Source organism: Setaria viridis, chromosome 5 (genome assembly GCF_005286985.2).
Source record: "Setaria viridis chromosome 5, Setaria_viridis_v4.0, whole genome shotgun sequence".
NCBI classification, from domain to species: Eukaryota; Viridiplantae; Streptophyta; class Magnoliopsida; order Poales; family Poaceae; genus Setaria; species Setaria viridis.
The window spans coordinates 4,641,460-4,774,378 of NC_048267.2; the positions used below are offsets into that span (position 1 = coordinate 4,641,460).

Below are 132,919 nucleotides of genomic sequence, written 5' to 3' on the forward strand. Positions count from 1 at the left end.
GTAGTGAATGTCATCATTATTTTTTTTTACCTTGTCGAACTTTTCACCTGTACTGAACGAGTCATGTCTTGTTAGTTGACTAGTACTCATACGAAACACAATGTAGACTTAGAAGTTCCACGCACCCTATGAATACATGCATTCGTACATATCTTTATGGGTACATCCGAGTGACTCGATCAAGATAAATTGAAGACTCGAATTCTTGTGGATAAGTTCAGCTACAAGCAGTGTAACCAAACTAAGCTAAGCTGACACCATTTTGTAATATATTAGGAGTATATTACCGAACAGCTGATCAAGTGGCATTCTAATCGCAGATTAACAGATGAAGATCCAACCACTTTATTGGTTCTTTCATTCTTTGTAAGCGCGAGAAGCGAATAGTCGGCCTGTTCGCTTCAGCTTATTCAGCCGGCTTATCAGCCACCAAACAGTGTTTTCCTCTCACAACAAATCAGCCGTTTCAGTTTTTCAGCCGGCTTATAAGCTGAAGCGAACAGACCCAGTATTTGGAGGCATGCAGTCCACCAGCATGAGGAACACATGCTAGGGATAAGAATAAACATATAGGAGGAGAGGACTGAGAAGATAATTTAAGATTGCAAAACAACCCTTGTAATTTTGCTGAAGCGTCCTAGTACGTTGTACTAATCAATCAAGGCCTACTCTGACCAAGGTTACACATGAAGATAACTTCACTGATCGTCTACAACTTCTCTATCAAAATGAAAAATCAACCCTGCCGACTGCACCGAATAACCGAAACGGGTCCGCCGTTGTGAAAGAGCTGGATAACGACGAAGTCCCTGGTCATGATATCAACCACTCCATCACGCATCGACATGACGGCAGGGATGAGGAAACCAGAGAAACCCACAGCCTGTCTGAATCATAACCTGTCATCTGACCCGTTTAACACGTGCCGGGAACACAGCCACGAGCCCCTCTGAATTTCCTCCCGGCGCCGTGTCCTGTCCACCCGCCATGCCGCCCGTTCAATTCAACGCTCGGCCTGCTGCTGGCGAACGGGAGGGGGCCGCGCCAACTGGCTGGGGAGGACGTGGCTGTGACCGGAGAGCCGGCCGCCGCCCGCCGCCCGCGCGAGGCCGCCAGCTAGCGGCGGGGGCCGGCGAGAAGGACAGGCGTCGCGGACCCGTCAACGCAGACGGAACGGAACGCTTCAAAAACGTGGCGCGGCCGCGCTCGCGGCCGTGGACCTCATGCAATGGTTTGGACTTTTGGACATGGGCGCGGTTGCCACGGTCTCAGAGAGCAGAGACCGGGAGGAGGGCCGGTGGTCTGGTCGACATGGTGGCTACAAATTGCGCCGGGTATTTCGATCAAGTTGAGCACCGGATGTTAGATTTTTTCTTTAATTAGTTGATGAGTAGGTAGAAAGCTTTCTTCTTCTTTTCGGTCGTCACTGCTTACAGAGCTGTTTGGTCGCTAGCACCACCGACCTTATAATTTGGAAACCGTAGTCCTGTTTCGTTCGAGCTCCGTCGCCTTCAACTCATGTTAGTAACCAATTGATAATTGCAACTCTTTCGTGAAGGGGCGAATTTTTGGAAGGGCCAACTGAAGGAACATCTCGACATATTCTTTCACCATGTATAAATATGTAACCACACCATTTATTCAATTAATGGAAAGAATTATCAGATTCATTCTTTCCGTCTCTCTTTCTATTTTCAACAATTTTTTTTTTTCAAAGTTCTTGCGGAGATTATATAAACACCTGTGTCGTGCTGGAGATTATATAAACACTCCTGGAATGACGCAACACCTGCTCCGCTAAGCGCTGCAATTGCAAATAAGCCAAGCAGATCGATAAACTGCAGCTGAGCATTGCCCGGGAAGAAAGAACCCGGTAGTAGTACCGTCACCACCGCCAGTAGATCTGGTTAACCAATGATGGTTTATGGATAAGACCACCTCCCATGTGACGTCCCGCAGCCCTAGCTTAATACTAAACCGCCCGGCCAACCATCACGAGGGCTCATGATGACACACCGCTGCCTAATTAATCCGACATTAAACTAACAAGCCACTGACGCTACTCCACTCCGCTCGCGCCAGCAGCAGTAGATGATGAGATCCCTTGGCAGCTAGATGGCGACCTGTGTGCCTCGGGCCCCGTGCACAGGGCAGCACCGCGGCTCTGGCTTTGTTGGGGTCGCCGACGACGTGGGGCTCGCACTTTGAGGCCAGTCAACCCGTGATTAGCGTTGCGATTTCACCGTCGCTCGAGTCACCCCTACCCAGGCGCAGATGGCCAAAAAGAAAAAGGGAGGGAAGGCTTGCCCAGCTGTGGGAGTTTGTGGTGGTGGCCGTGGATTCGGGGACAGCGCCCTGGATCCGCGCGACCGCTGTTCCCCCCGCATGGCCGAGAGCGGCGAGAGCCGAGAGCGTTCGTCGATGCTCGATGAATCACCCGTCGTCCGTTAGCGCGTGGCGATCGACGCGACGGGACGCGCTGTCACCGTGTCACGTACTGGGCGAGTATCTATCCCTGCCACGCCGGCCGCCGGCCGCCAGCCGGGCGGGCAGCCGACACAGGCGTGCTGCTCCGTTGTACACCGGCACCGTCGGCGTGTACTGAGGGCAGTGGTAGCGTACGAGCAGTATGTAGGACAGTAGGAGTATGCGACCTCTGGTGGCACTCTCTCCACCGCACTCTGTGTCTGTGTGGTCTTGTCTCGGGGCGGGTCCAGTACGTACAAAAAGCCTGAGAGAGATGCCCGGCCAGCCGCCTGGGGCCGTTCTGGTTCTCGTGTCGTGCCCTCCAACCTTATCTGTCCGTGTGCGTGTCAGGCAACGGTCCTGACTCCTGACGATAATCAACGTTTTACACGTTGATTTAGGCAGCAGGAATGGAAGTTAACCCGCAGGCTTACCTCAGAAAAGAAAGAAGTTGACCTGCGAGGCGAGGCCGCACGGGAATGCTCGGTCGGGGTGAGGAGGCACTTACCAGCCGTTCTACGTATGAGCACACGCCGCCGGACCGCCGGTGCCTGGTGAGAGCTACCGGACTCATGGGCGCGCCGCTGCCCGTGCCGGGCGAGGGCGAGTACGCGCGGCTATCGCTTCAAGCCTCTTCAATCAATCAGTCAGTGGATGATGCAAACGGCCAAGCGGCAACGCTGTTCGGTCGACGTTTCGTCGTTCCTGCTGCAGTGGCAGTGGCAGTGGCCGGCCGGGCGAGGGCCCAACCGCCATGCCGCTCGTCGGCCACTCGGTTTGCCCCCCATTTCTTTTTTATCCTCTTTATATGGGCCGAGTTTGGCCCATCCGCACATGACCGGGATGATGATGACGATGGTCTGAACCCTGTAAAGGAGAATTAGGGTGGGCTGGGCTTTAGGACTAGCTTTCGCTCGTATGTGGGCCGAGCCCAAATGCTGCGGTTAACACGCGCGCACGAACACGACGTACCTGTGACTCTTTTACTCTCGACCTTTTTTTTTCCACTCTTCAGAGAAAATCAACACCCCTTATTTCGGGGGTGCTACGGGGCTCATTTGGCCGGCCACGTCACCCTTTTTTCGTGTCCGTCGGATCGCGGCCGATCGTGGGGCCACCGGCGCCCGCAGTTTTGTGAAAAATCCCTTAGATTTTCCGCTAATCGATTTCGTTCGGATCCATATGAGGTCCTCTATAGTGAAGGAGTTCGTTTTTCCATACGCAACACCCCTGTGTTCCAAAATATTTCTATATCAAAAAGAGAAAATTCGAAAATCATGCAGATTTTGTAGAAAGACTACTTAGCATTTCGCGAAGAACCCCCACCTCCTCCCCGTCCGCCCTCAACGCGTGTCCGCGGCCCAAGCTGCCACCTCTCGAGATCCTGGGCTACGTGCCCTCATCCTACTGCCAGGAATCTCAAGCTCTCCCGTTTCCTCTCCACTATGACAAAATCTCCACCGGATACATCGCCGCGTTCCACGGCCGCGGGCGCGATGCACCCTTTGCCGTCCGCTTGGTCAACAGATATTGTCGTCTTGGGAAGATATATTAATTAATTAAAGAAATGGTATTCTTTAGTTATCCAGCGTGTCATGATGCTTCCATCTTGCAACCTGTGTTGGGGAAGAGGTGTCTCTTCGTGTCATTTCTTGACCCGTCTCTATTCTGTACTTCTGTCATTCTGTGAACCTTTTTCATGTTATGTAACTTTGTTCAAGTTGCCTTTGTTGACACAAAATGTTTTTTTGCTTGTGTACCTTATTTCTGAAATGAACCCAACATCTAATGCAACCTGTACAACTGTGTTATAGTCACAAGCTAACAATAGGAATTAATGATGTTGTTTGCATGGTGCTGCCAACAATGCTAGCGATGTTGACTCATCTGTCTCCAGGAATACCTAACTCACAATGGATTATAATTCTTTTTAGCATCTGCTGCCATTAATTGGGCATGCACATGAACGGAGATATTGTACTATACCTACTGGTTATGGCAGAGAAAGTTTAAATTGGGATACAACAATCTCATTGGAAAATTTACAGCATTTTTTGGAATTCTAAGAATAGCTGCTGATCACCAATTTCTTTCTAGTACGCAAGTTCATGGCTTTGTGGCCTTCTAAATCATGTCTATCTGGTGCCTGTGGTTTAGGTCTGGGGAACAATCTGGAAGATTTACATTACCACTCTAACATAATCGATGTTATTTTTTCTGACTTGGCCATATTCTTTCTTTGATTTGTTAGATTTGATGCCAAAAGCATGCTGGAGAAGCTACGGAACAGAAGAGTAGTATTTGTTGGTGATTCGATTGGAAGGAACCAATGGGAGTCTCTACTTTGTATGCTCTCTACTGCTGTTCATAACAAGAGTTCAATCTATGAAGTTAATGGGAGTCCCATCACAAAGCACATGGGTTTCTTGATTTTCAACTTTAGAGACTACAACTGCACTGTGGAATACTACAGATCCCCTTTTATAGTTGCTCCAGCTGGAGCCCCTGAGATTGTTAAGTACACAATTCGAGTGGATGCCATGGATTGGATGTCTGACCGGGGTAAGTGGAAGGATGCTGATGTATTGATCTTCAACACTGGGCACTTGTGGAACAATGAGAAAACAATAAGGGGGTAAGGATAAACTTCTTGGATTATGAACTTAGTAGTATTCTGTATTTCTGTGCTTCACTTGGCAGCAATTCTTTTAAGAATTCAATGATATTTACTAAGATGGAATTGATATACCTTCAGCTACTTCTTATTTCAGTAATTTCTTAGAGAAATAGCTATCTCCATACCTCAAAGTTTTTTAATGCAAAATTGTTTTGATTAGTAGAAATGTTACCATCAGGTTCAAGAATTCACCTTTCAATTTCAGACTTGATGTATTTCACACTGGTACCAGTGATTTGACAGCACTTCAATTATGTTGAAAATCAGGGGTGCCTACTTCCAAGAAGGCGATGAGGTGAAAATGGATATGACTGATACAGATGCTTACCGAAGATCAATACATACATTGTCCGATTGGCTTCACTGAGAAGTTAACACAAGCAAGACCCATGTCATCTATCGTACATATGCTCCTGTGAATTTCAGGTCTGTATAATTGCTCAGTTAGCAGTGAGTCGGTGATCACCTGCCCCATCTGTTTCCTTTCTCAAGAACGAGTTGATAGTGTTTGAGATTCTTTTATGATATGTTCAAAGTAAATCACATTACTGTGAAAAGTGCTTGAAGCCTTTAGCAGCACTCATATTTTCCTATTCATTATTCTGAAAGCTATATCAAAATACATTATCAAGATTTTTTTTCCAGTGAATATGTTAGACTGTCTCTTTAACTAGGAGTCATCCATATGTTCTGCAGAGGTGGTGACTGGAAGACTGGACGGAGCTGTCACTTGGAAACTCTTCCAGATTTGACTCCACCCGAATCGCTGGAAGAATGGGATGATCTGCTTAAACCTGTGAATGATGTTCTAGGGAACAATCTGAGACCCAAGCTTTCTGGTTTAGATATGCTGAATGTAACGCAGATGACAGCTCAGCGGAAAGACGGCCACCTCTCGGTATACCTAAGCCCTTCAGGACTCGTCCCTCGCTACAAACAGGATTGCAGCCACTGGTGCCTGCCAGGTGTCCCGGATACCTGGAATGAGCTTCTATAGGCCCTCGTCATGAAAAGGCATACGAAGACGGATCAGAATCTTTCCTTTTCTGGCACTATAACCCCGAACACTGGCTGATAATGACGGTCTGCTAAATGCTCCCTGTCTGAAAGTCATCCTGAGCGATGACACTGTTGATTGATCACGTACCATTTAGCTAGGATGCCAGAATGGCGAGACACATTTTTGGATAGTGGGTGTCAGTTTGCAGGAAGCTGCAGCACCCTGCCGTGTCTGTACATGTCGAGGTTGGCGAATAGCTGAGCAGAGGTAGAAGACTGTGTTCAGCTTTTAAGGAAAACGGTATGTTTCATGCGGAGGCTGCTAGTGTTAGCGGTGGTGAACATAGCTTAGCTAGGGGCGCTACATTGGAATGATGTAAATATACAGCGGCGGCAGCGAAAATGGCAATGGTTTTTGTCTGAAGCTCATTGCAGATGTTAGCTGCATGTGATTCAAGAATTTGTAACTGCAATATTTCCTCTACCGCTCGATCTGCATGGCTCTTTATATTTCGTGCCTGGTGATGATCTGCATTTTATTTTTACACAATGAAGTTTGGATGTGCAAGTTGAAGCTCCTGTCCAGAGGTCTCTGTCTTAGGGCAGGCACCTCTTAAAAGAATGTGAAGCGCGTGATGCAGCAGCATCATGCATGATAGCATGACCCCGATGGTGATTTGGTGGGCCGGTACGGTGGAGCTTACCTACCAGTGGGCTCTTGGGGCCAAGAAACTGATCGAAGTCATCTTCATCTTCTCGCCTTCTTCACTGCGTACGGGTACAGTACAGATGCTTGTGTCGTCCCCATCGTCGAATTTTATTCTACAGGCTCACCCAACCCCGGATCCATGGTGGATGGACTGATCCACTTTGATTTGAATTGAATGCTCTGCACTGCAGCACGCCAGTAAATTCACCATCCAACCCGTGCAGCCTAGAAGTTTCCGCAGTCTCCCGGCCAGACACCCGCAGCGATGGCCGCCGTCGAAGAAGATGCGGCGCCTGCAGCTGCCGCCGCCGCTGGTGAGTCCCCTCCTCGCTCCGAGGAACTACCTCTCCGTCTATACCTCGCCCCCACGCGTGGCCACTGCTCCGTGGAGCTCCCTGTTGGCTTGCTGGCTCACCTCACTTGGGGGCTTGGGGCTCTTTGTTTTGGATATCTGTCTGCGCTTTCTGTTGGGATTTGGAAGATTAGAGCAAGTTGGGCGCTACTTTACAATGAGACGGTTTCGAATTCTGCTTTTCACAGCTGCTGCAGGACAGTTTACTGAATTGTAATGTGGCTAGATAGTGAAATTTGGACTCTGTATCGAGATGGCGAGCAGTTTCTGAATCCTCATCTCTGTTTTCCTCTTGGTTCTTCGTTCTCTGATTCTCAGGCTCCAGTGATAATGAGATTACAGTGGAAGAGGCCTCTTTTGTGCATACTGAACCTCCCCAGGATGGCAGTGCCCCACCCGTGGTCTCGTCTGATATGTAGGTCCTTCGTGATAAAGTTAGGAAACAAGTCATCAAAGAAGGCCATGGCAAGAGACCCTTAAAGTTTGCGACGTGCTTTGGTGAGTAATGGCATAAATGGTCCGTTCCAGTGCTTGGGATGTTAGTTTCTACTTTCTAGATAAGACTAATATGCTGCGTGAGCCATATATTCTATTCTATTATATTCATATCCCGTTTGTGTTTGTTTGCACCGTTTCCCCCTCACAACAATTTGGGGCAACATATATAACTTTACATGTTCATCAACTTCGTTCTCTTTCGCATGATTATGATCATGAGATGCTAATGGCCTTGCTTGCTTTCAATGCGAATAACATTTTTACTTCTGAAATGGGAATATGTAAACAAGTTCTCCATGTATAGGCTGCTCTCAACACAAACAGACTAGATACTTTGCCATGTAAACTAGTGGAGGGCTGGAGGCTTAGAGTTCTTGATATTTCATACTAATTGTGCCTTCCTGTTACTCTTTTGCATTCACCGAGTACTAATATCTTTTGCCGGTACCTATTCAGTTTGTTGCTCTAATGCTGATGTCAATTTTCAAAACATCAGGTTTCATCATTTTTCTATTTATCAAAAGTGACCCACATCTCCTTTTCTGTTCATCGACTCATCGAGTAACAACACCTATTTTTATTTCTAGTCTAATGATCATGTCAATTCTCAAAAGTTCAAATTTGATCCTTCTTTTGTTGAAAGTTGCTTAATTCTGTCATCGCATGTCAAAGGTTTTGCTATTGGAATGAAGCATGCACATGCATTTTGATCTAGCATTATGACAAGTGCTTCAAAGGAGAACAACAGTGAATTGACCTTTTCTTTTCTGAATCTCGTGTCGCAGTGCACTATAGAGCATGGGTTTAAGGATCATCTCATAAATTTGAGGATACGTGGCAGGAACAGCATCCAATTGAACTAGTACTTGGAAAAGGTGCCACAAAAGTCACTTCACTTATTCTATACTCAATTTTGCTCGGCCGCATGCAATTTCATCCATCAACTCCATAAATTTTAACAGCTTACTTTGCATGCTATTATGATTTTCTAGTACAATGATGATGGCTCTTATCGAGGATCTCATAGCTAGTTACCCACCCAGCAACTTGCCTTGCCTGCTATTAATTGGTTAATGTGTTGTGAGATGAAAGAGTGAAATATGCATTACTCATTTCTGATTTGTACCTCTTTATGTGGCATTGCTCAGCAAGCCTACAGGTACTGGGTAACTAACCTGAGAATTATATGAGCACCATCAGTAGCACAGTAGTGTTTATGAATGATAATTGCCTATGGAGTAACTTTCTAAAGCTTTTTACTCCAACAGAGAAAAAGGAAATGTCTGGTTTAGGCATTGGTGTCAGCAACATGAGAAGTGGGGAGCATGCGTTGGTGCATGTTGGTTGGGAGCTAGGCTATGGCAAAGAAGGAAGCTTTTCATTCCCAAATGTCCCTCCAATGGCAGACCTTGTTTATGATGTTGAACTTATTTGATTTGATGATATCAAAGAGGTATGCAAATAAAGTTCTCCCACCTCCGCCCCACATAATGCTTTAGTCATTATTATTTTGAAGAGTAGGCTGAAATTATTCGTATTGATTAGCATTACTTGCTTCTCAAGTTGGGAACTTTCAAATCATGATAAACTGTGAATCAGGGGAAAGCCCGAAGTGACATGACAGTTGAGGAGAGGATTGCAGCTGCAGACAGGAGGAAGATTGAAGGCAATGAGTATTTCAAAGAAAAGAAGTTTGAGGAGGCCAAGCAGCAATATGAAATGGTTAGTGGCATTCTTTACTTTTGGCATGCAGCATGCTTGTAGTTCTCGCAGAATTCTGATTTCAGTCCTCTACTTGTTCCCTTTTACAGGCAATTGCGTACATGGGAGATGATTTCATGTTTCAATTGTTTGGCAAGTACAGAGACATGGCCTTGGCTGTGAAAAATCCATGTCATCTCAACATGGCTGCATGCCTTATCAAACTAAATAGATTCAATGAAGCTATTGTTCAATGTAGCATCGTACGTTATTCTACTATGCTCATGAGTACACTCAGTTGTCAATACATGATTTACATCTATGAGTGCATTTTTCTAGTTTGCGTAGATGTTCACATAAACTATACATGATTTTATGTTCTGACGTTAAAAACATGTCTGTTTAAAAATGATGTAAAGACTTGTAGCAACTAAGCTCATGTGGCCTAAATGAATTCAGATATCAACATGCAAGGTTCTGCATTACAGTTATCAAACAGCTGATTTTGCACCTTTTTCATTTTTTTAAAAAGTGCCAATTTTATGATGATTGATCAATTGAACAATCCCATGTTCCTACTGCAAAATTACCCTGCTTTGTCTGGAAAATTACTGATTTGATGGCTGATCCTTTCTGTAATCTTATTCTTCAGGTCTTGTCAGAGGGCGAAAGTAATGTGAAAGCACTGTTCAGGCGAGGAAATGCTAAATCTGAACTTGGCCAGACAGAATCCGCCAGGGAGGATTTCGAGAAAGCGAAGAAATACTCCCCAGAAGACAAGGAGATCCTTCGGGAGCTCCGGTTGCTCGCGGAACAAGACAAGGCTCTGTACGAAAAGCAGAAGGAGCTGTACAAAGGTCTCTTTGGGCCAAGGCCTGAAGTGAAACCAAAGAAGGCAAACTACCTGGCTATTTTCTGGCAGTGGCTGGTGTCCTTGATTCGTTATCTGGTTCGGATGTTCAAACATAAGAATGAGTAGGGTAGTTTACCTGGAAATTGTTTAGAATTGGTGCTCGAGATTCCGTGGCCATGATGACCAACCTCGTACTATAAAACTGGAATTTCTGCTGAACTGTAATCAACCTTGTACTTGAGCAGTGAACTTTTCAAAAATGTATTTGAGCAGTTGGGATCAAATATAGTTGTTACGAACTCTTTACAGTGTTGTATAATGGCCAACCTTGGAGACAAAATACATACATTCTTTCAGCTGAAGTTTCAAAAAGCTTTTTATGACACTGAATAATACAGTTTTCACATTTTAAATTATGCTAGTAAAATAGCAATAATACTGTCCCACTTCAGCTCTAAATTTCATTCTCCTGTTGATGCTGTTACAATTGGAACTGCAGTTACTTGCAGAGGAGCACAAAATCTCAGTTCATTGCTATGGCATTACAACCATTCTAAGTAGAAGCAAAAGACATGCCTGATCCTGAAAACACGCTAAAGATGCTATCATCGATAGTGTTGATTTCAGATTTCAGATGACCAGGAGGCTTATCAAAATTGGTATTGTAAACAGATGTACTGGTAACTTCCAATGCTCTTTGTATGGACATGGAACGCCCATCAAGGAGTCAGAGACATGGATGTAAGGGACATCCCATAAGCACACATACCATATCTTCAAACTACATGAAGATGGAGGGTGATTGAATGCAGAAGTAAATACAAATAATATACGCGATACACGGAGAGTACTGCACTACTGCTGCATTTTTCGAGGTAATTCACCATAGACTCCCCACTAGCAACCGGCCCAGGCATAGCCACAGAAAACAAAAACCTACCAAACAAACAAGTAAACTCATGAAAAATAGATCAAGAAGCATCAGAAACATTAGACAATAGGTAAAACATGAAAAAGAGAACAAAGAAAGCATGATTTGAAAATGGCGTTATTAAGGAAGGAGTGTGCCAGGCTGCCAGCCTCCAAAGATTTACAATTATTGCAAGTTTCCAGCCTCTCAAGCAGCATCAAATATTCAACTTCATCCAAGTATGGCACATCCCAAACACGAAATTCAACTTAAGTCAACAAGGTAAAAAACCAGGTCAACAAGCAAGGCAAACCAGAAATCCAGAAAAATCTGAACAGTAGTGGCATTGTGAACTGATTATGCAATATGCATCCACAGGGAATGTAAAATCAATACCTTCAAAAACATCTAAAGAATAAGCAACGTAGAAGATAATCATGTCAAAGTTGGCAGATCCAACACTTCACACAAAACAAACAAATCCAACTGTTCCTAACCTCCATAGAATGATAGTATTGGATATACCTAATCCATGGAATTGCAAACAGTAGACACTTACGATTGATTTTACCTTCGGGAGTCAAGAGTGCAGGATTTCTTAACAAATTATGCAACAAAAAGTATCCAAACTTTGTGGCACCCATTAACTTGTAAATTGACCCCTGTTATAAAGATAACTGGAACTGAAAACAAGATAATTTTACTTGGTGATAACTTGATGCTGAAGATCAGGATAACAATTCTCTAAAAAAAGGAGACCACAGAACATGGAAAGTAAATTAGAGCATGAGACAGTGCATTAGACAGACATAATTACTCCAACAAATTTGCATGTCACATCAAGACGTCTCGATACAGTTAGAATTCAATTCATTTGAAATAATGCTCATTTATCAACACCCACAAAAAAATGGTACTTTTCAGGCAGGGACTTCGCATGTTGCCAATACTCTTCCCTAGAGAGAACTGATAGTAGCAAGGAAGTAGTGGATGCCTCAAGTGAGAAGTTCTTCTCATCAATTTTGGAGAGGTAAGCCCCGGCCTTCATTATCTCACCTCTATCCAACAGCCTCCTAATTATAGCATTTAGCATACCTGAGTGTGGAGTGCATCCACTCTTTCCCATTGCCAAAAACAGATTGTCAAACTCCTCTAGCAACCCTTCTTTAATGAGATTTTTTGTCACTAAGTGATAGGTCACAACATCTGGAACTAAACCATGGGCTGAGATAGCAGTGAACATACCCATGGCATCTTCCTTTCTGCCACTTTTGAGCAAAGCATCAATCATAATGTTGAAAGTAATAATGTTAAGTTGAGAATCCATAGAACATAGACTCTGAAACATTTTGAATGCGTCATCAACAAAATTATTGCAAAGCCCATTCAGCATTATGTTGCACGTGTAAATGTCCAACTGCATTCCACTTTTGATCATATTGAGGTAGAGTTCCTTTGCTTCAGAAAATCTCCCAGACTGAAATAAAGCATGCAGTATCGTGTTGTAAGTTTCAACTCCAGGCGTAACTGCATTGCTCAACATTTCTCGGAAAAATCTAAATGCATCGTCTATCCTGCCAGCTCTGCAGTAGCCGCAAAGCAAAGTATTATAGGCAACAACATTAGGTTTCAAACCAGCCGAGACCATAACATCAAGTAGCTTCATAGCTTCCTCCATCCTACCAGCTAAGCAGTAGCCATCTATTAATGTAGTATATGAGATAACATCAGGCCTCACATCAACACGTACCATCAAGTCAACAAGACTCTGAGCTTCCATGATCCGTCCTTCATTGCAAAGGTTACGCATTATTGTGGTGAAGAACGTGGCATCAGGATGGATCCCTTGCTTCAGCATTTCAGAGAATAATTCCTCAGCCATCTCCCATCTGTTGACGGTGCACAGTCCATACACTAGTGAGTTCAAAACAACGATATTAGGAGTCACCCCTTCCTTGGTCATCTGATTGAATTTAAGCATGGCCTCATCCACTTTTCCCAACTTGCAAAGTACATCTATTAATGCTCCATAGTTGACTACATCAGGACTCAACCCCTGCTGCCTCATCTGGTCAAATATATGCATTGGCTCATCTATCATACCACCTTTAGCATACGCACAGAAAACTATGTGAAGGTTTGATGGTTAGGTGAAATACTATCTGCTACCATCAGATCTAAGAGATCATGCATATCAGCAAGATCTCCTTTCGAAGCATACCCATTAAGCAGAATGCTATAGGTAGTTACATCAGGTTGTATGCCCTTTCCAATCATAGAATCAAAAATCTTTCTAGCTTCTGTGCTGTTTCTATTCTTGCAAAGATAGTCCAGCAGCAAATTACAAGTAACAACATTTGGTCGCTGACCCTGTGTGGACATTTCTTTAAGTATTCGAACCACCTCTTCCCATTGTCCTGAAGTGCAATATCCATTGATCAGACAATTATATGTGTTAATGTTTGGCTTAACACCTTTATGAATCATCTCCTGAAGGACACCCTTGGCCCTGCTAACTGCTCCAGCTTTGCATAGACCATCAACGACTGTGGTGTAGGTCACAACATCAGGCAAAATCCCCCGATCGAGCATTTCATGAAATAGGCCGTAAGCTTTGTCCAGCTGACCCTCTCTAAAGAAGCCATTGATGACAGTGTTGTACGCCACCACGTCTGGTGGGCAGCTACCACCTCCATCATCAGCCATCATGCGGAGCAGCTCCAGCGCCTCCTGAGCTCTCTTTTCATTGCAGAAACCCTTGAGAAGTGTGTTGTAGTTGACGACATTAGGCGTGCAACCAAACTCGGGCATTCGTCGGAGCAATACATCCATGGCCTCACCCATCCTCTTTGCGTCACAGAGACCATTGAGAAGCTGATTTATGACTATGGCATTCACCCTAAAGCCCTTCTTAAGTATGAGGCCAAAGCCAGCGAAAGCGAAATCCAGTTGGCCCATGCTACAGAAGCTGCCGATGATTTTGGTGTAGGTGTGCAGGTCGGGAGCTACCTTGGTGGGGGAGGCACGGGCCATCCGGTTGAAGAGGGAGACGACGAGCGCAGAGGTTGAGGAGCCCCTGCCCTTGGCGCGAGAGACGACGGTGAGGAGCTGGTTGAAGGCGCGAACCGAGGCGGGCCGGGCTAGCGGGAGCAATTCATCGAACAGCTTGACGGCGTCGTCGAGGCCGATGCTTCCCGAGCTGAAGCGGCCGGCGATGACGCGCTCCAGCTCCAGGCACCGGTCGGGGGCGGCGCTCGAGATGCGGGGCATGTTGCCGGGGCGCAGCTAGTGCGGGAGCGATTCGTCGAACACGAGTGCGTGGTTCCGAGTGCGATGACTGGAGGCCGAGGTTTCCGGAGCTGGAATGGTGGACGGCGGCGGCGCGTGGGTGCGATGGCGATGGCACGTATAGACGGGCGCCGCGCGTATACAGTCTGACAAAGGAGAAGAAAGCAGTCGGGGACTCCACTCCAAATCGGAATGGGATTCAACTGATTTTCTGCATACAATTGGACTCGTTTCAGCTTGCTGCGGCTGCACAGCCTCATTGAAAGCAAAGGAGATGCGTGGAAATAGTAGATTGATTATCTGAGAGATAATACAGTTACATATATAGGGGAGGAGGATCCTAGGCGAAAGGAAACCTAAGAGATCAGGACTCCTCCCCACATATCTCTATCCTAATCAATATAGCAGAGTCCGGCCAGCACTAATATAGCTAGGCACAGGACTATTCCAAGCGCAGCATCTAATCCTTATAGGAGTAGGACTCTTTCTAACACCCCCCGCAGTTGAAGCGTCCGTGGAGCGAACGTTGAGACTGGACCGAAATTCAGTGAAGATCGAAGATGGTAGTCCTTTGGTGAAGATGTCGGCGAACTAAGACGTCGTCGACACGTGAAGAACGCGGACATCACCAAGGGCAACATGCTCTCGAACAAAGTGAAGATCGATCTCCACATGCTTCGTACGCTGATGCTGGACAGGGTTGGAAGACATGTATACCGTGCTGATGTTGTCACAATAAACCAGAGTCGCCTTGCGCAACGGAACATGCATCTCTGACAGCAGCTGACGGAGCCATGTAGCTTCAGCAACGGCATTGGCAACCGCCCGATATTCAGCCTCAGCACTGGAACGAGAGACCGTATTCTGACGTTTGGACGACCAAGACACAAGATTATCCCCGAGAAACACGGCATAACTAGAAGTTGATTTGCGAGTGTCTGGACAACCTGCCCAATCTGCATAAGAGTAAACAACCAGCTCGGACTGAGAGGAGGGGCGTACAAGCAATCCCAAATGAAGAGTGCCGCGAACATAGCGTAGGATGTGCTTGAGTGCAGCCAGATGTGGTTCCCGCGGGTCGTGCATATGTAGACAAACCTGCTGAACAGCGTATGCAATGTCCGGACGAGTGAAGGTCAGATACTGAAGTGCTCCTGCCAGGCTCCGAAAATCCGTAATGTCCTTCAATGGAGCACCACCTGCAGCCAATTTTGGATTGACGTCGACCGGAGTGGCGCAAGGCTTGCAATCACTCATGCCAGCTTGCTCAAGAATATCAATCATGTACTGCCGTTGGGAGAGAAAGAGACCCGAGGGGGTCTGCTGAACATGCATGCCAAGGAAGTGATGTAATTGACCGAGATCCTTCATTGAGAATTCTTGCTGTAGAGCACCGATGGTGTGCTTCAGGAGAGATGCTGAAGAGGTGGTCAGAACTATATCATCAACATAGAGCAGCAAATAGATCAGATCTTCCCCGTGGCAGTATATGAACAGGGAGGTGTCCGACTTGGCCTCAACAAACCCAAGCTTCAGGAGATGAGAGGCGAATCTGCTGTACCAAGCCCTAGGCGCCTGCTTGAGGCTGTAGAGTGATCTGTTCAGGCGGCATACATGACCTGGACTGGCAGAGTCCTCAAACCCAGATGGCTGAACACAAAATACTGTTTCGATCAGGTTCCCGTGCAGGAAGGCATTGTTGACATCGAGTTGATGAATCGGCCAACCATGTGAAAGAGCCAATGAGAGAACACTACGGACTGTTGCAGGCTTCACTACTGGACTGAAGGTTTCTAAAAAATCAATGCCCAGCCGTTGAGTGAAGCCGCGGAGCACCCACCGTGCTTTATATCGCTCAAGGGAACCATCAGCCTTGAATTTGTGCTTGAATACCCACTTGCCGGTCACAACATTAGAACCCGGCGGTCGAGGAATGAGATCCCAAGTGTTATTGGCAAGGAGGGCAGAATATTCAAGCTCCATGGCTGCACGCCAGTTCGGATCAGCGAGAGCAGCACGATAACTTCGTGGTACTGGAGACAGAGCTGAGGCCTCAAAGAGAGCAGGGACCCTGATGCCACGCTTGCCCCTGGTAATCATGCCGTGTTGATTTATCACAGGGGTGATGGGCACGGCGCCAGCAGGAACAGCAGACGACGGGGGTGGTGCAGGGAGGGGCGGCGACGACGAGATCTGGTCGCGGTGCGAGTAAACCAGTCTGCAGAACCGCTCAGGGTCCAGCACGGGCTGTGAAGGCGCCGTAGAGACGTCCCTGGCTGGTGTCGATGAGTAGCCAGGAGGGGGCGACGGGGCGGCAGGGAGGGCCGGGGGCGCAGGTGGCCCCGGGGACGGGCGCCCCTCTCTGGCTGGTGTTGGGGAAGAGCCAGGAAGGGGCGACGGGGTTGCAGGGAGGCCTGGGGGTGCTCCTGCGGGCATCATGCAGCGAGACGACGAGGTAGCGGCGTCGGACGGCGAGGGCGACAGGCGCAGCGGGCCGCTCGACGAGGGAGGCGGCATGGTGGGGCTAGGCAGGGAGCTAGGCACTGCTTGGGAAGCGGCCTGGGAGGCACCGGGGAGTGGTCCTAAACCTGCAGAAAACGAAGGGGGCAATAGCTCGAAGGGAACTGGAACCGAATTAGTGAACTCATCCAGAAAATCAAAGGCCGCACGCGTGGGGGGAGAAGACGCCTCCGAAAACGGAAAGGAGGACTCGTCGAAGACCACGTGGCGCGATATGATGATGCGGTTGGAATGACGGTCAAGGCAAAGGTAGCCCTTGTGATGAGGGGAGTAGCCGAGGAAGACACATAGGGCAGAACGAGGGGAAAGTTTGTGTGGGGCGGTGGCGGTAAGGTTGGGATAGCACTTACAACCGAAAATATGAAGATGCTCGTACGAGGGTGTAGATCCCAGTAGGGTGTAGTGTGGCGTTGAGAAGGAGAGTGTTTTGGTTGGAAGGATGTTAAGGAGGTATGTGGCAGTACCTAATGCCGCGGCCCAATAGATGGGAGGGATGCTCGCCTGAATCAGCAAGGTGCGGATAACGTTGTTGATGGAGCGAAGGATGCGTTCAGCTTTACCGTTCTGAGCCGAGGTGTAGGGGCAGGATATGCGCAGGTGGATGCCATGCGACTGGAGGAATGTGCGGGTGCGGAGATTATTGAATTCGCGGCCATTGTCGCACTGAATGCCCTGGACGGTGACGCCTGTGTGCGGACGTTAGTGAGCGTAGAGTAAGTGTCAGACTTGAGCTGAAGGGGAAACGTCCACAAGTAATGAGAAAAATCATCCAAAATAGCCAAATAATACTTATGACCCGAGACACTAACGACATGTGAAGTCCAAAGATCACAATGAATTAATTGAAAAGGACGACTGGCACGAGAGGATGACACATGAAAAGGTAGGCGGACATGACGACCTAGCTGACAATCGTGACACAAAGTACTGTGATCACTTTTATTGCAAGAGATAGCCGACGAATGTGCTAATTTGGAGAGAGACTCATGGCCTGGATGCCCAAGTCGCTGGTGCCAAAGAGACGATGTGGACGCATGGAGAGCAGAAGCAGGCAGCCGCAATAGGTAGAGGGGACCGGAGCTATCACACCTGACGATCTCACTCTGAGTGTGCAGATCCTTCATAGAGCAACCAAAAGGGTCAAATTCCACAGAGCAATTGTTGTCAGTGGTGAACTGGCGAACGGAGATCAAATCCTTAATAAGGGATGGAGAAACCAAGACATTATTAAGGTGGAAGTTAGGAGATAAATGAGCAGTGCCAGTGGAGGTAACGGGGATGAGATGCCCATTGCCGACAACAATGTTAGATGGAAGATGATGTGAGGAAGGAGTGGGGGAGATTATACCAGCGTCCGAAGTCATGTGACTGGAAGCACCTGTGTTGAGGAACCACTCGTGCTGTTGAGGTTGCTGCAGCGACATGGTCTGGAAGTTGGCGGCCAAGGTTTGCTGGTCCCACCCAGCCGTCGGGGGAGGGGCGCTGACATAACTAGGGGCCGGTCCATAGGCAGCAGGAGGGACCCCCCACTAGCCCGCCCATTGATTAGGAAGGCTGGCGAAGAAAGCCTGGGGCTGCTGCTGGGCAGTCCCAGCCGGCGGGCGCGGGGCGGAGGGCGGGCGCTGTCTAGGCCACATGTAGATGGCGCCCGTCCAAGGGTTGACGTAGCTGTAGCCGGAGGGAGGCTGGCCTGGAGCGCCAGCGCCGGAGGAGTTGCCGGAGTTGTTGTTGTTGTTGCCAGACTTCTGGCCACCGCGTTTCCCCCATTTCCAACGGTGCTGTTGTTGTCCAGAGGTGGAGCCGCCCCCCGAGGCACCCATGCCGCCCCTGAAGCCGCCGGCGCCGCCCCCGGCCTGCTGCTGTTGAGGGCGCTGGGAAGGCTGCTGTGAAGTGGGCGGTTTGGGGGCCCCCAGAGCTGCTGGAGCCGTTCACCGCGGCAAGAGCGGTGGCAGGAGCAGCCTTGGCCATGGTGAGTTCCTCAAGAGCTAGATCATCACGGACTTGCCGGAAGCTGGGAAGTGGGTTCGTGCGGCGGATGTGGAGGCTGAGCGCGAGGAAGCGCTCGTTGAGGCCCCGGACGATGTTGAGGACGAGGGTCCGATCGGAGACGGGCTTGCCAAGATCGCGAAGGTCCTCAGCAAGCTTCTTGTAGCGGCAACAGTACTCAGCAATAGGAAGATTCCCTTGAGAGAAGGCTTGGAACTCCTGGTCGGCGTAGAGAGCGCGGGTGGTGCGGTTGCCGAGGAACTGTGACTCGATGGCGAGCCAGAGGACGCGGGCAAGGACGCCGCGTTGGGACACCGTGTCGGCGAGGTCGTCGCTGGTGGTGCCGAGAAGCCAGGTACGAATGACGGCGTTCATGCGCACCCAATCTGGTGAGGCGGGGGCGATGTCGTCGGAGAGGACGTGACGCTCCAGGGAGAACTTGGTGAGGGTGAGCATGAAGGACTCACGCCACCGAGCGTAGAAGGTGGAGTTGACGTCAAGGAGGAGCGGCACGAGAGCTCGGATGTTCTGCACGGCAACGGCCTGAGCGTGTAGATTCAGCAGGGTTGCGGCTTCATGTTGGAGAAGGGCGGCGTCGAGGAGGGGGACAGGGGTGCCGTCCGCGGCGTCACAGGGGGAGGCAGAGTTGTCCTCAGGTGCCGGGACCGCAGCGGCGGCACGCTCGCGGGCAGCGCGCTCCTGGGCATCGGGCAGACAAGCATCAGCCGCGTCGCGTTCGTGCTGTGCGAGGGCAGCCTCGCGGTCAACGTCGGCCGCACGGGCGAGGGCTGCCGCGTGCTGGGCCTGAATGATTTCGCGCGCTGGAGATCCGCGGCGGCGTCAGCGACGAGGTCGGGGTCCTGGACCATGCCAGGGTCGACAGGGGTAGCACCAAAATTGGCGCCGGCTATAAAGCAGCACCGGGGAGAGGCGCGCTGGAGCAGCGCCGAGGAGAAGCGCGCTGGAGCTGCGCCGGGAACGACGCGCTGGGGCGGAAGCGGAGTTGAGGAGAAGAACCCTAAACTCGTGATACCATGAAAGCAAAGGAGATGCGTGGAAATAGTAGATTGATTATCTGAGAGACAATACAATTACATATATAGGGGAGGAGGATCCTAGGCGAAAGGAAACCTAAGAGATCAGGACTCCTCCCCACATATCTCTATCCTAATCAATATAGCAGAGTCCGACCAGCACTAATATAGCTAGGCACATGACTATTTTAGACGCAGCACCTAATCCTTATAGGAGTAGGACTCTTTCTAATACTCATCAACTGCTTTGCAGCTGCCTGCTGCTGCTCGGGTGAGAGCAGCGCAGCTGCAGCTGCAGCAGTTCGAACACGCTGACAGCGTGCGGCAGGCAGCGTGCAGCGGCAGGCTGCTGTCGCTGTGCAGGTTACCTAATGCTTTTTGTGTATACAATACAGCATTTTCAAAGTACGAACGCTTATACTTGAACAGCAGTGGAAGTAACAGCATGTAAAAACATTAAAACAAAAACAACCATCCATCAAGCTACGACATTGTAACTTTCGCTGTTGCATCAAAGGTTAGTAAGAGGACGTTTGGTTCCCTTCGCTTATTTTTAGCACCTATCACATCGAAAGTTTACTAATTAGGAGTGTTAAACGTAGACTATTTACAAAACTCATTACATAAGTGGAGGCTAACCGGCGAGACGAATCTATTAATCCTAATTAATCCATCATTAGCAAATGTTTACTGTAGCAACATATTATCAAATCATAAACTAATTAGGCTTAATAGATTCGTCTCGCTGTTTAGCCTCCACTTATGTAATGGATTTTTTAAATAGTTTACATTTAATACTCCTAATTAGTATCTAAATATTCGATGTGACGGATGCTAAAAATAAGTCAGCGGAACAAAAGGGCCTAAAACCTTTTGGTGAGGCTGGAATACAATATCACACTGTCCTTCAGAGCCAGTAAATACTGGCTTACACAACAAGGCGCGGTGAAAACTCACGAAGGGGGAAAAAAGAAGGTAACAGGAATACCAAAAGGAGGGTGAAATATTATGACAAAGGAAATGAAATGGAGAAATAATGTACATGTTGCTATTCTAGATTTCTAGTGTCTATTGTCCAGCGAGCTTCATGACCTCCGATGGACCTTCCAGCTTCGCCACTTCTGACGGGCCTTCTAGTTTTCACAAACCATCTTCACAGTAGTTACTAATGTCAAAGTTGGTAACGGCATGAACACCACGAAGCTCAATTGCTGCTATGTCATAAGCTTCTGCCGCCTCTTCTTCGGTGTCTGCAAGCCATGGCCAATTTTACTTAAGGATAATTGCACATCAAATATCAATCAACAGTACCTTTCTAGTTGACAGAAACAAGCTCATAGTGCCTAGTGACTATCATTCAGAAAGCTTTGGAAGTTCAACAAGGTAGAAAATTATAACTCACCGAAAGTCCCAAGGTAAATGTCTTTGGTGTCTCTACTCTCACCAATCCTACCAATTCGTGCTTGCCATTTACCGTCTTTCGTCAGTTGGTAAAAAAAGTGATTAGAGAAAGTTGCAAAATTGCAACAGACCATTCAAATGTCCCTAGTTAAGCACAACATTTTTTTTTGCTCCATTCAAAGGATACCAAATGGTTATTAGTTCATTTAGCAAAGAAGGAACATCACCTGGTCACACCCCTGTATGATGAAATAGCTCTTGAGAAACAACTGCTTTGCCTATAACAATAAATCATGACAATAAAAAAGAAAGATCACATCATATAAGTACTACAATATAAATTTTTGAATGTACCACTGACCTCCTTATGTATGCTACAAATTCATCTTGAGACATGGTCTTTATAATCTCGATTTCTTTCTCATAGTCAGAAATCTGATAACAAATAAAAGCTATTAATGCAATTTACTTTCCCAGTTCTTGAACAAGATACACTAGTTGGTTCCATCTCATATACACAACAATGGTTGAAACATTCAGAAGATTTTGCAGTGAGCTAGAGCTCGGAGTTGAGGTTGGTAGCGTGCATACCGTGCTTGCCCTTGCGCTTGCGGCCCTCGACCTGGCTGGTTTTGTCTCAGAGGTGCGCCTCGTACTTGCCGCTCCACTTCAGCCTGCGGCCAGAGCAGCAGCGAACAACCTAATCAATCCAAACCACAACGAGAGGCACCCGGACGGGGCAGCCGCGGCCACCGCCCCCCTATTCCCCAGGGTTGCCGGCCCGCACCTTGTGACGCCGTGGAACCGCGACGCGGCGTACTTGTGCATGGCCTCCGCCACCAGCTTCCTTCCCCCGCCTGCGCCGGCGCTAGCTCCTCCACCCATCTTCCTCTCCTCACCGCCGCCGCCGCCGCCGACGGCAAGCTGCTTGTTGCCAGCGCGGCGATCTCGCCGCCCCCGCCGCCGGACCCGCCGCGGCGGGGGGTTCGCCGGAGGCGGCGGGCGGGCGGGTTGGGGGCGTCACCGTGCCGCCCCTCCTGCGGGGGAGAAGGGGCGGGGCCCGCTGGCGATTGGGGTTGGACGGTGGCCATATCTGCGTGTCGGGTCGCGCTGGGTTTCGCGATCTTCAAATGCTCGCGTCACAAACACTACCGAGGGGAGGTAGAGGCGGGTGGAACGGACCCGGCCAGCCAGCGGGGGCTTTCAGCTGACGGCCCAGCCACAGCGCGAGAAGGAAACCGGGCCAGCCCGCAAGCTCAGCCGACAGCCCACGGCAGATGGAAGAAGTTAAAAGCGTGCCTCGCATGATTTCTTGTGCACAACCTTAAGAATTCCACACTTTTTTCTTATCACCGGGCACCATTCTTATCTTAGACATGATTTTTATGAACTCTCTAGGCCTAATCTAGATAGGCGAAACAATCCCAACTCAATCCATATGGATATACAAGAAACTTGAATCGATATAGAACTATTACCGACTCAAATGGAGACATGTAATTTGCTCAAAACACAGACATATATACTAATAAAATATTCAATGCAAAGCAATATAAAAAGGACTAGCGTGTCAACCATTTTACCACGTACTAGTCAAATTGTCGCTCTCGTGCTAGCGTGGCAGGCTTGCAGTGCTGATGTATGATGGCGTTACGCCATGATCCAATCACGCTATGCAGATCGGAGCGACAAGGAAACAAGATGTGAAATATTTATTGGGTTAGGTTATTTTGAAAATATTTATTTCATTAGATTTTGTATTGTCTTTGTATAAAAAATCATGGTAAAAAACTCCCCTTTACCTAATTACAGCTTTGTGTGTTTGAGTGATCCATCACGGTTTCAGAACAGTAGATTTTTTTTTGAAACGCAGAACGGTAGAATGAAACGCAGAACAGTAGAATTTCAGTGTACATCAAAGCGAAGTTTTGCCCTGGTGGCGTGATCATGGGCCGCCCGCACAAACTGATACTTGCGTTGGCATAATAGTAATGGAAGCAGTGAAGATGGAATGACTCATTTCTCTCACATCTGTTCTAGACACATAAAAACCTAGTTCTTGCACAATTTGATCGAAAAATAGCTTCTTTGGTATCTGAATAGATGACATAATTCTGCGACATTTAAAGTAATTCCTCAGCTTTCATGTTGGAGTAGTAGGAATTTGATGCGTTGTATGGCGGAAGAAATGATTTGAACAATGAAAAATTCATACTTACGCTTTTGGTTGCCTACTCCTGTGTACTGCGATAACACCTTCGTGTTTACTTCGTTTGTTCTTAAGGTGGTTACCATTTGGAAAGGTCATAGTTTGAAGAGATAAAAGTGCGTTGCATCTTGGATAGCTATTTTATAAGATAGTCCTAGTTACGAACATCTGTAGGTAAAGGTGAACAGGTATGAAGTGTCGTGGTGGCTAATCTTCTTATCGTATATTCGTCGTGTCATGCAAGTACTGTGCATGAAAGTTGTGTTGATCTATGTGTCTATGTCTTGTATATGTGTGATAAACATGGTATATGTTAAATTAATTAATTGTAATTATTTATCCTCGGTTTGCTAAAAATATTTTTAAGTCCGAATTTTTTTGATGGAGATCGTCATGAAGATTAATTAATTGAAGAAACTATAATGTTATTTGATACGTAACCACCAAGCAATGTTTAAGGGAAATAGGTAGCTGTTAAATTTTAAATGAAGGCTAAGGTTTAATAAAAAATAAGTTTATTTTGCGACAATCATTAAATTCAGGCCGTGTTGAACTTGACTCAACTATGAGGTCGCAGTGAAAGTATGTACATATTCAGGTTTTATTCATTGGTGTGACTTCATAGTCGTAGTAGAAGACTACCTCAGCTTCTGTATCATCAACCAAAACATCAACAAAGAGCTCCCAATCATCCTTGGAAAAAATCGTTAAACCAAGGATCAGCTTCACATATGTTTCCAAGTGCAGAAACCAAATATCAGCCACCAGGTGAAATCAAATGCCTCTACTTCCACAATGAAATTCAACTGGATTAAGCAAAAACTACGAACATAGTAATTTCACATGAATAAGCATTAAAAAAAACATAATTGCAATATAGGGGTAATCGAGCAAGGCCCATGATGATGCAGATAAACCTGTTTGGTAATATAGATAAAGAGCATAGTTGGCCAGCCTAACTGGGCCTATTTTCCCCTAAGAAAGTATGGCCTAAAAGATGAAGAATACAGACACTTATCAAGCTTTGTTTTTTTTCTCGAACGACGCGGGAGAGCTGCGTGTCATTTCATTGTCAAGCTTTATGATCAGCATAATATTTGTACAATGGTAATGGCTATTCGAATTAATAAAATTTAAAACCTGAGCTATATTCCTAAAAAAAAGATGGGGCATTGTTTACTAGCAATAGCAAGGGTCCATTATTTTTTTCTTTTTTTAACCTTATGTAAATTATTAATAAAAGTTTTACAAAGTATGGATGTGATACTTCTTGTGTGAGATGCCCGTATCATCTACTGATCCAGGGAATGATATGAATGACATTTGGGATCCCTTTTAGAGGCAGCCCCACAAGGAGCATGAAGTTGAAATTATGTCCTTGGTCCCTCTACTAGTTATGTCCTTTCATAGATAAAATTTGAAATTTGAACTCAGGCTAGAGTTAAAAAGAGCAATTAGTTTTAGTTTTGCAAACTATACTTTAGTTCCTTCTCATATTAGGATCATGGTCCAAATTATGCTAACAGTACTGGATACATGCTAGTGGTTACGAAATCAATTTCAGTTGCGAAGCTAGGTAGGTTGTGCTGGTATAATGTACACAAAGCTTTGCCGCAAAATGTGCACAAAGCTTTGCCACAAAATGATGACGAGCAATATATTGGTTTCTAGTTAGCGCCCCCTCCAAAAAAAAAAATTCCATTTTACTACTACCAACTATAGACCAACTCTGCTTTTGAACCTTCAAGCACGAAAACTTATACTATTCAATTTTTTACGGAGGTTATGACTAGTCCTGAGCAAAATAGGTCCAGCCTGGCCCGAGCTTGATGGCCTGTCCCAAGCCCCCAGGCTAAGCCCGGCCCGACACTCATTTAGGATCGAGCGTGGCGCTAATTTTCGCAGCCCAAAAAAATAGGCGAGCTCGAACCCAACCTAAATAATAAAATGAATTAAATTTACACTAGAAAATGATGGCGGTCAGGTTCGAGCCCGTCCCGAATTAGGCCTGATTTTGTTGGTCCGATGGAGTTAATGGGCGGGTTTGGGCGGAGATTTTGGGTTATGACTTATGAGTAGTCTTACGTGCAACTATAACTTTTGTAGAGTTACTAATAAAATCATTTTAAAAAACTAATCTCCACATTTGGGAAATCATGCTGGTGGGTCCTGTTTTAGTGGGGTTCTCCCAAAACGGCTTCACCAGTAAAGTCAAAACCGGTGAAGCTAAAAATAGTGACTTCAACCGGCTTCTAGTTCATTTTAGCCTTGACTTACAAAACGGCTTCACTCTACCGTGCCTCGTTTTACGCAAAATAGGTAAAGCCGAAGCCAAGATAAGCCCTACCAAACGGCGCCTTAGAGAGCTACGAAGTATGAACAAGAACCATCTACATGCATATCTGAGTGTTAAGATCTAAAGCAGTTTCCTCCGGAGCGAAAACTATTTCATAACTTTAATTCATATAATAATATTGAAATCTTTTCAATAATATTGCCACATTAGCAGCATATCAGGGAAATTTAATTAGTGTAAGTTCAAGGTAAACTTAGAAGTGGACGGTCTTAATAGTTGAATATTTTCAAAACTGAACGGCTTCATAGGTAAATATTGAAAATTGAAATTAATCTCTAATTGAGAGTTTTTTTGAGTTTGCAAGCTATTCGTAGTACTCGTACAAGGATTAGGCCAATCTCAGTGGGAGTTTCATGAGCATGAAATTTTATGCCACATCAGCAAATTTGATGACTTGGGAAAGTCTTTATGAGAAGGGAGAAGGGAGAGTTTCATCATATGTGAGATGAGTTTCATCCTTGTAATACTCAACAAGCACAATTACCTAATTTCTAATCTTGATAACAGTACAATAAAAAACTGATCTTATGGATTACGGTGTGAAGCTGTGACCCCGTTGCTGTGGCTACCGAATTGATTACGGTGTGAAGCTAAGGTAGCCCGTTAGCCGGAAGAAGAAAAACGTGTAGGACACGGATAGGGTAGGTCAATTGAGGCGCACGCGTAGGGCGGCAGGGGCTGGCCGTGGCCTGCCTTGTCGCCCGCAGAGGAAGGCTAGCTACTGGGCTACGAGCATGGCCAAGCTCTGGGGTCTTTTGCCTAGGGGGTGGCAATCATCATCACGCTGCTGATCACTCTTCGGGCTTTGCATTGGCTACATGCACAACTCTATACTCGAGCCTTGTCAGTTTTTTTTTTTTTTGAGAGGAGGTGTGTGACCGGATGAGCTCGGCTCGGCGGGCAGCAGAGTGCTGAAGTGGACCGCATTTCAGCCTGCCTCCAAGTGGGCTGGTCGTTTTGTGTATGAGAGAGAGACATGCATGGAGCTGGGCTAAGCGGGCTGAGAACTGCTTGGGTCATCCACCTCTCGGAAAGAAAATTGTTTGGGCCATGCATACTGAACGCGCCGCTCTCTCTGGGCGTCCGTCAAAACTCAAAAGTTTGAAACTGGGGGCAGGCAGTTGGGGTACGTTTGGATGCTGACCCCAAGCTGCCAGGCCAAAATTTGGCTATAGCCAAAGTTGGGGCTTGGACAAAATTCGGTAGAGTTTGAGGTGTTTGGTTTATGGCCAAAGAACAATGCCAAAATTTGGTAGGGCAGCTTAAGTGTGCTTGGTTGAATGCCAAATTGGAAAATTCACACAATGCAGGCGCAGCCTTCTCGAGAGGCCACGGGAGGCGTGCACCTGTGCCTGTGCCGCAGCAAGTCGCCGATCCGTGATCTTTTTCGAAACAGACCGGGATGATCTCATTGCCGAGGCAAAGCGGCAATAGTACAGTACGTGCCCATTCTTTGTTGCAAGAAGCAAGAGATCTCAATCTCTCGTACTCTTCCCTTTTCCATCTCCCCAGCTACCTCCCTCTCACCTGCCCGGCCGCCTCCACGATACGACGACGCAAATGCTCACGAGTTATGATGAGCACAGTGCGCGTCAAGTAAAGCGAGACCGGCCGGTCGATCGATTGACGGTTGTTCGATTAGCCATTGCTGCCTCCCAGTCCCAGTTCGATCCTATACTACGTACTAATGTCTAATAACATGGAGGCTGAGCTGAGCTGAGGACCGCTTCATCCCTAGCCGCTAGCTGGGCCAAAGCGGCGTTAACTGGCAACAGTGAGGCGCAACAAAGCTTGCAGGTGTGTGCGCGGTGTGGACATGCATGGCCCGGCGGCCGGGATCTCAGATTTCCGGTGCCAGCTGCGCGCGAGGCCGTACGTCGTCCCGTCCTGTGCGCGCACGTACGGCGTACAGCCAGGGGCCACCGCCACCGGGCCGGCCTGCAACCGCCGTGTTAATCTCCCGAGCAGTAGTAAATGTTAATCGATGCGCTCCAAGTCCCCTCCCGTCCCCTCCGGCCGGTCATACCCGCTCCAACAGTGCCAGGCAACATGGCCTGGCCATCTCGCTCCGCATTTGCTGATCCGACCGCGCCCTCGATCCTTATTCGCTAGCTGATGATGATTTCCAACGCGGCGTGGTAAAACTTAAAAGTAAGTAGCCAGGCTCCTTCACTCGCTGCTCTGGCTACGAGCGAGCTGGCCGGCCGGGTACAGCAGAAACGCCAACCACCGGGGACGCGTTCCCGCTAGTACCACCGGAATACTCACTATGGTGAAGGTGAACGAAGTACGCCGCCACGCGAGAACATGGTGTATTTCCTGGTACTACTCCAGTTGTACTTGTACGACACCGAAGCAATTCGAGGCCATGTGAGAACGTTTGGTACAAAACATATATAAAACTCTCGATCTCTGGAGCATCATTCGCTGATGTAAGTTCATGCATATAGCCACGACAAAAGTGTAGTTACAATAGTAGACAGTAATATATAGTTCTCCGATATACAATGGTCACAAATCATAACTCTAGGGTGGACCCACCACTGGCTTCCATCCTCAATAAAAAATCTCGGTTGTTTTTGAATCTGGGACTAAAGTGACTTTAGTCCCGAGTTTAAATTTCGTAGTCCGTGGAGATACCAACCGGGATCATCCTTTAGTCCCGGTTGGTGTTACAAAACCGAACTAAAGCCTCCGAGACGTGCGCGTTTGTGGGAGCCTCCCAAAAATTTCTAATATTTTTTCGCAAAACCTTTTAGTCCTGAATGATTAGTCCCAGTTGAAAAAACTGAGATCTATGAGGTTTTCCAACCGAGATTACTGCTCATTTCTCTACCCGTGCAAGTCCAGCAAGGGCACATTCCCTCACTCAGGTCTTGGTGCGCAATGGAGGTCTGTATTTTCTCAGTGTATAGTTGCATACTTTGGGTGATTAAGCATGGCACTCACATTTTCTCTCTGGGTCCGTCCAGCATCAACAACAAAAGTTAAGCCATGGCAGTGATATGACATCTGAAGCACTGACATCGGAGAATTGACACTGTAGATGCTCTAATGGTCAGTACAAGCACCTAGTACGTACTCCATCTGAGAAACTGGCAGCTAGGTCAACTAGCTACTGGCAGTCATATGGAATTGAAGACACGCATGCCAGTCCCCAGAGCTAGCTTAGCTTGACCTGACCTGACCAAGCATGCTGGCCAGCACAACACAACTCGTCGCTGATGCTGAGCCGGCCCGGCCGGCCACACGGAAGGCCGGGGTGGTTGGCCGGTGTGGAAATTGAAGGCGACAGCGGCCAGCGTGAGTACTGTTCATCTACAACCACTGCTCGCCATATAAACCGCCATTGCTTTTCCTCTCGCTGCTGGTCAGTGGATGCAGTGCAGTGGTCACTCATCAGTCATCACGCGATCGAGAGCGCCCATGCATTGCCTAGCAAGCTACTGGCAGCTTGCAATTTCTCGTCGATGTCCATTGCCGATCCATACCATGCGCGAGGCGAGAGAAGGGAGTTAATTCGATGCACGGGCGGTAGATACAGATATGCATCTCGTCGTGACCCGTATGGCTTAAAGCGGTTGCACATGTACAATGCACCGTACGTGCCAGCAATTCAATCGTACAATGGACTCGCTGGTTGGAAGGTTTTGGTTGATCAGAATGATCAATTTCACGTTAGTCCGATCCGATCCAGTGCGTAATGCTTTATCCTTTCGTGTAATGAAGTAACGCAGGGTTCTAAATACTATGAGTATTTTGCCGGTAGCATTTAGAGGGTGTTTGGATACGAGGTACTAAACTTTACGAGTGTCACATCGGATGTTTGGACGCTAATTAGGAGGACTAAACATGAGCTAATTATAAAACTAACTGCAGAATCTCTATACTAATTCGCGAGACGAATCTATTAAGCCTAATTAATCCATCATTAGTAACCGGTTACTGTAGCACCACATTGTCAAATCATGGACTAATTAGACTTAATAGATTCGTCTTGCGAATTAGACTCCATCTGTGCAATTAGTTTTGTAATTAGACTATATTTAATACTTCTAATTAGTATCCAAACAACCGATGTGACATATCCTAAAGTTTAGGAGGTGTTTCCCAAACACCCCCTTGGTACCGAACAAGCGGTACTAGTCCGACGTCCGATGGAAGGGGTTATTGAACGGTACTAAAGGTCACTTCCCCATTAGTGATGGATGGATACCTGCAGTTGAGCAGCTCACTAGAAAGAGATTATACTTCAGAGAAAAGTTCATCGAGGGCAAGGAAAAGGCATCAATGGACACGAGATACTCTGGGTGCAGTGCCATTGGTCTTGCAGTGCATGCATTTGAACTTTTTGTGAAACTCTATACAACATTATTCATTTATTCCCTTTTAGACAGAGGTGATCGATGGACACGGACGCTCGAGCTTATTGTGGTAACCTTGATAAAAAGAAGAAAGGAACAGCTTTAAGGACTACCGGAGTTGGCATGGAATTAACCTTACAAAAATCAAAACCTAGTCTCTTTTGAATAATTGGGTCAAAACATCTTTTTTTTTCTGAACTATATACGGGGAGAGGAGCCCCCACCTGCATTACATTACACTAGTCCATCGACCCATGCTTCCGCACGGGCTAATACTTTTAAAATTTATTATATTTAAAAATTATTTAGAAATTAAACTCCTAACTAATAATCAAATTATTTACCTACTACTTGCTCATTTTTTCAATATTTCAACATAATACTCATATAGATGTGTACTTATCTTTGTCTAGTTGTGATAGATTTTTCATTAGTAATTACTCTATAAACTTATTCATCCACGTTCACACCTTTTGCACCTCCATACATTGTGTTTAGCATAAAAATCAATATTTTTCATCACTTCCTCACATACATGTATAAATGGTCTACATGGTGACACTCATCATGCGTATATATCTTAACTTAGTATTTCTATATTAACAGTGACATAAATAGGTAATTTGGAATCATATATTAGTTTACTTTTAGATATTTATGTATGATGTGCATGAAGATAATTAGATTAAGATTTAGGTGTTTACTTTACATTATTTTTAAAAACGACATACGTGGGTAACTTAGATACAAATTTAGAATGCATTTTAAGTTATACTTTAATTTATAATGATGTGCATGAGTAAACCGGATGAAGATTATGGGTTACTTTAGATTATTTTTATAATGGTAGAGTTCATAATTTAGATATTGGTTTAGGGTTTGTTTCAAAATATTTTTATAATGACAGTGGTGGGTAACTTTTTAGAAAATATAATAGATCAATGACTATGATTATTACAGTTTACATGATTCATATTTTTTATTTTTATGAGAATTTATAGGATTTATCTTTTTTTTCTAGTGTGTCTTTTAAGAACTAATGCAGGGTCTCCAATGGAAAAAAATGAAGACACATTGCTACAAAACTAATACCTTGAACTACCTCTCATTTATTAAATATTCAAACATAATTTTTATTATATAGATATACACTTATTATCTTTATGCGATTGTGATAGATTTTAGTTGTAATTACTGTATAACATTTTTATCCGCATTTATAATCTTTAACTTTTCACTTTGCATCACAATATGCGTTTAAATTTGTTTAATGGATGTTTCATAATTGCATATGTGGTTATCTTTTTAGAAAACATAATAGATCCAATACCTATGATGATTTGAGTCTACTGATTGATGGCCAGATGTTTAGCTTTTTTTTTAAGAATTTCTAGAATTTCTCTTTTTTTCTAGATTGACCACCTAAGATTCTAAGTGGCTTCACCTGAAGACGAGCATCCAATATTTGTCCATGCATCATCATCCCTGCAGTCCGTACATAAGCAAAACATAGGCACCTGATTTCAAAACATAAGTGGCGTTTTGAAAAAAAAACAATAAAACTGTGAAGTGCAAGGAAACACTGCCTTCTTTTTCTAAAAAAACAAAAGTGCACAGTGAGCAGTGTAATCAAGAGGGAGCAGGTTTTAACAAAATAAAACAAAAGGAATGCAATTACGCTGCTGGATCGGAAGAACACAGTGGCGTTTTTTTAATTGCCAGAAGTCAACAAGTATTACTATCTAGCCACAATAAATGGCGCCATAAGACGGAAATTCATATGTTTTTTCGAACATGCATTTACTGCATCAAGTAGACATAAGGGGTGTTTTGGATACCAGGTGCTAAACTTTAACAGTCACATCGGATCTTCGTATGCTAATTATGAGGACTAAACATGAGCTAATTACAAAACTAATTATACAGATAGAGTCTAATTCACGAGACGAATCTATTAAGCCTAATTAATCCATCATTAGCAAATGGTTACTGTAGCACCACATTGTCAAATCATGGACTAATGTCAAATCATGGACTAATTAGGCTTAATAGATTCGTCTCGCGAATTAGACTCCATCTATGCAATAGTTTTGTAATTAGCATATATTTAATACTCCTAATTAGTATCCAAATATTTGATGTGACAGGTGCTAAACTTTAGCAGGTGGTATCAAACACCCCATAATAAAACGATTTATTAGTTTTTCTCTTTTTTTTAGAAAATAAAGATAGAAGATGCTGCGTGGTAATAATAATGCCCTTTATTCCTCTCAGGGCATATTATCCGTGCCCATAACATTATGCCACCAACGACTACCATCCCGTCCACAAACCATGCATCGGTTTAATGTTCATGCGAGTGCAACGGCCGAGCCATCTGGCATGCATGGACGGTAATTTAAGCACAACACGTCAAGAAGCAGTAGTTTAATTACATTCTTTTAGTCAGAAAATGGATATGATATATAGCAGTAGACAGCAGTAGTTTAGCTGGAGCCACCATGAAATTGAGGAGACCCACTGCCCATACACAATGTACGTGCCCCTAATGTAAGTTAACTTAGTTCGGGTCTTCACCTGAAAGGCGTTGCATCATCTGATGATTCAGTAGTTCCATCTACTACGACTTGATCTTCCTTTTTAATTGAATACCATGTTCTTCGATTCTCTGGAAAAGGGAGAGCAATGTGCAATCTTTTAGGTAATAAACCCCTCTTGAACAGTAAAACGACGCAGCAAACAGAATGTATTTCCTTCCAAGGGCGAGCAGCAAGAAGCCGAGAACTAGTACTAACAGTGGCAAATCGTGTGTACCCCTGGCAGCCGAGTAAAAACACATGCTCCCTTCGTTCCAAATTGTAGATTGTTTTAACCTCTTTATGTTCATAAATATTACGATGAATTCACCTGATCGGCGCCGTACTTACACGCTTAATTGCCATGGCGAATAGCATTACCACGCCCTCACCTCACGTGCTGGGATGAACAACACACACAGTCTCGCGTCTTCTCACACCGTCGTCACTTCAATTCCGCTACCTGCTGCAATGGATCAGAACAACAGGTACACACTCCATCTCCAAGACTCCAAACTCCAAGCTAACGGAAACGCAACATTCTCTCACTGGTGAAGCTGCAGAGAGTGGTGGTAACGCAACACGACACACGTTCGCGCATTACTACCGGCCCGTCCCCCATCACCACCCCTCATGTTCCACCCAGCATTGCCGAGCTTCCCTGAATTTTGAAGCCACGCACAGGCACAGCTAGCCCTAGCCGCAACCGCGTCGAGATCTGAAAATTTTTCCACTTTCCTTCTTCGTCTTCATGCTTCATGGCCCCCCCTGCGTATGCAATACTACAAGGGTGGTGCAGTGCAGGTGCAGCAGTGAGAGTGACCTGTGAGTGCAAGAGGGGGTTTAATGGCGGTCACAGGGTGGCAGTAAGAGCAGCAGCAGGTACGTACCCCTGCCTCTCCTTTAAGCGTCTCCTTTAACGCCCCCCACCTACCGTCCCCGTCCCCGCGACCCGGCCGGCCGATGAGCTCGCTGCGCCGTCTTCAATGCCCCCGCCTCCCACGCTATAAAACACAGGCCTCGCTGCCTCCCACTCCTCACTCCATCACCTCACTCACTCCCACAGTAGCAGCAGCACAGCGACATCTCTAGTCCATCTTCTCGTAGAGGAGCGAGCGAGGAGAAGAGCAGAGGCGAGCAGCGAGATGGCGAGGTCTGCGAAGATGATGGCGGCGGCGGCCCTGCTGGTCCTGGCGGTGGCGGCGGCGACGACGGCCGAGGCGAGGAACATCAAGACGGCGGAGAAGAAGGACGACGCGGTGGTGCAGCCGCAGACCTTCCCGCCCTTCGACCGCCTCGGCGGCGGCCTCCCCGGGGCCGGAGGCAGCAGCATCCCGGGGTTCTCCATGCCCGGCAGCGGCGGGCTCACCCCGGGCTTCAGCCTCCCCGGCTCCGGCAGCATCGGCAGCATGCCCCTCTTCGGCGGCGGCGGCTCCCCCTTCAGCGGCTTCGGAGGCATGCCCGGCTCCCCCGCCGCCGGCGGCTCCGTCCCCGAGCACTCCAACAAACCCTGAAGAAGCTCGCCGGAGAGCGTGGCCAGCGTGGTGGTGGAGTGATGCCATAGTGCGTGGTGGTCGTCGTGGTGCGTGCATGCATGCGTGGTCGGTTTGGTTGGTTGGTTGGTTTCCAGTTCATCTGTGCAGTTAGCGTTGCACCGTACGTCGTCTAGTGATAGCTTTGTGTTCTACTGCTTCTAGTTACCTGCTTGCCTTGCATTGGAGAGAGTTGGGATATGTTGGTTGTGTTTGATTTGTTGTTTGGTTATTAGGTCATCGATGGTGTCGTGTTCTTGGTGTTGTAATGGTGGTGATGTTCTCTTGGGGCATGAATAATGCTACATGTGATGTGTTTGTGTTGTGGGATTTGTTGTAATGTAAGCTAATTAAGCTTTTGTTGTCATTATGCTACTGTATGTTATGAATGGTTCACGCTTAGCTTGTCACTCTTTTGTAATTTGGTGCTGGGACGGATTTAAAATTTGAACCTCATCACACTTGGAATAAGCTGGCACACGCGCTTTGAACTGCATGCTCATGAGATTGGGTTACTAATAATATTTAAAATGTGTGGAGTTTGGGGATTTCTGAAAACGTTGTTCCTCATTTGAGTGGACTTCGTTCTCTTGCGACTCTACACAAGTCGGGAGCAACTGGATACCCCAAGCTGGATAGTATGAGAGAAGAGACATCGGAAACATACTCTCTAGCAAGGGAAAAAAAGAGCCAGTAAATCCTGCTAGTAATAATGATCAAGCTTTTAATTCACGGACATGTACTGCTGCAGCAATTTACTGCTCTAGGTGGTGCACTTACTGCCTTGTGTCCTCCCATAGGTCCACACCGTTTCCCGTAGAGGTGAGATGAAATCGATTCAATTTGAAACAAAAGGTAGGAGTAAGAAGTTACCTCGTATTAAGAGAAACGATTTCAAATCGTACGGTGCTCGACTAATTAGGGTAAATCGAGCTAAAAGCCAACGACATTGGGCATAAACCTAGCTTAACTAGGCCTAAAGCACCATGAAAAGAAGACAAATGACCTACTACCTAGCTGAACTAGACCAATGTGGATAGCATCAATGTTGCGGTCCTTAATCAACCTATGTGAGTCTAACACACTCACCCCGGTTTGCATTACAGCCCAACCATGGGAGCTTACCCGAGCCACCACGAGTGGTGCTCATTACCTTTTTATCAATGTCGGAATCTTCTCTTGTAAATCATTTCCTATGAGGCCACGAGGCATGGTGATCTGGCCACTTATCAACTTCTACCATGGCAAGGCATGGTTAAGCATAAGATAGAAATGATTAATCTAGCAATCATAGTCACCGTAGAAGAGGTCAACTAACCAAATGTATTCATGACTCATATGTTCTACTCATCACCTAGCCTAAATAGAGTTAAGCTCATGCACACATATTGTCACACTTAGTTTTAAAACAAAACCGAATACTACCTATATGTATGTCAGGATCTAGTTTCGTACATATAGTGATATCATAAGTGAATAACAGTAACAGTATTATGAAAATAAATAAAGAGTTTATCAGAGATATACGCTTAATCCTGGAAACGGAGGCTCCAAACTTCACAGGCAATCGACTGGGAGTCACGTACCGCGTACGCGAGTAACTTCACACACCTTAGCAAGGGTGGGTACACTTATGATTGGTACTCAGCAAGATCATAAGAAATAACTAGAATAAATGATTTAATACCATCTTCAAGTAAATTAATTGTGTGAGGATCCAGGCCGCTCTTAACCGTGAGCACAACTGATATATCAGTTTACACTTTGTAGAGGTTGTACACGTTCACCACAAGTTGCGTAAAAATTTAGGAGAATTTTAAACCCAATCATGCTGTGCTGATTAGGCACTTATCACACTACCAAGGTGTGACCGCATAGGGACGCTACGAGACTTTTACAAAGATTCTCTAATAAGAAGCCCACAAAGGTTTTCGAATCAGTAGCAGAGCATAAACCTCTCTCTAGACTGCGAAGCTACCACAAAGCAGATCAGTCTGGGGGCCGTGCTATACCCCATTTGTCGCTGCCCCTCTTGCCTTTCCGATAAGACCACCCAACTAGAGTCTCTAATTAATTAGCCAAGACTAGAGCCATGTAGTTCTTGAATGCACTGTTTTCCTGGGTGGTTCTCCCAGTTCCGTCACACCCGGTTTTAAAACAAAACCAAGTGCTATCTATATGTATGCTAGGATCTAGTTTCATACATATAGTGACATCATAAGTGAATAACAGTAACAGTATCATGTAAAAATATATAAAGAGTCTATCAGAGATATACGCTTAATCCTGGAAACGGAGGCTCCAAACTTCACAAGCAGTCGACTAGGGCTTGCGTACGCCTAGAACTCAACATCATCTTCACAACAACTTCATAGTAGCTTCTTCTTCTGAGCAATGTTGGTTATAACAAGGGTGAGTATATGTCATACTCAGCAAGTATAGGGAAAATATGGATGCAAGGCTTAAACAAGGAAAGGCTGACTAGTTGACAACATTAAGAACTTTTAGTTGATCAAATTTTATTAGCACTTGATTACTAAAGTATAAGTATATACCGACCCACATTAATTGATACAGAAGCCATAAGCATATGGCAGAAATATAACCATAACATAAACCACAATTTAAGTCCATCTTTAAGTTCATTAATCATGTGAGGGTCCATGCCACTCTTGACCGTGAGCACAGCTGATCGATCAGTTTTAGACACTTTGCAGAGATTGTACATCTTTACCCACAAGTCGTGTAAAAGTTTAGAAGAACTTTAAACCCAACCATGCTGTGTGGGCTAGACACTTATCACACTACCGAGGTGTGGCTGCATAAGGATGCTATGAGGTCTTTACAAAGATTCCCTAATAAGTAATTAGCCAAGCCCTAATGGGTATAGTGTCTTAGCCAAGCCCACTTCCCAAGAGGACTAGGTTATACAATGACTCAGTCTCCCCTCTTGCCCTTTCGGTAAGATTACCCCAAACTAGAGTTTCTAATTAATTAGCCAAGCTATAGTCATATAGCCTTGTGGTTGCACTGTTTTCCTGGGTGATCGCTCCATGTTCCAATTAAGCATGGTGATCTTGTATTAATGAAAGGTACAACATAAATAAAATAAGTTTAATCATTGAGTTCATTAAAACCACCATAACCCAAGTATAACAACTAAGAATAGCTACCCAATAGAAAGATAAACCCAGGTTGACAAGAAATGAAAATAAAATTAGGCAAACCTTAATAGGACCCATCAATATTAAATGCAGAGCAATGCAAAAGTAATTAAATATAGTTATTAGGAAAAAAACATAAGGACACACTTGCCTTCCTTTAAGTAGTGTTGCTGCTCAGAAAATCTTCATCTTCATGCTCTTGAAAACCCTCGAACTGTGTTTGTCTACTCATGCCAACCATCCAAGTCAAACACATCCAGGGCAGACATACAAGCAAACAAATAAATTAAATTAAAAATAATAAACCAATCATCATAAACAGTACTAGAAAGGGTTATAAAACTAATCTACACGATAAAATGAACGCGTGAGCAATAGAATCACTCAAAAAGAAGTTAAAACGTGAAAGATATGGCTTAACTAAGCTCTAGGAACTTGCTGCGAGTTTTAAAAACTTACTACGAGAAACCGAGGGCATAAACGTCATAAAACCTAGATTGGACTAGATCGCGAGAAACTGTACTTCTTCGGGGGCTGAACTGCAAAATCACCTTTCTTCTACCTTCAAGCAAGCAACCATCCAGTTGAGCCCGATGGCCAGTGGGTGAGGCTGCGGCCGGCGGTGGCACATGGCGACGGTGGCAACGGCGGCTGGGCGGAGGCGGTGGCACGCAGGCTGCTGTTGGGGCATCAGCGGTACGGGCGATAGGTAATTTAGTATAGGAAAAACAATTGGTTATTTTCTGAATTAAATAAAGTGATTGTGTGTGTTGCATTCATGCTAGTGCATTCTAGTGTTTCTTGAGCGCAAAAGTTTTTAAAACGCGTTTACGCATCTTTTAGGTTTTTCTGAGAATTTATTCTCATGTCTCTAGAGCTTAATCCAGTTTTTGGATAGTTCTACAAGTCTTTCCACGAGCTCCAAGTATTTTATTTGGGTTACTCATGTCCCAAACCATCTCCAAGAATTTTTTAGAGTTTTCGGAGTATTTTTTGTTATTTAATTGCGATTTAAGGATTTTCTAGAATTGTTTTCGAATCCAAAATTAATTCTCGAAATTAGAAAAAGGAGGAAAATAAGACTGGACTTTAACCCAGCCTATAAATACTTTCCGATGGTCTTCTTGGAGTCCTTTTTCCAATACCACAAACCCCACCTCGTTTCGACAACCATAGCTTCCGGAGTTCGAATGCCAACATCTTCATGTGTTAAACTCTGACGAACTTTCTGATGAGAACTTTGGTGAGCAACACCAGCGAAACTGTTCTTGGTCAAAGGTGAGCACACCATTGCGTTTGTCTCATCATCCTCATTCCATTTTGCCATTCAAGCGTAAGTTTGGAGGTGAAAGGACCTCTAGCCTAGTGGTTAGAGCACCAGAGTAGCACTAAACACACCCGAGTTCAACTCCCCATGTGAGCAAATTAAATGGGGTTGGAATAAAAAAAATTATACAAAAATAGGTAGGGGCTTCCCTTGCTGACTTCGGTCAAAAAACCGCAAGTTTGGAGGCTGTACTTTATTTAATTCAACAAAACAATCAATTGTTCTTCCTATACTAAATTATGTGTTCAGAAAATAAATGTAAGAAAATTTTTAAAATTATGAGAAAATTACTGTTTAATTATTTTAAAAGAGCATACTAAAGGATAGGGCTCGAATCTATGGTTGCGCAAATGATGAAAGAAACGTTGAAAACAGGACTATGGTTGACAAGACAAAGCTATCGGGAGGTTTGAATTATAAAAGAAATAAAAAGACTATATGCTTGATCCATTTTAATTAAATAAAATCACATGCATAGGTTATTTCAGAGAAATACCCTATTTAGAATTAACAAAAAGTATATTTGAACATTGAAAATGTGATAAACATTCAAGTACAAGTTATGCCAATTTAACAATTAACTTTAGAAACATAGAGCACGTATAAGACATCTAATCGAATAACTTCATATTTCGTGTTCAACTAAATATATTAATATTGAAACACATTTATACTGTCATTAAGCATATTAACTTTATTTATGTAAACCGATGTATAACACTAGGTAGATTTTATTTAGAAAAGCTAGTTATAAATAGGAATTAAGCAATTAAATCTTAGTTTATAAAAAACCGGGTTAGAACCTAATCAACTTAAGACTAACCCGATAAGAATAAGTCAAGTTAACATTTTATATGAAAACCCGTGTTGTAAAACTAGTAAACTTTTTAATTAAAAAAATTGTTTTAATAGGTATTAGTCAAATTGACATTTAACATTGATTTTAAAAACAAGCAACAGGTAATACACACTATTGACGTATAAGTTAAGGTGAAACGAACAAGAACAGCAAAATAAACTCAACATAGAAGAAAAGCTTAAACTAAGGAAAAGCTATCCCTCACTCGAGCGATTTGAAACCACTCCTCACTCAATTTTAGTGGAACGTGGTTGGAGCTTCGGTGCCGGTGAGTAGCTCTAGCGAGATTAGGGGTTCGGGGGTTTAGGGGTTTAGGTTTCCGGGGTTGGGAGCTCACCGGCGTCCAGCAGCCTTAGAGGGAAGGTTGCACGGCAGAGGTGGTGGGTGCGGGGCTGTGAGGCGATGGCGGCACTAGCCAGGTAGTGGAGGAGGTCGGTTGGGTAGGGTGCCGGCGGGGGGGGGGGGGGGGATGGTGACGGCAGTGGCGGTGAGAGGGGTGGGAAGGCAGCTGCTGCGGGCAGGCTTGGGTCTCGCTGGAGGTAAATGATATGCAAAGGATATTTCAAAAAAAACCTATGTAGGAATTAATGCAAATTATACTTTATATGCGAAAATTGAGGTAAACCCTAATCAAGTTTTATTATAAATGTTCATGTATAAATTATATCAATTACACACTTAACTATAGAAAGGCTAAACTACGCGAAACATCTAAATGTATTCTTTATGATTCAAGTGGATCAAATTGTTAATGAGAACATATTCACGATGGTATTAATCTGGTTAATATTTATTTATGGAAGCAGTTGTAAAAGCCTAATCAACTTTTATATTTAGAAAATTTAATTCAATCTTTAACATTAATCAAATTAATATTAGTTTATGAAAAACCGTTATATAACATAATTATATTTTATTTAGAAAAGCATATGAAATAAGCATTAATCGAATTAACAGTTTTATATGGGCGAGGGGCACGAGGATCACTTGGCGTGCAAGCCGAGGATGGCCGATGGTGGCGGCGTGCTGCGCCAGGAGACCCGACGGGTTGGTTGGGTCCACCGCGGAGAGAGGGAAAATGGCCGGGTTGGATAGGGTGGTGGGTCGGGTCGGGTCGAGTCTGGTCCAGCCCAGTTAGGGTTTTAGGGTTATTCTTATTTTGTAATTTCGAGCGCGAAAAAAAATCCAGAATATACTGGATCTTGTTTTTAAGCAATTAAAATATCAAGAAAATCCCAAAAATTCTAGAAAAAAATCCTAGAGATAGTTTGGGACACAAGGATTCCAAATAAAATACTTGGAGCTTATTAAAAAGATTCTAGAGCCTCTAATAAATAGATTTGTCTCTAGAAAAATTAGAATAAATTTCTAAAAATGTAGAAAATTCTCAAAAAAACCGAAGCATTGTCTGAATGCATTTTAAAACCCTTGCACTCATGAAATATGAAGATGCATTGGCATGAATGCAACACACACTGAACGACCTTATTTAATTCAAGAAACAACCAATTGTTTTCCTATACTAAATTTTCTGTAAAAAAATAAATGTTGGAAACATTTTAAAATTATGAGAAAATCGTTGTTTAATTGATCTTTCTAATCACATCATGAAATCCAAAAATTTCATGGTGTGACCCATATCATAAGCATATTATCTTAAGCATTTGTAAAGTAGAGTGAAATAGATAGGGACATGCTTCATATACGAGGAGTGTCATAGTGATGTCAAACTCGCTTGCCGTTAAGGACTCCAAATGAACACCTATGTAGATACACATGACATATCAACACAGGGACTTATAGGGTAAGGATAGCTCGACAAGGTTGAGAGGAAGATCAAACTTTACTTTGGGTATATCTTCAAGACTCTTATGAGATAGGTTGGGGTGGATGGAGATGATGGATAAAATCAAGAACATGTTGCTTTCCCGAGGTATGAGTACTGATCATGGGTTGTTAGTCTAACTGACTAGGTGTTGGTCCAATCGGTTGAGCTTGGTTAGGATCACTAGAAAGATTAAAGAATTTGACTGAGGCTCCCAGTCTAACTCTGTTTGGATTACTTAGAGAAGTTAAAGGTTTTTTTGTTACTAACCACGGTTAGATTGATTGACTCAGAGAAAAAGGACTGAGGTTATTAAATTTGGAAGCAAACGACCATCAATTTGACTAAGATCTTGGGACACGTTTTCATCCTAAAGCTTCCTATGGATGCTGGGAACATTATAACCCACAAAGACTCAACACATCTTGGTTGGATGACTATGGCATTTCTTTGTTTCAAAGGTTCCGGATAGGCTAAGTTTGATAATTTTCTAGAGTTAGATGGAACCTAAAAGAAGAAGCTGGGCTCAAAATATGAATTGAAGCTCACCAAGTTTATGGAAATCTCGAGCAAGGGTACCGAAGTTGGTGTAAAGGGACATTGATGAAGGTTCTTTGTTCATGCTCCTTCCTCCATGGATCTTGATGAAGAGGAAAGGCTTGAAGAAGTGGCCACCATGCTTTCAATCCAAACAAGAAGAAGGTGAAATCTCTTGAAGGAGCTCCTTGTCCTTCCATGGAATGATTCATGATGGGACAGGTTGTGGTGGTTGGATTAGGCTTTGTTCTTTCCTTTCTCCTTCTCCTTGTTCTTGTTCTTTGTTTTGCTCTTGGAAAGGTTAAAGGGAGAAGGAAGAGGAAATGACTGGATAGGAAGGTGTGTTTGAGGTGTTAAGGTTAGGCTGGGCAATGGCCCAAAGTGTGAGGAAAGCGAGTACAAGCTTAACATGTAAGGGTGTGGTGACGTGACTACCGGCGGTGCAATTGTGACCACATTAATCCAACCATTAGATAGAGTGGAGGTTACCTAGCTTATGCTGATTTTTCTAGTCAGTGGCCAGTAGAGTCAAACAATTGTTAATATAGTCTAACCGACATGGAAAAAGGAACTTGGTTGAAGGATCAGCTAGGAATGCTCTTTGATGGAATTTTGAGGATTAACTCCTTGGTCCTCATAACCAAACACTTTTGGACTTTGGGGTGCTACGATCACAGACCTCAATATATTCATTACAATACAACCATCAACATATAGCTTAGTTTCAGAAATATATGAACGCATGCACACATGCCCACGAATTATTAATAACAAAACACCTATATACACACATGCCATATTACGATGCAGTCATATACAAGTACAAGCATAATACAAATAGCTTAGCTATTTACAAAAGTACATAGAACATGTATTATTTCACAAAACGATGTGGAACTATAGATATCCTATATGTGACCCATTTCTTCACTTCCCTAAGTATTTTCAAATACCATCCATGTCCATGGTATCCATAGACTCCAGGTTTGTAGACACCACTGACCCTATCTCAGCAATGTTGATTTGGTCATTGTTCATCCCAGTGTTCTTCTGTGACACCATCAATGAAGGTTCCTGCTGCTCCCATGTCCATTTGGTGGTTAAAGGACATCGGCAGTGCCACATCCACCGGGTTCCCAAATAAGGTGTTGTTCATCTGAAGACCAACCCTACCCATGCATGCCATAGGTGGCACTGATGAAGAGCTTGCGCTAGTGGTGGAGTTGTAGGATGCAATTGGGTCAATCATAAAGTCTAATAGCATGGGAAATTGCAGTGGTGTTGGCATGGGGATGCTGCTCTGATCAATCCCACCATCAACAATGTCCAGGTTGTTGGGTGGTAGTGTAGGTTCCCTCTTTATCCCAGTAGCCTTGTGGAACACACGACATACCACCCACTCATCCTGTATGAATTTAATATATGCAAACCAACAGTAAAATTAGATTAGGGTAAGCAAAACAAGTAGTACTGATGCATGTATGCTAGTGCTACTACCACCCTAGAAGCAGAAGATTTCATGGTGGTGGTGGAGGTTGATGAGCTGGATGTAGGGTAGAGATGCCTATTGATGCCTTCGAGCCTGAACTCGTGCATGACCCAGTCGGTCTTTGCACCATCAGGTGCCCTACCCGTGTAGAAAACGAGTGTCTTCTTCATGCCAACGAGTTGCGATAGCTCCTCACTTTCTGTGGCACCGTGGATCTCCTTATCCTTACCGGTGGCCTTCCAGTAGCCAGCCTTAGTGGCCCGGTTTGCCCTCGACCCCGATGGGTACTTGCGGTCCTTCTTGTAGAAGAAGTACAAGTCCTCTCCCTTCATCTTCGCCTTGTCTACACAATGGAATTAAAGTGCCAACTCATAAGCCAGAGTCCATGGACCCTATAAATAAGATGTATAGATGCAAAGAGTGTGTACCTAGTAGTTCCCATGGCTCAGTCTTATTGATGTCAACCTCTCCAATGGCGATGCAGGTAAAGTTCCTATGGTGCACCTTGGGCATGAGGTAGAAGGTAATTATCTCTTCATCCCTGGGGTTGAAGCGAAACCCTGGAGGTAGCTCCAAGATGTCATCGCTCATCCTCTGCGGTTGCTTCTGGTGGTCTCCCATGGTTCGCATGCTCCTTGAATGATCAGAATCACCAACAAGCTAAGCAAACAATCATAATAAGTAATAAGGAATATGGAGAATACTAAAAAATGAAAGTAGAGAACAATACATGTGCAAACACTTCTTAATCTGCTAGTAGTATTGATCTCTCGGGTGGAGCTCCAAGATAGATGTAGGATGACTTATTGTGATGAAATTAGCAGGAGATTGCAGTGGCCTGACTTATCGTGATGCAATCAACAGGAGACTGTAGTGGCTTAAATAGGTGAGAGGCGTGCACTAGGAAGCGACGTGTGATAGAAGGATCTCACCAACTTCCCCCTTTTGATTTTGTATGTTTCTACTAGATTTTGGAGGCATCTTCTTTCCAACTGCCCGCGCTTGTCCTCACGCATCATATGGCCACTTTCACGCCAGCATTGCGGCTACAGACAACAAGTACCCTATCCTCTCAAAGCTCTCTAACTGCATGCCTAATATGCTCCTCCGGTTTGCCTGTCGTGGTTTGTGATTCCAGTGGACATATGCGCCACCCATGCATGCCACACATGGCCAACAATTTGCTTCAATGTGGAGCTATACTATGTGGCTAGCAACAAACCACTCATCAAGATACGCATGCATTAGTGAGTGTTCCGACCGCTGCAAGGCTTTCATGATGCAAAAGTAGGCATGCTCGTGTGGTTTCATGTTGCTCACATGGTATGTGGGCATCCATCTCGGACAAGGCCAGTGGAGGGTCATCATAATGTGGTTCTCATTCATTGCATAATGTGTATTTTTCATTTGATGAGTTTATATGTAAAGAGAATGCATGCACTATATTATTCTTATGCAGTTTATTGTGTGTATGAGCTGGTTGTTGTAGTGTAAGTGGATACTTGATGTATTTATCTGTTGGGGTCATGTTTAGCCTATGTTTATCATCACATAAAAAAGTTGCATGTCTTTGTGTTAAACTAAACAAGTGTACATTTATGTAGAAATGCTTCAGCTCATATGTGCGCTAGCCCTGAAAACCATGGGCAGTTTGCCTATAAAGTGGCAGCTACCACTTGATTTGTGCATCAAGCATGGGATATTTTCCCTTTCTATTATTTACTTTTAGGAATTAATTTCATAAAAGTGTGTCCCAATCCATCAATCCACATTGTGCATGCATACATGTAACTATGTGCTTTCCAAGCCAAGTAAAATTGCACAATATGCTAACCTTACTAGGAAAAGTGGTTGTAGCGTGTACTTGTCCTTGGGTTTCATCTCATCCAAGATGCCTCCAAGTGTTCAATACATGAATGTTCATGCTAACCAATTGCTTAGCTTTTGGCTAATCCTCTATTGTGATCTTATCTAGCCCAACCTATATAGTATCCATCATTTGAGGCTATCATCTGCTAAGGGATATACTTGTCATCACACCTTTTTACAGTATGTGTCTCACGAGCTATAATTTTGATTCAGCATAAATACTAGAAAAGTGATGTTTTTTAGGCATTTTCAAGGATAAGGAGAACAAAGGAGCATGGGATGTAAAGCTAGGCTCGCCAACCATTGATGCTTATCCAAATGATCCACATCCTTTTGATGGACACTTCATTATGCACATGGATTAAGGTGGTCCAAAGAACTAATGCAATGTGGTATTACACTTGTACCAATCTAAATTATCAAACTCCACCGTGCCACATCATCTTAGATTGACACACTCCCCCCTCTCCACCGATATGTGCTCTTATCCCATTGTAATCATAAGCCAACACTACAAATCTACGGACACGACTCCCTTGCCACTAGCGCTGCCCCTCTCCACATATTTCTTTAATAGAGTCACTGCTGCATCATATCCTACCACATCCACACGTACATCTACAAACATATCTCTATGTCTAGCCATCATCATCTAGACCTATAACCCTACTTCTGGAGCCCTAACCTTGCGATAAACGTTGTTGTGGACTATAAGGATATAAAAACCAATCACCTACTATAAAGATGTGACAAGTTTTAAATAATTCTCTTTATGATCTTGTCTTTGCATTTAAGTGATCCTAGTTAGGGTTAGTGTGATTTTTATGGTTGAGTGACAGCATGTCCAATGAGACTAACATGGTTTGCTAGTATAAAAAGTTTTGTCTCATGAATGCAAGGCATTGAACTTGGTTGTTTAAAAACCTCATATGATGATAATATTTTAGAGCTATTCATAAGATTTCCAAGGAATCAAAGTTCATCAAAACTGAAGTCTAGAGCAAAACTTTGTGCCCAAAATATGAATTTATGGAGTGATAAAAATAACCACAGGGAACGTTCCGGTGATAGCACATGATATTTTAGTGATGACAATATTCTAGTGTTTAGATGAAAATTTCATGATTTTGTTTACAAAGGGATTCACGTGGGCTTTTCAACCCATAGGAAGTTCAATGATTGCACCAAACACTAGCACCATAGTAATTTCCATGGAGGTTAAAAAGGGCTACTTGGCATGCTTGGACTTACAAGATGAAGTTTTGGTGACTGCACCATACGCTAGCTACGCCATAGTAATTTCTAGCGAGGTGGAAGAAGGCTTCCCTTAGTATGTTTATAGTTATAGGATGTTCTATGTGTACACTGGAAGGTTCGATGAAAACATCTGATATGCGATATGGTTGTGGTTGAGGGAAAACAGCTAGTCCAATGACTAGCTTTGTTGCACTCATAGTGGGCATATATACCCCCTCGCATGGACATTTGAAGTGAGTTAGATAATTGGATGGATACTCACACACTTGAGAGCTCTTTTCACCAAATAGTTGACATAGAATATTAAGGCAAGTAGTAAAAAGCTTAGGGTTTCATTAGTGCTATTTAAGGCCGCTAAGTGCATCTTGTTAGGTGTTAGCCTACTCTTCCCTCCTTGCTTCTGGTGCTTGCGCGCACCAAGGGATTTTAAGTACAAGTTTTGTAAATATTACAATACCCTCCAATTGTGCTTATGGAGTGATTAGCGGTATTGTACAAAGGAGGAGATCGAGGCCCTTGGTGTTTTGGCTGAAGCTTTGCCAAGTGGAGACAATGGAGAGAATCTGGGAGAAGTTGATTCAAGGAACCACTTGAGCAAGGGAACCTATTGCTATCCCACAAGGATTCACACAACTAGAGCTTGACACCCGCGAGGGCTCCAATGTGGAATAGTAAAAAGTGCGAGCTTCCAGATACCTCTGTAAAAAGTCATCGTGCTGATACTTTCATTATCCGTGGCTTTACATTATGCATTACTTATTGCAGCTTACACTACGCAATTTACCTTTCATGAATTGTCTTTGTGTAGCTTGTATGATTGGAAATTAGGAACCTATGATGCGAAACTTGTGTGCAGTAGCAATAGCAACACATAGAAAAAATTAGTACACATATAGATAGACATTATGTAGATTGTTACATGTGCAAGGTTGAGCCTTGTTTTCAAAATCCCTAATTCACTCACTCCCTCTTAGAGTGTCATCGTCCCTAGGTATGAGTTTTGATCAGGAGGTTGTCGAATCGGTAGAGCTTGGACACAATCACTACAAAGATTCAGGAATTTGACTGAGGCTGCCAATCTAACTCCATTTGGATCTCGGAGAAGTTAAAGGTTTTGTGTTACAAACATGAGTGCGCGGTCTAACTGACTGACTCGGGGAAAAGGACTGAGGTAAATTTGGAAGCAAACGACCATAGATTCGACCAAGATCTTAGGGCAAGTTTTCATCCTAAAGCTTCCTACCGATGCTAAGAACATTATAAACCACAAGGATTCAACACGATAGCTTCAGGTCTTTTTTTAACCGTATTTGTTTTTTTAGATGCCATATACTTTGCAATCACAGTAGCTATATATGGTTCCTTTTTGTTAATATATTTTAAATATAATGTATACGGCGTCTTTCCATAATTTATTTATCTGAATATATAAAAATCCAATTTACTACCTCCAGTATAACCGAAGTCCAAATAACCCTTTAAAGAAACAAAAGGTTTATTTAACCCCTTGATTTTGCTACATCAGGTCAAAATGCACCTTTAACACATATTAGAAACTGGATTTGCTGATGTGGAGAGTTTATTGCTCAGTTTTTGCTGACTAGTAACGACACGTCAGCGGTCACGGTGGTTTTGCCGGTGCCCAGCTCCGCTGCTGCCCACTGCGCATTGCCCGTAATCTGAGCAGCCCTCGACCGCATAGCGGCATAGGCACCTGGCCCTGCCGCCGCCTGCCGTGCCCCCACGCGGCACTAGACCCTACACCGCTATCGCCTACTGCGTTGTGCACGGGCTTCTGCACCTACGCGCAGCACCTAGCCCTACCTGGAGGCAGAACGTGGACGAGGTGCCAATTAAGGCCTCGTCCGGAACGTAGGAAGAATGGAGGAAAAGTACAGGAAACTCATTCCATAAGAATCATCTTCTATCTCACCGTTTGGAACAAAGGAATTAGCACAAAACTTTTCAAAGGAATAGCAACTGCACTTGTACTTTTGGAGGAATGAGAAATGAGCTCTGAGCTCATGGGAAACTTTCCCACGGAAGCTCGCTAGCAGTCTCCCTCCATAATCATGCTTATCTAGCCTTGCTGTGCATTAGCAATGCATGGTATCATCGAAGTTGCAAGTATAATAGTAAAGCATCTGTCAATTAGTTGATTGTTAACATATTAATATCAGTTTACGTTCCTACATTCCTTTATTCCTGTGTTTTGGATTCCTGAGTTCCAAACATCTCTTCCTATTTCTTCATGTGTTTTTTATTCCTCTGTTGTCCTCTGTTTTGCAACCTTATTCCTATCATCTTCATGTATTTCCACTCATTCCTTTTTTTCCATTCCTACGTTCCAAAGGCCCTAAGAGTCCTAAGAGTTGGACTGAGGCTGATTCGGTGTTGAACGGCTTCTTAACTTTTTGACATAGGCTACAACCATATGAATTTACGGGCTGTTCCCACTTTTATTTCAGCATCTTGAATTGGACATGCTGCTCTTTATAGGGTACATCATATACCCCTACCTAACTTATGTTATGCACCTGAATGCAAAATAAATGGCAAGGCACCATGTAACGCAAGACATAATTTTAAAGGAAAACAATATTAAAAAAAATTGAAGACCAAATGTTACAACCTCGAGGAACATCTATTTCGGACTAAACAAAAACAGAGGTTGACATTCAGGGAAACTAACATCTGGCCCTAAATATAAGCAGTTTGAGCAGAGGCTGAGCACCTCATCTCAGGAGTGAAATATTCCGATTTTATATATCTATCTGAGGCTTCGCTTACACAACTTATTAAACAAAAGATGATCCCATTCAGTCAATCAAAACAATCAGCTAAAAACCCTAATCGAGTTAGGGCCCTGGTGTACTTGCCAGGTAATGTACATGGAACAACATTGATCAGGCTGGCCAGTAACCAGATGAAGCTTGTGATTCAGGAACTGATCACATATCCATACAGAATTTAACAATTTTGTAGAATAGATGAGCTCAAGAAGTGCACAAACTGCAAAGGGAGTCCTCCAAGTTTGTCCATTGTCTCTAATCCGCTGCCATGAATGGGTCTACCTCACCAAGATCAGCAATGAGGGGCTCCAAGTCTTCAGGCTCACCTTCTTGCGTGAAATATGTAGGGAACGGTAGCAAAGCCGTGTCAGGTTTCTTGAATATAGAATCCTTAACGAAAACAAAGCTACCTTGAGGGCCAGGAACCTGCAAAAAGGGTAATGAGAGATACATAAAAATACATATCAGAACTTCTATGGTTGAGCAAAATAAGCTGTGACGTCAGAAATTATAAGTCACCTGGCCCTTCAGATATAGCAAGTTCCTGGCTGGGTCTATTTGGTAAACCCATACATTTTTCACTGTTCGTTGCACACCACCCATGCGTCCAGGCATCTTCCTATTTTTGAAAACCTGAAAGTTTCCAATTGCTATGTCATTATATACGAATGACAGATATTACAATGTGGTTTCAACTGTACAGAATACTAAAGATGACCTCACTTCCATCCAAGGAAACTTATGAGAAGAAGATGTTTATTAGTGTTATATGCACAATCCATGGAAAGCACCAAACAAGTGCTTTGTAAAACAAATCATATATGGGGCTAAATGAATAAAGCAGCTGCTGCCTTGACATTCCACCATGCAAGCATATAACCAGTTACCACTTTTTAACCAATGAGAATTGTTCCTAAATTCCAATGTAAGTACCGTAAGCCAAGAAACCAAAAGCACTTTGGCAGCATATATTTTACTACACGAGAAAGCATTAGTTCATGGGCATTGTAGATGTAAACACACATCTCCATTCTCCAAAGAATGCCCAGATCTGAATAAACAACATACTTCAGTTTTCATTGAAAACTTTTAAATTAACTGTACTATGATCATATCATTTAACAGGCTCGTTTTTCATAGCACACCCCTAGTATTTTTCTCAAACACGCAGAGAGCTGCGTATCATTATATTAGAAGAAAAAAGGGGCAAGCGCCCTTACAAACACACACCCACACCCACGTTGACCAACAATATGGTCTTATCAGCTTACCTATCAAGGAACACAAAACCATCTGCAAGCAATACTTAAAATCCATTATTCATCTTGTTAAGAGAATGTGTGATTTGTAGCAAAACTTCACTGCTGCCTATCCTAATGGAAAGTACAGTGCCACTATTCTTAGAAGGGAGATGTATAACATTTTTTCAGTAAAAGAATGTGATATTGTTATGTAACATACCCTTCCAGGAGCATCTCTTTGACCAGTAGAACCGATACTGCGATGTGACAAAGATGCACCATGCGATGCAGGCATTCCTTTAAAACCATGTCTTTTCATTCCACCCTACAAGAATCACAGAAGGTCAAATTGTTGAACATTGATAATGTAGACATTATTGCTTTGTTCTAGAAGGATTGCCATTTGAAAAATAGGCAATAGAAGAGTCGTAATACTCCTGTAATCGCAATGTCTTAATGTGGAATTGACAAGTTTTGCAGAGTTCGGTAACATCAACACATTTCCTCAAGGAAATTAATCTAGGATCTTGAAAATAAGAGAGAACTTGCACTATCACAAGAGCTATTATAAGAATTGGCCATTTACCATATACTGGTCCTCCTAGTTTCTCAAACCTCAATGCCCCTTTTGCTTTGTGGATATTAGCAACTAACAAGATGACACAGAAAACAGAATCACTGATACTATCTACCCCTCTCACATACCCAGCCCAATTCTGCTCTTTTATGTGCTAAGATTTTACAGAAAAGTTACTCAAGAACCCAAAAGGCACTGAACCAAAATAACACTAAGGATAACCATATAGTTACTAAGATGCACACGATTTTTGGACATTATGGCCTTTCACTCTCAGAGAAAATCAGGATCAGAATATACTATATGAAAAGTTGGACATTTCCTTATCCTCTTTGGTCTCTCGTTTAACATTATTGCGATTAGTAATTGCCACTGGTCATATTTTAACGCTACAGCACTATGTTTGCATATTCCCCCAATTGTAAAAAACGCATACAACATTTGCTTTTATTATCATAAATAGGTCACACATTAGCTGCAAGAGAAAATATATGCTTGAAATGGAACAACTTAAATTCAAAGCATAAACTGGAAACTTGTCTCATGCTTATTTCAAAATTTCCTCTATTCTCCTTTCAACTAATCAAATTGTGAGTTGTACACAAGCTAAGACCCTGGTGGATACTTAGCTGACTTACATAAATGTGGTGATCTGTCTCAAGAAGTGAAGTCACAGGAAATAGTAGATATGGATAGGAAAGAATACGTACTGCAAAACCTTTGCCCTTCGTGATTCCAGTGACATCAACAAATTGTCCAGGCACAAAATGGCGAACTGTGATGGTTGTCCCAACAGGAAGTAGTGCATCCTCGGTAACTGGAAATTCCCTTAACTTTCTCTTCAAAGGCACTCCCTGTGCTCTAAAGTGGCCAACTTCTGGCTTTGTTAGGTGTTTTTCCTTCTTTTGACCTGCCCCAAGCTAACAAACACAAGGACAGGAATTTTGAAGTTAGCAATTTTTTTTTGCAGAAGGAATGTAAATGGAGCAAACAAAGAAATAAATATATACGAGTTACCACTGTGCAATTCATTAGAGTGATAAAATTAGAAAATTAAGACATGATAGTTCTCAGTAGCTTCTTATTCATGGTGCAAGTGCATGATATGAATTGTGGTTACCAAAACCTTATACTCTCCAGTTATATTGTTACAATTGACTTATGAACCCCTTTAGAAGTAAACTTGGTCAAAGACTAAGTTGATAGGATAACTTGCATACACCGATATTATGTTCCCAAAGAGAGTAGAATGGTCCAAGAACAAAAGAAATTTGGCACAAAAAAGAACTATCATTGTTCTACTCGTTTATCTTCCCTTATTTTTTCTTTACTTCTTTCTGTAGGCACTGCAGGAAGAGGCGTTGCCAGAACGCTGCTACATGGGTTCAGAAATAAACCAACTTACTGCTTAACAGAAGGAAATATTGAGATCTAATGAATCAACAACCAGATGTTACTGACCCCAACAATATTTTACAACATTTCACTGCAAAGTTAAGCCATTATCATCTTGGTTTAAACGATCTAATTGCTTTCGATTCTAGCGAGCTAGTGAAACCAACAGTCGTCCAATACTTCATTTTTTTTCGGTGCTGTAGTATTTTGCGAATCGCGATCCCTACCTAACATCGACCACGTTCGGCAGAGAGAGTCAGGGAAATTGCGCGGCACCTGTAGGGCGAAGAATCCCTCCTTCTCGGTAGTCTTGACCTGGGTGACGATGTTGTCGTCGACCCATAGGACGGTGATGGGCACCTTAGCGCCCCACTTGTCCCACATCGCCGACATCCCGCACTTGACGCCGATCACGCCGGTTCTCCGCGAGGTGGGGCCCATCGCCCCGGCCCGCGCCTCGATGATCCGGCCCCCGCCACCGCCCTCGCCCCCAGCGTCGTCGTCGTCGGAGTGGGAGACGAAGGGCTCCGCGGAGAAGAGGCGGGAAGGAGGCAGAAGGGGGAGGCGCGAGCCACCGCCGGCGGAGAGGGAGAGGCCGCGGAGGCGCGCGAGCAGGCCCCTCGAGGCGGCCGCCATGGTTGCGCCTGGAGACGGGCGGCGCGGGGCGGCGAGATGGGTGCTGCGGGGTTTACACGGCGGCGCGGCGAGATTGGGGGGTGCTGCCGTGCTGGGCAGTAGGGTTTAGTGAGCTGGGAGCCCGTGGGGGAAATGGCCCAATGGGGAGGAGAGACCATGCGCGCGGGCTCATTTTCAAGTGGGCCTGAATTCCATTGGGGTTTCCGCTTTTCCCCCTTTTATCTCCTACTCTTTTCCGATTTGCGAGAAGAACACACTTTGAACTTGAGTTGCACCAATTCAAAGTTTTGAAGGGCAAGTCACAATAATTAACAAAATATATGACTTTGCTTTAAGATAACAAGGCTGGGAGCATCTCCTACGAAGGATCACAAATTCTTCTTTTTAAGGCGAAGGATTACAAACTCATGCTCATGGTAGCGGAAAGCCGGAAAGGTATGGCACGAACTCATGCTAACCAAAAGGGATCGAAGATAGTTGATGCTACAATGGACAGGAGAATAGCATGGAATCATTTCAGATGACGAACAAACGGATGTCTCTAAAAAGGTATTATTACTTTTGTACACCGACGAGACGCAATCAGAAACATTCCCGTAAAAAAAGAAATATATTCTCACACAAGTTCACCTAACAAGCTGCACTACTCTAAACTCGAAAAAATAACTCTCTTGACGCCGAGAACAGCACAAGCTACGTAGCTTGATGCACAAAACTAATGACTCAGCTAGTAAATGCAGAGGGCATCTTAAATAGATTTTACAAGGAGGTTGATTGGCTTGATGATCGCAGGATCAACCGTTTATATGATCTGATCCTAGTGGCATCAGTGATCAGTGATTCAGACATTCAGTGTGACCTATCCTGGAATTATTTCATATGGCATTTGTGACAAGATAAAGTCTTCAGGCTTCGAAGAATCGGAGCTCCACCATGGCCTCCTGATGCTTGGGGGAATACCATGCTGTAGCCTTTGCGGAACCTAGGACCTTCAGAGCCCAATCGATTGCAAAGATTGAATCATCCACTCGAACAAAATGGTCCTGGCTTCTGGGGTCAATGGCAACAGAGGATTCAACACGAAAACTGAAAGGCCCAACTATCTGCAACAAGAACAAGGAAGGGCTTTATTAAATAAGAAATGATACTAAAATAGCTTTCAAATGCCATCTTGTTTATCTGCTCCGAATTTATTGAAGGCAGTAATCAGAGAGAAATGGCAAAAAAGGTAATAACAATAATGAATCTTATGTCTATTGACGGGGTGAATATTATTGGCTATGCTAAGTGTATCATAACATGTTAATCCCCTGACACAGTAGATGAAATTTGTTTCCTAACAACAGAGCAATTGGTGGTTGAAATCATAAGCATTAGGAATTGCACCAAATTGTAACTAATAAGACATAATTTAGCCATAGTTACATCATGACATAGAAGAGAAAGAGTTAAGGTGTTTCTATATCTAAGCATAGCCTACCCTTTGCAAGATAAGATTAAGATCTACAATGCATTATTTAGTATTATTAATATATAGCTTTCCTGAATTATTGTAGTTAGTCCCTAGTACCTCAGTTTTTTCAAAATCTTTGTGCACAACAAATTAAGTTGCAAGCAGTAATTGAAACAATAGGAAAGATGCCAATACCTCAATCGGCGGTAAGAATTGTATTCTTGTTAACAGGTATCAGAGTACACACTGAAACAAAAACAAAGAATTAATTTACCTGCTGTTGAAGAGAAACAGTCACATCTGGACAAACATCACAGAATGTCTCTATATCAGGTCGTCTGGAGAAGAAGAAATCTTGTGCAAGGCGAGAAGCACCACATAAGAACAACGAGCCCGAGGCAATATCAAATCGGGCACTTGCCTTTGTCAAGTCCAGAAAAAGCCTCTGAAAATTCCCATATTGAGCAGTAAAAGTAACAGAAGCAAAGAGGTCTGCAAAGGCAGCAAATTTATTCCTCTCGTTAAACATCCTAAAAGCATTACTCCTTTGTGTTTCATCTCGTATAGACACTCTTCTTGAACAATCCCCCAAATATCCACTTGCTACTGCACCTGAACAAAGAAAAAAAAAGAAAAATGTGAAATATCTGGTGCATTGCTGATGACCTATAAATATAATAGATTGCTACAAACTCAAAAGACAATAATTTCACATAGCTATGCAGAGATGCACTAATTGTCTTCTGTCTCATCACTCATCAGTGGAGAACCAGGCAGTAAAGCATATAGGGAAACATTGTCGTTCATGATACTGTACAGCAGTATCCATATGAATTTACAAGATATTGAACTTGCAAAATCTTGAGATACATCACAACAAATTTTAAAAAAGGCGCAAGGCACTAGTCAGGCAGCAAAGTGCTGCGACGCCTCCCTAGGCAGTCTTGGAGGCAATTAGTCGCTAGAAGCGAGGAGGTGCCTAGCACCTAGGTGCCACCTAGGCGAGGGCTAGGTGGCCAATTTTTCAAACAGTGAGCTCAGCAGCAGGAAACAGATGAACCAAATTATGATTAGGTTATATTCTGGATATCTGAAAATTGAAAAATCACAGCATGGTGTGTGAATGAAAAGGTTTCAAAAGCAGGTTGAGGGGAAATAACAGAACTTCTAGGCAAATGGATGCAAAGAATTTTCATTAAAAGAAGCTTGCACAATAAATTGCAGAAGCTCAGGGGCTGCTTTGACTGGCAAAAGGCTGTGGTCAACATCAAATGAAAGTGGATACTTACCAACAATACCAGTAAACGAAACATGTGAATCCGAGAGGAATACATCATATGGCTGAACGTTTTTTAGCTTATCTTCTTTTTTCCTCCAAGCATCAATGCTTTTCTTGATGGAAACAGCTGCTTTAGCACATAATCCAGGTAGCAAAGCAATAGGAACATCACTGGTCTCATCACCACCAAAACATTTTGGTTCCCCACTATTCTGCTGCAACAATAGATGATAACTCAATCCAGAACTGGAGCCAACTGAAGCAAGGTCAGCTGATAATGACAATGGCAAATCCCAATACACTCCCTTTTTATCAACAAATAATCCAGGCCAAGATGCTTGGAATGTAACATTTTGATGAGGAAGCTGCAATTGGCAAAGAGGCATCCATTTAATCCAAATGTTTAGAATACTAACAACAGAAATTAGTTAAGTAAAGTAAATATCCCCAAAAGGGGAAAAAAACAGAGAGAGAGAAAACAGGATAACATTTCCACAAACCATTATCGACAACTAGGTGTTCTAATCAACAGACTGGAACAGATTTTTTTTTTGGTTCAGAAATTGTAGTGGAAGCAACAAGAGTACCCACAAATAACTAACTGTATACCGAACAGCTTAAGAGCATCCAGATTTTTTGCCTTGTGGTGAAATATCGCTTTTCCTCGATCTCCCTTCTTGATATCATATAACTCCAGCAACAAAGTGGTGTCTGGTGTGATCAGGAGTTCCGTGCCTACACCTAATGACATAATATCATGTAAGTGTTTCTTCAAATCATTGGTGCATGAGCCCTCTTCATGTCGATTTGCTAATTTCTCTTTCACGACAGACACAAGCTTCTGGACATGAATTTTCTCCAAGATGGTAAAAGACCTGAACAGATCACATCAGGTTGTTATTAACATGATTTGGTCAGAAGCTTGTTGAACATTAAGTATAATCTCTACTACTGTAGATATGTACATTGAGAAGGCTATTTTGTCCATTAGGTTAACCTGGGAGAAGAAAAAACTAGCCTGTCTTCTCCCTCTCACTCAACAATAATATACTCATATTTCATACACCAAGAATAGAATGATAGCAGCATTTACAATCAACTATTGAACAAATCTACTCATATTTCATACACGGAGACATTATTACCTACATATATTGACCAGAGATGTGCGTACCCTTTGGAATCAACACTGATGTGCCCAAAACAGTCAATGCTAACAGAAGGATCCCAAAATTAAACAATCAACAGAAAAAAGAAATGGCAATCAGAATATATCAGCACAGTTAAAACAATATGTCACATTTTTCACTTTGATGCAAGGAAAGGATTATTTCAATCATACTACGGAGACCAAATCTACATTGTCTTTGGCGCCTCAACCTAAGATTGCAAGCAGAATATTACTATCTCCCAGCCGTAGTATCCTCGGAGCAGCGCAGATATGGGTTCGTTACCAGTTGTCCGTGAGGTGGAGGAGGTGGGCGTGGTGGACGAAGAGCCCGTCGCCGGCGGCTGAGAAGGTGGGGACGAGCGGGGACGCCATGAATCGGTGGAAGAAGTCGAGCTGCTTGGGGCGGGTGACGCGGGGGCCCCGGGACAGGCCGAGCGGCAAGGGGTCCCCCGGGACTGGGCGCGCCGTCCCCTCCATCGTCACCGGAGTCTCCGCGTCCAGCTCCCACCGCCCGTCCCCCTCCGACATCCATCGCATCCGCCGCAGCAACATCGCCGCCGCCGCCGCTGCCGCGCGTCGCTTTTTTGGAGTTGGTGGTCTCGCTTTCGCGTCCGCGTCGGAGTGTGCAGTTGGTGTGGACGAGGAGACGATAGGGGTGACGTGCAACGCCCACGATGCCCAGGTGCAGGTGGAATGACAAATTTTTGGGTTGTGAAGCAGTGTTAGAGCAATTGCAAAGTTAAAATTTAGAAAGTTTGTAGGAAAATCGAAATTCAATAGAGTTGTTATCCAGCTCTCCATCACATTCAACTTGCCAAACTTCTTCTTACATTTGCTAAATTTGGTAAGCCAATTTCCCTTGCTAAAGTGTGAGTCACACGTGCAATAATTACCAGAATGGATAGTAAAATGGAGAAGCTGTTGTAGTGCAAAATAGAGAGGCTGTTGGAGTAAATGGAAAGTGTATATTTTTAGAGAGAAACCTAACTATTGGGATTTGGAGAGTGGAAAATAGATAGTCTATTGGAATAAACAACTCAATATGGAGAGTAATCTTTTCACCAACTCAAATAGAGAGTCAAATAAAGAGCTAAAAGCTTGTTCGTTTCAGCTTATTAAGCCGGCTTATCAGCCACCAAACAGTGTTTTCTTCTCACAATAAATCAGCCGTTTCAGCTTTTCAGCCGACTTATAAGCTGAAGCGAACAGGTTCAAATAGACAGTCTGGCCCATTTGTAGAGGGATTTCAAAAACACACGCAAAAGAAAAGCTGATGTATACTTCAGAAATTGTCTATTGACATATACAAAATTGAAGTTCAAATTCATTACTAGGGAAAGTGACAAAAATACAGATATTTCACCGATGATACATTAAAAAAATAAAAGGGAAAAATACAAGAAACAATATTATTAAAATAAAGTTATCTTTTTTTTCGAGAAAGAGATGCAACTTGTATTAAAACAGAGGTAGCACAGTACATCTCGATTTTACAGTAAATCCTAGAGTAAAACAGAGATTACAGCAAGAACCCTACTATTTATCTTCCTCAAAACCGAGTGCCGACACCAGATCCAAGATTGCGAGACTGCACACACGGGATCTTCAAGCCACCAAACTCACCTGTCCAAATCGAAGGGCGGACTCCAAATATTGGCAAACTGCAAGAGATTCTCAGTAAAAGAGCATCAACTGTCAGCCACTTCGATTTGGCCCCATCACCGCGTTCATCCTCCATGGATGTGAAGCATCCAAACCCAAAAGAACCAGAGCGCAGCACAAGCTTCCCCAGAACAAGCACTAGCACCTCCGTCGAAGAGGGCAACCTAGAAACAGAGTCCCATCTGCAGGCAACCGGATGGACCCAAAACAACCTTACCGGACAAATCGAGAAAGAAACCTTACCCAATTCATCCCGGAGGAGCAAAATCCACCTCACCATGTTGCCATCACTGACCACCGACGAGAGGAACAACAGCTGCAGTGGAGCAAACACCTTTTTTTCCGCCCAGAAGCAAACGAAAATAAAGGCATGGCACCCCGACAAACCCTAGCTCCACCGTTGAACTCCGACGATGAGCAAGACCTAGGTCTAGACAGACTCCTATCTAACCTATATACATCCACACGCCGTAATACATATTTTGGACTTTTATAAAAGGGGATACACCATCGGTAGCCTAATTTGTGGTTCATTTAAAAACCTTGTGTACGTCATGTGAAGCTTGTACGTGTTGCACCAAATGAGAGTTGTCCACATGATATTTACCCCTTAAGAGCAACTCCAAGAGGATGCTAATCCTACCCTCAATACATTTTTTAGGGAAAAAAGGAGAAAAAACGAACTCCAACAGTCCACACAAACCTTCCCCAATTTTTTAGCAACGCTAAAAAACAGCCTACCACCGCGTATATTTTAACGTTGGCATTCCTCCCCCAATCATGATTCCCACACGCTCGCGCGTCCCTTCTGATGGGCCCAATACGATGACGTGGCCTGTTTTAAATATTGGGGGCTATTTATTAGCGATTTGCTGTGGATTGATATGTTTTTGGGAAAAAATTTTTTGGAAGAACCCCCAATACATAGTTTTGGGGAAGAATTTTTTGGAGTACTCTTGGAGTTGCTCTAACTGCTACTAACAAGGACCATTTAGGTAAGGCAATCTTGGTGTGACACAAGTTTTGAAGTAGGGAGCCTACACCCTCCATTCCAAAACATGGGCCATTTAAGTTGTCCCCCGAATCAAACTTCTCTACAAAATACACTAACATTGACAACATCGTATTAGTTTTATCAAATCCGTCATGAAATATGTCATGATAATTCATTTATTTGGTATTAAAGATGACCATGATGGGAAAATTTGACTTAAAATAAAACTAAACTAATCCATATTTTTGAAACGAAGAGAGCAGTACATGATTCCTTCCATAAAAGGTATGGAATTATTCATAGCGTGATACAAACAAATACAAACGTCGTTCTGACTAGTAGTGCATCGTGCAAGGTTCCACCGAGTCTCTTCAAGCGATCAAAGCCAGCACCCAGTTAAATTTTTTACTTTTATAAATAAATAAACAAAGTTACCTGTTGCAAAAGAAGCAAACCCAAAAAAGAAAACGAAAGAACTTTGTTTTGCACAGCGTCGAATGGTGTGATGTACTGGTCTTCATCTTGTCATACTTCACAATTTACATATACAATGCAAATTGAAGGTATACACAAACATAGGTCGTTGTGGCTCACCAAATACAACCTTTTTCTTTGGCCACGACAAAACTACTAGTACATGATTTACTCAGCGTATTATGAGCTACATGATTTTATTCAGCATACTATGAGCTAATGATTTTAATTGTACATGCATACAAGATTCTCTGGTCATCTGTTCAAAACTCCAAATCGACAATTGTTACAGCCTAGCCACCATAGTCATACTCAAAATCATTTTGTTTCTCTTCCCTGTCTTCTCCACATTGACTTGAACGCTCATTGAACTTTAATGTTTTCTCCCCGAGCATAAGAATGGCCATCATGGGCTAACGTCTGAAATATGTTTCAAGGATTGGCAAGTCAACAGTTAAAAAGTGAAATAGTGGTCACAAGTTAATTTGTCCACAGGAGACTAATAAAATGCACCCTGTTTGCAGGACTCTTAATTTTTACAATATCTAGTGTCCTATGAACAAAAGATGATTGTCCTGCAGCCAAGAAAATTTTTAGCAATGAGATGCGACCAATGAACAAAAAGTAATAGTGTTCCCTAGACCTATTTTCCAAATATACGGTTAGTCGATAAAATCAATGCTCACATGTCAGTTTCAGTAATTCAGTTTCATATTAAACAACTGTACATAACATTAGCAATATACTTTATATTGATGTAGTAGTACTATATCAATTTTCAAAATAAGAGAAATGTGCTTCGCCCTTACTCATATGTATGCTTGTATCACTCTCTTTCATTCTACCTCATACTTGGATGATGGATACTTTTAAGGTCATATCCACCATAATAAACACTATGAGCAAGGGTGATGACACCCCCAGGCTGGATGTGAAACTCGCTTAAACCAGTTCTTAGAGAGGTACCCACATTTGTAAGCACCCCAAATTCGAGCCCAGGTGGGTGACGGTGACCCCTTTGATGGGAGACACTACCAGCCAAGCTATCGCTCAGCTTTCGTACTCACCATAATAGAAAAATGTGACCAAAATAGTCCTACATAGCATGTCTAATATTCTTCACAAGCTCCAAGATAGCCGAAATAATATTTTTTATTGATGTAATTAGTATCGTGTCATTGAATACCAAAAATGGATTTTTCGAGCCTGGACCAATAAACATGACAATAGAAAAATGGCAAAGTCAACAGTGCAGCAGATTGTATGGAGCTGTGTGTTTACCTGTTCTTGAGATTGGAAGTACATGAATGGAGTATAGTGTAGAAAATTTGAAACCCTTGATGTGTATATATCAGCATATCTACAGTAAAAGTAAAATTAGTTCCATACAATATTTTTTCTCACCATTACAATAATCATAGCCACTCACTTTTCAATTTGCCTGGTCAGATGACTCTTATCCCACAAGCCAGCACGTGACAGCCAACCCCATCTTAAGAGGGAAAAGTACTCGCTTAGCTTACTTTTCTAATAATTAAAGAGATATGTAGCAGGAGATCTATGAACAAGAATGAAAAATTGATTCCATAGACATGGACATTTGAATTGTAGGCATTAGAAATCAGAAGCAGAAAATAGGTTCAGTGGTTTCAAAGCAATTAATTTTATTAAAAAGTTCTTCCTGCAAGAAATATATCAGATAATAGATCTGAACACCCAAATTTTAAGGACTCCCCAATATTCACTAGCAGAATAAGAATTTAGGTCGCAACCAATGTACCTTTTATTAAAAAGTTCTCCATCTGATTCCAGCATAGGTCCAATCTTTTCATCTAATCTTTGCATAACAATGAGCAACTTTTGCATGCTTTCTGTAAGCTCATGGTCATCCATACAAGTTGCAGCAAGCGTCTGAAAAATGTGTATATCAGTACAAGTATATCAAGTACCTGAACAAAATTTTGGTTTGGAGCTAGAAGAAAATTGTGTGAAGCTGTGCACACAAAAGCAGATATCTGTAATATCGTATTGTTAATGCTGGAAATTTCTGTTTATCTCCCTTGAGGCCTGAAAAATAAGCCAAAACTACAGGACTGTCTTCATTCTTGGCTAAGATGTAGAAAAATTCATACATACAAAGGTTAAAATTTTCAAACATATGAAAAGAAAGAATTGAACGTGCTGTAGCACATCAAAGTTGGGCTTCACTCTATTACCTGTGCAGGACGTGAATTAGAGCGTCTCTGCTGAGCCAGGCGAAGCTGGTTAAAAAGATCCCCCACAATTTCTTTTTGTTGTATAAGTGTGACAAGCTTTTCTTTCTGATCATAGCTTTGGACCAGTGCATCAAACTGCAAACAGGGAAGAAGAAATTGGTTAGTAAACAAGAAAGTACAGCTTAATCAGCAACATAGTACATACACCGTAACCTGTTGTCCTATCTGGGTTTGCTTCCAGATGACTTCAGAATCAAATGGTGCAAAAATGCTTTAAATTAACTTGGGCAATGGTCAGTGTAAGCACATCGGCAGCATATTGGAATAAAATTATATAAATGGTACAGAACCCTTCATGTAATTTTACCATCATATCACCAGTACACAGTGGTATTATTATGAGTATAGGCACCAACCAAACTAAAACCAACCTTAGGACCCATGTGATATTGTAAGACAAGGAAAGTCTAAGGAGTTTTGCTGCAATACTCAAAATAAAATGAGTTGTGTTCAATGATAGTTAGAGAATAAAATACCTTTTTTGTGCAAAAAAGTTTTCTGAAAAACAGAAATAAAATTTATGACAGGAAAAATATCACACACAGAATCAAAAAAATGTCAAGAAGGATAAATCCCACTAGCTAGAATTAAAATGGTAATGTCAACTACATTGCCATTTTGTTTGAATTAGTGAGAAAAGGTAAGCAGACAAACCTCATCTTCTAGTTCTCTGCAGATTAATGCTGTCCTCCATCGTAAATGAACTTTTGACTGGCTTACATCTGTGTAAATATGGTCTCCAACATATAATATCTCATCCCCATGAATCTCTAGTGACTTTTCAACCATCTGAGCACTGCCACCAGAGTATAGCCCACCTAAAATACCCAATTGATAAAAGGGAAAGCAAAATCAGCCACAAAACAAAACTTTTATCATTCAAGATGGCAGTGAAAAATAGACAATAACATACAGAGAAAAAAACTAAGGTACCAGGATATAGTTACACAAACATAGAAAGGCTGAAGAGAAAAAGAAGGTAGCTCTCTTGGGGTTTTTTTTTCCAATCCAAACTCCCCTCCATCTCGTTGTAAAAAAAAAAGAAAAGAAAATCATGTGTGCACTTGAGAAAGGTAAGTTCCAAACAGCAAAATTAGAGACAACATGGTGCCTGCACCTCACAGAACCTTTATATCTGGCACAACAAAAGCGAACAAGTGGCTCCCCTCTTGATTGGCAATGGAACTACAACTATAAATCATCTTAGATGTGGAAGCTTTTGCAAGGCATATATATCATACAAATGTAAAAATGTTCCTTTGTTATGCATCACGTTCAATTTTAACAATCAAATTTATGCTATGATACCAAATGAAAAAAAATTGCTCAAACCCATGTGCACATGCATGTGCCTCTTATGCAATCGCACGCACAACCAATGGAAGTTATGATGTATATAACCCACCTAGGCAACAGGATTCAAATCAGATGACATTGCATTCTATGCTGTACTACGTTGGATGATAGCTACGAAGTCATAAACTACTGAAGTAGTGTAGTAGGAATTGATATGCAAATACTTCTGTATTCCTCTACTACCACGAAAGAAAAGAGATCTTGCCCTTTTACCCGAAGTTTGTCTCATGGCCATGGATATATTCTGATTTCCATCCATTGAAGTTTTGAACAATAATAAACATAAAGATAGAGCATGATACATATTTGCAATTTGAAAGGAATATGTTCATTCACAGTGACAAAAAGAAGAATTACTAGATATTCTATTGGTTCAAAATAGTAACAGCGTGAAGAATTCTACCTGAATTTGCTTTAAAACAGGGGCGCATCAACCCATCGTCTGTTACAACCTCGTATAATGGATGTGAAAGTTGGAAAAACTCTGGCTTCCTTGCAGAGACTATAACCTACAGAAAGAAAGAATCAAATGATTTAATGAAGTTGCCAGCATGTTCAGTAAGCAACGACTGACATAAAGGAGAGATATTTCTATCTTAATGAAATGACACGCAGCTCTCCTGCATCGTTTGAGGAAAAAAAATAAAGGAGAGATACAACTTACCATCTCAAAAAGATCTCTCCATCCCACATCATTAGGAAGAAACCGATTGAATGCATGATTCATCATTTTGTTTGTATAGTGGTAATCCGAGTTAGTAATAAGAAGCAACTTTTTCCCAGCCTGATAAATTTGAAGGGGGGAAGTCAGCATAACAGTGTAATGGTTCTATTACTTCGAGTTGATCATGAGCCCATAAGGTGCCAGTGTGCTAACCTCTTTTTGATCAAGAAGAGCTAAAGGCAGTTCTGGATCAGGCTCTACAAACCGCTCAGGCTCAGCCATTATTTCTCTCTACATATCAGCCAGCTAAAGAAATTTTCAGAAACAATATAGTCATATATCATACATAATAAACCAAATAGTACCTTAAGTTGGCCTTCTACATGTGCTCGAAAAAGTGCTTTGGAAACAGCCTGGAAAAAGAAATGACTCTGAACTTCATAACATAGCAAAAGTGATCAAGAACAAAAGTTCCACAACAAGTCAGCAAAGACATTGCATGATGGCTGCTACATTATTTTTCTCTTGCTGCATAGATTGATGCACTTTTATTCATTCCTTTTTTTTAATACATATTACCAACAGCAGTTTTTTACCCTGATGTATTCCGTTCAAAAAGAAAAGAAAAGGAGGCAGCAGTGCACATTACATTGTACAGCCCTTTGTAATCCAATGGTCCAAGTTCAGCTGGCACCAGCCCCTGATCTAACTTGTCGACCATCTGAAGAAAAGGCCAACACAATACTCATATTCAGATGGTACAATTCAAACTTGAGAAATGCTTAGTGTGAGAGATCACATTTAAGATTTAGAAGGTCTACATAATCATTTCAAAAGCACTGCAACTATTCCCTGAATGAATCAAAACAGGGTCAATTGTGTTAATGCATATGGATTAGGAATAAATAATCAGACTTCTGAGCAAACAGCATGTTTGTTAGATGAACTTTTCAGTCGTGATTTAATCTGCTCAGGACAAGCCAAATGCCAGTGCACCACTAAGTAGTACAATTTGATGCTACTACAAACCTCACTACTACCAAACTGAATGATCACAAGATTCACAATCTGGTTGTTACATCCTCAATGGCCATCATCCCAACTTACTAAATTAATGTACAAATCTATGAGGTAAAATATAAACGAACTCCAAGTCCTTGGAAGGAAAAGGCATAGTATTCAAGGATAAAAGAGAAGAGAACACCAAACCACTACCAGAATTTCAGCTGGCTCACTTAGCATAGTATTTCATCTGAGCTTTTTTCTGCAACTCTCTTACCAAGTTTTTCATTAATATGGACAAACACTTAGCTTCATGAAAATTATATAACTCAATCGCTTATAAATATAAATAATAGAGAAATCATTAGCCCTCCAGATACACAAATGAGAAAGATGAACGTGGATTAAATAATCTTAGATATTAAGTGGCATACACATTGAAATGATTATCACATAAAAGGAAAAGGTAGGAACCTGCATGAACATGACAGCTTCAGAAACAGAGAAAAGGGTATTAAGGAACTCCCATCGACTTTCTTTCCGCAGGTCCACCAATTCTCTTCCATATATTTCACTATTCAAAGACATGAATTAGAATTCTCACCTCTGGAGTGCGGAAACTTTGACAAATGTGTTACTTCTACCTCACAGAAGAAGTGGAAAGCATCTGGGTACCATGCATGGCCCTTTTAATGTAACCAAAACGATCAGCTTTGACCAAGTTTCCTTTTTCTTTATCAATAACAAGACCTCTTATGACCTGTGATAGAGTAATTGTATCACTAGGCGTGATGTATGCTTATTACAGATGAATTACACAGCAGAGCACTACCAGATCAGGATCAAATTTAAGGTCATCAACTGGGAAACCCATGCTCTTAAGGTTGTCCATCCCATAATCATATGCACGCCCTTCCCAGGCCTGCATAAATATTTTGTCACTACATAGTAATTGTAGAAAAACAATACATGTATATTCAAATAAATCTACAGTGCAAATCACATTGAAAATTCACATAAACTTATCCCTGAAATAGACTTTATGAACAGAAGATCTAGAAATATCAACTTTAATCAACACTGAGAATTAAGATCATACATACATTATACCTTGGAGTAACCAGTCATATCAGTTCAACATATTTACAGAATTTTCTAAAAGTGCGAACCCCAAGTATCAGAACAGTTTATTGGTGAATCAAGAAAATGGACAATGAAGTACCATCACGTTGTAATGAATTAATGTATAATCCATATCATAGCCAATCACACTGATAGATCGAAGATTTAGTGTCCTGGTGCAGAAAATTCCACGAGGAGAGTGTCTTACTGAAAATGGGTCCTGCATTTTTAGGAAATTGACATTAGTCTCGTTGTTTGAAAGCTGAGTGTTTTTGCATCATGATGATACTCAACCAAGATATAATTGGAGAAGGAGCAACCAAAAAATGGGAGTTGCAGAGCAAAATGTTAGGCTGTTAGCAGACAGAACATAACTGCGAAGTTAATTCTGCTTTTTACAATGCAGAAAACTGTACGTGAAAGTTTGATTATAATTTGTCTTTCAACATGATATGCTTGTTTTCTATTCCTCATTTCCTTGGGGTTTTTTGGCATTTCCACGAATATCCACTAAAGCTATATATATCACTGAATATTGAAGCTTATGTTGCTACAAAGGCATGTAACTTGTAGGTTATTCACAAAAAAAGGGAATGCCTTATCAAGAACCATCACGAAAAAACTTTTAGCAAAACCACTTTACAACAGTTATGTTGGGATGCATTTCACAGTAAATGAGATTTGTCTCAGAATAGTAAAAAAAAGGCTAAAAGTTTTGTGAGTCCTTTAAAAAAACACAAAACAATTTCAAAGCTATGGTACAACTATTGATTTTGTAAACTTAGATCCTTGTCAACAGCCATCATGCAAAAACTTTTATCAAGCCATTTACAACAGTGACATTGGAATGCATTTTAAAGTAAATTAGATTTGTTTAAAAATAGTACTAAAAACCTAACAGTCTTGTTTGGGTCCTTTTCCAAGAAAAAAGGCACAAAAGAATTTCAAAGCTATGAAACAACTATTGATTTTGTAAGCTGAAAGACCAATGCAAGAGAAAAAATTCCTTTCACCAATAAGAGAACCCTCATTCTCTCTTCTGCCAGCAAACAAAAAAAAATACCATTGTCGCTTCACAACTTTTCTATAGCCATCTCTTTCCTTTTGCCATTACTTGATGGTCAAATATCGTCAAACTCAACTAGCATGTTAGTTTTCTGACAAATACTAAAGGACCCATGTTTGGATGTGCCAGAGTGTGAGATCACTGACTGCTAATGGATTCGTAGTGACTGCTGATGGATTTGTAATGACTGCTTCTGATACAAGCCACCTCTTTATTTCTTACCCAACAGAGCTAAATAGTGCCAATACGAGACGATGTTACTCAGCAGGCATGAAAGAGAGCATTGATTTACCGACTTCTTCTGGCACATGAGGACAATTGAGTCTTAGTGGACAAAAGTCTAAATCCATGGGTGATCAAACATCATTGGTTCATGGAATTCTTGCAGACATGGTAAAAGAAGAAGAAGAAAACAAGTTTCTAGCAGACTGGGTGAAAAGTTATTACTGCAACAGTATAAGAGGAAATACTGATTCCTTAAGTGGAAAATCTTAAAATTTATCTAACTTCAAGCATATAACTGTGGTAACTAAGATGGTGGTCATGCTGGAATCAGAGTGACGCTGAGTACGAATTTATAACGACACAACATCAGAACATGAATAGAAACAAAAGATGCATACCACCAAACATTAACGAGGACAATACCAAGAAAAGGATAGAATATTACTGCAATTCCCAAGTCATGAAGCAACGTTTCAGCTTCTCCTGCTTCTTTCCAAGCAATCTCCTCAATAGGGCCATGCAGTGTTGACTCGCCATTCCCACCTAAAATCGAAGCACGTGGGAGCAATTACAACGAAGTTATTATAATATAGGAGTAGTAATTTCGATGCTGTTGCAGTATTCCGTTAGCAATTACGAAAGCCGTTTTTACTTAATCACATAAGAATATATAGTTGTTGATGCTTTTGTCGCACATTGCAATACTCTTCAAAGATTGAGCAGTAATATCATCAACGAACCAACAGCAAGTACCGTATGAATTTAAAATTAATGAGATTGGAGCTCACCAAGCGCCTCGAGGCGCTCCCTCCGCACGTTCAAATCACCCCTGGTGCTCTGCCCGAGGTAGTCCACCTGCGAGAGCCCCGACGAGGTGACCGAGAAGTAGGACTCCTCCTCGTCCTCGAACACGTCCTCCTCGCCACGCTCTCCCTCCACCGCCGCCGGCCTGCTGGCGTCGAGCGCGCGGCACCGGAGCGAGAGGGGAGGGCGGCGGCGGGGGAGAGCTCTGAGCAGGCGCTGCGGCCGCGAGGATGGTCCGGAGCGCTGCGGCCGCGAGGATGGTCCGGAGCGCTGCGGAGGCGAAGGCAGCGGCGCGGCTCGGAGGCGGAGGAGGCGCACGAGCTCCGCGGCGTCCGCCATTGCTGGTGCGCGGCGGCGGCGGGTCTAGCCAGCCGTTTGGTGAGGAGGAGAGCTTGCGCGAGGACTGGATGGGGAAGTGGGGGAGTGGGGCCGGTTAAAATGACAACGAAGAAAGTAAACGGGGTCCCATGCGTCATGTCTTTTTGGAAATTTGTCTCGGATCTTATCCCTCCCGGCGGGTAGTGTCATGCAGAATTTTTTTACGATGGGGAGGAGAGGGAGCAAGAAGAAAGAAAGATACTATCATTTCGCGAAACAACCACCTTATAAACTAAATTTTAGAATTACGAGATAACTCAACAACCATCGTACGAGTTGTTGTTACCATACAGCTTATAATATTTCTTTTTTCATAGGTATAAATTAAGAAATTATATAGCTTTACCAGACAACTTATGAGACAACCCATTATACAGGTTATCTATTGAGTCGTCTTAAAATTATGTGTCAATGCACGAGACCGTCTACTTGTACTCGCCCTAAGGTGGTTAAACATAAATCTTATTATTTAAAAAACCCACAAATCTCATCGAAATCAAAAAAATTATATATTTGGAATTGCTACATTGTTAATTTGGATTAAGTGTATTTTGCTTCTACTATTTTTTTCACTCAATCTTCACCCTCTAACAGGAACTTTGATAGGATTCAGCCGCCCCTCTCTTTCATGTCCAGTAAGATTGGACTTATTTGAGTTAGGTATTTGCGGAACTTAGAGCATCTCTAGTAGATTTAGTAAATTTGAAGACCTAAAAACACCTGTAAGTATACGAGAGAGAAAAATTTAGATACTCTAAAGTTGCCTTCTCCATCAACATACCTAAAACCAGTTACCTATAATCCTTTCAAGGACTAATCTGCGAACAAAATCTTTTTTAGGGTCAATCTACAAATGTACTCATCTTCTTCACCTCTTCTTCTTCCCACCCCACGCTATCACTCTCCTTGCGTCGGCCCTCCACTGCTCCACTTGTTCCGGCTTGCCGCTACCCCTCTCGCGCTGGATCACCACTACCCTCCCGTGCTAGCCCACAGCTGCTCTAATCCCCTCCTTGTGCGCCCGCTCACCCGCCCTGTGCAGACCGTGCTGCTTGCCCCGCCCCACTATGCTGCTATCCTTGCATCCGGGCTAGCGAAGGGGCGGCGACGGAGCTTGGCTGCAGGAGGATGATGATTCAACGGGGGACGGCCTCAAATCGCGGCTGGGCAGCCTCTAATCGAGCGGAGGACAGTGCACGGCAGCGAGCCTCCTGCCTCAGGAGAGGCGCGAGGAGGATGGCCGCCAGAGCTCGAGGGCCAAATTAAGGGGCACAAAGGGTGAGGATGGGTGGTGGCAAGCTGGTCGGTAGGTTCGGTCGTTGGATGATGGCCAACGACGAGGAAGACAGAGGCAGCACAAAGACGGAGGAGATGGCTCGGGCATAGATGTCTCCGACGGGGAGCAGTTGATCCCTCCAACGTGAAATAGCAATCCAAGAGAGAATATAGCAATCCAAGAGTTGGATTGGTATATTTGGGTAAAGGAGAGAGAAATTTAGGTCATAGCCTAAAATAGCATCCATATAGGTAGTGTTTGGTTCTGGGGTCGAAGTGGGTTGGGTTGGAGCCGACCCACTTCGACCCATGTTTGGTTGGAGAGGGTGGCGGTTGGATCCAACCCAGTAGAGGAATATTCCTTATAGATTAGGGCTCATCAGATCCCTCAAAAAAGAAGGAATCACCCCGACCCACTTAAACGACGTCCGCGTTCCGTTTCTCCTCGCGCTCGCCCTCCCCGCGTCTGCCAGCTCGCCCAACGCCGCTGCCGCCCTCCACTGGCACCACTCTCCGCCCGCCCGACGCCGGCGCCGCCCTCCGCCGCAGCCCTCCATTGGCGCCGACAGGGAGGTGCGCAGGCTAGGGAGGAGGACCGCCGGCGCGGGGGCTTGATGGGGAAGGAGGACCGCCGGCGCGGGGGCTCGGTGGGGAAGGAGGATGGCTTGCGGGGAGGAAAGGAGGAAGAAGATGGAAGTGAGGGGAAAAAAAGAGAGAGAGGCTGACAGGTGGGGTACACAACTAACGGTGTTAAATAGATATCCATCCCAACCCCTCAACCCGCTCAACCAAACAAAAAACTAGTCCAACCCATCCCTCCAATCAAATAAGAGATGGATCGGCTGCAACCTAGAAAAGTGGGCTCCAACCCAACCCACGTGGTTCCAAAACCAAACACTACCATAGATCATATGCTAAAGCAGTTTTTTTTGCTGGTTTTTAGGTACTGTGGCAGTTTACAGGGATAGCAACTGGAAATGCTCTTAGAAGTTTAGGATGAGGATTTGAAGCTTTTGATGCTTAAAGGAAGGCCACACGATGGTCGAAGTGGTTGCAATATACCCGTCGACAAAAAGATATTTTTGACAATTTCATCAACCTTAGGATGTGCCGGTCTCGGTACCAGGCCACGAGTCTCGCTAGTCTTTTGATCGCATAGTTTGCAAGGATCACTGTTGGCCTGTTGCAACCAAACAATCAGCCAAACTCGGAATAAACTACATGGCATATATGCTCCACTTTCGAAGTCCAAGTCGCTACAAGGGTGCTGCCGAAGTGTCGAGCGCTAGAAATTATCAAAGGATTCGGACACGTGCAGCTCTAGCCGATTGCACTGCCAGAGCGTTGATACTTTTCGCGCACGAGGAACATATGCCATGCCGCGAGCATACGCATCTATTCGAGATAACACACGGATATGCTAGTCTTGTATCTGATCGTAACATGTAACTATGTGAGGTGCATGTAAGGCTTAGGTGTCGCAGGCTCGAGTCAACAACAGCTGTTTTTTTTTTCAGAGCCGGTCAATATATAGCTACTTGTGACAGCGTCCTTTTATTTTTTTTTCTTTTGAAAAAGGGGGTTAAAGTTGCCAAACGGCCAAACCGTAAAGGAGTGGCAGATCAGCGTTGAAGGGCATTCTCTTTTCGTCTGCTGTTTTGCAGCCGCCTAATTTGAATATATGTGCAATTGTAGTTTGTCTCTTAATAACCCAAGATTGATTGGTGAGCAGCAAAAATAAAGACACACGTACTCCCTCCGTCCCAAAATATTGTTCGTTTTAACTTTTCTAGATATAACTTTTGCTATTTATCTAACATAATATATATATATATAGATGCATAGCAAAACTTATGTAGGTAGAAAAGTCAAAAGAATAATAATTTAGAACAGAGGAAGTACTTCTTATGTGAGCTAGGCTCACCAAATCAGCACAAAGGATGCAATTGTGCAAGCACTGGGTTCCACCTCGCCACAAGGTGGTCAATTACTACTAAAAATGTGCCTAATTTGTTGGGAACTATAAATTAATGCAACTTAGCAAATGACCACAGACACGATATCATTTCTGACCTTTTCCATTTTTAGCAAAACATAAAGGTTATCATTTTCAACTAATTTCATAATCAGTTTTTTATCGCTTTTGTTTTTGCTCATGTCATGAATATATATAGGAAAATCGTAACATGACATGTTTCGTCTTGCTTCCATATTGTAAATATGGTTTCTGATCCTTTTGATCCCATCATCCACTTACAAGTGAATTGTGGACCATGGACAAAATAGGAGAGATATACCAGCCCATGATTAAAGAGACACACACTGGCCAGCCATGTTAGTTGTTAGATATACACTGGCCAACTCTGGCCAAGCGCGGCAACGGCCGTGCCAAGTTTCTAGTAAATACTGAACACAATGCAAGTCAAATCACATGTTTCCAGACTATATACATGAGTTTGACTGTTGGAGTGCCGGCTCAGGGTTTAGGCTACCATTTAACTTATTTAAACGGGGTTAGATTCATCAAGAGTTCAAGACATCAACATATGCAAACTTATGCATTATCTCTTTTATTGATTGTATATTTTCCATGCACCTATAATTGAGAAAATTCTAAACCAACCAAACAGTTTTCCAAAAGAAAAATCTACAAAGGAATTCCAAAACCTCTTGTGTTCCGGGGAAAATAAAAGAGAGCAAAGGTGACATTAAGTAGTCACACAGATAAAGAACATTATAGAATTTGAGTCTTCAAAGACAATGGAATGTTCCTTGTTCCTAAAGCTTTTATTCGATATCTCTCATGAGTCATGACAGTGCATGATCAACAAAATATGAATCACGATTGACAACCTCTGACTAGCGTTACACTGTACCTTTCTTGAGATTAAACGAGGGGTGAAAATCTTATTTTTACCCCTCTGTCCTCAATTGTATGAACAGCTATTGCATATATGCTACAATTTGAAGAGGTACTTTGCAAAGCAGACAGCAATTAGACCCAGGACAGAATGAAAATAGCAGTTTCATCCTATTGCAGCAAAAGCAAACCTGGAAACTAGTGTGCAGAGAGGAATCTCACGAGCTCCTCCTGAAAAAAAGTAGAACCATCAGATGTTTGCCGTATTTAGCATAACAGCTGGCAACATGCTCATAAATGACAACCAACAATAGATCGTAGCAAGATCAAAGTGGCACTAAACTGTGACAACAGCTAGAAAACACGTCTACAGACAGAACGGCAGATTGTCCATAAATTGATAGCTCCAAGAATTCTCAATAATCTGGGATACTTTCAACAACACTTGCGGATGATATAGTAGATACTGTATCCTGGAAATTCACTAACTTGTCGGCCTACAAGGCTACAATCCATATTTCATGGCATTGGCAACTAACTATCTCGAATATGAAAACTTAACGCGGCATGGTTGGCCCCAATGCCCCATCAGAGCTGCTACAAGCCTTGCAATGCATTGTCCCAGAGGAAAATCCAGAGCATGCTTATACACGGGCAAGTTGGTCCTGCACTCCTGCATTAGCAGAGCAGTAGTCCCTAAGATAGTGTTGGTCCTGTTTTGCTGTTAAGTTTCTAGTTTCTTGGGAGCTAGGGCAGGGCCTGGAGTCCTGGACCTGTGCTCCTGACGAAGTATTCGGAGTCTGTACGTGGGTGTCAGCTATTTACCACCTATCAGCTGGCAACAGAGGCATTGGACAGTCGGCCCCTTCCACTCAGACCACCACCGTGACAGCATGTTACAAACCGCAGAGAATGCGTTCCTGGGGCGGGCCTATTGTGATTCAAGGGTATTCAAATGAATATCCATTATTTTGATAAATTTTTTTGCATATGTATTATATAATATGTATATGTATTCAAAAATTAAAAAAACAACAACAACATAGCCTTTCAGTCCTAAGCAAGTTGGGTATAGAGTTGAAACCTAACAAAAGCTACAAATCAGGATTTGAGCATATGAATAGCTGTTTTCCAAGCACTCCTATCCAGAGCTAAATTTTTGGGTATATTCCATCCCTTCAATTCTCCTTTTATTGCATCTTTCCATGTCAATTTTGGTCTTCCTCTACCTCTCTTCACATTACTATCACGCCTTAGGGTTCCACTACGCACCGGTGCCTCCAGAGGCCTTTGTTGGATATGTTCAAACCATCTTAGCTGGTGTTGGATAAGCTTTTCTTCAATTGGTGCTACGCCTAACCTATCACGTATATTCTCATTCCGGACTTGATCCCTTCTCGTATGAACACAAATCCAACACAACATACGCATTTCCGCAATACTTATCTGCTGGACATGTCGTCTTTTTGTAGGCCAACATTCTGCACCATACAACACTGCAGGTCTAATCGCCGTCCTATAAAACTTGCCTTTTAGCTTGAATGGTACCCTCTTGTTATATAAAATAACTGATGCTTGGCGCCACTTCATCCACCCCGCTTTGATTCTACGACTAACATCCTCATCAATATCTCCATCTCGTTGTAGCATTAATCCCAAATATCAAAATGTATCTTTCCTGGACACTACTTGTCTTTCCAAACTGACATCTCCCTCCTCACGTGTAGTAGTGCTAAAGTCACATCTCATATATTCAGTTTTAGTTCTGCTGAGTCTAAAACCTTTTGACTCTAGGGTCTCCCGCCACAACTCAAGTTTCCTATTTACTCCTGCTCGAGTTTCATCAACTAGCACTACATCATCCGCGAAGAGCATACACCAAGGGATATCCCCTTGAATGTCCCTTGTTACCTCTTCTATCACCAAGGCAAATAGATAAGGGCTCAAAGCAGACTCTTGATGTAGTCCTATTCTAATCAGAAAGTCATCTGTGCCGCCATCACTTGTTCGGACTCCAGTTACAACATTGTTGTACATGTCCTTAATAAGTCCAATGTACTTCGTTGGGACTGTATGTTTGTCCAAAGCCCACCACATAACATTCCTTGGTATTTTGTCATGCTCCTTCTCCAAGTCAATGAAAACCATGTGTAGGTCCAGAACTTGTCTTATTAAGAAAATAGCTTCCATGGTTGACCTTCCAGGCATGAAACCAAATTGGTTCATAGAGACCATGTTATCCTTCTCAAACGATGCTCGATAACTCTCTCCCATAGCTTCATAGTATGGCTCATCAACTTAATTCCTCGGTAATTAGTACAACTTTTAATATCTCCCTTATTCTTGTATATTGGTACCAGTATACTTCTCCTCTCTTTCGGTATCTTGTTCGACCAAAAAATATGGTTGAACAACTTGGTTAGCCATACTATGACTATATCCCCGAGGCATCTCCACACCTTAATTGGGATACCATCCGGACCCATCACCTTCCAATCTCTCCTCCTCAAAAACTAAAAAATAGCACCACAAAATAGGCTTTCCAATCTCTCCACTTATTCGGCGGCAAAGAAGAGATAACCTGAGCCAGAGATTTTTACTTCATCTATAAATGAGTCTATAACCTAAGCTTTTTCTACCGCTGTCAAAATCCTAGGCCCGCTCCTGCACTCCAACTCAAAAAATCGCAACCTTATGTAAAATTTCAAATGTCAAACCTGAAATTTGGATCGTGCAACCCAAATTAATTAAAACCCTTGAGCCATGAATGTTGCCGTGTTAGCGTCCCTAGGCACCTAAATAATCGCAGACAAAGGCTTCACCGCTTCAGGCGTTCAGTGCAAGGTTTGCTGCTCAGCCCAGAGGGGCTTGTTCAGACATTTCGTCGAACAGCTTATGGGCGGGACAGCTACGAAGCCTCCTTAGCAGCAAAATTCGCATGCATTTTACTTTTGGAAAACTACGAACTGCAATCGCATAGAGGCAATCATCTCCACAGCCTATGAATGGGCTTGCTATCTTTCCCTTTGCATAGAGAAGGAATGGGTAGGCGGAATCTGAACTAAACCTCTACCTGTGTCGATCCAGTCATCCAGTGATTGACTATGCTGGAACGCGCGGTTAACTCCACCTTCGCGCCGCGCCCGTGGACGACTGCCGGCCACAGTTGAGCTCTCGCCGCGTGGGTGGTGCCGCCTCCACCGACCTGGCCCCCCACAACGCCGAGCAGCCTGAGGCCTGTGCCAATAGGCCGGCCGGCCGTCCCCGTCACTCGCCTTTGCCTGCGGGCTGCGGCTGCTCCGGTTCCTTCAGATAGAATCATAGAAGAACGGCTGTCTATGGCTCGACACTTTTCACTGAAATTTTGAAGAAATTAGTACTGTTGACCCCACTAACAAAAAAACGAGTTTCAGCTGGATTGCATCCAAACGGAGGCTAGAACTGAAGAGCAGCATAGGCGTCTTGCCACTTGGACTTGGCTGCTGCGAAAACCTGAAGATCTCTAAGTGATAGCTGCTCATTACTTCCTCCTGCCAGGATCTGAACTGGTTGGCCGTGACTCCCAAAATCAACGTACGATGGTCGAAACTCGAAAGCCACCAAAATGTAAAGCTGTATAGATAATGAATATCCGACTTCTGGTAACAAAAATAACCATAGAAGGTCGACAGGCACTTGCCATTCCACATTAACACCAGGAGCAGCAACCACGTCTCCAGTCACCAATACAAGCACACTGCGACATTAGCTACCAAGGGAATACATCACTAGGGGATTTGAAAACAAAAGGCCTAGATACTAGATAGAAGACTGTTGTAGGTTGTAACATTCGCATTGTCGCACAAAAAACAGTTCCCAGTTGCCACCCCAAACGTAATAAAATCAGACACCCGTGAACCATCATAGTAACCCCCTGCAACTGGGGAAAACACGCACACCCTAATTCAAAGATACGCGTGCGGGCGAATCACATCCTGTCCTCTCTTCTGCGCGGGGCACAGGTTATGATCTCGTCGACCCTGAGGATCATCTCCGCCGCCTCTGTCGCGGACAGAAGGATGGCCTGCTTCACCTTGAACGACTCTTGAATTCCCAGTTTCTGCATGTCCCCAACCTGAGTTTACATATAACACGGTTAGTTTCAGAGACAGTATATAAATTTAAATGAGCGAATAATACTTTTCTGTCTCAGTGAACTTACGGTGCCCGTGATGACATCAATTCCAGCAGTGCAGTTCTCCTTGTGGTGCTCAGCTCGGAGCTGAGAGATCATCTCGGCACTATCCAAACCAGCATTGTCAGCTATGGTTGTTGGGATGGCTTGCAGGGCACGAGAGAAAGCATCGATAGCATGAGATTTCTTCCCAGGGGTCTTCCTTGCAAGCTCATCGACTTCTTTGGCCATCACCATTTCAGGCCATCCACCCCCAAACAAGACGCGGGTGTCGTTTACTGTCTGTGACAGCACGCATAGGGCATCATGCAAGGACCTCTCAGCCTCATCAAGCACATGCTCACTGCAGACAATAAGGGCATACATATTCAACGTGCAAGCAATCAGAAATGCATAAATACAAGAAAGTATTCTTACTTGATCAGAAGTTACAGAAATAGAAATACCTTGCTCCCCTCAGGACGATGGTGCAGGCCTGCCCCATCTCAACCCCAGAGAAATGAATTAGCCTATCCTCACCAATCATAATCTCTTCAATAACCTTGCAGTGCCCAAGCTTAACAGACTCCGGATTATCAAAAGTTGATGCAATCTCACCACCAGTGACGAGAGCTAGCCGTTCAATGCCCTCAAAGTCAGCATGCTCAATTGCGAGTATGCCAGCATCAGCAAAGAGTTCTTCAGGGAAGTTATAGATTAATTGCCTGTTGACAAAACAGTTGATCCCATGACCAATGATCTTCTGCACCTTCTCTCTCATTTTCTGCTTTTCAGCAGCTTCAATATCTGCAACCTTAGACATCGAATCCACCCGGACACGTGCCCCATAGATCTTAACTTTGTCTGTGTCCATTGCAGTGTTTGCAACCAAAATTTTGGCATTCTCAATTCGCTTCGGCTGCCCAATGCCAATTTTCTTGTCAAGAATGAACCTAGAAACAGAAATCAGCTAGTGAGATAGAAGCAGCTACGTTCCTTTTTTGTGTCTGGTAAACTATTCAGTACTTGCAGAGCAGTGTGCAATGTTAATCATTGAACTACTTAGAAGATACAACTAAGTAATAGAAGAAGACAGTAACAGCCATTGAATTGTAGTGATAAGCATGAAGAGAAGAACAAAATAACAACATTGTTTCATAATAAACATACCCTTCATCCAAAAAGGAGTCCTTAAGAGATCCTCCAGGTTTCTTCAGAATTTGAATGGCTTCCAAGTTGGTGCTACCCTGTCACAATTTACACACATATCGATGAATATCCTAAGAATTTTATTGTGACAACATGACTGGATAGCATCATCCTAGGAATAATAGAATTTCAACATTATTTTGGATACCTTAAGCCTTAGGACAGCATCAACTGCAAGTTCAGCAAAATACTCCTTGTCCTGGGAAAGGATTTTTGAACTAAGGGTAGTCATAGCAATATTCATGAGATCAGCTCTGAACTTATCTGTAGCACAAAAAGAGGTTATAGTAAGATCAATGTGGCCAATGGCATATACGAGAGGCAACATTACATGAATGAGGAAAAGACACTAAACTACATTTCAATGATGATATATCTATGTATTGCAGCCTAAAGTTGTGTGTAGTTCAGGGAGTGAAAAGTTACATGCAAAAAGGGTAAAATGATTTTTCATGTTAAGAAAAAAAATACTTGATGTGCACCCAAAAAAATGTTACACTGAACATGAAGATAGTCTTGATACAGCAATGCAATTTCAAATGCAGTATAAAACCACAAGTGAGAAAACAGTTCACCTGTATTTTCTTTGTTGTCAATTGTCCTTTGCAGCAAAGCATTTCTAGCACACTCAGCAGCCATTCTGAAACCTGATGTATAGGGAAGAAGCAATAATTAGAGATGTGTAACCTCAATAATACCTGCATTGCAGATAATCTTCCAGAATATAGACATCATATAAACCAGGAAAACGAAATGCAGTTAGAATGAAGGCACAGAAATGTAAACAATGAAGTCCATCACGATAGAATGAAGGCACAGAAATGTAAACAATGAAGCCCATCGCTTACTTGGGAAATCATAATTTCAAAAGTAATGTAAACTGAGTGAACTGCACCTCATATTTCAAATCTGATATTTACCCATAGAATCCATTTTCACTCCTTATATTATATGTCTATAAATGATTTGATATTCACTATGGCTCAACTGATGGCAGGATGTGAAAGCTGTACTAGTAACAAAGCTTGTTGATTTAGTAATGGAATGTCAAACGAACCACGTTTACTCAAAACATTTGCTCCAAGACATGTTATCCCTCTAGCAATGATAATTACCTGCGATAATAGTCATGGGATGAATTTTCATGTTAACCAACTTCTCAGACTCCCTCAACAGCTCTCCAGCCAAAACAACGACAGAAGTAGTTCCATCACCAACTTCATCGTCTTGAACTTTTGATATGTCTGACACTCATTAAGGAATAGCTCTTTTTTGCATCAGAAAGTAGTACAACAGACAGATCAAATGGAATAAGGAGTAGATATGAAGAATAATAGCTTGATAGCTTGCTAGATCAGGAGAAATTATAGAACTTCAACAGTGATTTACTATCACGATTGCAAGACTATCATTGAGGAGCATATCAATTGAAAGGATACCAACAAGGACCTTTGCAGCAGGATTGTCAATGTGAAGCGACTTCAATATGGTAGCCCCATCATTAGTAACAGTAACACTCCTGCCTCTGCCAGTTGATTGCAGGATCTTATCCTGGATATAAAAAGGATAACTTGTCAACATTAGGGTAAACGAGACTATACCTCTAAAAAGTGAATGACTGCCATCATTCATCTTTGTTCAAAGTTTCTCTGTTAACACATTTGCACCAGAAATGTAATTCGCAGGTATAAGATTTGGAACTTGGAAGCATACCATTCCCTTTGGTCCCAGTGTGGTCTTCACCAAATCCGCAATCGCCATGGCTCCAATAAAAGAAGCCTACAAGGATATGACGTTACAGAGTGGGCACACAAGAGAACTATTAAGCATAAGGGCATAGAACTCAAATTGACATTTTTTGTACTATGAACCATGACCAAACACCTGAAGTTCTTGGCAGGTTTTAGTCACAGAGAGTGCAAGTCAGATTAGTTCATTCCACTGCTGTCTAATATGCCAGCACACCATATGCAATTAATATTAGTGATTTAACTGGTTTAGCTGCACATGAGACACTCACATCTACAGAACTGATAACTTGTCCTATATTCACGTCGCGAAATCTCGAAACTAACTGAACAAGCTGAAAAATTACTGAAGCACTTGTGCAACCGCACAACTTAACAGATCCAAAAAGAAACACCAGGCATTCGATTTGGTGCTTCCCGCAAACTACCACTACTCAGAAGGGGAGAGCACCACAAAACGAAACAAACATAACCCGGCATAGTAACTGAGCGGATCAGAGAGCGGAGTGAACACTCACCATCCGGGCGCGCTCGCCCTTCTCCTCGACGGCGTCATCCTTCAGCACCCTCTCCATCTGCACAGACACGAGCACAAGCTGAAGTGAGTGGGGCCGGGGAGCGGAGGAACAGCAGGGGTCGCTGGGCAGCAGTGTCGGCGACGGCTCGATCCAGACCCGTCGACTCGGGCTTCGGCGAGCGCCGTCCCGGCGGCCGTGCTCGAGCGGACGGACGAGGCGCGGAGGGGAGGGCTGCGGAGGGCTTGGCGACGGCCCAGACGCGCGGAGGGGAGGGGATGCGGAGGGCCTGGCGACGGGGCTCCTGGCGGCGCGACTGGAGTCGAGGCGGTCGAATCCGAACCCTAGAAGCGATATTTATCCGGTGGCAAAGGGCGGGTAGTTTCATATCAACTTGAAAGCACATCGAGCGAACACATGGCTCCAGCACCAGTGGCGGCGCTAGCAGGGTCGCATCACAGGGGAAGAAGGCAGGCACCGAGACCAGTGGCCTAGAAGGGTCGGATCACAGGGGAAGAAGGCGAGTACCTACCAGATGGAGCGTGAGTGGGCGCAGATCCGGAGCGGCGGCGGCTGAAGCCGGCGGCGACGCTGGGAGTCGGGGGAGAGGGCAAGGGTTTCTCTTTCCCTCGCTCCGTCGCAGCTTCGAGCCTTCGAGATGTGAGGGAGGCGACAGGCGAGCGACTGGGGGCCTCCTATATGCTCACGTTCGGGTTCTTCAGCCCGCGCGGCCCATACAAGCCCACCAACAGAGAGGGCCAGGCTGCTTTGTTTCCCAGATTTATGGATTCCGATATATGAATTTGAGCCCATGTGATTGCGATCTTCTAGGGCCCATGTGATTGTGTTCGCAGTGCCGATTTTGGGCCGGCGCGTGATGGATGGTCGGAGAAACCAGAAACGAAAACAAGCTGGCGGAAAGTTTATTTCTCCATTTATTTTCATTATTTCGTCACGAAATATTATCTTCATCATTCTCTAAAAAAATATTAATTCAGCCATTGCGCATTTTTTTTCTGATCTTAAAGAAGCATCTGAAATTTGATTTTCCTGTGTTTACGTGATAATATATTTTTTAGAAACAAGCTAGGAGCGGTGGCATTCAATTGAAAAAAAGAAGAAGAAAGCTTACAATAAGTCACCGCCACAAGCTGCTAAGAGTCGGCTGGTGTGAACCAAATTAAAAGATATGGATCACATAGTGGATGCAAACATACAGTGGGTAAAGAGAAGGCTCTCAAACTACACGGATATTCCACGTATCCCAAATTCCCAACTCGAACATCTCTAAAGGGCTCTGTATAAGATTGTTGATGCTGAGTTTGCGGACACCTGATCGGCTGCTCGTTTCACGGAACCCAATATAACAAATTGCTATAGCATTCCAACCCTCAAGAGCAGCTCAAAATAACCTCATGCCCTCTTTTTAGCCTTCCTAGTCCTCGGATTAATTAGAGAACTCAACCATATTTTGCTCTAATCAACTCTCACCTTGCGTGCGGTGCCTCTGTGCCTCTTTGAGTCTGTGACTACGGCTCCATCTGACGCATCCGTGTAGCGCTGCTGTTTCACGAAGTGTATCAAGGAACCATTTGCTATTCCTGGGTGAAAATGAATTGAGAATGACGGTGGAGCTTGTAGTTTGGGCTCCTCTAGCTCCAGCTCCTCTGTGCTACGGTCCGACGGAAGCACCAAAAATGTTGTCGTCATTCTTAGACATCCACCACTATCCTCCCTAGCTATGCTGAGGGGGTGTTTGGATCCCCGGGCTAAATTTTAGTCCGTATCATATCGAATGTTTGGACACTAATTAGGAGTATTAAATATAGGCTCATTACAAAAACCAATTTCACAACCTCTAGGCTAAATCGCGAGATGAATCTATTAAACCTAATTAGTCCATGATTTGACAATATGGTGCTACAGTAAACATTCACTAATGATGGATTAATTAGGCTTAATAGATTCGTCTCGCGATTTAGCCTAGGGTTCTGCAATTAGTTTTGTAATTAGCTCATATTTAGTCCTCCTAATTAGCATCCGAATATTCGATGTGACACGGACTAAACTTTAGCTCCAGGATCCAAACACCCCTAAAGCTTTGAGCGATTCCCCTCTCTCGCAAGGAAGAAAAGACCATGTGACATGAACGCACCACAATCAGAGTTATACTTTGATGTATAGTTTTTGAATTCAAAGTTGGTGCATGGGGATTACATTTCTTTTTATGCTAAGATATATCCTTGTTTATCGATATCTTTTTCCTAAGCCTGTTGAGGTCGAGGGAACCAAAGATTGGAAATTAAAAGGAGCCAAATATGTCCAAGAATCAATCGCATTCATCAGTCAGTCGCACCACTATCCTTTACCTTCAAGATGGATGCGATTCTGTCGTCCAATTATTAGACACTTACATGTGGGACCGCCGCTTCCCGGGCCCACCATTCGTGCACGCAATTTATCCACCGCAACCACATCATTCGACGGCACACCCTCGGACGCCGCCTCTGCACGACTGCACCTGTCTCCGGGCTCTATAAGTGCATGACGAGTGGCCCCCACAAACGTAGCGAACCCACCTACCAGTGAAATAGGAGTGAGCCAAAACCTCAGCCCGGCGGCAGCCGGACCCAGTCCTATCCGGCAACCGATTCCAACCAAACCCCTCCCCATCCAATCCCGACCCCGAACCCAACCCAGGCATGGCCGACGACCACCACCCCCTCGCCGCCGCGGCCTCCTCCTCCGCCGGCGACGACGACGAGGGTACGGACACCGACGCGTCCAACTCCGACCTCGCCAACCACCGGGACCCTCCGCCCCTCACCGACGCGACCTCGGCCCCGCCTCCCCCTCCCGCCGCCGCCTCCTCCGCCCCCGAGCCCACCGGCGCGGTTCCGCCGCCGCCGCCGCCGCCGCCTCAGCCGCAGAGCGCGGGCGCCGCAGAGGACTCGCGGCGGCTGTTCCAGCGGCTGTGGACGGACGAGGAGGAGCTCCTCATCCTGCGCGGCTTCCTGGACTTCACGGCGCGCCGGGGCACCACGTTCGCGTCGCACCAGTACGACACGGGCCCCTTCTACGAGGAGATCCGCCGCCGCCTCTCCTTCGACTTCACCAAGAGCCAGCTCATCGAGAAGCTGCGCCGCCTCAAGAAGAAGTACCGCGTCTGCGCGGCGCGTGTGGCGGCGCAGGGCGCCGCGTTCGCGTTCCGGAGCGCGCACGAGGGCGCCATCTACGACGTCGCGCGCCACATCTGGCGCCCCGCGTTCAAGCGCGGGGAAGGCGCCGCCGCGGGCGACGCCTCCGACGAGGACGACATCAACCCCGCCGCGGCAGCCGCGGCGGCGGCATTGCCTAATGCGACGGAGGATGGCGGTGGCGGGAGCGCGTCCGCGCCCACGCCGAGGGGCAGGGGAGGCCGGCGCGTGCGGAGGAGGACGGCGCAGGAGCTGGAGGCGCCCGCATTGCCTGCCACGTCCGCGCTGGTGTTAAACGACGTGGTTCAGGAGCCGCTTGTTGTCCCTGTCGAGAATTTAACGCCGGCATTTGCACCGCCGCATCCAGTGCAAGCACCAATTGTCTCACCAATGGCGGCGACACCTTCGCCCATGACAGCTACTGCCGGTGGCGCTACTGAAGAGGTTGTCCGGACCATCCTCTCGCCATTGCTGAGGGAGTTCATCAGCTCTGTCGCTGTTGCTGGCCAGGCTGGACTCGGATTGGGGTTGGGCATGGGATTTGGCGGCATTGGTGGCTTCGACATTCTTGGTCTTGGTTTTGGGGCTGCCGGCCCGAACCCTGCAATGCCCGGTGATGAGAAATGGAGGCAGCAGCAGATTCTGGAGCTTGAGGTTTATCTGAAGAGGATTGAGCTTGTCCGGGAGCAGGTGACCGCTGCTCTACAAGAGCTCAGGTCATCAGAAGGTTGATTGGCTATCTTCTGTTCTCCATAGTTGTTCTTGCCAGAGCCTCGTAGGTTACCTTATTTTCTCAGGAACAGAGAGTGTTTATCGAAGATACAGAGTTGCACGTTATATAAACATATTCTAATTGTACTTAGTTTTAAGTTAGGTGCTTGTAGTCGTCATAAGATTAGAGGCACGAAACATTGATTTGTAGATGGAACGATGATGAATTATTTACCTGCTACCCACATCATTGTCAGACATGTTTACTCCCACACTTGATAGAATGTAGTGAATAGTTTCCATGATAAGTTGCTAATCTCGTTATCTTTGAATTGGGAAGTTTGTGTTCCTTTTTATCATTTTCATATTGTGTAGTCCTGATAAGTTGGTACTGTCACAATGGTACACTATTGAGCGAGCAGTTAGCATAATTGTGATGTTCACCTCATTGATGTTGCTATCTGCTTTGGTGGTTGGTGTTTTTATTTTGCTTGAAGTGCACCTGCAACAGTGTGATGTTTTGGGATATTGTTGTTGGTGTTTGTTGTTGATTCGCTTCTATTCTTCCTTGGTGACCTTTGGTATTCACCGTTCTAGTGTTCTCATTAACTCGTCTAAAAAGTACATCTTACCTCGTTTCTTTTTCTAAAACTCACATTTGATTGGTAACGTTTTGGTTGATTTTGGTCCTGGTTTATTTGAACGACCTGATAATGTTTCTGCTTCCGGTTTACAATATTGGTGAGCGTTGGGTAAGATGGTGAAACTCAATTGTTTTCTTGTAAAACATTCGGGAACTCTTTCACTCGAGTCAGTCGCAAGACTGGTGCGATTCACTGTCCTACACCACAATTATGAGCTCATTGGGTTGGCGGTTAGCCAGACTCCACACTCCAGAGTCTTTACTTCTTCAAAGAGGAAATTGTCTAACACATTATTTTACATGTACACAACAAAGGCACAAGCAACAATGCATAATAGTTGACCTAATCACCCACAGAGTCTCAGGTGACATGTGCCTAGTAAAAAGGAAACCAAAAGCAGTGAAAACGCACAAGAAGGTACATGGTGAAATTCATTGACGTGGATGGTGCCTTCTGATTTCTGACCTCCTCCTCCCGGCGACCTCTCTCTTCCTAGCAGCCAAAGGGCCCGGGCCAGCTGCCGCAGCCGCGCCCGCGCCCGCGCCCGCACCCGCACCCGCAGTAGGGGTAGCCGGGCGTGTAGCAGAAGCCCGTGCTCGGGCTGCAGCGGCTGCAGGAGCAGGAGCACCCCTCGAGCCACGCCTTGCAGCGGCTCTCGCACCCCTCCTTGCACGCCTTCTCGCACTTGTCCTTGCACTCCTTGCAGCAGGACAGCTTGTCGCACCTCTCCTTGCAGAGCTTCTCGCACACCTCCTTGCAGGTGTCCTTCTTCGGCTCCGGCGGCTTGGGCTTGTCGTCGGCCACGCTGACGATGGTCGCGGCGAAGCACTTCTTCTTGAGCCTCTGCGCGATGCGCACCGGGTCGGCGGTGCCGACCACCGTCAGCGTGCACTTGTCGGCGTCGATGTCCATCGACTTGATACCCTGGAGCGTCGCGACCACCGACAGGATGTCGCTCATGCAGGCGTTGCCGACGAGGTCGGCCTTGATCACTATCTTCTGCAAGGATTAATGGACACCACAGCACAACACCCGTCAGAACAAATGGTTCGTGATCAGAGATTCAGAATCAATATGGGGGGAAACAAGAATGGTCAGAAACCTTCGACATTGTGAGATGATGCAGACTTTGCGTGTCAGGAGAAGGGTACTCTGTTGCAGGAAACTGAATGTTGTGCAGGATCCCTGCCCAATTCTCAGCTCTTCATATAAAGGTGCCGTGGCCAGTGGCCACCCTCGAAGTCAACTCGGCAACGGCAAGGCAGCGACTGCCGGTGTCGCATTGGCTGGGACCTCGGTCCTAGGAACAGACAGATGTCACTGACTTAGCTCACCGGGATTGGCCTGTTTTGGCTGGTGGTGAACATGTTAGTTAGGGACTAGGGTGGGGGGATTTTGATTAAGGGATGAGGATTATATATTGCATCACCAAACCAGGTTGTTGGTCTGTCTTGATCGTGGAAATACCGGCCCGCAAATTTGTTTTAAGAGTAAAATGGCCCATCAACTTGCAAGCGAGTGTTAAATAGGTCCACGAACTTCGAAAGTGCATTTTTTTCCATACCCCTCCACATGGTCAGCTGACCATGACATGCCATGCTGACTGTGTATTTCTTCTCTCGTCCCTTCCTCCCTCGGTCTTACACATTTTATCAAGCAGGTTGTGATCACTGGTGGCGTGCTCACACCGCGCCCAGTGCCGGCGGCCAAGGTGGGCGACCTGGCTGGCGAGAGGCCTCGGGTTGAGTCGCATCGCGAGGCCCACCTCAAACCACACGGCTGCCCTTCCATCGGCGCGCCACCCTACCCCTGCCGTAGTGCATCGTTGCTGCCGCCGGCTTTCATGCGCCGGTAAAACTACGAGCTCACCTGCAACGGCAGCGGCGAAAATAATGATGGGCTCCCGCCGAGGAATCGGGCGCCCATGGCGGCGGGGCTCTTGGAGTGCGGTGGCCATCAGGGGGCTTGGTGGTGCCCGTCCGCACCGCAGGGCGACGTACAGAGTAGAACAGTCTGTTGCGGCGTGATGTCCACCAGCGGCAAATTGTATTCCGTCGCGGCTCTACCACAGGGAACGGAGATCGACGACACGCTTGTCCGACTCAAGGTACGTACTCAATCTTTGATTCTAGCAATCAATTTGGCAATTTGGTTGATTCGTTTGTTCTGCCGACTGCAGACACGCGCGGGACTCCAGGATGCATGGCTCCGGCGTGCATGCACGGTGCTGGCCGCCGTGGAGCACGCCCTCGAGCGCGCCTGCTGCCGCACCGCTGAGCTGGAGAAGAGGGTCCGTCAGCTGATGACCAGGCATGGCTGGATGTCGCGGGAGCCATGGGGTCGTCGTTGCAGGGCTCCTTCCACCCTTACATTGGCCCCGCCAACACCCACCAGCTCGGCTGCCGCTATGGGGTTCGCAACCAGCTGCCATGGCCGCCGGCACTGTGCGCAGTGTGAGCACGCCGCCAGTGATCACAACCTGCTTGCATAAAATGTGTAAGACCTAGGGAGGAAGGGATGAGAGAAGAAATACCCACTCAGCATGCCACGTCATCGCTAGCTGCCCACGTGGAGAGTTATGGATCTACGGTGAACGATTTAAAACCTAAAAATGCACTTTCAGTATTTGTGGACCTAAGTGACACCCCTTCCGAGTAGTTAATCCTTCCGAGTAGTTAATGAACCTCCGACTCTTGTTTTAATTTAGCCTGAATTCGGCCTTACACTCGATCGAGCAGACGTTTTCAGTAATCAGGAGTTGGGCATGCACACATGATTGTTTCTGCTCACTTATTAAAGTACGTGATCAGGATGCATGATGACAACACCGTCCCCAGCAGAATACTTGGGAACAGTTTGGAGGTGGAGCAATATCTTTGTTTTGCTCACTTTTTTGTCTCGGTTTGATGTGAACGTCGGCTAGATGGACTTGTTTACACGGACGGTTGGGTTCACAAGCAATATAATCGTATCAAGTAATAAAGCTTTGATTCATGTACGGAGTATGGGAGTTTAATTTTCTCCATGGAGGAGACCAGTTGACGTAGTACAAGGAGAGGTGGATGCGTCTTTCTTTGTAACCGCCAAAAAACTATGGTTTCGAGAATTGCACTCTGATTGGATTTTTTTTAACCACAAAAAAAACTAGTATGATTTATTTGTGATGCACCGTGGTTTCAAAAACTAGATATGGATTATACAAACAATCAAAAAGTATTTGGAATCTAGAAAAGCTATAGAAAAACAGTATATCGAGACAGGCCCTTAGTGTTTGCATGTGAAATGTGGCAAAAGTGATCACACATGGTAATCTTGTCGGTCAGCTGTAGCGAAGTTAATTAAGATCTCCAATGTGACTCTATGCTGAGGACAACCACCGCAGAAATACTTGGTTGATTCCTGCCCCACGCACATTTCTGATAAAGGGACTCTCCTTGAGATGTGCCTTCATCGTAAAAATAGGTCTCAAACATTACAACGCAGTCAATCCGACGAAGACCAATGATGAAAATCTTTAGCAAACAAAATTTGCAGAAGACGTATATAACCATACGAAGAACTGCATTTTTTTTCCCTAAGGATGTTAACAGCTACATCTATTTTTCTTAAGGACGTGAACATCTGCTTTAAGTGGTTAGTTTCCTTGCAGAGATCCTCTTATTCCTTTTGTGGCTCTGGATCCTTGGTTCGCTGGAACTATCGCTCATCGTATCGACGCTGCCACCTGCCAGGAACACCTTGAGTCCTTGACTCTTCAGCAAGAGCGCGACGAGTAATGGGTCCATGCTCCCGGGTCCCAACCACGACGTCAGCGTGCAGCTCGCGCGCGGTGTCAGCATGATATAACATGCCAAATGGGTAGGATTAAGAATTGGTGTTTGACGTCACGATATTACGAATTACGAAGAGGATATGATTAGCCTCTCTCTTCTTTTTCCAGGAGCTTTACTATAGCGTGGAATGATTGAGGGCGTATTTGGTGCACCTCTCAGCAGCTTTGGCTCCTCCTGACACCCACATGACATGTTAATGTAGAAGTGTAGAAGCACTGTTCATCGGAATCGGTATCCTCTTTTCCCTCCCTCCCCCTCACAGCCACCAGAGGAGCTGGTGGAGCCACAAATTGTAGCTCCTCCGACTCCGGCTCCTTGGGGCTCCTAACACGCTACACTACAGTGCCCGGTGTCAGGTGGAGCCGGAGCCCCAAGGAGCCCAACCAAACTGGCCCTAAATCTTGAAATGACACGATCTTATTGGTTACTAAATGGTTGACATATAGATCCGTAACTACGTTCACGGTTAGCTAACTTCTATGTAAAGGACATCCACTGACGTGTGGAACTCATCACCCACGGGCCCACACGTCAGTGGCACAAGTCCCTCTATAGTTACTACAGGAAAAACTACTTCAGACCCGCCAACATAGAGCGAGGTAGGGTGTTGGTAGTAGCAATATCCCATTATTCCTATTCATGAACGGTTGATAGCAACAAGAACTAATCCAGCTCATCAAAGTCTGTTTATGGAAATCTTCATTATAGCTTCCTAGAAACTATAGAAGATGCTCAACGTGCTGGTGTTTGAAAGAGCCAGACCAAGCATCAGGGTCTGGCCGAGAAATTTAGACAGCAAGTCCTTCTACAAGTGTTACGCTTTAGAGATGATCGTAAGCTACTATTATTTAATGGCTAGACTCTATTTTTGTAATACCCCCACACTCTCCTCTCCCCACCCCCTCTTCTCTATACGTATGTTCTGTACTGTGTATCCATTCCCTCAATTTATAAAATCGAAGTGTTAGTTTGCCTTAAAAAAATATCCCATTATTCCCTCCTAAACTTGCGCTCATTTTGAAGGATTGAGTATAAAAAAAACTAAATTTTTTTAGCCTAAAATCAATTCATGACCCATCCAATAACCCCATCAACCTATAAAAATTGGACTCAAGTTGCGCCAAACATCTGTGTTTTACGTGTAACAAATATTTCATTTTATTATCTCAAGTCAGGCTTGAGCCGGGCCTATTTTCTCTCTCTCCAAAACTGCTCCACAAGCCTGTCCAACCCCGTCCAACGGGGCATTCCTATCTATCTTGTGAAAGATGCATAAGAGCTTCATTTATAAGTCCATCAAGACCCATCGGTTCCTATCTACTGCACTTCTTCTTCCCATCGCCTCCGTCATGGCTTCTTCTTCTCCGTGCGCTGCGCCCGATGTCTTCCACCACTTGTCCCTTTGTCGCTACCCCGGCAGGTGGCTGCTGTGCCACCCGCCCACCAACCACCACGCTGCCTGCCCACCATTTTCTGCTACCGCAACTTCTTCTTCCTTGCATCCGACAGCTTCTCCTAACCTGCCGCCTCCCCCACCGCCCCGGCTACTGTCGCCGTCCTTTTTGAATTTGGCATTCCTCTTGCCCCCTCCACCGGAACCGCCTACTAGGTGTCCTTCCCTGCCCAGCCGGCGGCGCTCCCGCGCCACCTCATCCTCCGTCACCGGTCGTACCGCCGCCTCCTGACCTTCTCCTCTAAGGCTGGCAGCCATTGGGCCCCCGCCCCCTAGAAACCTAAAACCCTAAATCTCTGCCGCCTCGACCACCACCCACGACCGGCGACGACCTTGCCGCCGAGCCGCTCCCGCCCACTTCCCACCCCTCTGTTCCCAAGGCGGGCCGCACGGGGTCGACAGGAGCGAAGCGCGGCGGCGGGTGGAGGAGGAAGACGAAACGGATTGGATAGCCATGAGTGTGTGCATGAATCTTAACGTATTTATGATAACTAGTCTTCCCATCTTCCGGAAGAGGGATAGGATTTCCACATCCAACTAGCCTTATTTATTTCAAGCTTTTTGGAAGGGCATACTTGGGTTGGGCTAGGATGGACGGGGCCAAAAATGCTCATGTCTACCTGACTACCTCCTTTTGTCCTCGCTATTCTTCCAAGAAGATCTCTCTGCATAGGGATGGTCCTGTACTCAGCTCTACATATTGGAATTAATTGGACATCTTATCATATCCTCATGACTATGAAGAAGAGGTAGGCTTAGCCAAGAGCTAACCAGATTTGCTAAATAATGATAAAGGTTGTCATTTACCTACTATAGACTTCAATGTGATGCGTGTTTAGTCCCACATCTTGATAGAACGTGGTGTATAGTTGCCATGATAAGTTGGTGACCTCTTTACCTTTGAGTTGGGAGTTTATGCTGGGAATAACGAATGAAACTAATACACAATTAATCCCTCATATTGTGACCAAATTCAAGGAAAATTTTAACCAACATCTAGCAAAAGAACAATCAATACATTATAGCACAGTTGGCATAAAATATACATATAAAACCTCTTCTAACCAATAGTAAAAACATGGGAAAGCAACACAATCATAGTCTCTTCTATTATATTGCGATAACCAATACATGTGAATCTAACTAAAGATATGCGATAGTAGCAGCAACATGATAGTATAGGGCAATTCCAACATGGACGATAACAATAGAAGTAACACTAATGTGATATATTACAAAAGCTAGCACTATTGATCTATAGTACTGAGAACTTATGCCTCGTTCAAAGTTCATCTCACATCAACAAAACAAAAAGATCTAAATGGAAAACTCCTTCAAAATTGGTAGAATGGTAGATCAATAAATCCCCGATGAGCTAACCAAATTTTAGCTAAATTGGACTATGTTTAACTCCTGAAATTGAGCTCCTACCAAAATCGCACAATATTGAACTGCTCCTGATACAGAGTTGTCAAATTCCGCCCCAAATCTAATGCTCCATGAATCAAATCCTCAAATCAACTGTAAAGCTGTAAGTTTGTATAAGCTCACCAAGCTTGACACCAACAGAATACCGGTTGCATCTTGGATCACAAGCTTGATGGAGGTTGCACAAGACTCTAATTTAGACTAAGCTTTTCCTCCATTGTCTCTTGTCTCCCATATGATGTTTTAACATTTGCACTCTACTGTACCTCTCATACACATGAGAAGGTACATGAGAGGTTATAGGTTCTTTTTTCTCAATCCATCTCCATGGTTCATCACTAATAGAGAAGCTTGAGCAAATTGGAGGGATGCACACCTGCCTTGTGGGTATGGATTTGAGACATATACATGATGAAAAATAGCTCCTAATCACTGGTTTCTTATTTTAGTGTGGATGCATTTGCACCCCCTAAATACCATATAACTTTGCCAATCATCACTTCGACGATTAACGGCTCATACCCACTAAACTGTACTAGACTCGTGGACTTACTATTTCTTGAGAGACATCTGTCTCAGTAGGTTTTGATCCTTTTCTTCTTCTTTTTTATTTCACTTGAATAATCTTTGTGGGTTGTTGAGTGAACTGAAGCAAGAGAGTGACATATGAAATCATTAACTATGTAGGGAAGAAATTTGCCTATAACCCTGCTTTAATTAAGGTTGCCTCACAGACTTACTATTTGCTCTCAATGGTTGGTATTTTATTTTGATTCAAGACTAGTGTTACCTGAAAGCAGTGTTGCTGTAAACGGCCGTGTAGCTCGTGCAAACAGCGTGTAAACGGTACTCGGTAGCCTACTGTGCAGTTTAGGATCTAAACAGTCCATTACATGGTTAGTCCATGTACACAGTCAAACACGGGTTAAACGACTTACAAAAAATGGAAAAAATGTTTTTGCTTGGCGTGTATGCCGTATAATGGGCCGTTTTCGTGATGGCGTGTCTAGGCGGGAGGATGAAAACTTTTTGGGTCGGATTCGCGCCCACGGATTGGTGCCTGTATATGTAACACGCTAGGGTTTGGGCTCCCATTTTGCTTGACCACAATCCGCTGCCACCCTTCCTAATCTACACGGAACGAGCGCCGCCGCCCCTGCTCTTTATCTCTCATCTCCGACCAAGGTGCCACCACCCCTGGTATGGAGGTCCCTCTCTCTCTCATCGCAACACCTTCTCCCTCTCTCGTCTCCAGCCTTGGCCGTGCATCGTGCCCCCTTCTCCACAACGTGCGCCGACGCGGTGTCTTGGTCTTGCCGGCTTGCCGCACCCATCCAACACAGTGGCCTATCGTCGCCCTCCATCTTCACTCAAGCTCCCATCTTGTCCTCACTACAGCTGCATCTAATCCATCCGGCACTGGGTAATGCACTCGTTTCCTCCACTCTTGCTTTTTCTTGAGAAAATTCTTGTCTCGTATGCGCAATTTTCTTCTGCAAATTTACAATGTGCTTGCATAGTTGTATTCTGTTCTGCAAATCTTGCATAGGAATAGGATTGTGATTGAAGTTGCTACCTAAACTTCTGTATGAGTATTGAGTACCTATAGCTATAGGAGTAGTTGCACTTTTAATATTGTCAGATCCTGCTTTAGTTCCTTGTAGATTTAGAAAATAAATTGGTTGCGACCTACAATTGAATCACTTGGTCATTTAGAGTCAGATGTTTGTTTATTTTCAGTAGCAATGTTGAGACAGTCTTGTGAATTGCCCTCTACTGGCAGCACCTTTTCCAAATTTTTCGTTCATCAATTGTACTTGCAAGCTGCTTAGTAATTTATCTCTGAAATTTGCAGGATGTCTTCGGCCGCATCAGCTCCTTCCAGCAATAGTGCCATGACTAACCTCAAGAGGAATTATGATGATGTTGGGTGGGATTATGGAGTGCTGGTGGATCTAACCAACTTGAATGTGATTAAGTGCAAGTTGTGTGGACTTGTTGTGAAGGCAGGAATATATAGGTTGAAGCAACACATTGCACATATTCATGGTGAGGTTAAACCTTGCCGGGAGTCGACAAATCAGGACCAACAGAAGTGTACGAAAGTAATAGATGACTCAAAGAAAGCTAAGAAGGCTAGGGTAGAGAAGCAACAACAGGTTAGAGATGCTATGGACATTGATGGTGCACCGGTTGATGAAGAAGAAAGCACCAATGGTGCAAGTCAAGGTCTTGATGAAGTTGGAAATTCAGTAGCACGGAAAGTGGGGCCTTTGGATAGGTTCACATTGCCTCTTGATCCTGCCTCATTGAGCGCAAAGGTGGTACAGCAACAAAAGATCTCTGAAGCAATATGGAAAGAGAGGATGCATAACCTAAAGTGATACATTACAAAGTGAGTATATGTACATGGTAATGAGCCAACCTTGAATTCTATATTTTTAACCTTTAATTGCTTGCTGCCTTAAATATTTCTAACCATGAGCTGTTTCAATTTTAGGAATACCTTTCCACTCTATTAACAATGAAGAATTTGACCAGCTGGTAGAAGCAGCTGACCGTTTTGGCCTGGTGGAAGGAAACCAACTCAACATGAGTTGCGGGAGAAATTTTATATGAGGAAGTGGAGGATACAAAAAAACTACTGAAGGTGCACGAAGAATGGGCTAAGAATGGTTGCTCGCTTATGACAGATGCATGGACTGATCAGAAGAGGAGGAGCATAATGAATCTTTGCTTGCATTGTAGCATTAGTTCAACCTTTCTTGAGTCACATGTCTCAGATGAGAGGCATACTGGACATATGATATTTGAGTATGTGATGTAGCTATTGAGAAAGTAGGTGCTAAGAATATTGTGCAAGTTGTTACTGACAACGCTTCAAACAACATGGCTGCGAAGGACTTGCTATTTGTGAAGAGGCCCAACATATTTTGGAGCTTATGTGCAACACACACCCTCAATTTGATGCTCGAAGGAATTGGAAAGATGAAGAAGTTCAAGGGCATAATTGATCAAGCAAAGGCAGTGACCATCTTTATCTATGCACATCATAGAACCTTATCTTTGATGAGGAAATATACAAAGAAGAGAGATATTGTGAGGCCTGGTGCAACAAGATTTGCTTCCTCTTTCCTCACATTACAAAGCTTGTATGAGAAGAAGGATCAGCTAAGGATAATGTCTCAGTGTCAGTGTGATGAATGAGAGAAATTATGTGGTTTGACCCACATGAAGAAAAACAGTAAAGCTGTTTTGTCCACAGCTACAATGGTGAAACCTACTTTTTGGGGTGGGGTTGGTATTTACTTGAGGTTGTTTGAGTCATTAATTAAAGCACTTCACATGGTTGACGATGATATCAAGCCATTAGTGGCCTTTCTTTATGGTGATATTCTGAAGGCAAAGGAGGAAATAATGGCAGCCATTGGGAATATTGATAAGGCTGTGAATCTGAATCTCTACCTTGGCATCATGGAGATCATTGATGAGAAGATGAAGGGTAGGCTGGACACTCCTTTGCACTTAGCTGTATATTTCTTGAATCCTTATTTTAGCTACAATGATCCATCGATCTTCACAAATGAGCATGTCATGGATGGGCTGATCTCTGTTGTTGAAACATTCTACCATGGTGACTATGACAAGCAAATTCAAGTGCTCAATGCGGAGATGGACAAGTTCAAAGATAAGGAAGGCCACTTTGCAAAAGCTGTGGCAAAGGTTGGTTGCAAGGATTATAATTTCAATCCAGGTAGTAAAATTCTAATTCAGCAATACTATTTACTTCAGATTGAAACACTAGGGATTCTCATTCTCCAAACCTGTAGTTTTTCATTTACTAATTTGATATCTCTTTGCACTTGCGGCCAAATGGTGGGGCAATTATGGAACACAGATTCCAACTTTGCAAAAGATGGCTATAAGAATCCTTTCTTTGACTTGTAGTTCTTCTAGCTGTGAAAGGAATTGGAGTTATTTTTAAGGGGTAAGCATCCCAACTATTTGTAATTCTCTAAACATGTTTTATATTTAAACAACTTGTGATTCGTGAACTGAAGTTAAATTGGAAATTGCAGATTCACAAAAAAAGAAACAAGTTAACAGCTGAGCACCTCAACCAACTTGTATCTGTTCAATACAATGTCAAAATGAATGGAAAGAAACAAAAGGCCAAGAAGAACAACAAAATGGACCACCTTTAGCAACTGATGCAACTCATGCTCAAGGTTGGATGGTTGAAGGTGGTGATGATGAAATAGATGTTGAACTTGTTGCGGGGCTAACCCGGAAACTGACTGAAGAGGCATGTGGGACTGAGGAGGTTGCAAAGCTTCGTAAGAGCTCAAGGTTGGCTCAAATGAGAAATGTTGATGAAGATATCATTGAGGAACCTAAAGAAGAACCGCTCCATGATGATGATGAAGAGATTGAGTTTGAATCCGACCAAGAGGATGTTGTGCCAATTGATGGAGTTGGTGAGCAGAAGGGGGAGGAGGATTGTAACGCCCGTAAAAATACACCCAATTAAACCACTCGTTAAAAATGCATTCCAAAATTTTTCCGATCGCTGAACTCCGTCAAATCATTTCCTTTCCGCCGGACCCGCCGTCCCGGCACCCGACGTCGTCAACCCTCTTTTTCCGTTCCCCGCAAATTTCGCCGCGTGCCGGATGGCAGACCGCCGTGCGTGCCCGCGACCATTTCCGCAATCGCCGCCATCAATTTCTTTTTCCTTCTTTTCCTTCTTTCCTTTTCTTTCATTTTCCTTCACTTTCTTTTCTCCTTTTTTTTCCTCACACCAACAGCTCCTTGCTTTCTTTTCCTTACGTACTGCATGCATGCATGCATGCATGCACCGTTTCCTTTTTTTTTATTTTCTTTTCCTCCGCGAACTTGGTGCTGGCCGCATGCACCATTTTTTTTTTCTATTCTCTTTCCCCTAGAACTTGGTGCTGGCTGCATGCGCCTGGTTCTTTTCCTTTCTTCCCCCCTGCTGCATGCTCCAGTACATGTCGCATGCTCCAGTGCATGTCCCCTAGTGCCTGGCTTTTCTTGGCGCGCGTGCACTTCCTTGGGCCCGTGCCTGGACCCAACGCTAGCCCCTGCACCTCTACTGTTCGCATAGCTGCTGCACGCCACCTCCTGTAAGCCCCGGTCCCACCTGCACAACGCACGCACCCCAGCACACTGCTACCTAGCGCCCAGCTCCTTCCTCGCACGCGCCCATGCTCATCCACGCATGCACGCGTTGCGCCCGGCCACTCCCGCGCCGGAGCGTGCTCGCTCCTCCGCACCAGTCCGCCCGGCCGCGCCCGCGCGCCTGCGCTCGCCCGCTCGCCCGCGCCCGCCTGCGCACCGCACGCCCGGCCTTTGGCGCCTAGCGCCTGGCCGCACGCGCCGCGTCGCCGGCCGCCGGTCGCCGCCGTCCCACCGCACGTCACGCCGGCCATCACCTCGGTGGACTCCCTGTGCTCCTCGTCGACCGAGCCACCACGCCATCCACGAGGACGTCCACTCCGGCACGCCACTGGCCGGAAGTCCGGCCGCCATCATCACCTCCGACCTTCGCTCGCCGTGCGCCGCCTATAAAAGGGGGGAGCCGAGCCTTGCACCTCCACACCTTCACCACGAGCACCTTGCCTTCCTCCACCACCACCACCAGAACGCCGCCGGCCATCCCTTCCTCCACCTCCTGTTGTCTCCAGGAAGAAGAAAGGGGTAAATCCCTCTCCTCGCGATCCAACCCACCAGTTTCCCTTATTCGCGAACAAGTCCTCCCACCATTCCAAAAATAATTACAGATAGGCCCCTGCTCTCGCGGTTCAATCCTAAACCTCATTTTAAAGCCCCTAATACTCCTTTAACCCGTCATTTCATGCGCCAAATTCCCTCCAATCAATCCCAAATTCGACCACGGCCTCCTCTCATATATTTCCGCCGAGGCATATCAAAATTTCATGAAAATACTCTTCCTACCTATTTTCTGTTCCTACTTCTTGTTCGGAGCTCAACGGGTAAAATCTTTTTCCTTTTTATTTATTGTGTGCTCGTTTGTGTGTGCCGTAGATCGCGGAGTACCCGAGGAGGTGCGCGAGGAGGAGTTCGACCGCGAGCCCGAGCCCGAGGACCAGTACCGCGAGCAGGAGCTCCTGGAAGGCTTTGAGAACGGCAAGTCCAATCTCACCCTTTGATGCATATTTAATACCTAGTTTTTCAGACACAACCTATTGGCCTGTTTTATAAAATGCATATTGTTTTATCGCAAGACATGGTTGGATAGCCACCCCTTGATTGTTATGATTATTCCTTGTTGTCCCATATTTATCTCTAAATATGAGTTGCTCTGTTTAGATGATAAATATTGCTAGAATGCTTCGGAACTAATTATCCAAATTCAAACATGACTACATCTGTTTATTCGGAAAGTAAATGTGTGAGTATGTTCAACTGAGGAGTGGGTTTTTGGTGTAAAGAGAGGTGGTGGATGAGATGGATGGGCGTTTCTTGTGTGGAATGCCGGGTTGTTGGGCTCGTACCTTAGCGGTTGAGCAGAGTGGGAGATATCCATCTTGTCATGGCTAAGGACCGAGTTGATGTGTCATCCTGCCTGATTCCATCATCGTACAACCACTCGACCGTTGTATGGGCAACGGCTTAGCATAAACCCCACTAGCTAAACTGCTAGGCTTCAGGTGTGCTGGTGAGCAACGGGAGCCCTTGGAAAAGGACTAAGCTCTTGGTGACTTAGGTCCCGGTTTCGGCCCCGTGGGTGGGTTGCTAACCCCTTGGGTGCTTCCGTGTTGACTAGTCAGTGTTGGCTAAGGTGGGTAATGGCTTTGCTAGGATCCGTACCGTCACTAAGGTGATCGCGATACGGTACCCTACTTGTGGGAAAAGTGTACAACCTCTGCAGAGTTAAAACCTATCCGGGTAGCCGTGTCCACGGCATTGGACGAGTTACGGCTCGGTCACACAACTAGCTTTTGGGGGATGACTGGTATTTACGGCGTGTGTGGGTGTGTGGAATTTTGGAAGTGTCCGGCAGTTGTGCCGTGCGCTACGACGGACGGGGAGTCCGGTAGCGATAAAACTTGGATCCTTTGTGTAGGATCAACCCCACTTGATATATCGTTTATTAAAATGTTTTCATGAAACTTCTTTAAAATGAAACCCTGCATATGTCTAAAATTCAGCTTTATTGCAAATAAACCATAGCTATATCCTTGATGATTCATATGCATATTCTTGTTGTATCTCCCTCCGTGGATGGGGTTGGACTTGCTGAGTACTTTTGTACTCACCCTTGTGTTGTTGCTTCAGAGGAGGATCCGGACTTCGTCGCCGAGGACTTCGAGTAGGAGGTTGCGTCTGCACCCAACGCTGCCTGCGGTGTTGGCCCTTTTGCAGGATGCTTCCGCTGACGCTTAGTTTCGATTGCAGCCCGGAGTCCGACTGGACTGCAACTTGGATTTGTATTGTTATCGCTTTAGTCTTGCTTTGGGTGTGGCTTGCCCGCCCGCTCCTTCGGGAGTTGTACGGTTTCTGAACTATCTGTTGAATAAATGTGTTATCAGCCTCCTGGGACTGATAAATTGGATCACATTTAGTCTCTACTTATGTGGGGACGCTTCAGGTGGTATCAGAGCCGTCGTTGGCCGTAGGACGTAACCATTAGGACCGGAAAAGTCTTTTTGACCAAATTAAATGATTTACAAAATTTCTTGCTACCTCTACTCATTTGCAAAACTGATTTACACCCCGATTCTTTCCAGATGGCCGAAGAAGAGTGGACCAACAGCCACTGCCTGGAGGAGTCCGGTTTTCCCAGGTTGCTGTTCGCCTGCATGGACCGCCTCGGGATTTACGAGCGCCCGGAGTACTCCAGCCGGGAGTATGAAGACCGTGGGACTCTCCAGTGCGAGATGACCATCTTTGTGGGCAGGAGCAGCCGCTTCCCCGACATTCAGCCTTGGAATGTGTCTGCCACTGGTTTCCGGCGGAAAGACACTTACCAGGCGGCAGCTCGGAAAGCCCTGCGCTACCTGTGCCAAATTTATGAGAGGCACATCGGACGCACACCGATGAGGTTCTACCCGCCTGTCAAGAAGAACCGCCCGGTTTGGCTGGCCCGGGTAAGGACTTTGGAAGGACGTGGACAGCGCGAGGATGACCCCACCGTGCTCCATATGGCTGCCTATCTCCTCACTTTGGATGAACTCTGCGATGAGCAGGCCGCCCATCTGAAGCAGCAGATCCGCAGAGCCGAGGATGCTGAGGTTATGGTGAGAAGGCTCCAGGTGAGGTTGGCAGCAGCTGAAGCCCGAGCCGCGGCCACCCAAAGCAATGAGGCCCTCGCCATCGAGGCCCTCAAAGAGGCCGAGGACCGGCACGCGCGGGCATTGAAGGAAGTCCACCACTCGAACCGCACAAGAAGGAAAATGCGGGTCGTGGAGGACGACGAGGCCCTAGTATTGGATGGAGTCCCTGTTGCCCAGGGATCCGGAAAGCGGAAGAGCCCCGATGCCCCACCAGCACCACCGCCTTCGGAAAGGGACTCTGAGGTGGCCAATGGAGAAGCCTCGGAACCCCCTCCCGCAGGTGGGACCCTAAGAGACGAGGTGCTGGCCCTCCTTATTCCGCCAGAAGACCACTCCGCGCAGTGTGCAGATTCGTCCCGCGAGTAGAGTGCCCCACCCAGAGTTGTACTCCAGAAGCTGTCCTGAGTCTAGATTTGTACCCCCCAGTTGTGTTGTTGTACCGGTCGTGTAGCACGTGTTTTGGCCCTACCCCAAGTGTTGTAACCGCCCCGGCAAAATAATAAAATCATTTGTGCTTGTTGTTTGTTAGTCTGTGTGCTTGTCGACAGGAGGTGGATTCTGTCTCTTCAAAAATTCGAATTAATTAACTAAACATCACCTTATTATCCAAATCCAAGTCTCATGAAAGTCCACTCAATCTGCAGATGCCTCCCAAGCGTGCCACCAGGACCTCCCCGAGTCAAGCACGTGCCACTCCTAGTGCAGAAAGGCAGCAGGAAAGGCAGGGACCCCCACCAGTAGTGCACCATGAGGAGCAAGAGGTGAATCAGCCCGAGGGCAGGGGAGAGAGTCAAGTGGGAGCCCAGGAGCCACCGCCCCCACCGGTCATTGATTTGGTACAAGTGATGAACAACCAGACCCTTCTGCTGGAAGCCTTGGCCAATGCCATCACTCGCCAAAGGCCCCGCGGACAGGGTATGAATGAGAAACTGACAGACTTCCTCCGGACCAAGCCACCCACTTTTGGCGGGTCCATCAACCCCCTGGACGCAGATGACTAGCTGCGGGTTATTCAGAGGAAGCTAGAGCCATTCGGCTGTGAGAGCAGGGACAAGGTTCTCCTGGCTGCACATAAGCTCACTAGGACTGCTTTAGCTTGGTGGGAGAACTACTGCACAGCCGCCCAGGATGCCTTCACTATCACCTGGGATGAGTTTGTGACAGAGTTCCGCCGCTATCACATTCCTGCGGCTACCATGAAGCGCAAGGCCGATGAATTCCGTGAACTGCGCCAAGGCAACAAGTCAGTGGAAGAGTACACCTATCAGTTCATGGAGTTGGCCCGTTATGCTCCAGAGGAAGTAGACAAGGATGATAAGAAGCAAGACATGTTCAAGAAGGGTTTGAGTGCAGAACTGAGGACTCTGCTTACTCCTCAGATCTACCCTGACTTCAACACCCTGATGAACATGGCCATCCTGACTGAGAGGGCCAAGGCAGATGAAAGGAGGGACAACAAGCGCCGGTTCCTGGATAGCAAGGCCCACCAGCAGGACAGGTTCCAGAAGCCAAGGAGCTTTGGTCATCCCATGCCCAGGTCCCAAGCTCCCATGCAGTACCGGACCCAGTCTCAAGCTTCCGGTTCCCATCAGACTAATTCCCCATTCAGAAGCCAGAACCCTGTCAAGGCCCCATAGAACAGCGCCAGTCAAGTCACCAACAACGGCAGGGCATGCTTCAACTGCCGTGAGCCAGGGCATTTCATTGCCAACTGCCCCTACGCCAACAAGCCAGCTGCATCGGCCTTCTCCAACGCAGTAACTGGGCCAAGGGCAGCAGTGTCAGGGGCCAACCGTGTTCCCGTCCGCAGCAACAACCCCGGCAACAACAACAACAGCCAGCAGATGAGGCAGCCCCAGCAGTCGTTTGGACGAGCCCGCGTCAACCACATCAGCGCGCAAGAGGCTCAGGAAGCTCAGGGCGTTGTACTCGGTGAGTTTCTAGTCAGCTCAGTTTTGGCAACAATACTCTTCGATTCTGGAGCATCACATTCATTTATATCATCAAGCTTTGTGGATAAGCACCACCTACCTACAGTACTACTAAAGGTACCCCTAATAACCCGGACGCCTGGAGCCGACATCCAGTGTCGACTAGGTTGTTCCCGGGTAAGGATCAATTTAAGTGGGGTAGAATTCCTAGCAGATTTAGTAGTACTTGAGTCTAAGGGGATAGATGTGATCCTTGGAATGGATTGGCTAAGCCTACATGATGGACACATAGGATGTGCTGATAAGGTAGTGCGCATAATTAACCAGGATGGCGTGCAAGTGACCTGTCATACCCGGGGAAGTGGGCCCGACCCAATGGTTTTTAGCATGGAAGCCAAGGCCATAGAAGGAGTCCCGGTAGTGAGTGAATACCCGGATGTTTTTCCTGAAGAACTACCTGGAATGCCCCCGGACAGGGATATAGAGTTTGTGATCGACCTTATCCCTGGAACCTCCCCTATAGCCAAAAGGCCCTATAGAATGGCAGCATCTGAGTTAGCAGAGCTGAAGAAACAGTTAGGTGAGCTGCAACAGAGTGGCTTTATCAGACCCAGCTCATCCCCGTGGGGAGCCCCAGTGCTCTTTGTCAAGAAGAAAGACGGAAGCATGAGGATGTGCGTGGATTATCGCGCACTAAATGAGGTCACCATCAAGAATAAATACCCCCTTCCCAGAATAGATGACCTATTTGACCAGTTAAAAGGAGCCAAGTATTTCTCCAAAATAGATTTGAGATCAGGGTACCACCAGCTCAAGATCAAGGAAAGTGATATCCCGAAGACAGCTTTTGTTACTCGATATGGCCAGTTTGAATTCACAGTGATGTCCTTTGGACTGACCAATGCCCCTGCTTATTTCATGAATCTCATGAACAAGGTGTTTATGGAGGAGTTAGACAAGTTTGTCGTGGTCTTTATTGACGACATACTTATTTACTCCAAGAGTGTCCAAGAGCATGAGCAACATCTGCGAGTAGTGCTGGAGAAATTGAGAGCCCACCGACTTTATGCTAAATTCAGTAAATGTGAATTTTGGCTAGAGAAAGTGGCATTTCTTGGTCACATTTTGACCGCAGAAGGAGTAGCAGTCGACCCCGAGAAGGTTGAAGCCGTCTCCAACTGGCAGCAACCCACCAATGTTAGTGAAATCAGGAGTTTTCTTGGTTTAGCTGGGTATTATCGGAGGTTTATTGAAGGATTCTCTAAGATAGCCCGACCCATGACAGAGCTGCTTAGGAAGGACAAGAAATTCAATTGGACTGAGTCATGTGAGAGGAGTTTTCAGGAACTAAAAGGAAGATTAACAACCGCCCCAGTGTTAACCCTACCGGATATCCAGCGGGACTTCGTCATTTATTGTGATGCTTCCCGGCAAGGGTTAGGGTGTGTCCTGATGCAGGATGGGAAGGTAGTAGCATATGCCTCTCGTCAACTTAAGCCCCATGAGCAAAATTACCCCACCCATGATTTGGAATTTGCAGCCGTAGTGCATGCCCTCAAGATCTGGAGGCACTACTTAATCGGGAACAAGTGTGAGATTTACACTGACCACAAGAGCCTAAAATATATCTTCACCCAACCAGATCTGAATCTAAGGCAAAGAAGATGGTTAGAGTTGGTCAAGGATTATAATCTGGAAATTCACTACCACCCCGGTAAGGCCAATGTGGTAGCGGATGCATTAAGCAGGAAATCCTATGGGCAGATCGGACCTAAGGACCCCCACTTACAAGAGGAAATGACCCGATTAAATGTGCACATCGTCCCTTAGAATACCAGCCGCAAGCTAAGTGTTCAGCCCACCCTGGAAGAAAGAATCCGAGAGGCCCAAGGCTCGGACCCGGACCTAGTGAGGATTCGCAGGCAAACCGGAGAAAATAAAGCCCCAGACTTCAGAGTGGATGAAAAGGGAACCCTGTGGTACAAGGATAGGATTTGTGTGCCCAAGGAAGGTGAATTCCGGCAAACCATCATGGATGAGGCCCATAACTCAGCATATTCCATCCACCCGGGATCCACCAAGATGTACATGGACTTAAAGCAGAAGTACTGGTGGAACGGGATGAAAGCGGACATAGCCCAGTTCGTCGCTCATTGCGATATTTGCCAAAGGGTTAAGGCTGAACATCAGAAGCCGGCTGGTTTACTGCAACCACTACCCATTCCAGTTTGGAAATGGGATGAGATTGGCATGGATTTTGTAGTAGGATTGCCCAAGACTCAAAGAGGGAATGACTCCATATGGGTGATAGTGGACCGACTCACTAAGGTTGCCCACTAGTTGCCCGTACGGACCACCTATGGTGGAGAAAAGCTAGCTCGGCTCTATGTGGACAACATAGTGAAATTGCATGGTGTACCTAGCAGAATTGTTTCGGATAGAGGGACCCAATTTACCTCTAGATTCTGGAAAAGTCTGCATAAGGCTATGGGTACCAAACTGGACTTTAGTTCAGCTTATCACCCCCAGACCGATGGCCAAACAGAGAGAGTAAATTAGATCATGGAAGACATGTTGAGGGCATGTGTCCTTACTTATGGCAAGGACTGGGAACAGAGTCTACCATATGCAGAGTTCTCATATAACAACAGTTACCAAGCCAGCTTAGGCATGTCGCCGTTTGAGGCCCTCTATGGGAGAAAGTGCAGGACCCCGTTGATGTGGTCGGAAGTAGGAGAGCGCACCCTAGTAGGACTTGCCTTTATTAAGGAAGCAGAAGAGCGAGTAGCTGAAATACGAGAGAAGTTGAAAGCAGCACAGTCTAGACAGAAAAGCTACTCGGATAAAAGAAGACGAGAGTTGAGTTTCAGTGAGGGGGACTTCGTGTACCTTAAGGTCTCTCCGATTCGAGGTACCCGAAGGTTCCAAGTGCAAGGAAAGTTGGCCCCTCGGTATATTGGACCATACAAGGTGCTAAAAAGAGTTGGAGCGGTAGCATACCGTATTCAGTTGCCCGAAGAAATGTCGGACATCCACCCGGTATTTCATGTGTCCCAGCTAAGGAAATGCCTGAGAGTGCCAGAAGAGCAAGTCCCGGTGGAAACCATAGATTTGCAGAAGGACCTGCGATATCAAGAGGTACCCGTCAAGATTCTGGACACCGTCACCAGAAGGACGAGGAATTCAGTAGTGCGGATTTGCAGAGTTCAATGGAGTAGGCATGGTGAAGAAGAAGCCACTTGGGAACGCGAGGATGCGTTAAGGAAGGAGTTTCCCCATCTGTTCAGGATTCAGCCGAATCTCGAGGACGAGATTCAATTTAAGTGGGGTAGGTTTGTAACGCCCGTAAAAATACACCCAATTAAATCACTCGTTAAAAATGCATTCCAAAATTTTTCCGATCGCTGAGCTCCGTCAAATCATTTCCTTTCCGCCGGACCCGCCGTCCCGGCACCCGACGTCGTCAACCCTCTTTTTCCGTTCCCCGCAAATTTCGCCGCGTGCCGGATGGCAGACCGCCGTGCGTGCCCGCGACCATTTCCGCAATCGCCGCCATCAATTTCTTTTTCCTTCTTTTCCTTCTTTCCTTTTCTTTCATTTTCCTTCACTTTCTTTTCTCCTTTTTTTTTCCTCACACCAACAGCTCCTTGCTTTCTTTTCCTTACGTACTGCATGCATGCATGCATGCATGCACCGTTTCCTTTTTTTTATTTTCTTTTCCTCCGCGAACTTGGTGCTGGCCGCATGCACCATTTTTTTTTTCTATTCTCTTTCCCCTGGAACTTGGTGCTGGCTGCATGCGCCTGGTTCTTTTCCTTTCTTCCCCCCTGCTGCATGCTCCAGTACATGTCGCATGCTCCAGTGCATGTCCCCTAGTGCCTGGCTTTTCTTGGCGCGCGTGCACTTCCTTGGGCCCGTGCCTGGACCCAACGCTAGCCCCTGCACCTCTACTGTTCGCATAGCTGCTGCACGCCACCTCCTGCAAGCTCCGGTCCCACCTGCACAACGCACGCACCCCAGCACACTGCTACCTAGCGCCCAGCTCCTTCCTCGCACGCGCCCATGCTCATCCACGCATGCACGCGTTGCGCCCGGCCACTCCCGCGCCGGAGCGCGCTCGCTCCTCCGCACCAGTCCGCCCGGCCGCGGCCGCGCGCCTGCGCTCGCCCGCTCGCCCGCGCCCGCCTGCGCACCGCACGCCCGGCCTTTGGCGCCTAGCGCCTGGCCGCACGCGCCGCGTCGCCGGCCGCCGGTCGCCGCCGTCCCACCGCACGTCACGCCGGCCATCACCTCGGTGGACTCCCTGTGCTCCTCGTCGACCGAGCCACCACGCCATCCACGAGGACGTCCACTCCGGCACGCCACTGGCCGGAAGTCCGGCCGCCATCATCACCTCCGACCTTCGCTCGCCGTGCGCCGCCTATAAAAGGGGGGAGCCGAGCCTTGCACCTCCACACCTTCACCACGAGCACCTTGCCTTCCTCCACCACCACCACCAGAACGCCGCCGGCCATCCCTTCCTCCACCTCCTGTTGTCTCCAGGAAGAAGAAAGGGGTAAATCCCTCTCCTCGCGATCCAACCCACCAGTTTCCCTTATTCGCGAACAAGTCCTCCCACCATTCCAAAAATAATTACAGATAGGCCCCTGCTCTCGCGGTTCAATCCTAAACCTCATTTTAAAGCCCCTAATACTCCTTTAACCCGTCATTTCATGCGCCAAATTCCCTCCAATCAATCCCAAATTCGACCACGGCCTCCTCTCATATATTTCCGCCGAGGCATATCAAAATTTCATGAAAATACTCTTCCTACCTATTTTCTGTTCCTACTTCTTGTTCGGAGCTCAACGGGTAAAATCTTTTTCCTTTTTATTTATTGTGTGCTCGTTTGTGTGTGCCGTAGATCGCGGAGTACCCGAGGAGGAGCGCGAGGAGGAGTTCGACCGCGAGCCCGAGCCCGAGGACCAGTACCGCGAGCAGGAGCTCCCGGAAGGCTTTGAGAACGGCAAGTCCAATCTCACCCTTTGATGCATATTTAATACCCAGTTTTTCAGACACAACCTATTGGCCTGTTTTATAAAATGCATATTGTTTTATCGCAAGACATGGTTGGATAGCCACCCCTTGATTGTTATGATTATTCCTTGTTGTCCCATATTTATCTCTAAATATGAGTTGCTCTGTTTAGATGATAAATATTGCTAGAATGCTTAGGAACTAATTATCCAAATTCAAACATGACTACATCTGTTTATTCGGAAAGTAAATGTGTGAGTATGTTCAACTGAGGAGTGGGTTTTTGGTGTAAAGAGAGGTGGTGGATGAGATGGATGGGCGTTTCTTGTGTGGAATGCCGGGTTGTTGGGCTCGTACCTTAGCGGTTGAGCAGAGTGGGAGATATCCATCTTGTCATGGCTAAGGACCGAGTTGATGTGTCATCCTGCCTGATTCCATCATCGTACAACCACTCGACCGTTGTATGGGCAACGGCTTAGCATAAACCCTACTAGCTAAACTGCTAGGCTTCAGGTGTGCTGGTGAGCAACGGGAGCCCTTGGAAAAGGACTAAGCTCTTGGTGACTTAGGTCCCGGTTTCGGCCCCGTGGGTGGGTTGCTAACCCCTTGGGTGCTTCCGTGTTGACTAGTCAGTGTTGGCTAAGGTGGGTAATGGCTTTGCTAGGATCCGTACCGTCACTAAGGTGATCGCGATACGGTACCCTACTTGTGGGAAAAGTGTACAACCTCTGCAGAGTTAAAACCTATCCGGGTAGCCGTGTCCACGGCATTGGACGAGTTACGGCTCGGTCACACAACTAGCTTTTGGGGGATGACTGGTATTTACGGCGTGTGTGGGTGTGTGGAATTTTGGAAGTGTCCGGCAGTTGTGCCGTGCGCTACGACGGACGGGGAGTCCGGTAGCGATAAAACTTGGATCCTTTGTGTAGGATCAACCCCACTTGATATATCGTTTATTAAAATGTTTTCATGAAACTTCTTTAAAATGAAACCCTGCATATGTCTAAAATTCAGCTTTATTGCAAATAAACCATAGCTATATCCTTGATGATTCATATGCATATTCTTGTTGTATCTCCCTCCGTGGATGGGGTTGGACTTGCTGAGTACTTTTGTACTCACCCTTGTGTTGTTGCTTCAGAGGAGGATCCGGACTTCGTCGCCGAGGACTTCGAGTAGGAGGTTGCGTCTGCACCCAACGCTGCCTGCGGTGTTGGCCCTTTTGCAGGATGCTTCCGCTGACGCTTAGTTCCGATTGCAGCCCGGAGTCCGACTGGACTGCAACTTGGATTTGTATTGTTATCGCTTTAGTCTTGCTTTGGGTGTGGCTTGCCCGCCCGCTCCTTCGGGAGTTGTACGGTTTCTGAACTATCTGTTGAATAAATATGTTATCAGCCTCCTGGGACTGATAAATTGGATCACATTTAGTCTCTACTTATGTGGGGACGCTTCAAGGATGATTGGTGACTTCCTTTTACAAAGAGGATGTTGAGCCAATTGCTGGAGTTGGCTACTGGTTGCATATCAATGCTTTTATCTATCTTTTGAACTATTTCACTATTTGTTATTGTCATGTGACTTGTGAACTATGTCCAATATATTCTACCATTCTGTGTCTATGTTATAGACTTATAGTTAGCCGAGCACTAGACACTAGTGAATTAGTGAGTGATCTGAACTCATGTATTCAATATTCAGTGAGGTGTTGATGTCGTTTGAGAACTGGAAACTATCAACTGCGTGTCTTATGTCTATGTCTACGTGTGAATGTGTGATGTACATGTACTGTAGGCTGTAGCATGTCTTTTTTTCCTATCCGTATAAAACCATGTAACCCGTAGACATAGACATAGATGGTGTTTACACGGCCTACGCACTAAACGAGGGTCGACCGAATGACTACCATTTAGCGTTTAGGTGAACATTTTATGGAAGTGATGCTTTGGCGGTGTTGCGGTTGATGATAGGTGGATCTAGGGCCCAAGCTGGTCCTAGCCCCTAGGCATGATAAATAAGTCTCAGGGCCAGTCCTATAGGGTAGTCACCGGGGGCAGCCGCCTCGGGCCCCAAATCATGTATACAAGTAATATATTTGTCAAGTTCCAAGGTCTACTCAGTTGCTATAACCAAGCCCAAACACTACAACGTGACTTCGCGTCAAGAAATGTTACAAGAAATCATTTAATTAAAATGTATCTAGAAAGTGCTATCCTTAGTATTTTCTATTTTGTTTGCGTGTAATTAATTTTAGTAGTTTGTGTGCTATTTGTGCTTGATTGATTGATAGACCACTGTTTTCACCAATGAACATTGTCAATTTTGCATGCAGATAAGTGTTCAACGGCAACTTTTTTTTGACATATATGTTCAATTGGGGCCTCCAATTTTAGTTTCGCCCGGCCCTGAAAAACACAGGGGCAGCCCTGATAAGTCCAATGCAAAGGCATGGAGCAGCACCTTTCAGCCCAGCAAGCAGGGACCTCAATCTCGCGTCAAGCTAGCATCTTCCAATCTCGCAAAGATCCTTTCAGCGCTGCTCATTCTACTTGCTTGTGCGATCTTGCTCCAGCCCCCTGCGGCCCTGCCCAGGGTTCCCAATTTCATTTCCAGCTTTTTTTCCAGTCCGCATCGAAATAAGCGAAATTCGTAAAATTTCGGACGAAATTCGAGTTAAAAAGTTGGATCTTTTAGTGAACAATGCGATATTTCGGATGAACAGTGATTTCGGTCAAAGACCGAAATTTCGGCCAAATTTTTATCCCTGCCCCTGCCCCTATACCATATAGCTCAGCCCCTCTCATGCTTGATTTTTGGGTCCACCACTGATGACAGTTGATGCTTCCATTATCATCGTTGATGGTGACTTTCGGCATTGTTTGCGTTGACCCGTTTAAACCTGCTATTAATTTTTGACGTCCTGGTACATGATTTCTATGTGATACGCATTGTAAAGTGATCAGCTTTACCTATATATGCTGCAGGATGACTATACGAGTTGTTTATTGGAGATTTATACTTCTTTTTGGAGTTAGGGTTTATCGGAGATCATCTAATGCCTTGCTATATCTCCTTTTGGACGTATACTTTTTGTTGCCATGGTGGCACCCATTTGTAAGTTTTGTGGTCCGATACATTCTCAATTAAGGATGACTAAAGCCGGAAATAAGCTTTCAATTATCTAAAACGATATGAAAAATACTGGCAAACTTTATCTACCATTCGAGCCGTCCTCTTCGACCGATAGAATTCATTTGCCTACACAAGTTGTGGAGCCAAATATGAGCCAGATCTTGTAATGATCCATTATCTTTACAGAGGAAGGTAGACAACCAAGCCAAAAATACAAACATGCGTATAGTACACTAGTGCAGCGGGAAAAAAAGCAATGAACAAAAATAAAAATACAGAGCGAGATCCATAAACGTGCCATAGCAAGCAAGACACAACTCCTGGAGACCAGAGCAGAGCTACTGGATGGTGCATGCTCCATCAGGTGACCTCTCTTCATAGCAGGCGTAGTAGGGGTAGCTGCTGGGGTACCCGTGGTAGTAGGGGTAGCTGGGGGCCACTGCGCGGTGATCGTAGTAGAAGCCGGCGGCGGGGCTCGGCTTGCAGCGGCCGCAGGAGCAGCAGCCCTTCCCGAGCCACGCCTCGCAGGCCTTCTCGCACTTGTCCTTGCACTCCTTCTCGCACTTGTCCTTGCACTCCTTGCAGCAGGTGATCTTCTCGCACTTCTCCTTGCAGAGCTTCTCGCACGCCTCCTTGCAGGGCTCCTTCTTCTTGGGCTTGTCATCCTCCACGCTGACGATGGACGCCGCGAAGCACTTCTTCTTGAGCCTCATCACGACGCACACCGGGTCCACGGTCCCCACCACCGTCAGCGTGCACTTCTCGGCGTCGATGTCCAGTGACTTGATACCTTGGAGCTTGGAAACAGCTGCCAGGATCTCACTCTTGCATTTTGAGCCAACGAGGTCAGCTTTGATCACTATCTTCTGCAATGAGCAATCGACAACACAAGCGTTCAGCACAAATGGTTCATGGTCAGAGAAATTCAGAGTTAACCTGCAGAAGGAAAGGCATGATCACGAACCTTAGACATTATGAGCTGATGACACCCCTGGCCGGTTGGACAGCAGAGACTGCGCGCGTGTCGGGAGGAGGAGGCTCTGCTGCTGGAACTGAATGTTCTGCAGAATCTCTGTTCGATTCGAAGTGTACATGTAGGCGGCAACTTGGAAGTCAACTCGGCAAAACAGCACCGACTACCATTTCGCCATTGGCTGGGACCTGGTCGTAGGAATATGCACACACTTGTGCTCCACACGCATATACAAACTCGCCCTGTTGGGATTATCATAATCCTGTTTCTGAATGCAGGAGGTTGCAACTGTCAGCTGTACTGCTTAGTCAATTCCCATGCTCTGAGATGTCACTGACTTATAGCACATAAGGATTGGCCGGATTTTGCTGGTACACATGTTAGTTAGGATGGGAATTTTTAGGGAGTAATTAGGGGATAATATTATATACTTGTATGTGGGTTCCCTCATCAAACTGGGTCCGCCTACTCGTTGTTTGTTGGTTTCGTTCGTGGAAATGTCAGCCCAAAGTTTTGTTTTTAGTTTGAATTCACCCAACACTCCAACAAACATTTTCAGTAATCAGAAAGTTGTGGGACACACATATCACCCGGTTTGCTAAAATATGTGATCCTGATCACAACACCTTTCCTGGAAGCATACTTTGGAAAACTAGAAAATAATTTCTATATTTGTTCACTTTGTCACAGTTTGTTATGAATCTTTACTCGAAATACTTGTTTTTGAAAATAAAAAATACCAATAAATTCTTCCCTTGAAGAGGTAACCATACAACATTGTTTTTGGAATTTTTTCAGACAACCAAACTAAGCTGTTTTCTCTAGTACTAATTCCTCTTTCATGTTAACTCAATGGAATCTCAAATCCAAAGAGGTCGACATCAATCTAAAAGATTGCATCCAGTGCAACATAAGAAACAAGATCTACCCTAGCACACCCCTTCCCTATCATATAGGCAAACCTATTATGCGATTTACCTAAGCAAACCCCTGCCTGGCATCAATGATTGGACTGGAAGATGGTGAAATTCACTGGCAACCGTATTAATTGAAAGCTGGTATTCATACGGATACTACTTCCTCCGTCCCAAATTACTATTCGTTTTGGCTTTTCTAGATACATAGTTTTTGCTATGCATCTAGATATATAATATGTCTAGATACATAACAAAAGTTACGAACGAATAGTAATTTAGGACAGAGGGAGTAATAGATTACTAAGTTTCTTGTGGAATGTGGCAAAAGTGATGTGTAGCATTCTTGTCGATCAACTCTAAAGAACTTGAAAAGGAGCCTTTCTATGCTGATGACAACTGCAGGATTTGCTGAATAAATTTAACATTCAAGCAAAACTCATGATCCCTGCATGACGATGCATGTAAGCATACTCATGACGCGGGATTAGAACGCGGGAGTGAAGCTGGCAGTTGAAAATTGGTGACAGTTTAAAATATAGCAGTAATCCAGCATTTCCTGCCTATGAGATCAGGTCTAGTCACTGTATTCTGCATACCTCCAAAAGAAGCCAATAAGTTTAGCAGTAATTGGTCATGGACATTGTTCAGTTACTTAACCAAGAATTATCCCTTCAGTTTTCTTTGGAAGAGGCATAAACAATCTTACTGCCTCAGACATTCTGTCTTGAGAAAGTGTGAAACATCGGGTGAATGCAGGAGACCTTGTTACGAACCGAGAAACAGCTACGAAACCGAGAAGTCAACTTGAGCACCAAATGTAAACATTGGGTGGGAACTAGTCATATGATTGACTAAGAATGCTTGTGTTTGATGTGACGAGATGATTTAGGCCGATGTCATATGATTAACCCACTCTTTATTATTTTCAGGAGATGTTACAGTAACGTAGGATGGAAATTGAAAGGATACTGTCTTAATTACTGCTTTGCCATAGTTGACTGCACTATTAACTTCTCTGCAAGTAGGAAATGTCAATGCGATGCGATGACAGACCGGTTAAACCAAGCCTTTTGTTTTCTAATCATAAGCACCCAGCCTGGTGAGGAGTTCTTTGTTCAGTAGTTTTGCACAAAGCAAAAGCGAATTAACACAACTTTTTTAATGGTTTCTTAAACGATTCTTTAGAGTATCCTTACTGTTTTCTTGAAAGGAAACATTCCATGCAGACTTCCTACTCGTGGAATCATGAAACTCCCTAAAAATACATACTTGAAGTGTTGGATTACAAGTGAATTGTCCACCTTTCCCCATCAGTTTAAGTTTTCAGGTTGAACTGGTTGATACATGCAACCCAATATGAAGTTTGAAAAAATCTAAAGAATCCATACATGTATAGGTTACTAACGATTTACTCATGTGGTGGGATGACGAGGCAAAAGTGACGTAGCAACCTCTCGGTCAACTGTGTTCCAGTAAAGATCTAGAAGAAAACGAACTAATCCATGCTGAGTGAGGACAGCAACTGAAGAAAAGATTCGATTAATTCCTGCTCTCCATGCATGCACACATTATCAGAAAAGGACTCCTGGTGTCCGTTTACCTTACGTGATACAAAAGATCATCATGCGTAATAGCAAATGAAGTCGATGTTCAATCAAGGTGAAATCATATTATAAAGATGATGACTGGAATGCCAAACTTTGATGGATCAGATACGAATATATCAGATCGAAATCAACAAGAAGTTCATGGATAACATGCATTGGCTAGTTACTTCTCTTAACCGAGAATTTCCTTCTGCAGAGAACAAACAAAAAATTGTAGATATATAAAATAAAATCAAATAAAGAATATGACTGACTTTACTAGACGTACGTACTGGGTGTTGTCACTCTGGGTGACTGGAGAAGAAAGCGACCATGTCGAAAACTCCCGAAGGAAACAAAAGGCTCGTGCACGCAGCTGTCATTCCAGAGGTCAGCTCAACCGCCGAGGCGCCATCTCTCGATCGGAGGCGACCAATTTTTAAAATAGCGAGCTACATCGACGCTACAATGGTTTTTGACAATTGCCGCTACAATATCATTGTACTAAATAGCGGACTATAATAACATTATAAGAGGATGTAGCGGAGCTATAGCGGTTGAGAAGAGCTTTTCGCTAAATGTTATAGCCCGCTATTTGGAACATTGGTGGCGACGCAACATTGAACGGCTGGGAGGACGTGGTCGTACCGTCTTGCTGAGTTGGTTGCATTTCGCTGACGGTATGCAGGGATCGGTCTCTTTTCTTCCAGTCGGCATCGAGTTGTTGGTATGCAAATTGCAAGACGAATGCATGGCCATGGAACATGGACACTGAATTGGTAAACCAAGCACGTCTTTTAATGTTAGCTTGTTTTCTAATCGAGCGCATCAAGCCTGGTTCTAGGAGACTTCTTAGTTTGTTTATTTTCGACAAACGATTGCCGACTTCACAGAGAGTTTGGTCGATGCCATATCCATTGTCTTCAGAAAAAAGGATGTCACAGGCCAGTCCCTTATAGAAAAAAATATTATGAAAAAATGCTCAATGTTTATAATCAGTAGGGGTTCACCCCCTCCTGTTTCCAAAAAAAAAGCCCAATGTTGTTCATGGTGGGGGTGCAGTGAGTTGACTGAGAAAATGTCAGCAGCTAAGAGTCGATACCTGGTGAGCCGCAGGTTCCCTTCAAAGCTTCGAAGACTTAGCACAGCCAATTATTTGCGTCAGAAACCGTCAGCAGCTGCGATGAATGATTACTTGCGTTCATTATCATTTTTCAGTACATTTCAATGACGGCATACGAGCTCTAGCTGGGAGGCGCCGGTAAGAGAGCTCGATCGCCCAATGGTATCTCTCTACTCGTCAGAAATGAGAACAAACTATGCTTACTGTATTTCATTAAACCATTGCAAACTAAATTTTATGGTTTAAGGAATGCGCCTTCGTACTAGGGATACTTTTCGAGACAGACAAAGTGGCATTGTTTTGAAGAAGGACTGCCTACATCCTGACCCCACGTCTTTCTGGGACGGGCCAGGCCGGGCTACAATGGCAACTGGTGTGCCTTTTCATCTTAGTAGGAGTAGCTCAAACGTTCACATGTTTTTTCATACTACAACGAATCACGCGATCGACACAAGAAGAAATATAATGGAACTGGTGTTTGATCAAATATAATCACACATACGTAGAATCAGAACTCCAAAGTTTTCTTGGTAGAACAGACACAAACAACTGAAGAAAGGTGGCAGGCCACTCCTCTCATGGCCGCACAAGGCTACCAGTACCAGCCATAACCATACGGCGCATGCCTGAATGTTCCGTAGTAGCAGCAGTTCGGGAGCACGCATGCCGAGCAGTTGCATCCAGGCACGCACCCCTTCTTGCAGTCGCAGGCCTCGACGCAGTGGCAGGGATCGTCGTCCTCCTCCTCCTCCGGCTTGGTCTCGGGCTCCTTCGGCTTGTCGTCCTCGACGCCGATGATCACCGCCGCCAGGCACGCCTTCTTGAGCTCTAGCACGATGGCCACCGGGTCCACAGTCCCGACCACCGTAAGCGTGCAGTTCTCGGCGTCGATGTCCATGGACTTGATCCCTAATGAAGGAGGACACGGAGAATGGCGCGGGCAGTTAATGACTGACAAGTGGGGCCTTTGTGCAGTTCAAACCAATTTCAGGGTACCTTCTAGCTTGGCGACGGTCGACAAGATGGCCATCTTGCAGCTGCTGCCGATGAGATCAGCTCTGATCACTATCTTCTGAAGATACATGCCGAAGTGCGGATGGAAAAAAAAATGCAAGGATCAGCTTCTTGATAAGTACTTTGGGCTGAAACTGGTTAGAATATACAAAATCAAGCAAAATAAAATGCATGACTAACCTTAGACATACTCGTCACCCTTGGGATCGATTGCAAGTCTGGAAACCCTGGGTGACCGGAGATGAAAGCGACGCTGCTGAAAGCTCTGAGAAATGCTTGTCTAACTCTAGGCCGTTTTATACTGATAGCAGAGAACCAAAGAGGCCAGCTCTCAAGATTAGTAAGGAATTGGTCCATCATTAAAACAAATAGTTTGAAAGGACCAATTCCTTGTGGGCATAATTACAATACGATTGACCTACCATTTATTTAAATTTTCCAGTAGTGCTGGAACGTGGAATGATGGTTGAAAGGGCGTTGTCGCACTGTTTTGCCATTTTCAGTGGCATACTTGCAGTACTGCTAAGCTAGGATTGGCCAGTTCTGCAAGTAGGCATGTTTGTATGAGATGATGCAGAGGCAATGCATCGACAGAACTGCTGCTAAACCAAGTGCATTTTTTCTAATCAAGTATATCCAGCCTATCCCTAAGGTAGTAAGGTGGTTGCTCTTTTGTTTTTCTTTTTTCAGTTTTCGACATGATATAATTTGCAAAACCATCGAGATTCTCAACGAGACGCATCCGCTGTTTTCAGGAAAAGGGAGCCTGTGTAGTGGTATGCACGTACTTGGTCTTGCAAAGTAGCGTGTGGCATTTTAGGGCAAAAAAAAGAAGAAGAAGTACTTGCTAGTGGAGAAAAAGAAATCAGTTCACTTGGAAAAAAATAAAATGTCTGCAACTAACACAGCAAGGCACCACTAGAAGGTAGGTCAGGTCCAGTTCTGCGAATATGCGGGCTCCTTGATGCGGAGAGCTAAACGAAGCCACCCATGATTGCATTGGAAACCGTCAGCAGGCAGCAGTTGTGAACTTGTGATCGATTGATGGTCATTCGCATGCTAACACATATCCTGTCCAATTTTGGCCCACTGATGTTTTGGACGATGGGGACGCACATCTCCCTATTGGGCCGGGCCCGGCCATTGGGTATGTCCATGGGCCATGGGTAACAAAATTGCTCGTGCATGATGAATTGTGATGGCCCGTGGGCGTCGACCGGATCCAAGCCAGCTTCGTGATGGTCCTGCTGCATTCAGGAAACATGGATCAATCGAAGGTAGGTTGAGAAAGAGAGATTTCCTTGGAAGTAGGTGTGGGGTTGTCTTGCTGTCCAATCTCAATCTCATCGATGGTTCCTTTCCAATTGGATCGTTGCCGTTTCGTTTTCCATGTTAGGTCGTGACCTAGCTGCCCTGTGATCCCACTCACATTTTCTGAATCAGGTGCCAGCATTTTCCGTAGAGACACAGTACGGCATTGGCAAAAAAAAAAGTAGAAACAAGTACGAAATAGCAAACAAAACCACGATTTTCTGCCCCCCTTTTGTTGCAGTAATTTTTTTTGATAGAGGCTGCGTCATTCTTGCATTTAGAGTCTCTATCTTGCCTTTCCTTAGTAGTTAAGGTGGCCCTCGCAAATTGCGCGGGCAGCTAGTATTTTTTCAATCTTAATTTTTTTACTTTAAAATAGATGTAAATAGTTCTGTTTGGTGGTGTAATTGTTGTCTTAATAACCCATACCAATGTATCATCTACATTTTTTCCTCAAAAGTCATATTCTACGGCAAAAGTATAGAAACACATTTTATATAATTATCAAAGATTAATACATTTTTAATATAAATATAATTTTTTTTAAAAATTGACTGGCATGATAAATTATCCTTTGATTTTTAGAAGAAGATCTAGGTGAGTGAATCAGTGTATACCAACAAAAGTAATAATATTCCTTTTTCCTCCAATCTCGGATTGCTATATCCCCATGCATGCTCCCATATTGTCTTATAATTGCGGCAGCCTTTTCCCAACACGAACTGTGCATGGGGTCAACAAATTCATTTTTGTAACTGGCTAAGCATAGCCTTCTTATCTATGTGTCATTGTCAAGATTTGCGGATCAAGACTCTAGACTAGTAAATTTCTTTTATGCGCGTAAGGCTTCGGATGGTGGCGTGGGAGACACAGGGTTAGACTGGTTCGGGCAAAAGGAGGCCCTGCGTCCAGTATCGAGGCTGCTCGTGTTACCCACGCGGGGTTCTGTAGTAGGGGTTACAGATGGGCGAGAGAGGGAACTGATCCCAGGTCTCTTGAGTGTGCTTGTGCTCTAAGGGATTGTGAGCGTGTACTGTTTGCTTGAGAAAAGGAGTCCTCGTCCCATGACCCCCGGTCCTCCTTTTATAGCGCAAGAGGGAGCTCGGGGTTACAGCTGAGCCAGGCGTAAGGAGAAGAAGTAGGAAGGATAAGCTAAGTAAAAAAAATAGTAAAGGGGAGGGTCCCAAGGCCACCGCTCTTGCCCCGGCCTCCGGTCCCTGTCAGCGCGTCCGGCGGGGGAGGGCGATTCCTTCCTGATCTTGTCGATGATCTCCCTGGTCGCCGTTGCCGTCGAGCGTGATGATGAGCCTCAGCTTCGGCATCCGTGCCCGCTGGGGAGGAGGTCCGATTCTGTTGCCCCGCCGATTACCGTAAGACCCGGACGTCGCATCCCTGAAACTGCCGTTGGGAGCACGGGGCGCGAGAGCAAGCGATGCGCCCTCCTGTGTCGTTCAGCGCAGCTCATGAGTACCCTGTGGCGAATCAGAAGGAGCTGCGGCCACTGCAGCTCGCGCCGCACGGCCGCGCACCGGTATTCAGCACCGGTTACGTTGGGGACGCCGCTCCCTTTCGGCTTGACAGGGCCGCGGCGCATTTATGGCGAGGTCGATAGGGAGGCCCACGAGATCGTCATCCTGATCCTCCAGTCCGCGCCCGAGGCGAATATTCGCCTTGTGGACCCGAGCGAGTTCGACCCCCACGCCTAGGGTCGGGTGAGGCGGAGTTTCTGCGGTGAGGGTCGGGCGCTCCTGACCCCGGTCCCCTGGGTCGGGCGAGGCGAAGTTTAGTCTTCTAGGGGTCGGGAGCGTCCGACCCCGGGACTCCGGGTCGGGCGAGGTGGAGTTTAGTCTTCTAGGGGTCGGGAGCGTCCGAACCCTGGACTCCGGGTCGGGCGAGGCAGAACGTGGCCTCTCCCTTTCATATTGGGCTGATGGCAATTTTGCTACCTTAGATGGGCCTAGGCCTTTAAGTTCTGTTGATTTCGTGGGCTAGGGGAGATTGTTGATATCTCCCCCAACAGTAGCCCCCGAGCCTGTGGTGGAGCGGGAACGCTCCTCCAGAGGCTGTAGTGGTTGCCAGTGCGGGGTTCTCTTCGTTTGATCCGGGGCAAGGGGAGCTGTTCGGATGGTGTTGACTGAAGGGTCCGATTGGACGACTCATCCTGTGCGCTGCTCGGCGCTGGGGACGCCTGGTCATTCCCTTTTGTCCGAGAACCTTAAGTTAGGACCATCCGCATGGCCTTAGGTTGCGAGGCCAGCCCCCGAGCCCCCGCGCGTGGCAGGGGACCGGTCGGAGGTTGGGTCGACTTTTGTTCGTTCACCCTCAAGCGTCCGTTCGCTAGGACGGAGGGGGCGAGCCGTGCCACGCTATCCTCATCGGACGAACCGTGGTGCTCTTGGAGCTACTAACGGGTTGATTCGAGTGAGATCCCAGTCCCCGTTCGGGGGGGGGGGTCCGGCTAGGGCCAGGCTGGTGGCGTACCCCAGGCTCCAGCCGGCCAGTTCATATAGTTCCCGAGTCCGTCGGTCGGATCCGGGGGCTCGTTGCCTTTCCTCGTGGAAAAATCATGAACTTTGGTGCCGGTCTGGACTCGAATGTGAGCTTGAGATGCCCGGGGCCGTCGCGCGCCCAGGTCACGGTCGCTAGCGGACCCGTCCCTTCTCACCCCTCGCTCGTGGGCATCCTGAGGCGGCTGTCGAACCCGTAGTGGGCCAGCCTTCGAACCTCTAGATCGTAATGGGCTGTAGGGGTGTTTTCAGCCCCGTATCCCTCCTTACCTTTTGATGGGCCTTGGGCTGAATCGTAGCGGATGTCGCGTCTTAGGCTGAACGAGGGGGACGTCGTGTGCGTGTCTTCCGGGAGGCGAAGTTGTGGAGGGTGCTGACCCGCAAATCGAGGGAGGAGGGGATGTTTCTGCGGCAGATCGTGCGTGCGGTTTTTGAAAAGAGAAGCGGGCGTGACAGGAGCGTACCTGGCCCCGCGTTTATTACGATAAGAGCGTCAACTCCGCTTCCCTCGCGCCTTCCCTATAAAACGAGAGCTTCGCTTGGCCGGTTCCGCCCGCCATCTGCTTTCAAGCCCTTTCGTCTCCTTGCACACCCTCAGCTCCTCTGCACCCGCTTCGTCTTCCTCCGCTCAGCGCCGCACCTTTTCTCCCCATCCCCTGTCGAGTTCCTCCTCCTCCAGCGATGGGATCCTGGGCGATTTCCCACTTCAACTCCTCGCACACCAAAGGCCTGGTGAGGAAGGGCCTGCTTTGCGAGAGGACGGAGGCGGGCGAGTGGGAGCTTCCGGGGTCGGAGCAGGCGCCGGTGCCGCCCACCGGCTACGTCGTCTCCTTCGCCCACTTCCACGAGAGGGGGTTCGCGACTCCGCCGAGCCTCTTCTTCCGCGGGCTCCTACATTATTATGGGCTTGAGCTGCAGCACCTCAACCCCAACAGGATCCAGCACATCGCGGTGTTCGTCACGCTGTGCGAGGGGTTCCTGGGGATCGAGCCCAACTTCTCGCTGTGGAAATATTTCTTCACGGTCAGCCTGTACCAGAAGGCGGAAAAGAAAGGGAGCCAACAGCGGTCGCCCCCGGTGCCGATAGGGTGCGTCGGAATCCACCTCCGCCATACTCGCTCCAAGGAGTACATGGCGATGAAGACCGCGGCGTCTCACAAGGGGTGGCACAATCAATGGTTCTATGTGAAGAACTACTCGAACTCCCCCCTGCCGGAGTTCACCGGCTGCACTATCGAGGTGGCGCCGGAGGTATGGGCGTACGACCCGGTCGATAAGGAGAAGAAGCGGATCCATGGCCTGCTACAGGCCATCGAGCACTTGAAGGGAAGGGGGTTGATCGGAGCCGGAGTCAACGGGGCGTACCACGCCCGGCGGGTGGCGCCGCTGATGCTCCGGGTCCGCTCGGTCGCCGACATGGCCCCGGGCGCGCCGACTGAGGGCACCGTCCTTGCGACGAGTGCGCTCGCCGCCTCCGAGATCCGGCAGCGGATTCGGGAGGCGCTGGAGGACAGGGACGCCGACTACCCGGTGCCCAGGCACCCTCCGATACGCCCGAACGAGAACTTCATTGACCTGGTAATGATTTTATGCGCCGACCATCTTTTTCCGTGTTTCTTGGTTCGCTGCTCTGACGCGGGGCCGTTTCGTGTTTACAGGGCAGCCTGACCCGGGTCGTGGACTCGCGCCCGCCGGTGCCGGAGGACGCCGAGAGGCGGCTGCAGAACCGTCTCCTTGCTGAGAAGCAAAAGCGCCGCAAGGACAAGGAGACGGCGAAGAAGAAGAAGAGGGCCGCCAAGGAGTTCCAGCAGCGGCGACGAGGACAGGTCGTGTCGGACGACGATGATGATGACGATGACGACGATGAGGAGGAAGAGGAGGAGGACGATGAGGAGGAGGAGGAGCTTGCCCTATCCCCCCGATCGGGCGCGCTCATTATTCGGGAGACGCGCTCCCAAACAGCCGTGAGGGATGAAGCGGGCGGACCGTCCGCCCAGGAGCAGAGGAGCGGCGGGAAGCGGCCGTTGCCGGACACCCCGGGGTCGGCGTCCGGCTCGGAGGCGAAGCGCGCACACCGTCCTTACGCTGGAGGAACGTGAGTTGGATTTCTCTGCGAACCTCGCTCCTTCCCATTCATTGCGTTTATCTCCGCTGACATTTGTTGATTGTTTCGCAGCGCCGCCCCTCGAGGCCTCGTTCTGCAGCTGGCGCCCAAGAAGGCGCTGCGGGTGTTGTCCGCTCCTGCGGAGCGGACCGCGACCCCGCCCACGGTGAGCGGCGAGGTTCCTGGTGAGGTCCCGGGTCCCACCGCGGAAGTGGCCCCCATGGTGGCGACCGGTGGAGCGGCACTGCCGCCGGGCGCGAGAGAGGGCGCGGACCCTGCTCTTCCTTCCGCTTCCTCGGCCGACCCCGCGGTGCAGAGCGTCGTTCCCCGGGGCTCTCAGGCCGGGGAGGTGATTGACCTCGACGCCGACGAGGCGGAGGGAACGACGGTGGTGGAGATGGGGACTGATGTCCCAGCGGCCGCGACGGGGACGGCGGCAGCGACGGAGGGAAGAGATCCTGCCCCCGCGGCCATGGCGGGAACGGTGGCAGCGGCGGAGGCTGGGACGCCCGCCCCGGCGGCTGCGATGGAGGAGGCGGTGGCAACGGAGACGGGGACTTCCGCCCAGGGAGCCATGACGGAGGTGGCGCCTGCGGCGGAGGTGGAGGTGCCTGCTCCGGAGGCCTCGACAGGGGCGGAGGCGCCTCCCTCGGCGGTCGCGACGGAGGGTGAGGCGGCCACGGGGACACTCGCTCCGCCGCCTGCGTCGGAGGCGGTGGCGCCGACGGGCGGACCCGCGGCGACCTCGACAGGGGCAGGTGCGCAGGCGCCAGGACCGTCGGTGAACCCGGCGGCTTCCGGGATGGTGGAGCCCATTTTGACGACGGCGTCAGGGTTAGCTCCCGCCTCTGCCTCGGCCACTTCCGTTCCTAAGGCGTGGAGAGGGTCCGTCCTGTGTTGGTCGTCTCGTGACGACCCGTCGAGACAACTCTTCACCTTGGATGATGCCGCGGAATGGCGCAAGTGGCAGGCTGTGCAGGGCGGCCTTGCTAACGCCCGCGCGGCTCTGTCCTCGGCGTTGGGGGAGCTGGACAGCGTTGTCCTCCCTGGTAGCTAGGTACGATACCTTTTCCGTTGGTGGTTGTCTCTTTTCATTGCTTTACCCCTGATGGCGTATTGCTTTGCAGGCTCTCCAAGAATGCAGTCGGGGGAAATCCGATTTTCTCCGGCTGGAGCGGGGGCTCTGGGAGCGCTTCAACTTGGAGAGGCAGCGGACCAGGGAGCTGACCATGCAGGTTGCCGCAGCCCAGCAGGTCATCGACGATCTGCAGAGGCGCGAGCAAGCGGCGCAGGAGGATGCGCGGCGGGCGGAGGCCAAGTTCCAAGCCGTCGTCGATAAGGCTCGCCTCGACCACGAGGAGCTCCAGGCCGCTGCTGCCGAGAGGGCCCGCCTTGATGCCGAGGAGCTTGTGCGGCTGAGGGGAGATCTTGATGCCCTTCAGAAGACCGTCGAGCGCATCCGGCGCGAGCGGCAAAAGGCCTGGCAGGAGCGGGACTTCGAGGCGGCCCGGAAGGGCGAGGCCGAGAAGATGGCGGCCGAGCTTGGCGCGGAGGTCGGTCGGCTCCAGGCGCAAGTGCAGGGGCTCCAGACCGCTGTGTCCCAGGGGGCCGACTGGAAGCGTGAGCTGAGGGCCCAGTCCGAGGGTAAGTCTTTCTTTCGTTTCTTTGTCTCTGTGTTGCTGCGGTGGTTTCTAACTTGGTGGGCCCTTGACGCGGCTGAGGGAGGCGCTTGACGCGGAGCGTGCTGAGCACGGCAGCCTGCGGGATGCGATCCGCGTCGTCTGCGATGGCCTCAGCGTGGTCCAGGGGGAGGGAACGAGCTCGCTGATGGCTTGTGTCCTCGGGACGTACCGCCGAGCCCGCGAGATCGCCGTGGAAGCGCTCCACACCGGCGTGCGGCGAGCCTTCGGGGTCTTCGGCTCCCAATACTCCGGCATCAACTTCGCCGGGATGAGTGGGGGATACGCCGCCGGCTACTCCGAGGTTGAGCTGGACGAGATCGACACGTTGGTGTTCAACCCGGTGGAGGCCTTGGCGAAGCTCCTGGAAGATGAAGCCGTCCCTCCCGAAGATCCCCCGATGAGTTAACTGTATTGGGCTGGCGCCCAAGTTGTAAATGCGTTAGTTCCAGACTTATTTTGTGATGGCCTTGGAGGGCTTTTCCGTAACTTGTCGTAAAAAAGTTTCCGATCCTCTTTCTTGTTTTCTGGACTTGGAAAGTTTAGAGCGCGTTGTCGGGTGTGTCGGTAAGCGTTGATGGGCGAAGGCACCGTAGCCGCTGGGGCGTAGGTTTTTCGCAGTCCGATCAGTCTTACCTGAACACCGTTCGTGCGCTCTCTCCTTTTCATGTCCGAGGGTTCAGAAGGAGGGTCGGCTCGGAAAGAGAAAATGTTTTTTGAGATGGTGCCAAGTGGCTTGAGCCGGAGCCCCTGGTAGCCCCCGAGGGATATGCGACCCTGGAGTGAAACCGGGGTCGGATATCCCTGAGTTCGACGAGGAAACTTGGACGGAACCAGCTCGAAATTCTTTTTTCCGTAAAAATCTTTGAATTTACAGAAAAGTTTAAGTACGGAACTTGGAAATGAAAACTAGGGGTAGAAACGCCTTAGCTGTTCTATGTTCCAAGCATTGTTGAAGATCTGTCCGTCGGGGGTCGCTAGCTTGTAGGTGCCTGGCCGTAGTGCGCGCGCGACAATGAAGGGACCTTCCCACGGAGGAGTCAGCTTGTGCCGACCCCTGTTGTCCTGGACGAGGCGGAGCACCAGGTCGCCGACGTTGAAGGCTCGGCCTTACACCCTGCGGCTGTGGTAGCGTCGCAAAGCTTGTTGGTACTTGGCCGAGTGCAGCAGGGCCACATCGCGTGCCTCATCGAGCTGATCTTGTGCGTCTTCGAGCGATGCCTGGTTCCCTTGTTCGTCGTACGCCTTGACCCTCGGCGATCCGTACTCCAGGTCGGTGGGCAAGATGGCCTCGGACCCATAGACCATGAAGAACGGGGTGAAGCCAGTCGCCTGACTGGGGGTTGTCCTCAGGCTCCAAAGGACTGTGGGAAGCTCCGCGACCCACCGTCCGCCAAACTTTTTGAGGCGGTCGAAGATGTGTGGCTTGAGCCCCTGGAGTATCATGCCGTTGGCTCGTTCGACCTGCCTGTTCGTGCGGGGATGTGCCACGGCCGACCAGTCCACTCGGATGTGGTGGTTGTCGCAGAACTGGAGAAATTTCTTCCCGATGAACTGCGTGCCGTTGTCCATGATGATAGAGTTGGGGATTCCGAAGCGATGGATGATGTCGGTGAAGAATTACTGCCTGCTCGGACTTGATCTGCACGACTGGTCGTGCTTCGATCCACTTGGAGAACTTGTCGACGGCGACAAGCAGGTGGGTGAAGCCCCCGGGCGCTTTCTTGAAGGGCCCGACGAGATCCAGCCCCCAGACCGCGAAGGGCCACGTGAAGGGGATGTTCTGGAGCGCCTGTGCGGGCAGATGGGTTTGGCGTGCGAAGAACTGGCACCCCTCGCAAGTGTGGACCACGTGGGTGGCGTAGGCAACCGCCGTCGGCCAGTAGAAACCTTGCCGGAAGGCGTTGCCAACGAGGGTTCTTGGTGCAGCGTGATGGCCGCGGGCTCTGGCGTGGATGTCTTGAATCAGTGCTTTTCCCTGTTCGATCGGGATGCAGCGCTGGAGGATGCCGGTGTGGCTTCTCTTGTAGAGCTCTTGATCGATAATCGTGAAGGATTTGGCGCGACGTGCAATCCTACAGGCCTCCATTTTGTCCGCCGGGAGCGTGTTGCGGATGAGGTAGTCGAGGTATGGGGCTCTCCAGTCGGTTGGGGGGTCGGGCCCCACCGCGGGGTCTGCGGCGATTTCCATGACCATGGGGCTGGAGGGATCGGCTCTCGGGGCCGAGTCAGGCGAAGCGGTGCCGACCCTGTCAGGGCTGGCGCCTGAGCCTGGGACAGGTAGCGCGCTGCCGACCTCCCCTAGGTCGGGGCCCGAGCCCGGAGCTGGTGGCGCTTCGCTGACCCTCGCCGGTTCTTGATAACGGATTGAAGGCTTGAACTGGTCGCTGACGAAGACGCCGTCGGGGACGGGCGTTCGGCCGGATGCTGCCTTTGCCAGCTCGTCGGCGGCTTCGTTGAAGCGCCTTGCGACATGGTTGAGCTCCAGCCCGTCGAACTTGTCTTCAAGCTTGCGATCCTCGTTGCAGTAGGCTGCCATCTTGGGGTCGTGGCAGCTCCACTCCTTCATGACTTGTTCGACGACTAGTTAGGAGTCGCCCCAGATGTCTAGCCGACGGATGCCTAGCTCGATGGCGATGCGAAGCCCGTTGAGGAGGGCCTCGTACTCGGCGACGTTATTGGACGCTGGGAAATGGAGGCGGATCATGTACCTGATGCGCACGCCTAGAGGAGAAACGAAAACGAGGCCCGCTCCAGCACGGGCTCTCATCAACGATCCGTCGAAGTACATCATCCAGTACTCCTGCTTCTCTAGCGCCGATGGCATCTGGATCTCCGTCCACTTTGCTACAAAATCGGCGAGTACCTGGGATTTGATGGCGGTGCGGGGGACGTAGGTGATGCCCTGGTCCATGAGCTCGAGCGCCCACTTCGCGATCCGTCCCGTGGCGTCCTGGTTCCGGATCACTTCGCCTAGTGGGAACGACGAAACAACCGTTACCGGGTGGAAGGTGAAGTAGTGGCGCAGCTTCCTCTTCGTGATGAGGACGGCATAGATGAGATTCTGGATCTGCGGGTAGCGTTCCTTGGACTCGGACAAGACCTCGCTGACGAAATACACCGGGCGCTGCACCTTGAGAGCGTGTCCTTCTTCTTCTCGTTCCACCACTAGGGTCGCGCTAACCACCTGGGTGGTCGCCGCGATGTAGAGCAGGAGGGGCTCGCCGTCGGTCGACGGGACTAGGATCGGAGCCTTCGTCAGGAGGTCCTTGAGTCGGTCAAGTGCCTCTGGAGCCTCGTCGGTCCATTCGAAGCGGTCAGTCTTCTTTAGGAGTCGATAGAGGGGGAGCCCCCGTTCGCCAAGGCGTGAGATGAAACGGCTCAGAGCCGCTAAGCATCCCATGACGCACTGGACTCCTTTTATGTTTCGGATTGGCCCCATGTCGCTAATGGCCGCTATCTTCTCCGGATTGGCTTCGATGCCACGCACGGAGACGATGAAGCCTAGCAGCATGCCCCTCGGAACCCCGAAAATGCATTTTTCGGGATTGAGCTTAATACGCTTGTCCCTCAGCCTTTTGAAGGCTAGTTCGAGGTTAGGGACGAGCTGGTCGCCCTTCTTGGATTTGACTACAATGTCTTCAACGTAAGCCTCAACGGTCCGCCCGATGAGGTCCCCGAAACATTTTAGCATGCATCGCTGGAACGTAGCCGCCACGTTTTTGAGGCCGAATGGCATCTTAACGTAGCAGTAGGGGCCGAAGGGGGTGATGAAAGAGGTAGCGAGCTGGTCGGACTCTTTCATCGTGATCTGATGGTAGCCGGAATACGCGTCAAGGAAGCTAAGGGTTTTGCACCCGGCGGTTGAGTCGACTATTTGATCTATGCGTGGCAAAGGAAACGGATCCTTCGGGCACGCCTTGTTGAGACCGGTATAATCAACACACATCCTCCATTTCCCATTCTTTTTTCGTACAAGAACAAGATTAGCTAGCCACTCAGGGTGGTACACTTCCTTGATGAATCCGGCCGCCAAAAGCTTCTGGAGCTCCTCGCCGATGGCCTTGCGCCTCTCCTCGTCGAAGCGGCGCAGACCTTGCTTTACTGGCTTGGAGCCGGCCTTGACGTTCAAGGAGTGCTCGGCGACTTCTCTCGGAATGCCTGGCATGTCTGAGGGCTTCCACGCGAAGACGTCGTTGTTCGCGCGGACGAAGTCGACGAGCGCGCTTTCCTATTTGGGGGATAGGGTAGCGCCGATCCGCATGGTCCGGCCGTCGGAGCTGCTGGGGTCGAGGAGGACTTCCTTGACGCCTTCGATGGCCTCGAAAGAGGTGGCCGACTGCTTGGAGTCGGGCTGGTCCTCGACACTCTTCGCGAGCTGGACCGCCAAGTCTCCTATGAAGGTGATGGCTGCAGTGTACTCGCAGCATTCCACGTCGCACTCGTACGCCTTTTGGAAGGACGTGCCCACGGTGATGACCCCGTTGGGTCCCGGCAGCTTGAGCTTGAGGTAGGTGTAGTTGGGGATGGCCATGAACTTGGCGTACCACGGCCGCCCCAAGATGGCGTGGTAGGTTCCGTGGAATCCTACCACCTCGAAGGTGAGGACCTCCTTCCTGTAGTTGGAAGGGGTCCCGAAAGTGACGGGCAAGTCGATTTGCCATAGAGGCATTGCCTGTTTTCCCGGCACGACGCCGTGGAACAGCGCCTTGCTGGGGCGGAGGCGGGAGCGATCAATCCCCATGGCGTCGAGGGTCTCGGCGTAGAGGATGTTGAGGCCGCTGCCTCCATCCATGAGCACCTTGGTGAGGCGCGTCGTGCCGACAATGGGGTCGACGACGAGAGGGTAGCGTCCCGGATACCGGACGCGTCCCGGGTGGTTGGACCGGTCGAAGGTGATGGCGGATCCCGACCAGTCGAGGAAGGCCGGCGTCGCAGGCTCGACCGCGTAGACCTCGCGGCGCTCCAGCTTCTCACGACGTTTGGAGTCGTACGCCGCTGGGCCGCCGAAGATCATGAAGCAGCCGTCCACCTTGGGGAAGCCGTCTTCCTTCTCCTCATCGCCCTTCTTCTCCTCGTCGGGCTTCCGCTTCCGGTCGCCTTTCACCGGATTGCCTACGAAGTACCTCTTCATGAGGTTACAGTCCTTGTAGGCGTGTTTCGTGGGGAACTCGTGGTTCGGGCACGGTTCCTCGAGCAGCTTGTCAAAGAAGCTGGGAGTACCCTCCGGGGGCGGCTGTCCTCACTTGCGCTCAACAGCAGCCACAAGGGGAGCCTCGCGTCGCTGCTTGCCTTTCTTCTTCTGTTGGCAGTTGGAGGTGCCCTCGTCAGCATCCTCCTCCCGCTTTGCCTTGCCTTTGGAGCGGTCGAAGATCGCTCCAACGGCCTCTTCGCCCGAGGCGTAGCTGGTGGCAATATTGAGGAGCTCCTCCGTGGTTCGCGGGCCTCGGCGCCCTAGCTCGTGGACGAGGGGTCGGCAGGAGGTTCCCACCAGGAAGGCCCCTATGACGTCGACGTCCACGACGTTGAAGAGCTCAGTGCGCTTCCTGGAGAAGCGTCGGATGTAGTCCCGGAGGGACTCGTCCGATCCCTGGCGACAGCTCCGGAGATCCCAGCAGTTGCCGGGGCGCGTGTACGTGCCCTGGAAGTTTCCTATGAATATCTCCTTCAGGTTGTTCCAGCAGCGGATCCGACCCGAAGGGATATGTTCCAGCCAGGCTCGTGCCGAGTCGGCCAGAAAGAGTGGAAGGTTGCGGATGATGAACAAATCATCGTCCGTCCCACCAGCCTGACACGCAAGCCGGTAGTCGCTGAGCCATACCCCGGGGTTTGTCTCCCCCGAGTATTTGGCTATGTTCGTCGGTTGCCTGAAGCGCGGCGGAAATGGTGCGTTCAGGATGCGCGCGGAGAAGGCCCGGGGCCCCGCCAGGTCGGGGCTCGGGCTGCGGTCTTCCTCGCTGTCGTAGCGCCCGCCGCGGTGGACGTGGTAGCCGCGATCTACCCCGTCCTCCCTATTCGCACGGGAGCGCCTCCGCGCGTCCAGGGTGTCGCGGGCGTCGCGGACCGGGCTGACGCGTCGATGAATGGATCGAGCCCCGCCTCCTGCGGGTGGTGGTGTCCGTCGAGCGGACGCGGCCTGGTTTTCACTAGGATGAGGCTGGTGGACAGACTCCCCCCGTCTCTCCGGGGGCGCATCGGGCGCCGCCCTGCTGGCGTTTTGTCCATGTCGCCGGGACGCGGAACTTTCCGCCTGCTGGACGGCGGCGCACTCGAGCAAGTCGTGCACCTCTTGGCGCGCCCGTCGCTCCTCGGGCGTCGCCGGCTCGGGGAGTCGCCGGAGTAGGGCCGCCGTGGCAGCGATGTTCTGGCTGGCGCGAGCGAAGAGCTGAGGGCGCTCTTCGTCCGCGCAGATGTGCTGCTGGACGTCGCGCGCCCGCTATCGCGCTCCGCCTTCGTGGCGGGAGCGTTCGACCTCCTGGCGGAACGCCACGCGCGCCTCCGGCTGCCGAGGGCACTCCGGAGCCTTGCCGAGAGCCCCGGTCGTAGCCGCGGCGCGCTGAGGGGGAGTCCTCTGTCTCCCTCCAGCGCCGTCATCGTTGGACCCCTCGGAGTGCACGTCGGCCATGAAGCACTCACGTGAGGGGTGGTGGCTCCCGCTGTCGGAGCCGGCGTTGGAGATTGTCCTCGTCGCGCCTGCGAGTTTGTTGCTCGCGGGCGACACGGTCATGGACCGCGTCAGGAGGCGACCGTAAGTCACCACGGTATTGCGCAGCCCGAAGAGCCGACCCCTTGGGAAGGGCCCTCCGGCGCGCGGTTGGCCGCTCGCCGCTATCCCGGCGGTGGAGCCGGGGATGGCGGGACGAGCGGGCAAGACGAGGAGAGGGATCAACTCGATCCCCTCCCCGGTGGCGAGGAAGTCCAGACTCCCGAAGCGGATTAGGCAGCCCGGAGCGAAGCTGGTGTCGTGACTGGCCATCTGAAGCCGGAGATGTACGCGCAAAGGTTCCCTACCTGGCACGCCACTGTCGTTGTCAAGATTTGCGGATCAAGACTCTAGACTAGTAAATTTCTTTTATGCGCGTAAGGCTTCGGATGGTGGCGTGGGAGACACGGGGTTAGACTGGTTCGGGCAAAAGGAGGCCCTACGTCCAGTATCGAGGCTGCTCGTGTTACCCACGCGGGGTTCTGTAGTAGGGGTTACAGATGGGCGAGAGAGGGAACTGATCCCAGGTCTCTTGAGTGTGCTTGTGCTCTAAGGGATTGTGAGCGTGTACTGTTTGCTTGAGAAAAGGAGTCCTCGTCCCATGACCCCCAGTCCTCCTTTTATAGCGCAAGAGGGAGCTCGGGGTTACAGTTGAGCCAGGCGTCAGGAGAAGAAGTAGGAAGGATAAGCTAAGTAAAAAAATAGTAAAGGGGAGGGTCCCAAGGCCACCGCTCTTGCCCCGGCCTCCGGTCCCTGTCAGCGCGTCCGGCGAGGGAGGGCGATTCCTTCCTGATCTTGTCGATGATCTCCCTGGTCGCCATCGCCGTCGAGCGTGATGATGAGCCTCAGCCTCGGCATCCGTGCCCGCCAGGGAGGAGGTCCGATTCTGTTGCCCCACCGATTACCGTAAGACTCGGACGTCGCATCCCTGAAACTGCCGTTGGGAGCACGGGGCGTGAGAGCAAGCGATGCGCCCTACTGTGTCGTTCGGCGCAGCTCATGAGTACCCTGTGGCGAATCAGAAGGAGCCGCGGCCACTGCAGCTCGCGCCGCACGGCCGCGCACCGGTATTCGGGACCGGTTACGTTGGGGACGCCGCTCCCTTTCGGCTTGACAGGGCCGCGACGCATTTATGGCGAGGTCGATAGGGGGGCCCACGAGATCGTCATCCTGATCCTCCAGTCCGCGCCCGAGGCGAATATTCGCCTTGTGGACCCGAGCGAGTCCGACCCCCGCGCCTAGGGTCGGGCGAGGCGGAGTTTCTGCGGTGGGGGTCGGGCGCTCCTAACCTCGGTCCCCTGAGTCGGGCGAGGCGGAGTTTAGTCTTCTAGGGGTCGGGAGCGTCCGACCCCGGGACTCCGGGTCGGGCGAGGCGGAGTTTAGTCTTCTAGGGGTCGGGAGCGTCCAACCCCTGGACTCCGGGTCGGGCGAGGCGGAACGTGGCCTCTCCCTTTCATATTGGGCTGACGGCAATTTTGCTACCTTAGATGGGTCTGGGCCTTTAAGTTCTGTTGATTTTGTGGGCTAGGGGAGATCGTTGATATCTCGCCCCAACACTATGCTCGTCCCCTCTCTCCTACTTTTGTTCTCAAGGAGTTTTGTTTGCCATACCGCGGGTCATTGAAAGCACAAACTTCACAGTGTGGGTTGCTTTCTCTTGTCAAAGACTACCTATAACTTGCTATGGACATGTGTCAAACATCGATTTCCAAATTGATTTGTTCTGGATCACATGAGCACTTCGCGTTACTACATCATATATCCTTCCTTTCTTCCTAATTTTTTATGTTCTCATGGTCACTGATCATAATGCTACACAGAAGACATCATCACCTCGCTATTTCTCATTGTCGCCGGTGTTGATCACCATGTCTCTATGGCCGCGTTAGGGTGATACTCAACATGGTGGTGATACTCAACATGGCGACTGGCCTAGGATCGAATTATGTGGCTATGACATGACAACATCGCCATGTTGTCATTGTTGTTTCCCTAATGTTCGATCGATGCTTGTGGCTTTCTAGATTGTAATCGTCTTAGCTTAACAACTCTTCTTTTCTATCTTCTGATTGGGCAATTGTTCTCTATAATATGCTATTTGGCTAAACTTCGTCATGACTAACCCATAGTTTTTCCTCCATGGGAGTTATCACCCTCTTAGAATCTGACCAATGCTAACTTTTTTTCTCTCCTTTCTTTTGATCGTAGTTGTTCCTGTTAATCCATTGTGGGGGTGAGGTAGGTGCCCCGTGCT

At 46.6% G+C, this 132,919-nt stretch overlaps 12 protein-coding genes and 4 pseudogenes across 15 annotated transcripts; 5 read left to right on the top strand and 11 right to left on the bottom strand.

Annotated features, from left to right (window-relative positions):
• The first annotated feature begins 3,038 nt into the window (after window positions 1-3,038).
• On the top strand, window positions 3,039-6,218 carry LOC117854914 (protein trichome birefringence-like 10; annotated as a pseudogene).
• A 452-nt stretch (window positions 6,219-6,670) lies between these two features.
• On the top strand, window positions 6,671-10,561 carry LOC117855162 (peptidyl-prolyl cis-trans isomerase FKBP42-like; annotated as a pseudogene).
• A 1,403-nt stretch (window positions 10,562-11,964) lies between these two features.
• LOC117855960 (uncharacterized) lies at window positions 11,965-14,929 on the bottom strand. The gene is given in 2 exon segments (XM_034738365.2): window positions 11,965-13,298; window positions 13,301-14,929. Coding segments are annotated over 2 exon segments (2,382 nt in total). The 5' UTR covers window positions 14,436-14,929; the 3' UTR covers window positions 11,965-12,051.
• A 5,924-nt stretch (window positions 14,930-20,853) lies between these two features.
• On the bottom strand, window positions 20,854-22,549 carry LOC117854770 (uncharacterized; annotated as a pseudogene).
• Window positions 22,550-33,923: 11,374 nt separating this feature from the next.
• LOC117859320 (MFS18 protein) lies at window positions 33,924-34,798 on the top strand. The gene has a single exon (XM_034742551.2). It carries the CDS (start codon window positions 34,045-34,047, stop codon window positions 34,411-34,413), a length of 369 nt encoding a protein of 122 aa, XP_034598442.1. The 5' UTR covers window positions 33,924-34,044; the 3' UTR covers window positions 34,414-34,798.
• Window positions 34,799-43,170: 8,372 nt separating this feature from the next.
• Window positions 43,171-44,323, bottom strand: LOC117854928 (NAC domain-containing protein 20). The gene is made up of 3 exons (XM_034737187.1): window positions 44,061-44,323; window positions 43,644-43,975; window positions 43,171-43,548 (listed from the first exon to the last, which is right to left on the bottom strand). Exons 1-3 carry the CDS (start codon window positions 44,260-44,262, stop codon window positions 43,171-43,173), a joined length of 912 nt encoding a protein of 303 aa, XP_034593078.1. The 5' UTR covers window positions 44,263-44,323.
• A 5,178-nt stretch (window positions 44,324-49,501) lies between these two features.
• LOC117857229 (large ribosomal subunit protein uL3m) lies at window positions 49,502-53,495 on the bottom strand. The gene is made up of 5 exons (XM_034739754.2): window positions 53,040-53,495; window positions 52,079-52,288; window positions 51,012-51,116; window positions 50,070-50,183; window positions 49,502-49,976 (listed from the first exon to the last, which is right to left on the bottom strand). Exons 1-5 carry the CDS (start codon window positions 53,397-53,399, stop codon window positions 49,806-49,808), a joined length of 960 nt encoding a protein of 319 aa, XP_034595645.1. The 5' UTR covers window positions 53,400-53,495; the 3' UTR covers window positions 49,502-49,805.
• Window positions 53,496-53,935: 440 nt separating this feature from the next.
• LOC117857228 (protein TRIGALACTOSYLDIACYLGLYCEROL 4, chloroplastic) lies at window positions 53,936-57,961 on the bottom strand. The gene is made up of 5 exons (XM_034739753.2): window positions 57,586-57,961; window positions 56,772-57,006; window positions 56,142-56,496; window positions 55,127-55,464; window positions 53,936-54,502 (listed from the first exon to the last, which is right to left on the bottom strand). The coding sequence occupies exons 1-5, from the start codon at window positions 57,852-57,854 to the stop codon at window positions 54,305-54,307; spliced, it is 1,395 nt and encodes a 464-aa protein (XP_034595644.1). The 5' UTR covers window positions 57,855-57,961; the 3' UTR covers window positions 53,936-54,304.
• Window positions 57,962-60,456: 2,495 nt separating this feature from the next.
• LOC117857097 (uncharacterized) lies at window positions 60,457-69,351 on the bottom strand. 2 transcript variants are annotated; one of them, XM_034739589.2, is made up of 17 exons: window positions 68,932-69,347; window positions 68,589-68,686; window positions 66,953-67,072; window positions 66,563-66,652; window positions 66,375-66,490; window positions 66,205-66,304; window positions 65,378-65,449; window positions 65,094-65,141; window positions 64,942-65,019; window positions 64,729-64,848; window positions 64,468-64,573; window positions 63,363-63,526; window positions 62,649-62,783; window positions 62,213-62,343; window positions 61,862-61,924; window positions 61,714-61,792; window positions 60,457-60,852 (listed from the first exon to the last, which is right to left on the bottom strand). In XM_034739589.2, the coding sequence occupies exons 1-17, from the start codon at window positions 69,284-69,286 to the stop codon at window positions 60,796-60,798; spliced, it is 1,932 nt and encodes a 643-aa protein (XP_034595480.1). In that variant the 5' UTR covers window positions 69,287-69,347; the 3' UTR covers window positions 60,457-60,795. The 2 variants fall into 2 exon arrangements, with proteins under 2 accessions (XP_034595480.1, XP_034595481.1); XM_034739590.2 differs by lacking the exons at window positions 60,457-60,852; window positions 61,714-61,792; window positions 61,862-61,924; window positions 62,213-62,343 and adding an exon at window positions 62,350-62,499 and having other exon boundaries at window positions 68,932-69,351.
• Window positions 69,352-73,908: 4,557 nt separating this feature from the next.
• LOC140222937 (uncharacterized) lies at window positions 73,909-75,407 on the bottom strand (annotated as a pseudogene).
• Window positions 75,408-77,102: 1,695 nt separating this feature from the next.
• Window positions 77,103-81,775, bottom strand: LOC117857430 (T-complex protein 1 subunit beta). Of its 2 annotated transcripts, none has more exons than XM_034740088.2 (11): window positions 81,618-81,775; window positions 81,089-81,145; window positions 80,536-80,601; window positions 80,262-80,373; window positions 79,938-80,066; window positions 79,398-79,469; window positions 78,971-79,086; window positions 78,784-78,860; window positions 78,081-78,566; window positions 77,662-77,977; window positions 77,103-77,574 (listed from the first exon to the last, which is right to left on the bottom strand). In XM_034740088.2, the coding sequence occupies exons 2-11, from the start codon at window positions 81,143-81,145 to the stop codon at window positions 77,428-77,430; spliced, it is 1,578 nt and encodes a 525-aa protein (XP_034595979.1). In that variant the 5' UTR covers window positions 81,618-81,775; the 3' UTR covers window positions 77,103-77,427. The 2 variants fall into 2 exon arrangements, with proteins under 2 accessions (XP_034595979.1, XP_034595978.1); XM_034740087.2 differs by having other exon boundaries at window positions 81,614-81,752.
• A 1,938-nt stretch (window positions 81,776-83,713) lies between these two features.
• On the top strand, window positions 83,714-85,325 carry LOC117855395 (probable transcription factor At3g04930). Its single transcript, XM_034737735.2, has one exon. The coding sequence runs from the start codon at window positions 83,788-83,790 to the stop codon at window positions 85,012-85,014; it is 1,227 nt and encodes a 408-aa protein (XP_034593626.1). The 5' UTR covers window positions 83,714-83,787; the 3' UTR covers window positions 85,015-85,325.
• A 531-nt stretch (window positions 85,326-85,856) lies between these two features.
• On the bottom strand, window positions 85,857-87,019 carry LOC117858760 (uncharacterized). Its single transcript, XM_034741886.2, has 2 exons — window positions 86,740-87,019; window positions 85,857-86,636 (listed from the first exon to the last, which is right to left on the bottom strand). Exons 1-2 carry the CDS (start codon window positions 86,746-86,748, stop codon window positions 86,130-86,132), a joined length of 516 nt encoding a protein of 171 aa, XP_034597777.1. The 5' UTR covers window positions 86,749-87,019; the 3' UTR covers window positions 85,857-86,129.
• Window positions 87,020-87,971: 952 nt separating this feature from the next.
• Window positions 87,972-96,882, top strand: LOC140222705 (uncharacterized). The gene is made up of 7 exons (XM_072293552.1): window positions 87,972-88,090; window positions 94,207-94,675; window positions 95,002-95,095; window positions 95,179-95,541; window positions 95,689-96,074; window positions 96,250-96,325; window positions 96,515-96,882. The coding sequence occupies exons 1-7, from the start codon at window positions 87,972-87,974 to the stop codon at window positions 96,880-96,882; spliced, it is 1,875 nt and encodes a 624-aa protein (XP_072149653.1).
• Window positions 96,883-110,898: 14,016 nt separating this feature from the next.
• On the bottom strand, window positions 110,899-111,961 carry LOC117859083 (uncharacterized). Its single transcript, XM_034742266.2, has 2 exons — window positions 111,713-111,961; window positions 110,899-111,614 (listed from the first exon to the last, which is right to left on the bottom strand). Exons 1-2 carry the CDS (start codon window positions 111,719-111,721, stop codon window positions 111,087-111,089), a joined length of 537 nt encoding a protein of 178 aa, XP_034598157.1. The 5' UTR covers window positions 111,722-111,961; the 3' UTR covers window positions 110,899-111,086.
• A 3,847-nt stretch (window positions 111,962-115,808) lies between these two features.
• On the bottom strand, window positions 115,809-116,673 carry LOC117859039 (heavy metal-associated isoprenylated plant protein 2). Of its 2 annotated transcripts, none has more exons than XM_034742210.2 (3): window positions 116,542-116,673; window positions 116,344-116,419; window positions 115,809-116,256 (listed from the first exon to the last, which is right to left on the bottom strand). In XM_034742210.2, the coding sequence occupies exons 1-3, from the start codon at window positions 116,548-116,550 to the stop codon at window positions 115,940-115,942; spliced, it is 402 nt and encodes a 133-aa protein (XP_034598101.1). In that variant the 5' UTR covers window positions 116,551-116,673; the 3' UTR covers window positions 115,809-115,939. The 2 variants fall into 2 exon arrangements, with proteins under 2 accessions (XP_034598101.1, XP_034598102.1); XM_034742211.2 differs by having other exon boundaries at window positions 116,344-116,416; window positions 116,542-116,633.
• Window positions 116,674-132,919: the final 16,246 nt, after the last annotated feature.

What these genes read in the sequence shown, in the direction of transcription:
- LOC117859039 (XM_034742210.2), bottom strand. An exon ending in GACCGTCGCCAAGCTAGAAG is followed by an intron (nt 116,257 to 116,343) that starts GTACCCTGAAAT and finishes CTCCTTCATTAG; the next exon opens with GGATCAAGTCCATGGACATC.
- LOC117857228 (XM_034739753.2), bottom strand. Translation starts at nt 57,854, where the DNA reads ATGTTGCTGCGGCGGATGCGATGGATGTCGGAGGGGGACGGGCGGTGG. An exon ending in TTCGTTTACTGGTATTGTTG is followed by an intron (nt 55,465 to 56,141) that starts GTAAGTATCCAC and finishes TTCTTTGTTCAG; the next exon opens with GTGCAGTAGCAAGTGGATAT. An exon ending in CTGTTTCTCTTCAACAGCAG is followed by an intron (nt 54,503 to 55,126) that starts GTAAATTAATTC and finishes TTCTTGTTGCAG; the next exon opens with ATAGTTGGGCCTTTCAGTTT.
- LOC117854928 (XM_034737187.1), bottom strand. Translation starts at nt 44,262, where the DNA reads ATGCGAACCATGGGAGACCACCAGAAGCAACCGCAGAGGATGAGCGAT. An exon ending in TGAGCCATGGGAACTACTAG is followed by an intron (nt 43,976 to 44,060) that starts GTACACACTCTT and finishes TCCATTGTGTAG; the next exon opens with ACAAGGCGAAGATGAAGGGA. An exon ending in TGAAATCTTCTGCTTCTAGG is followed by an intron (nt 43,549 to 43,643) that starts GTGGTAGTAGCA and finishes AAATTCATACAG; the next exon opens with GATGAGTGGGTGGTATGTCG.
- LOC140222705 (XM_072293552.1), top strand. Translation starts at nt 87,972, where the DNA reads ATGGGGTCGTCGTTGCAGGGCTCCTTCCACCCTTACATTGGCCCCGCC. An exon ending in AATGAATCTTTGCTTGCATT is followed by an intron (nt 95,096 to 95,178) that starts GTAGCATTAGTT and finishes TATGTGATGTAG; the next exon opens with CTATTGAGAAAGTAGGTGCT. An exon ending in GCTAAGGATAATGTCTCAGT is followed by an intron (nt 95,542 to 95,688) that starts GTCAGTGTGATG and finishes CATTAATTAAAG; the next exon opens with CACTTCACATGGTTGACGAT.
- LOC117855395 (XM_034737735.2), top strand. Translation starts at nt 83,788, where the DNA reads ATGGCCGACGACCACCACCCCCTCGCCGCCGCGGCCTCCTCCTCCGCC.
- LOC117857229 (XM_034739754.2), bottom strand. Translation starts at nt 53,399, where the DNA reads ATGGCGGCCGCCTCGAGGGGCCTGCTCGCGCGCCTCCGCGGCCTCTCC. An exon ending in CGAAGGGCAAAGGTTTTGCA is followed by an intron (nt 51,117 to 52,078) that starts GTACGTATTCTT and finishes TGATTCTTGTAG; the next exon opens with GGTGGAATGAAAAGACATGG. An exon ending in AAAGAGATGCTCCTGGAAGG is followed by an intron (nt 50,184 to 51,011) that starts GTATGTTACATA and finishes GGAAACTTTCAG; the next exon opens with GTTTTCAAAAATAGGAAGAT.
- LOC117857097 (XM_034739589.2), bottom strand. Translation starts at nt 69,286, where the DNA reads ATGGCGGACGCCGCGGAGCTCGTGCGCCTCCTCCGCCTCCGAGCCGCG. An exon ending in TTAAATTTGATCCTGATCTG is followed by an intron (nt 66,491 to 66,562) that starts GTAGTGCTCTGC and finishes ACTCTATCACAG; the next exon opens with GTCATAAGAGGTCTTGTTAT. An exon ending in GGAGAACTTTTTAATAAAAG is followed by an intron (nt 61,925 to 62,212) that starts GTACATTGGTTG and finishes TTCCCTCTTAAG; the next exon opens with ATGGGGTTGGCTGTCACGTG.
- LOC117857430 (XM_034740088.2), bottom strand. Translation starts at nt 81,145, where the DNA reads ATGGAGAGGGTGCTGAAGGATGACGCCGTCGAGGAGAAGGGCGAGCGC. An exon ending in TCCCATGACTATTATCGCAG is followed by an intron (nt 79,470 to 79,937) that starts GTAATTATCATT and finishes CCTATACATCAG; the next exon opens with GTTTCAGAATGGCTGCTGAG. An exon ending in TGACAACAAAGAAAATACAG is followed by an intron (nt 79,087 to 79,397) that starts GTGAACTGTTTT and finishes TTTGTGCTACAG; the next exon opens with ATAAGTTCAGAGCTGATCTC.
- LOC117859320 (XM_034742551.2), top strand. Translation starts at nt 34,045, where the DNA reads ATGGCGAGGTCTGCGAAGATGATGGCGGCGGCGGCCCTGCTGGTCCTG.